Source organism: Amia ocellicauda, chromosome 11, assembly GCF_036373705.1.
Source record: "Amia ocellicauda isolate fAmiCal2 chromosome 11, fAmiCal2.hap1, whole genome shotgun sequence".
Taxonomy (NCBI): domain Eukaryota; kingdom Metazoa; phylum Chordata; class Actinopteri; order Amiiformes; family Amiidae; genus Amia; species Amia ocellicauda.
The window spans coordinates 29,803,556-29,947,734 of record NC_089860.1 but is presented as its reverse complement, the minus strand read 5'-3'; the positions used below and the strand labels follow the sequence as shown (position 1 = coordinate 29,947,734).

The following is a 144,179-nucleotide window of genomic DNA, read 5'->3' as shown; positions in this document are numbered from 1 at the left end:
CGCATAACAAGATGTCGCTATCCAGCAGTAAAGCTGCATTAGAGAGAAAGAGAGAGAGGGAAGGAGAGATGGAGAGAGAGGCAGATGAAGGGGGCTTGGAGAGAGAGGGATAGAGAAGGAGAGAGAAAGAGGCAAAAGAAGAGGGGGGAGTAGAGGGAGGGAGGGGGTGAGAGAATTAAAATTGGCAGTGTGTTATGAGGAATGGGAAAAAGATTACACTCATTTTAATACTACGCCAGGAATTCTTGTGAGGGTTAGATGTAGGGAAAAAAGCAAATTGTGTTTTTGGCACTCATGTGTCTTTAGATGTGATCAAGCATCTGCTTAGCTTGTCAGTGTCTTTAGTGTGTGCTGCACTGGGAGCCATCTTGTCCAGTTGTATTGGCTATCCACTGGTGTGTTCACTAGCCAAGCTCCTTTGCTTTAAGTGGAAATCCACTTCCCTTCCAGAAAGAAAAAAAGAAAGCTGTGGCTTCAGGTCATTGCCCCTCTCAGTGATGGCCCCTCTCTCCTCCTCCTCCACCACCGTCTCTGTTTCTCTCTATCATGTTTAACATACAGGCCTAGAGAGAAGATAATGTGTCTGAGATGCCATGACAGCCAGGGGATCAATCTCTCACAGCCATCATAGAGTAGCTTCAAATATTCAGAAGATTTTTCATACAACATCAAAGAGAGAGAGACAGAGATGATGGGGGGGTTAATATATTGAGGCAGCTTTCTGAGGTTCCCTTTTTCCATCATGAAATGTGGATCACTGTACTGATTTATTTTTATTTGATTCTGTCTTTCATTCTTTCTTATTTATTATGTGAGGGGCAACCCTGGATTAAGTAACTTTTGAGTAAGAAGATCTACAACTAGCTGTCATTTCGCTTTCTGCCATGTGAAGCTCTCTTTTCTTCTTTCTTTCTTTTTTTTTAAATCGTAGGATTTATTCAAGAAAAGCAGGGACCCCAGTCTAGCTGATATGAAAGGGAATCAGATAGGTACAACACAGAAGATCACATACAAGGATGAATGAATTTCAGTGACTCTTGTCTAATGTGAGGAAAAGAAAACCCTGTGTTGGTCACGTCTGTTAACAAATGTTTTAGCTTCATGCTTCTTTTAACTGTTTTCTGTATTTTTTCCCCATGCTTTCTTATATTTAGCTATTTCAGTAGCATGCCCAGTAGAGCGACACAATTATAAACATGTAATTCCAGAGGCTACAAGAGAATGGATCGAGGTTTTGATAGAAATATATTGATTGGGCCACATTCTGAATTGTTTCCACTTACAGTTTGTGTGTCAGGTATATACAATGACAAATGTATGTTTTTTCATCATTAGCCTTCCTCCATAAATAATTAGGCTGTGTGCTTTCATGCATGCTTTCATATGGTGTATATGATAGATAGGAAATATCAGGTAAATATTGTTAACAACTTTCATACTCATGTAGATCTGTAGTGTCCACTTTACACCAGTGAGAGGGTTGGAAAGCAAGGCAATAGGGGACACTAAGCAATGTGGTCAAGGTTACCTCTTCGGAGGCCGTTTTGAGTTGCAGGTAAAAACTCTTAAGGAGACAAAAAGAGAGACGTGAAATGTTCACACCACACTCTGGCACATTATCACTGGAGCTCTCTCTGACTGGAGGGATTTTTTCAGTCTTTAATTTTCTGACCTATTGGGCAGTGCTATAGTATAGTACCTCTGCACTGGGTTATCTGTTGAACCCAAGTTCCCTTGATCACCAACATTTTTGACAGCAAAAAATGACTAAAAATATGAAATGATGTATTCTTCTCCTTAGATCTGTGTATGTGTTTGCTTGTGTGTGCACCCCTGCGTGCATGTGTGTGTCTCCATGTGTGTGCTCCCTAAACATTCATAATTCTCCCTTTCGCTACAGACTTTCAAGCACCTTGTGATCTGCTCTCAGTTCAGCTTTTGACTCAGTAATAAGTTTTGCTTCACTTAAAAGCCTCTCTGGGAGTCCAGCACTAAAGACCAGCTTTCTGCTCCCTGTTACACGTGTCTCACTGCTCCTCCTCCCGGATCCGCGCTTCTCTCTGTGGAACGGAGAGTGCTGGTGAGAAGAGAGCGAATCTGTTATTTTCAGTGTGTTGTCTCACAGGACACCAGGGCAGTGTGTCTGTGTTTGTGTCTGTGTTCTCCTCTACCTAGCCAAGTGGAGGCCCAGGCATTGTTACATATTCACCAAAGACCTGATGAATTGGGGACCTAACCTGGAGTCTATACTGCTGATTGGGTTTTGTTTCAGTGTCTGTCCTCTGTCTGAATACTGCCCCCCCAGCAGTATGGACCTCGCTTAGATAACACAGAAAGACACGAGTCTCCACTAGAATAGTACAGAACCACACAGTGGAGTATCAGTGACTGTGGTTCATCACAGTTATGAGCACAAACTGATCATTGTCTGTGTTTGATATGCGCTCAAAGAATAGAGAGGGCGGAGAGTGAGTTAAGTCAACGGTGCTTTAGCAACCTTTTGAAAGTACATGCGGAACTTGTCATAAAATAAATTTAAAAAAAAAAAGCTGCACAATGTTTTTGTGAGCATGAACTGACACTGTACCTGCGGTCTTGGCACAGCAACTTCCTAAATTGTCCGTGATGAGTGCAGATAAGAGGCTGGAAGGTTTAAAGGCTTTGGTCTTACGTCAGAGATTGCTCTTCTTGCCCTGTTGAAGAACTGGTTGGAAGGTTAGGCCTAAGGTTAGCCTTATTAAAAGTATCGGCTTTCCCTCCTTAAAACTGAGGGGGGTCAGCTATTTCCTGCTAGCAGTGAGAGCTATCACTATAAAGGCAAGGGAAAACAGATGTCAGGGAGCTGCAGGACCAGTTAAATATGACTTCCGTTGACTTTTAATACCATCTAGGTTAACCCTCGGCTCATAACTTTCATTCCTTGTTTTAATTTGCTCGACTTCAGAATTGATTTCCCCAGACTTCTATTTTGCACGGCCCTTCTCTGGACCTTCTCACCCAGCTCTCGAGTTCAGGATGGATTTACAACCCTGTCAGGGCACCCGCTTCGGAGCACAGTGGCTCTTGTTCTGTGGAAGTGGAGTAGGAGGGCTTGACACTTTTCATCATGGGGAACATGCGTCCCTGGCTGACTCGACTAGAGTAGTGCAGCTCCTGGTGACCCGGTTTGTGGAACACACTGGAAAACCAATCAAGGCTGCTACTCCAATCAATTATGACTCTATTCTGTCCATTAGCAAATTATCTGCCAGGGATATAACAGACGCACAGTAACAAAGAATGCGTCGGTGCAGAGAGGGAGGTCTTAGCCACAGGAATGGAAATGGACGTCCCTGTCTTGTCCTACCAAACAGTATCTTGACTGATTTGCTGGATTCACTTCAGTGATACAAACCGATGGCTGATGTTTTATTACAATTAATTGGGTCTACCACTACCTGAGAAAGCTTTTCATACATGTCCTTAGCAATAACAATGCAATAGGGTAGTGCGAAACCAGACCTCAATTGAGTATGTTTTATGCAAGGAAATTCTTTCACAGGGAGCAGTTCACATTATCACATATACAAAATCCCCCACAAAAAAGAAAAAAAAGACCATCTGAGATGTGCAGTAGTGTGTTGATTCACTACAATTCATCATCGCTTCTGTAGCCTTGACACCTTCAGACACTGTTTTATGTATTTTATTTTTTATTTTTCTGTGTGTGATTAAATTCCACAAGGTTCCACTTTGCTTGGAATAAAAGCTTGTATCAGTTGCTGTTCTTGGAGTTGATTCTGAAATGTACACCAGTGTGCAAAGTTATTAGAACCGCATTGCTTCTGCAGCTTTGACATTTCGTACTGAGCTTTTTTTTTTTTTCAATCTTTCATTGCATATATTTAAAGGGCGTTTACAGAAATGAATGACTCCTCGTAGTAAATTTATATTTGTTTGTGTGTGTGTATGTTTGTGCGCGTGCATGCGTGTGCGTGCGTGCACACAAAAGGAACTGCAAATCCACGGGGTGTTCTTTTACATTGACACAATACAGTATGCTGTAGACAGGGCCTCTCCCTGACTCTGAAGTCCCTGATTGTCTGTCAGTGCGGCCGTGGCCTCCCTGTCCCGCATCAGGCCCCGGACTGTAAACACCGCGCACAGCTGCACGCACCCGACTCTCACACTGCACGGCCGCCCCAGTGTGAATCAGCGCAGGCCTGCTTTCCCACTGGGCTCTCATTAGGAGAAGGGGCCTGCCACTCTGTTGTTTGAGGTGCTGGCTTCCTCTGGGGAAGATAGCAGCCCAGACTTGGGGGGGAGGGGGCGGGGGGTCTCCTCTCCTCTGTTCTCTGTCTGCTTTTCTGTCTTGTTTCTTGTTTTGTAATTTGTTTTGTTTTGTTTGGTTTTTGTGTGATCTTCTGGACACAGGGAGAAGAAGCAAAGGAAAGGAAGGACAAGAGTAAAGACTAAAGGACATAGATGGAAAGAAAGGAAATGAAAGACAGGAAGAACGAAAGACAGAGGGGGTGGGGGGGCTTTTGAGATAAAATAAAAATGTACATGTGCATCCAGTAGGAGAGTGAATGAAAGAAGCTTGGTTGAAATGGAAATTGAATTAGGAGAGAGATTTTTCTTTAAGTTATAAAATATATATGTCTACATGTGCGGTGGTGGGTAGGGGTGTGTGTAACTTTATGATCTGTACACAACGTTGAAGACAAAAGAGAGAATCGTTTGCGGCAACAGAAGGTCTTACAGGGCAGGACCAAATGACCAGGAACGTAAAGGGCTTCTTTTAATCAATAGTTTGGCTTTGAAATTGAGTTTTAGGACACAATACCTGTAGCTTGTGGGCTGGAGTGAATGAAGCTTTTAGTGAAATGATGTCATAGTAGAGTCTCAAGGGTCAGAGTGGAATGCAGTGGGGGGTGGGGGTCCTTATCTAAGCATACTCCACTCCAGAGACAGTAAAGGGAACAGCAGGAGACTGGGGGGTGGAGGTGGGGGGGCAGGCAAAATATCACCTTTCTGCCCTCCAGCCCTCCCCCAGCTGCTTCCTACATCCCTATTAATTAATGTCAAATGTCCTGGTGCCACTCTGGGATGTAGAGAGGATTATATGACTGAAGTGTAGCAAAGGGTCAGCAAGGAAAGGGGAGTAGGGCGTTTTCCAGGCTGTACAGGGAGTCCATATTCTCCTTTGCAAAACTATCCTGAAACCTAAAATAACGTCTTTAGATTGGCCTTTGTTTCGTCCTGAGAGATAGCCGCACTGTGTGGTCTGCAGAATGTTTGCCAAAACGTTTGTGAGATTCCGTTGTTGTACTTTTTCTTTGCCATGTTGTCCCCCTGTCCCAATGAAAACAAATAAAATAAGCAACATGAATTCCTAAACATGTTTCCTTTTTATTTTTTTGTTAATATCAAGTAACATGCAGTGCACTTCAAAAGCAATTGCAAGGCAGGATTTGCATAATTACCCACTATTCCAATGGGCTGAAAACATTTTGTATTGTAGGGTAAAGACATACAGTAAGTTTAATCAATGCTGAACATCCTGCTGTTTGTGTAGAACTGGCATGCATTGTATCCTTTGTGACCGAACACAGAGACGCAGAATGGGTAAGGCGAAGCTTCAGAGTAGAGAGAGAGAGAGGGAACCCTTTCCTGTGCTGATGTAATTGTTGGCTTGTGAACAAGTAACGAATCCAAAAACTCTTTTTGTTTATTTATTTAAATATATATTTATATGAGATATGCGTAAAAATGTGGCTTTGTTTTCAAGAAGCTTGACAATTCTAAGAGAATCGATGGCCACCGGCTCTCGGGTTTCGAAGCCAACACATGACACTGCAAAGTTTAGGCCGAGCCGCACCCACACAGGTACATAAAGGCTGCAGTGTGTCTGAGTCCCAGTGTGTGAGGAAGCTTGGGGCTCGGGTATTGTCTGGGTCAATGAAAACAGAGAGCAACGCCTTTTCACTTCCTCAAAGGGCCCATCTCCATAACGGGCCCCATTGTGGAGCCTTTTCAAGCGCCTGTATATGTGGCTGTTGTCTATGTCACAGCATGCATGGGAAGTTAACCAACCCACACAAGAAACAGCTTATTAAAACAGAAACGGTGAGAGCTGGGGGGGGGGGGGGGAAGCACACCAGCCAAAAAACAAGCCTGCATTTTGTTTAACTTTATATTATGCAGAGTCTGTGTATGAGAGACTCAGTCACGTGAGGCCCTGAGAATTACTCACAGCCTCATGTCTGAAATGAATGAGAGCCTGGCTTCCTGATGCATTCATATCAAGCAAAGAGTGACACATGACACATCCCTCAGTTCTTTGTATAACTCAGTCATGTAAAAAAGAGACACAGCACTGAAAATCTGTCCTAAACCTGGCAAATGTCTGCTTGATCTCGCGTTCGCACAAAACTTTTTTTATACATATATACTTTTCTCTCTCTCTAATGCCGCCATTCAAGAAAAAAATTAACAGAGTAGTTCTCATGGAAAGGAAAATGAGCAGAACTGGCAGGGGCACATCAAAAGAAATTCATTTTAAGGGCGGGTTAATGGGATAGATCTAGTGTCAGGCCAAGTGTTGCAGAGTAAATATTAATTTGAGTCTCCTTCCTGACTCAATAGCAATCAGCTTAGTGTAGGAAATCCAGTGCGGCCCTGGTGTCTCATGATGATGTAATCCCAGGAGCACCACTTCACCCCGGGCAGGTCTGCCGGCACTCATTTCCAGGTGTTGCCCGGGAGTTGTTATTCAAAGCGCCTCATTGGCACGTCTGACCAGCAACTGGATTAGCCTGAGCTGCTAGGACTCGGTGTTTGCATTTCCAGTCTTTGCAACCCAAAAAAAGAATCGCTTATATAAGAAAATAACACAGAGAGAGATATTTACCCTGTCCTGCATGCGTGTGTGTTGGTGTCTGTGTATGTATGTGTGGACCAGCATGTGTTGATGTTTTCCAGTTTTGTGTCTAATCGAGTGTGTGTGTTTGTCTCCCAGGCAGTGTGTGTCTGGGTGCATGTCTCTGTCTGCCCCAGTGTTGCGTGTGTGTCTGGTGATAGGGGTCTCTTGCGTGTCTGCCCGTGTTTGGCAGGGCCTCTGCCGGTATAATCGAGGGGCGCGCTGTGTCAGTGTCTGCACCACTATGTGTGCCGGCATCTCTGTGTTTGTGTATGTTTTTCCAGTCCATTTCCTTCGTAGTATGCTCATAGTCCTATGTAGGAATGCATCAGCAACAACAGCATGGTAAATCCTTAAGAGTGTTTCTGGAGATTGGATGAGATGGTAGTAGTATTTGGCAGAAGGGAAGGGATGTTTGTTGCCTGGCACTTATGCTTGTATGGAGCAAAGTCAAGTGTAAAACTCCATACGAGATCTTGGGCAGTGGGTGTCTACTACCCTAGTAGAGTTGAAAACTAGGGCCGGATTAATTGAGCTCCCCCAGGTTAACCAGCTCAGGGGTTGTACTGACAGAAGTTCGCCTCTGTCTCCCTGGGAGAGACACCCTGAGGACTGCAGATGCCCAGCCAGGTCTCCGGTCCGTCAGTGCGGGAGGGCGGGGTGGTAGACATCTGGACAGACTTTGTCAGCACCGCCCCGGCGCTCCCCTGCTCCCTCTGCTTATCTTATCTGCGGGGGTGACAGGTATTGATTCAGCATGTTTCTGTCACTGCCGCTGCTGCTAAAACGGCCGCCGAGTGATGAATAGCCCCATCTGTGTGATTTGGGGGTGGAGACCGCGTGCTACCATAAAGAAGGGCTCACTGTATATTATCCTTAACAGCAATGGTAATGCCCTCAGTCATCTGCTGAACGACTGTATTCTTAGAAAACTATATATATATATATATATATATATATATATTACTACTACTAATAATTATATACATTGTGTCCCGTTTTGGCAAAGTAAGGCGCATAGCATTCATGGTTTCTGACATCATTACTCTTTTACAATCTACATCCCATGTACAAGAGTATTTTCATTCCACCTTTATATTCTTTTTTTTTTTAATGGCTTAATGAGCAAATTAGTAGTCTTCCACTTCATATTCAATTATGTGTTAAAGGTGTAAATGAGAAATGGGTACCAGATCAAAATCCCTTGTGTGTGAGATGGTTGGAGAATCTAGGTTTTTCATTGAACACAGAACAGCTTCCCTACAACAGCAAGAAAGCATGATCATTTAGGCTGATATTTTGCAACAAACAACATAAGATCAGATCTCCCCAGGAGTTCCATACACATTGAGGGATTGAGACTTAAGGCAAATCATGGGTCAGTGCCCTTAATTAAGACTGTGGATTGGCTGGGCGCATTCTCTTTGCCTTTTAGGTTTAAAACTGGCTTGTCTGCATGGCTGTGCTGTGAATTTAAAGACTGATTTTGTCAGGCTCTAGCTTTAAAAACACCCGTCACCCCACACGGCCTGCACACATTGAAGCAGGCCTTAGAACAGCTTGCCACAGGCTGCTTTTCTCTGTGTCCCCATACATCATTAAAAATGGCAGAGTTCACCGGTTCACAGACACCCTGGCACTGAGGACCAGGGGAACACAGTCTGTCAGACGCTGCATCGTGCCCTGTGTCTCACCTCGAGTTGGCAGAGCCGCTACCTTGAGAAAAATAAGTTTTCTTCTCTTTCTGAAGCGTCTTAATTCTTTTATTCTTTGCTGAAATTGTGCCTTGCGTGATTATGAAACCCCGTCCAGACATAACCCCCGAACCTTGCTTCAAACCAGCAGAATAACACCCTGCGATTATTTCGCTTTCTTCCCGTTTACTGCTTGCGGTGCACTGCTAAAGAGAACAGCCAAACTGCATCATCACTTTTAATGCCAAACTGAGGTGAAGTAAAGTTCAGTCGCTCTCTCTCGGCCTACTGCGCCCCTCAGCACTGTGCCACACGAGGTAACCCGATTTAACCTCTTCAACGTATGCAAACTGATGATAAAAGTGATATTCCCCATAAACAAAATTGAACACCAATCAGAAATCTTAGTATAATTCACTAAGGCTGCAGCAAAATACTGTGCATTGCATCTGTTGCTGTTTTGAGAAATATTTACATTCAGTCCAATATTATGCCTATAAGTATCGGTATACATAATTAGATGTGGTCAAGATGTAGACCTACACGTGGATGCCGTCTGTAATGAAGGTGTACGTTTCAGAGTATTATGCTAATGGTTGCTTGCTGTCAGTGCAGATTCGGTGAGTGAGTCAGAGATATGAGCCAGGCTTAAGTCAATTCTCCGACAGTAGATAAAATTAAATCGGAGCACAGAGGTTGAAAGACTGTTGATATGAGCCTGCCATTCACAATAGAGTATGCTTAGCTTTAGTGCAGTTTCTTCTCGTGCTGCCACAATAATGTAATAATCTCACATTGATAGGCCCTGGAGTGTCTCGAAACTCCGGCTCGAGTGTGGTGTGTGGATCAGCGGGGTAAAGGGGGCACCGGCTGTAGATGGAAGCTACTCCACATTAACCCACGTAAAACCGAATCTGCAATTCTAGCTGAGTGTCTGTCATTTTGTTAACACTGAAGCTGGCTACGGCAAATAACTAGGAGTTCAGGAGTTTCAGTGTGTGTTTGTGTGTGTGGATTTCCCCCTAAAGTCTAATCCAACTGGTTAGGTCAAGAAAGGTGTAGATCACTGATGCACTAGGTGAGGTGTCATGACATCAAGGAAGGAGAAAAAGTTAAGTTCTTAATTTATTTGTTGTTGATTCAGACAACAGTCTCTGTACATAATTTAGGAGGTAGAAGAAAAGGGAAGTTTTCTGATCTTAACCTTTGGCCACATAGTTTCATCCTTGCTCTCAAACCAAACTCTGGATCTTCTGAGTCAGGATCTTTTCATAAGAATTTCAAAGCAAGCATGACATGAGCGATGTGAGCTGCACTTGTTCCCTGTGCCATGAAATGCAATTGAACCTTGTTAGCAATATGCATTTTGGCATACAGTTAAATAAAAGGACAGTAAGACAAAACACAATCAAAATAATCTGTTATAAAGGCTGCAACACAGTCATGTTATTAGATTATCCTGTAGATGTATTATGTAAATTGGAATTTGTAATGTTTTATGCCTTGAACTGCTCTGTATTTTTGCACTTTGTATTTTGTAAGTCGCCCTGGATAAGGTCTGCCAAGAAATATATAATAATAATAATAATAATAATAATAATAATAATAATAATAATAATAATAATAATAATAATAAATGGCTCAGCACAACTCTTTCTGGCCATTACTAATATCTAACAGCTGTCTGAAATTGGATGGAATACAAAAATGCATGCAGTAATTGATTTTTTTGTAATGAAGATGGCGTTTAGTTCAGGTATTGCTGCATTCCTTAAAAAGTGATCATTTAATTTGGTGTAAAAATAAAAAAGCTGCCGGCAGTGTGAACCTGGGATCCTTACTCTGTTAAACGCAAGCAGCAATTTTTTTTTATCTCAGACAATTATAAATTACCCCCCCAGCATCTAAAATATCTGTGGTTTGCCAGGCAGGTTTACGAAGCTGACAATGTGTGGTAGTTTTATATGCTTCCCATCAGAATGCAGTTAATCGTACTGTCGTTATTGACAGCATTTGGAAGAAGAGAAGGGGGGGGAAATACAACTGCTTCGTCTTCCCACAAATTGTGCCAAACTTTTCTTTGGGAACGCAGTAGTTTGGAGGCCATGGAGAGGATAAAAACTCTCAGCCTGAAGAGAACTGGATTCTTCTCTAGGGAGTGTTTATCCAGAGATTTGCTCCCTGTCACACTTCCTGTCCCGTTCAAGTACAGTGATTTTCCTGACTTCCCTTCTCCACAGGCATCCTCTGAGTTAACATTAGATATTGACTTTCACAAAACATGTTCCTAGTGTAAACCTGTGCATGCTTTAGTTTCTCAAACCATATCAGGAAAGTGTATCGAACCAGTCAAGATTTTCCTATTTATAATGGCATGTAAAGAGTATGACCAAAGGCATGAAAAACTGGTTCCCTTTGCCGCCATATTGTGAATGAGTTGTGTCTCTACGTTTCAATTCAGATCCATTGAAACCTAGCCTCTGACGGAATCCATCAGCAGTATTGTTAATGAAACACAGTCATGTGTGCCGCGTGGCAGCACAGAGTAAAGCATAATCCCAGAGTGCTAAGGGCTTTCACTTTAGGAATCTATTGAGGTGGGTGAGCATGTCGAAAATGACACGCATGTACCAGCTATAGATTGAACTGCTCGTGTGACGTGTGCGTGTCATAGATGATAACTGCTTTCTTACTCATTGCTTTCGGCGATACTTTGTTTACACCAGATACATTACCAACCCACAAAATGCCATGTAGTGAACTGGTGGAAATCATTATAATTAAATGAACAAAAGATGACTGTACCAGAAGGTCTCGGTTACCTTTTCATTTGCCGATCCTCCAATGGCAATGTAGGTTTTGATGGTGAAGCAGTACTGAAGTATTTTAAGATCCAAAAAAGTCGACATTTATGAACTGACTTGACCTACCTCCGAACAGCATCTCTTGCTGAAACACACAGTGCAGAAGTGTACAGCATTTGCTTTTTTCCTCCAACCACGCACAGTATATATTATCCCACTCCCACCCCCCAGCTCCCAAGTTTAAGCCACTAGATTCATTAGATCTGTGAACTATAGATAGGTTTGGCTGCCGTTGTCATGGCATCCACATAGCAAGCGGTTAAATCACTGATGCCTCCAGTACACTATTGTTAGCCAGAGAGAGAGCGAGAGCAGGAGAGAGGGAGAGCTGTCAGTCTCTAGGGCTGAAAAGACAGGATCAGGGAATGGGGAGGGGAGACTCAAAGAGAGAACGAAAGAAGGGAAAATTGACTGACAACTGGTCAAAAGCTTGTCTGCCAGCCATGCAAATTTCCTGAAACAATTCTACAACCTGTCTGATACCCTATTTGTCCATATCCTGTTGGCACAGGAAGCTCAGAATATTAGGATTGTCAGCATTGCCCGCCTCACCCCCCGACTGTTAAGTGTTTGGAATGATTGGGGTTGGGCCTCCTAAAGATTTTCATTGTGCTATTATAAAAGAAAAATCAAGTAGCTTACTATAAATAACCCCCTGCAGCTCTCGGCTTAAGTTATAGGAAATGGTAGATTTATGTTTTATTAATGGGATATATATATATGAAAGCCCGTGTTCCTCTCCCTCTCCTGCATGGGAACTAGTACAATCACACACTCCGGTGCACGTGCAACACACACACACACACACACGTACACGCAGACACATACACAAGCATGTATTTACAGTCTGTACTCCAAACTGCATGTGATGCGCACACAAGCCACTGCCCCTCCCCCCGCTGCCATACTACAGGAATAATCAATTTGAGAACGAGCCATGGATGGAGCACGTCACAAGTTACATGCAAAAATACAGTGGCACAGAGGCGTCTACCCACAGTGCTTTGTGTGCTATGTTTGCTAGGACACATTTCCATCAATGCTCCTTTCTAGAAGTCGACAGAAGCGTTATTATTGTCTGATGAACACATACGGGTTTGAATTAAAATAATATTTTGTCTGGAAATGCGCTTTATTGTGGAGTAAAATGTGTTTGTTTATTTTGCTGAAGCCTTTAGTCTTAAATGAGCAGTGGTTTCTCAGCAGCAAACCTGTTCGAGTGCCTTGGAATCCATATTACAACATTGCACCCTGTCACTGTGGCACTATGATATCATAGATACAAGTTCCAACAGGTCTGCTCTGCCCTTAACCTTACATCACAATAGGAGGCTCTTTCTCACAGAGGGTCTATTGATTGCTATTAGAACTATCCAATGTTCTTGTTCCTTTACTAAGGCTTGTTCAGCTTTGTCTAAAAAAAATCGTGGCTGAAACAAACTTAAAATGTTTTGTTACTTTCATGAAATTAGTATTTATTTATTTGCTTGTGGTTTCTGAACACCTGATTATAGTTACAATGGGCCGGTACGTTTAAGTAGATCTCTTTTGATAAAGGAAAAGAAAATCTCACTTGGCTTCCTGGTACAATAAAGGATGCCTAAATAAATCTAAAACTCAAATACATTTCTGATCGTGTTCACTGGATCATATGATCATGTACACATGACTGAGGTCCATAAAGGCCCAATTATTTACCCACATAAAGGAAACTAATTGAAAAGTAAACATCGTTGTATTATTCTCAAGCGACTGTTTTGCCCTAGTCCATATTAACCAGTTATTCTTCTTTTCAAATGTAATTGCCTACATATTGCTGAAAATCACTTGATGAATAATGCTCCCCGAGTGACAGGAATTGACTTTAGGGGTTTCCCCTCCACTGTACAGTAATCTATTTTCCTCTTTATGAATCTGATCTTCTACAATAGTATACCTAGTTCTACTATCCAGTGGATATTTCTTGCTCTCTTTTTCTTAATTAGGAGCAAACTGTCCCTCAAGTGACAAGCCAGACAGTCCTGATATTACTTTTTCAGCCTCAATAAAAAATAAAATAAAAAAAACTCTAAAGGTATCAGGAGGAATCTAATACTCACTGGGAGAGCTGGCCTGACAATATTAGTCACCACCTTTCTGAATTATGAATAAGATGTGGGGGAGAACAGTGTAGTGTGCTGTCCTGTATGGATTTTCAAAACAGAAGTAAGAATGAGAATATATATCCTGCTCAGAGACACTCAATTAATTTATTTACAAAATGTAGAGAGCACAAATATCATTCTGTTGGCAAGTATTACCAGGGCCAAACGGCTTCAACGGCACAAATATACAGTCAGCCACTGTATCATTGAATACATGCGCCTTCCCTCAGGGCTGTGGTATTGTTTCTTTTCAAGCCACTGAAGACCTTAATGTTCTCGGTACAGATGGCTGGCTTTATAACCTTATATAAGAAAACAGTTGAACTTTTTGAATGCAATATATTAGCCTCTGGATTGCAGATTCTTTTAACCTCTTCTGCTGATCTCATTGTATTATAAAATCCCATTTAAAACAGAAAAAAAAATGCAGGAGGGTTGTCTTGGTTTAGTCAGTTAGATTCCTGGTGTGAGATGATTTGCTTTAATGTTGGCTGAGTCATTAATGGGTTTAAAGTGAGCAGTAATTGGCAGATTATCGAGTAGTAAATTGCTGAGGGTGGGGTGTCAATATTGATCATAAATGAGAACAGCAGGAGAGCCATAGCTTATGCACCCCAGGGGAAAAAACCCAACCAGCCTTTGTCACAAGATAGAGAGACACCAGACACAGCCAAAATCCGGTGAAAAACTCTAACTTCTACCCCACATTGACCTCGTTCAGCCACCTCAGACCGTCGACAATTCTGATGAGAATGCTCAGTATCGGAAATGTTACAAATAGAATTAATCTGCGATTACAAAGTCCCACTTAAGGGCATTTAAACCTCACCACACCAATTTAATATCTCACCTTTTGTGGCCAAAAAGTTAATTCGCAGTTGAGGAATTGAGGTAATGGGATACAGTTGAGTTTAATTGTGTCGCTACGTCTCTTGAAAGCAGCTCTGCACATTGTTTCTTTTCCCCTGAAGACACAATATGCATATTTCAGTGGCATTCATTGGAATAATGCAAAATGTATGAGTAACATATTTGAAGTGTGCCTAAAACCACTTAGTTACCCTAGATTTTTGTGATTAGCTTGTGAAACTTTTGAACCTTCAGTAGAGACGGGAAGTATAGTTATAAAGAGGATCGATATTGAACCAAAAGTACTGGGACAGTACAGCTGCTCACCCTTTTTTAACAGTCTGTAGGACAGCACTGAGCCGGTGGGAGGAACCGTGACTTGGTTTCTAGCACAGCACAGAATTCAGTCTGTCCATTCACTGTTGAAGTTCGTCCCAGAGGTGACCTATGGCAGCAAAGTCTGCATTCTTTGTAGGCCTTAAAATGCCGTCAGTGCGACCTTGAACTACTATGTTAAACTCTGGCATACATCGTTTTAGTAGATGTTTCAGTCCCTGGTTTTTCATTATCCCATCCCTGCACACTTTTTGTGTCCCCCTGTATAAACAGTTTGATAAGGGCTGAAGTTGAAAAGGATGATATACATTCATGATTTATTTCTGATTTCTTCCCCGTCAAACAATGCATACAAGCACAGCTAACCCTCCAAAAGCTTCAGCCTTTTTACAAACTAAACCTTCATTAAGATTGACCTGCAGGCCATTTGAGCTGGGTGTTTATAGTGTGCCAGTGTCGGTCAGTTTACAGTGGCAGGGTCATCCAGCGGGTTTTCAGACTCGGGCCCTGATTGCAACACCACTCAGGAGATCATGCGAATACGGCTTTCAGCCACGGTGGATTTCAGATATTAATCTAAATAAACATTCATTACACAAGTGAGACACAGATAGAAGATGTGGGTGTGTTTGTTTTTTCCAGCTCACAAACATCAGGCTAATTAGTTATCAGTGTATTATACCTTACTGAAATGCCTGTAATGTATGGCAGACTAATGAGTAAGACTACGGTGTGGCACTGCACTTTATAGCCCTAGATCTGGAAAACTTCAAGTATCCATTCAAATCAGTGGCAGCATTCAAGAAGTTATCATTTTTTGTTTGTTTGTTTTTTTCCTCTCAGATTGCTCTATAAATTACACAGCATATTAAGCTTCAACAAACCAATAAGTGGATCGTGCTACCAGTGTCATAGGTTTTGGAATACAGTTCTGCCTAAATTAATTGCATGTGTGTAACAAACAGAACCAAAAGATGCACAACTCCACGCTTGTTCTGTCAGAGCAAGAATAAGCTTTGTGTTGTTCCATACCTGCACCTAACAGCGTTTTGTTGTTCTTGTTTGGTGGGGAATTGGAGAAGGCCTTTTGTGTAGAAGGCAGTCGGTTGGCTGTTTCTTTGGCTGGGGCGAAAATCAGATCTCTTGGACTATTTGAGAACTGGGAGCTTTTGGGTGCTGTCATCGTTAGGTGTGGATTTGGTAACCCGAGGACTGGGAATACCAGCCCTAAATCAACACCATATCTGGCAGACGTGACCTTGCCACACCTGAAGGTACAATGGCAATAAACCTATTACAAAGGGCCTCCTCTTAGAAATGTTTTCACACAAACTAAAGCAAACAGCCCCTCTCTGCAGCCCTTCTTTCGCCCTGCTGCTTTCTCCGGGGGGATGCTGTCTGAAATCAAGAAGAAATCTAAGTCTTATCTCAGCATATTTGTAACCTAATCCTACTTTGCTAGGAACAAAGCCACACAGCCAGGGAAAAACAAGAGTCTGCGTCTGCTTGTGTGGAAGCTGCTCACGCATCCTTTTGTATGTTCCTTCATTTTTTTAACATCTGTCTTTCTTCTCCTTTCCTTTTTTCCTTGAACTTCCCTTTCATACGATGTCGCAGTCTGTACGTCTTCCTCTAGGCTCATTGCTCTGCTTGGAAAACAAAAACATAAAACAACTGCAGTTTGAATGAAACAAGGGCCACTGCGAAGGTGCGTGTCCTTCAGTTCCTCTGCCTTAAAACCAATCAAACATAGGAACATAGGGAAAAAAGACATTGTCAGCTTATTCGTGAGGTCTTTTCATTAGGTGTGACGAGGGTAAGTGGGGTGTAAAGTGGAGAGGTGATGGGCCTGCTGATTCTGGCACTGGTCGAGGCATTTAAACATGTCTATGACAGTAATGTGTTACTTTTGCACAAGCCCACACAATTCTGTGCAGATGTTATGATAGCAGAGAATGCTGTTAAAATGGCCATGAAAATTCCCTCAGTGGAATGTCAGCCTTTACAGGAACTCCCCTGTGAGGGTGGGAAAAGGACCATCTGACTCTCATTAGGACCAGAACAAAAACACGTTCGCTTCTGTGCTAATAGAGAGCAAACACGAGCATGACGTCAGGTGGTGCTTACCTTGAAAAAGGAGCTCTATGAAAATTGATCGATTGATTGAATGACTTGTCACGGGTGGGGGTGGGTTGGTATTGACGTGACGTTAAGTCTTCAGTCCCAATATATTCGAACCTTTGTGGTAATACACCAACATCTGTGTGAAAGTGGTTAAAACATGGTTTTATAGCAGGCAATTAATTGGATTGTTCAGCAAGAAGTGTCTGTTTAACCGATTGCTTATAAACAGGAGTGTTTGGTATGTCTTTTGGCATGATACAAACATCTTGTATCAAAAACATTGAGTTTAATAAAGAATTGTGCTTTTGTACCATAATCCATACATTTGCAGATATATATAATGTATATATATATATGTGTGTGTGTTTGTGTGTTGCAGATAGTTTCCCCTTATCTCGTACTTGATTTAAAACCTTTCAGGAATGTGATATATTAATAATAGCCATGCCTCTGAAGCAGATAAACAAGTCTGCTTACAGTGTGAGACATTGTGTTCCAAATAATTCATTATTTTAATCCGGTCTTTAAAACAGTGTGTAGAACTGATTGTCGCTGTCTGCGTTGTCTTGTTGTTTTATGGTCTTTAATCTAACTGATGACCATCGTTTGTATACAGAAGGCTTCAGTGTTTCCATCTTCGCCCAGGCTGTCCCCTTCCTGCTGTGTGTACACGCGCTTACAGTACGAATATTGATCGTCTGTCTGGGCGAACCGGTGGAGAGCTGCGCAGGCTGGCTCTTTGTTTGCGGGTGTCTCCCATAAGCCCCCCAGGTCTGCCATTGTCCGCCCGCATTCCTGGAAAATCAGGAATTCTAAAGCTGCCATTTGCAAGTAAACAGTTTGACCTCTGTGCTCCATCTAATCCAGATAAACACGGTCTAGACGATTCATTACATTATAATCACCAGCGTTAAAGAGCAAGCCGGGGTGGGGGGGGAGTGGATTCGGGAAATAAATAAGTCGGCACAAAATAAGCAAAGGAATTTTGATGGGAGTTGCACGCGTGCGGACAACTAGGAATAAAAGGAATCATCTTGACCGAAGATGTATTGAAGCCCTGTCACTATTGGGAGACCATGTGTCCCTTGGTAGATATGAACTGAGTCTGTCAGTGCAGATGAGAACTGGTTATATACCTGAGGTGTGTCACTGTACCTTACCTGTATTTAGGAATGTAGAAATTAAAGATTGGATTTGTTTATAAATTATCTTTCAGGAATTTGTTCTGAGTCTGTGTGTGTGTGTGTGTGTGTGTGTGTTGTTTTTTTCACTAGAGCAGCCAACACTAATGCAAACTCACACCAGTATAGAGGGTCCCTGTTATCTTAAAGACAACTGGGCACTTTGCCTTGCAGCTGAAGAAGTCTTTCTTCGGAGAGCTGCCGAATGAGACAGGTGGAAGGGCTGAACAGTGAGGGGCAAGATCCTGGAGCTGCCGCTGTTGCCCCCGTTCATTTATGGCTGTGTGGAAAATTGTTGTCAATGTGATCCATTTACTCAAGTGGCGCCATGCAGGGGATCTGTTATGCATTTAAACGCACAGGGCTGAATGTCTCTGAAACGGCACCGAAATAACACATCTATATATGGATGCTGTCCTTCAAAATCTGTTTGAAACACTGTATTTTTCAACATGGCAGCAGCACAAAATGGAAATCTTGCTCCCGTTGACCTTTATAAATTGATTGATGTACTGGCCGCCTGTTTGCTACTGCAAATCATTTTCACCGGCACTGTTTTTTCTTCTTCGAGAATCTTAAGAGCACACACACATACCCTCGCACACGCACATACACACACATACCCTCACACGTACACGCACATGTACACGCACACACACACACTGGGAATTGGACAAAAAGCCCCAATGTTTAAGCTGGGTCTCAGGAAAACTTTAGTTTTTCTCTGGATGAGCATAAACCTGTCTGAGCACCCGTCACCCCACGAGCTCCAGCGAATGTCATGAATTTATTCATTGTGTCGTCGTCGTCCCCAACACCACCCCCCACCATAAATGCAGATGTCCACTGAAGATTAAGATAAGGGTTTAACAGCTTTTCGGCATGTAGGACCCCATCATTCAACATGCAGTGTTATGAATGTGACAATGGCAGAGTCCATCGAAAGCCCTTATGTGTCATTTTGTAAGATTTATTAGGCTTAGGCATGCAGTGCATTGAAGGCACGTTTCAGCCCAGTAACTGCAGGCCTGTGTTGCTCTCTGCTGTTTTTTTTTCTTTCATGTCTCCATATGGAACAGACATGTGATCTGCTGTCAGTGTCTGTATTTGCAATAAATCAGTCTTTGTTGAGCGATTCCACTGTGTATGAACCTGAGTTAAATACAGAGCAATTTAGGAAGGATTCGTAAGTAGTTTTAATACCCAAAAGACCTTGTTGTAATACGCAGTTAACTTAAGGCTTGTAGAATTCAATAATTTGGTGGGCAAGAGTTTTCACTCATAGTGAGAACTAATTAACTAATGTTGGTGTTTGTGTAGGAGTGTGTTTTTTTGCATGGAAATCTGTACGGGATTTATCCATGTGTCTAAGAAACATGTCAGTTGCTTCTGGAAATCAGGGTATCGCACATCCAATCTGAGCTAAGCAGCAGCTACAGCGGACGGGGCATTGTGTCTCAATGGTCATAGGGTTTAAACTTATCTACCCGACCAAATAAAGACTTCTCAACGGCCTGCCTAATGACCACTGCACAGTCAACCAACAGTCTGGTTTGCATGTGTAATTGGAAGGATAAATGTGGTGCACATTGTATTGATTTACTGGTACTAAGAATACAGGATGTACAACAATCTGATTAATGGGCTTTCAATGGGAAACCTTAACACACAAAGAATCAATTATTATGTGGATATAAATATAGATATAATGTTAACTTTGCCAGCTTTATAATAATTCTGTTTTATTATGGATGAGTCAATGGTCTAGCACAGTTTTAGGTTGTGGAGAACAAATGAGTGTGTGGTTTACTGCATAACAACCTCCACCTATGAACAATGACTTTGACTCCACTGACACAAATACCAGTCTCCGTTATCGCATGAGGCACGGCCGTAAATAGCACAAAGCAGTAAGCCAGTAATAATCATATCACTTATTCATCTGTTAATGTTTGGATTATTCAGTGTAATTTGGACCCGCTGGAACAAATAAATAAATAAATAAAGCCAGTGTTGTCTTTCCCCTGGACTGTGTGCAGGCCTCGGCCGCTGCGTCTGTAAGCAACATTAAACACCAGAGTCATTTCTATAATGAAGAAAGTGACAGTTTTGCCTCCAGCCCCGCCACTGCATACTTAACCTCATTTGCATGACTGACATCTTAATTCTCAGCCTGCTGACAGACACCGTGTCCCCCCTGCTTACTCATGATAAATTCTGGGGATGGCAGATACCAGGGAATAATGTGCAATCATCATGTAATGCCCCTTTTACAATGATAAGGGATTTAAATTGAGCACAGAAGAAAACACAGTACCCCCCCCCCCCTTTGCACTTTTTGATTTACACAATTACTTCATACAAGAGATTGCATATAAGCGACCAAATGTGACGTCAAAGCCATGTCCAATTTTTATTTAATTAGGAGACGGTCTCTGCACTTCACTCAAGGTTACAAATCTTTTGTGAGTTTGAATAAATATGTAAAAAATAAGTTTAAAGCAGCAGTTAATTAGCAGTAATCCATTCTATATATGCACTTGGAGACATGGCTGTTGCCACCTAATTGTTTTTTGTTATTTGGTTGTTCACATAGCCTATGCCAAAGCAACAAAGAATTTATATAAGATGAACTAGCACTGCACCCATGCTCTGTTTCCTCCATGTGGGTCTATCCAGTGTGGATAGTATGTCATTCCAGAATTCCAGAATAGGAATGTCTGGTCTATGCAGGACTGTAATGTTCTTTATCTGCATTTCTGTTACTGTTGTTTCTTGCCATGATCCACAACATGGACAGGCCATTTGGAGTAGTGGAGAACATCAGGCTATGCAACTCCCTCTGCAACAGCCCTGCAGCCATCATGAGCCCGTGTCATAGACGTGTCTTGTGCTGATGTCCTGTCACGCCTTTTGTTCACTCTAATGTGTCCAGCACCATAAAATCTGCATCAGTTCTTTGGAATTCACTGCTCCAGCAGACAGACATGTTACCCTGTGTCACAGCTGATCACAAGATGTCCTGTCCGATGTGTCCTGTACAGTGAGAAGAACAGTTAACACAGTTGTTGATTGTTATGTTTCTAGAGCTAGGCCTAGTTGTGTTAAGGGCACAGATCTACACAACTTGACTTCCCGGTAGTTCAGGTCAATACATCATCCTGGGCCTGAATCCACTACATAATCTGTAGGCCTCAAACACAGTGAATAGGTATATGATTATTTATATGCAGTATTGTTTCCAGATTGCTAACATACTACAGTATTGCTTTATTAATATTACACATGTATGAATTCGTATAGAGCCCTTAGTGTTTGCTTTTAATCAATTTATAGCATGCCATGAATGAAGGCTTATTCTTACTGATTTCATGTTATATATCTATATTATTTAAGGTGTTTCCTGTAGACCCCTACTTGCTGCATCTGTGGATTTTCTATTCTCCCTGTTTGTATTTATCACACTTGTAATCGACTCATATGGCCAATGGGTGTTGATTTGCATCTTCCTAGATGTCTTTTTGTTCCCTGTACATTAAACAGTGAGAGTTCACTCTGGCAGAAGATGATTTCATTATAAGTAAATTATGTTTCAACTTTAAATTTTGTGGACATGAGCACACTGCTTGTTTTTATTGCGAGGATTATTCTGGATAAAACACATTTTGTGAAAGGTTTATTGTGCCAAAATAGTTACACAAATAGAATTAGGCGGGACAAAAAGGGCGAAAAACATTCAAGATTAACATGTCACAGAATTGCGTCGGTATGCCTCTTCCTACTGTCCACGGTTTCATCCTCATTAAGTCCATTTCATTTTATTCACTTTAATGCGTTCTTGCTTCATAATTTCATTGAATAAACATCTCAGAAATTTTAAGCTGAAGCCCAGAACAGGGGAGCTATGTAAAAGCTGAATGGTTGAGTGGAATGGTTCAGACGGGTATAAAATCAAATTCCAAACTAATACTTCAGTATGAGAGACTGAAACCCAAGGCCTACTTTATAAAAACAGACATTGGTTAATATAGCCTATATATAAACATACACATATATATATATATATATATATATATATATATATATATATATGAAGCCTAGCTGAAGTAACCTGGAAAAGGCTGTTGCATTGAAACATGTTTGGAAGGTCAGTGGATTAACAATGGCTGATGATATATAGATAAATAGATATATATATACTGTACATATATATATTAAGATGTTGTAACATTTTGATGTGTACTTATGATTGTAGTTTTGTTTTTTGAGGCACGGGAAGTGTACAGATAGACGTCCAATTGGAAACAATAGAAGACAAATAAGAGGTGTCTTATGATTTAATAAATCTCACGAACATTTGTGGCTTTTACAATGACTATTAAGAGAACAAAGTAATAATTTACTGAGCCTGTGTGCTGTGTACATACTGCCATCAGACTGGGTGTGCTGTCCAGGCATGTGGCACTGTAATCCACCTGCTGTGTTCATTCACTGTTACCCCAAGAGCCATAGTTTTAGTTTGGCGTAATAAAATGTTATTCAGTCCCGGCATTTCAGCTCTCTCCAGCTGCCACGGTGCTCGGTGCGTTCCCTCTCCTCGCCCTGTGTCGACTGGGCCACAACAAGGGCGTGCTGTTGTCACACACACCACTTGATGTCAAGAACCTTCTGACAGAATCCCATTGCCAGCTTGAAGACCCTGTCATCATACTGGAGGCGCTGGTGAGTGTGCAGCTGCCTCCCCCTGTAATGCATGTCACCCGGCCTCAAACAGCCCTCATCTGGAAATTACCACCCGGGAAGAGTGCGCTTGTGGATGGAAGACAGTTGCAAATAAAAGAGCTGATTCCTGGCTGCCTGGTTAATTACCTGTTAGAGAAGCCAACAGACTGAATATTACTGAGCCGCTTTTTTTCTTTCTTCTTAAGAATGCAGAGAATACCAGCTTTTATTTTTTCAGCACTTGATTGTAAATAAAACACTGCCTTGGGTTTTTAGTTCTGATGTTGAGTTTAATACCCATGTGTGTCCTTCAGCCTCCACCCCGCTCATCTGTCCTTTATTTACCTCCTTTAGTTTTCTTTTGTTTGTTTGTTTGTTTATTTGTTTTGATCAGAATGCCAGCCCTCTTTGCCATGGTGTTTAATGACAGAGCTGAACAGGCACATTCAGCCATGCTTTCTGTGAGGAATGCAGTAAGATAATCTGAGTATGAACCATTATCCCATTTCACTAATGGAAATTGAAATTGAAGGCTTTGGAAGTGCTGGCTACTAAGGCAGCTTTTTTTAGCTCCCCCCTGATTTAATGATTATGTAGTATGACATGAAATGGAAGGACCTATTTTTGATCAGACAGCAACTGAGATGAGTTTAATATGATTTTGAATCATCCTGACCTCAGAGTGCACCCATTTCAGTTGTGGTTTGTTTAAGGTTGGGTTTGGGATGGGGGTGAGCATTTTGGCATAGGGATAAGAGATACGGGAAGGGGTAGAACAACCCTCCAGTGTTTGGGTAGTGGTTGGTAGATTTAAGATCAGGCTTGGAGTAAGTATGACTGCAGAGGCGGGACAGAGCTGAGTTTGGCTGGGGTTCATGGCCAGGTTTATGCTTATGGATGGATGTGGTTACTCCTGGTTAAGGTGATGCATTTGAGAGGGCTCTGTGGTTGTGTTTTCAACTGCCCTCCTCGGCGCTCTGGAGACTGTCACGGTTGAGTCGATGGTACACTCAGCTTTCTGTCGTCACGACCCGTTTGATCAGCCAACCAGCTGGGCCTGTGACCACCCTGTGAGATTCGGACAGTCAGTCGAGGACACAGACTACTGTAAGAAGAGATTATATAAAAAGAGAGAGAGGGAGGGAGGGATAGAGAGAAAGAAAATGCTTTTGACAGCTTGCAGGGCTGAATTTGTTTTGTACAAACTTATTGTTTGCCATTAGGGCTTGGGAATGCTTTGCATAATCTTTTCAGATTTGTTTTGTTTGTTTTACCCTCAACATCTTTGTTTGTTTGCTTAAAGAATTTGAGATGTAGTGAGGTTGAATTTGTAAAGAAGAAAACAAAGGACAATTGCATTGTTTTTCTTGCCTAAATCAGAAAGTCAGGTTTGCAGTTTAAAGCGGTCTTTTTTTAATAGATTTTTAAAATATAATTTCTACTATGCTTTTATTATCAATGACTTTTAATCTCTTCTCTTGAAATCAGAGTACATTGCAGTCTTGAATAATGTAAATAAATCACCAAAGCCATGATGTGGAAGTTGATTCACTGTGGTCCTTCAAGTGACAGCTTGATGATGTTCTTGGCACAGTAAGCTACTAACACCTGGACAGACAAGGGACCAAATGGCCCCTCTGTGTCTTTAACCTTCCTTATGTTCTCATAATCCTATGTTCTAATTCGCTCAATTCAGCCATAAAAATCCAGGATTATAGCGGGCTTGTTTTTGCTGTTGATATTATATTTTTCCTTCTCAAAATCCAATGTGTAAACCAAACTGTATTGTTCTGAAAAGACTGTATGACAGTGTGAGGAAGCCCGGGAGGAACACACACACACAGTCTTTAAAAGTATACTTTGGGCATTAAAAATACAAAAGTAAGACTGTTATTTCTGCTACAGCTGAGAAGCCATTTGCAAAATTAGGTCAACACTTTCTCCTCTGATCCCCACCCCTCCTTTTTTCTTTTCTTTATTATTTATTCTCTTTCTCTTTTATTTCTTCATTTTGTTTTGTTTTTGCTTTGTTTTATGACTGCGATGGCACAAAAGGGATGCAACGCAATCCACACAGAACTGAGTGCCTTTAATACCCGGCTGTTATTAACGAGCTCTTTCCAGCTACACTGAGAATGCCAGGGCACCATTTACATGCCGTGCCCAGCTGCCTTGGCTGCTATTCCCTGGCCGTGACTGACATGTGGAGTGGGAGTATAAAGCACAGTTTGAGGTGGTGGAGTGAGGGGGATTGAGGGAGGTTGTGTGTCACGTCTTGGCAAATTGAACCCTGACAACAGACTAGCATTCTAGCGACAGGGGCCACAGGAATGCACTGACAGATGAACATCCCAGTTTGCTGGCTTATTATTGTCTTTGTCATCTTCTTCTGCCTCCATGTCTGCACCTTTGACGTCTCCTTCTCCTGCAGCTGGGCGATCTGCAGTGAAATGCGTTAGGGCCTGGACAGTTCATTCAGTAGTCAAACAGTGCAGCAAGAAATAAATAAGAAGAGGAACCAACTGTTTAAGCTGAAAAAATAGATGTTTTCCTTCATGGTATGCAGACTTAAGGTTTATTTCTCCTGCTTCCTGAATTTTAATAGGCTTTAATGTATAGTGCCCTATCAGCCTACAGTAATCCTCCCCTGACTGGGGAATTTGACAATACCTCACTGAAATGGCATGTCTGGTTAAAACTGAGAGGAAAAAAAAATTACAGCATCCATTAAAACTTATGAATAACTCAGTTTATTGTACTGCATCTAGAAAGTCAGATTAATAATTCATGCCGCACCATGAATTTGGAAACCGAGTTCTTGTAGGCACAGGGGGAAGAGGGGAAAGGGAGATCGCAGCGGTTTACAACCAGAGATGAGGTCCCAAGACGGCACAGAGAGTCACGTGTGTCATGTCAGAAGTGTTCAGTGTTTAAGACCAGCTTTGTCAGATCTGAAAGGGAACGGTGAGTCAATGGGAAAAAGGATTCCCTGAATTTGGGGAACAACAGGCAGCAGCACATATCAGTCCAATGGGATCTGCAGATCTTGCACCAAGGGCAACCATCACTGCACGCCCAAATGGGAGAGTTTTGAGCTCTTTTAACCCTGGCAGATTGTCTGTAGCATCAGCTATCTTTAAGGATTTTTTTTTCGTTGTTTTCTTTAAATATCACTGAACTTAAATATGTGCTCACTGAAGGATACACACAGTAGACAGTTCAGCTTTTTCCTGTCAGCCTGGATTAATGTCACCAGGGAATCTATTATATCCTCCCAGTATGGCTTTTTGGGAGGAGAGATGGGGCAGAGGGCAGGTGGGGGGGTAGGTAATTGATGGTGTAAAAAGTGCACCTTATTAAACACCACAACGAAAGGTAACAGGATATACCCTATAGTCCTCCTATGTCCTAAATGTATTGTCATGGTACCAGCCCTAGTCTTGGGTTTCATTTTCTAGTCTTTCTGCAATGGAGTCCATCTATAATGTATATATCTTCAATATATTTTTCCAGCATGTGATAATTTTGTGCATATTGATGCGGTGGAGCCGAGTGAGCTGACTCCAACACAGTCGTGAAGCAGTGACCCCCTCCCCCATCGCCGCTTCAGCGTGCATGCAGATTTAACCCCCTGAAGGCTGGCCTCTCCAGCTCAGAAATGCTCTTTAGTTGGGGACGAGGGAACGGGGGTGGGTGAGGGAGCTGTAGCTGCTACAATCGATTAATATAGATCCATAAAGCCCTTGACCTCTGACCCCAGATCCTTGTGTTAAGACCGGAGTTAGACCAGTTACTGAAATGTATTCAATGGAAGCAGTGAAGTGAAATAATCAGATGGGGCTCAGAGAGGGCAAGGAAAGCTTAGCGTGGAGAGAGAGAATAAAGGAGGAGAGAAAGACAGAAAAGAAAAAAACAACCACCTGAAAGCTGAATGGCTAGAAGCTGATGGTGTTAGACGAAAGATGAAATGCAAATCCATCTGAATACATTCAAATCTAAAAACGGTGTGTTCAGGGCTTTTCAGAGAGCTCTCTCCCTGCCATCAGTGAGGTAACAGGTTGCAGTTTGCTGTGGCTCGGGCCTGCTGTTGTACAGCTGAATGGAGTGTTTTCACTTGCAGAACGTTGTGGAATATTTAATTCTGATTCATAATTAGCAGCTGTGATTAAGCTGAGGCGCAAGTGACAGACTCAACTGGAGAAAATGCAAGAGCCTCTTTTGTTTTTAGTTGTTGGTGATTATTCTGCTGTTTTCAACGCATTCGGGCAGAGTTTATTTAAGACTTTAACAAAGTGATGACACAACATGCATGCTTCTTGTTTTTTTTTTTTTAATTGTCACTGTTACTTTTCCCATGATTATTTCACCGCACAAAACAAGAAAGTCTGACATCAGTTTTTGCCCTAATTCTGTTAGCATTATTGGCTGAGTCTGCAAGTTTCAGCCTCTCAAATGAGATTAATTCTAATCTTCACTCTTTCACCAAACAAGCAAGACAAGTTAAAAAACAAGAATCAGTTGCTTTCTAATTATCTTGGCCTTGCTAAGGCTGGACTCCTTCTGCAAAAAAAACAATATGTCTCCATTTTAAAGAGCCAGGGATTTCATGAAATATTTTAGCTGCGTGGTTATTTTACTGCTGCTTTCTTTGAGAGAGTCTAGCATACGTCTGCTACACTTAATAATGCCATGTTGTGTTAGCCTGCTAGAGAGAGCGAGGGAGAGAGAGAGAGCGAGAAAGAGAGGAGGAAAGAGGGGGTGGGGGGGAGAGATGGGGGGAAAAATAGGTCATCCTCCTTCCAGCTACAAACACTGCCATCTTCCCTCCATGGCAACATGCTTCAATGGCAGATGGGTTTAGAAGTGAAAATTAGAGCAAAATGACAGCAAATAATTAACGTGCTTGAAATACAAACCAGTGCAGAGACACAGTGAGGCTGTGATGGAGAAAATAAGAGCTCTCTCACAGACATCGTGCTTCTCTCTCATTGATTTGCATCCCTGCTGAAACTTCTTCAAGATGTGCTTGGACATAGCAGTGAGAGCAATAAGTAATCAACAGCTACTTAGTGTGTGATTCTCATGTAGTCTTTGTTGTCACTGAGAAAGGGCCACACTTCATATGTCACTGATATTCAAACTGGAGTCCATTAGATTCTCTATACTTGTAATAGTTTAGCCTTCTCTCCAGTTAACACGTTTTATAAAAGCAAACGATAAATATAAATAGCCAGGTTGTGTATACCAAATTACCAATCAATGGTTCAGCTAATGTAGGGCAAGAGAAAAGAGAAAATTGATAATAGTCTGTCTGTTTTGTTGCCGTTAATAATAATATGTACTTGTAATATATTTGTGAAAGCATAGTAATGACGGACAAACACAAAACTTGCATGGCCCTTCTCTGTAGGAAACTCAAGTCACGGTGTCCTCTGTGTAAGGCAGATCGTACGTGGGCGTGCTATAACATCAGCAGTGTACTGTTATCATTTTGCTTTATGACAACTATAAAACGAAGTTTGTAACTAATTCAGTTGTGTTGCCTTGCCAGGCTCCGGGATCATAACAACGCCCCGGTCCAGGACAGTGCTGCATGCCAATACCTCCTTAAAGGACCCCAACAAAATGACAAAGCAGGAAATGGCAACAAAGCAGTCCACAGTGCCTCAGGCAGTCTTTCAGCAGTCACACTGCAGTCTCCACAAGCCTCCAGCCCACCATTACCCTCTTCCTGTCTGAACTCTGACCTGCTGTGTCCGGCCTATCGCATCTCGCCACACGGCTTGTCCACCAATCGGGGAACTGGGATAGGCATAAAGCAAAATGAAAGCAGTCACATTTCACATACACACACACACGCACACACACACACACACATACGTCATGATCCCATGCCCTGGTTAAACAATGGCAAGAACTCTGGTTCCCTTTTTACACCTGTCATATGAACCCCCCACTGATACAAAGACACTTCAGCCACTGTTGCATCTCCAGTATGAGTATTTCAGCTGTATTGTAACTACAAGCTAACATTATTGTGAAAATGATAGATAGATAGATAGATAGATAGATAGATAGATAGATAGATAGATAGATAGATAGATAGATAGATATAAGAGGACAAAAAATGCTTCATTTAGCTATTAAACAGATAGATCTGCATATGAAAAATGGAGAACACCTTTATACACACTGAGCAAATACATTACAGGGTTGGCTGTGGCCTGTGCTGATGACTGTGGAGATAAAGACAGATCTATTCAACAACAAATACCAGGGGAATGTAAACAGGTTAAGAGACCATATTGCACATGATTTGCCCGTTATTTCTGTTCTTGTTAAGAGTTAAGTGAAAACAGAAAGGTCTGTCTGGCGATTGGGGTGAGTCCTTCAGAGTCAGATCGAGACAAAGCCAAATGTGCTTTTTACGAAACTGGGTAAAAAAATATATAATAATGCCGCTTTTGATGAAAAGCCTCTATTTATTTTCGGTAAACCGTCATCAAGTTGATATCGTTAATCTAATCCCACAAATATCCTCCTTCTCTGCTTTCTGCCTGAGGGAATATAAAGGCAAGGTCATTGTTACTGAGGGTTGGTGAGTGACTTTAATAGAGGTGTCACAGGTGTACTCCTATAGATATCAGTTGTATTCTAAGCTCAATATTGTATTTTCTCGTTCTTATTCTATTCTGTCTCTTGAAATCTGTATGATTTGTGACAGCTGAACATCACTTCAGGGCGTTTTACAGGGTGTTGGCTAAGAAATAACTAATAGTAATAATTGGTTGTTTATTTTTAAAAGCAGCCTATGGAGCCATTTTCAGAAATGCTGTAAATCTCTTTCCTTATGTAAGCACGTTCATATTTTACTAAAGCCTCAATTCCCTGTGTTTCTAATTAAAATGAAATAAGATTAAAAGGCTTACCATTGCAGATTAGGCCTATGAGTGGCAAAGCTAATAGCTGCACGCAAGGTCTTACTTTCATGACATTTTCAAAACACAATAAAAGATTGGCCATTCAGCCTGCATCCGAGCATCTGGGCACTGGCCGAGAGAAAATCAAAATGCATTGTTCAAGAACGGAGCGCTGGCTGCCTAAATGTTGGGGATTTGTGTGTTTGTCCTACGCTGTCTGTGTCTGTGCCTGTGTGTTAGCTCAAGGCCACCCCTGTGACTGACCGCCCTGTTCCGGAATGCCCCTGTTGTTTGTCTCAGCGCTTGCTCTGTCCTGATTGGCTGAGCTATTCTCACCTTCCTTGCCTGGCTGGGTCTATTGTCATGCAGATAAATGGGGATTGTAATCTGTTTGCTGTTTGTGCTGCATCAGGGTCAACGGACAACAGAACAGAGCAGACCTGTGCTTCTCGTTTGATTGCCCGCAGAATTCATTTCAAAGTGTATTTATTTTATGTCGTTGATGTGGATTTTAAAGTGGGTAATTTGTGGTTAACATTTGTATTTGGTCCCTCTTCTTTAAACCTTAAAAAACAATATCAGGGCCAGGATCTGCCTTCATGTGTTCAAGCTAGTCTGTTTTGTGTTAGTGTCTCGTCTCTGCTGCTCTCTTTCTCACAATCTTTCTCGGATTTTGAAATAGATTTGCTGTCATTTTAACACAATTATATATATCTATAATGTTCCCATCTCATTTGTATGTTTGCTTTCCATTAGATGTGCATGTATTAAAAGAAAACAACAACAGCGTGTTTACGTGTTGTAAAACAAAACAAACTTCTACATATTAGTGTCTGTGTCTCTAGTTAGTTAAAGCCGCTGTAACATCTTTTAAAATAGCTGCCGACGTGCTTTTTCAAGAAAGCTTTAAATTGTGTGTGGATGTAGAGAATGTTAAAACAAGGTCTGAGCAGAGCATTGTGGTCAACCAGTGACTTGTGCAGCATGTTCACACACACGCAGATGCACTGTATAACTCGTACTTGAGCTGTACTGTACTGTGGTGTAAATCGACATCATTACCAAATTAATATTAACACACAAAAAACAGCTCAGTTTGCTTGTTTAAGGCTGTCTGTATCTTTAAATGCACCCCAGCTCAGCCCAGCTGCCACTGTGTAACCCAATCCCCTGGCATTGTTCTCTGTGAACACAGAGCCCAGTGTTATTGACTCAGCAGCACACGGCCGGCTCCGCACTCTGTCCCTCACACTCACCGCACTCGCACCAGCAACCAGGCACACAGCGGCCACAAGAGAGGGAAGGCGAGGAGAATACAGCACTAAAATAGCGTCAGGTTGAAAACGCATCAAACTAATTAAAAGAGAAGGAAGAGAGATAGAAAGAGAGAGAAACTCCTCTGGCTAAAGGCCCAGTTCAATTATTTAGTCAGTAGCTTCAAATCACATTTTAATAGATTGTGTGTGTAAGTGTGTGTGTGGGTGTGTGTGCTTTCGGAGGATGCAGAATCAAAGCATACTGCACTTTCCCTGGCGTGTGAGTAATGATGCGTGTGAGGTCTCATGTATGGTCCCCAAATTTGGTTTATTTTTTTAGGCACATTTCCTCTATTTTAATGTTTCTTTTTTCCTATTTTACTTTATTAGCATTGCTCCCGTATACACCTTTAATTGTCTGCTCTTCCTTCGGATGGCTCTTATTAAGAGGCAGCAGTAGGTGCACTAGGAGTTTGAATTGCATCATCCCGTCAAGTTCTCCTCTGGTCATGAAAAGCCCTTGCTTATGCTGTCCTTGTTTCACCACTCACCCTGCGATTCTGAAATCAAAATTCTTCATGGCTTTATAGTGTCGCCAGCCACATGATCTGCTGCGACTGCTGTTTTCATTGAGGGAATGCCTGATGTCCCAAAATGGATGGGAGGGAGGCAGACAGGCTGACAGACTGTAGCCATGGGAAACCTTGCTGGTGGTCCCTGGAGGCCTGATGTGGTTCTTTTGTTGACATCTCTTCCCTGTGTGGTGTTCAGCACCAATTTGCTGATTAGTGTTATTAACTGGGCCTCGTATTGTGGTTCTGTCTTTGGATGGGGCAAGCCAGCATCAACCCAACTGCTTAACCAATTATGTATCCTTGCACATGAAGTTTCTTCACTTTGTGTTTTTCTTCCTGGGCCCCTGCTGTACAGTAGTGCAGTAGTGCTGCAGTCAAACACTTTTATTTAATCAACAGTTTAGCTAAGCCAGTGTATTTATTTGCGTATGTGGGTGTGAGAGTGAGGCATAACAGAATGGCTGTTGGCACATCAGGCAGCACGTTTAGTAGTAGAAGAGCAACATTTAACGGTGACCCACCTTTTAAGTTATCTGTGCATCTTTAATTTGTAGACGCAGGCCCATTCTGCTGGTTGAGAGAAACCTGTCTGCCTGTAATACTCCGACTGTGTTTGAGCATCTTTAAAGTTTAGATTGACTGGCTGATACCCACCTCCTTATCAGCACCATCCCCACAGTGCAGGAATAGGCAGTGGGGCAAGCCATGTGTGCTGTTCAAAACTAATTGTCTCTTATTTACTGCTCCACAGATACTGTTAATCTAAATTGGAGATCTGGGGGATCTTTGCCTGGGTCATTGGAGCAAAACATGAAATACTTGCATGAATTTACTGTGATAGCATTCCTCCAGCAGCACTGAAGCTCCAGTTCCTGATAGGATTAAATGAAAATGGGGGGTTTTCAAGTCAATTACCCTTGTGGTTTGGAATCAGAAATCCAGCATAATATGAGTTTGATGTTACAGTTGCCCATTAATGTTTTGATCATGTAATGTGTACAATAGGTAAACCCAATGAATCTATTTGACAAATGGCCAAAGCACTGCATCAAGACTGCATAATCAAATCCTGGAAAAGCCGAGCTGAAAATCTGGACTGTCAACAGCAACAAATAATAATATGTCAATAAACAGAACAGATTGGCCAAGACCCAACATTATGTGTGGTCTTGTTTTCCTAGGGATGTTTTCTTCTTCTTAGTATTATTATTATTATTATTATTATTATTATTATTATTATTATTATTATTATTATTATTTGAAGGGACTGTGGCATCAACAGCTGCCTTTTCTGCTTGCAGGAGTCCCTTACAGCAGCACCTTTACAACAAGATCCTAAAGACATCACGCATTGCTTGCTTCTGCTTGATAAGGGTCCTGGTACACTGAATGCATGGTGTTTGATGTGCGGGGCTGAGCAACCGGTTTGAACGTTGACCCTTTGCAATGCAGGCTCCAGTCAGGGCCGGGGAAGTAGTGGTTGAGTACTGGTCTGCTGACAGGGTGGCACTCTGGGTCCGGAATCTTCCGCGAGGGAGTCCAGAGCTGTCTGGCTGCCCGTTGACTTGTATTTTATTCTAGTGCTGTTTTGTTGTCAGAAAACAAAAACAAATATGAGAGACTTAAAAAAAATTGGGGGACTTTTGTTTAAAGTTTTCGTTTGTCATTGCCTTTCGAATGTTCACAATCATGACTGTCACTGATACATGTGATACAAGCCTTACAGTCGTTCTGTGATCTTTCTAAGTCTCCATCAGCCTCCCGTTAGTTCTAGGACCATTTCAATTGAACTCTTTATTACCAACACAGTGCAACACAGCGCACACTGAATGAAAGGACATGCGGGGTTTCTTGAAGGTATCAATCGCAGCTGCGCATGAAAGGAAAAGATAACAGTTTAACTTCAGCCAACACTTCAAATTCAGATCAGAGGTGAAAGGGAGAGCACTGTCATGACGTAATCGCATCAGACACAACGACACGGAGACAGAATTGCATTCTGGGTCGACTTGCTAGCGGAAATGTGTGAATTGCTTAGCTTGGCTGCACTTTCATTTGAAACGACTGTGGGCAACGCGTCTTCCGTCAGAAGCTGCTGTGGCTGGCACATGTGAAGGATGGCATGGGGGAGGGTCGGAACGCTCCTTGCCCAAGTTGCCCCGAGGTATCAGACTGTGTGCTCAGCAGTGACGTGTGTCTGCAGGGGTCAGGAGTGTCTGCAACAGCTGGCGGGATTGAGGCAGGCGTTCCTCTCACCTGTTTCCGCTCTGTGTTTGAGAGGCTTAAAACACAGGAAGCCAGCAAACGGGTGAACCTCCGCTGATATTTCACAACATGAGACACCATCTCTTTAGCACATTCAGGGCTAAACCACCATCATCTGCTGCTTTTTCTCCTTCACTTAAAAATAATAGCAAAAAGATCAAGAAAAAACTGGCAAGTGTGAAACCACTTCAGGATTCATCTTAAAGACTTCTAATGAAAGAGTTCCTTAACCTTGACCTTGCTACCTTTTGTAAGAACTTTACTTTGCCTCAATCCCTGCTTGCTGAGGGTGTTGCAAATATAAAATCTATATCTTAGTCTGAGTGATTTTTCAACTGGAATCTCCTAATCATTCCTATGAAGTGAAGAACACCCGTCTTAACAAAGCACAAAATATATGTTGAATTTGCCAAAGGCATTGTGTGGATTTACTCAAAGAAAATCCATCTTCAGTTTGGTTGTGGCCTTTGCAAGGGGAGGTTGATTCTCTAGTTGTTTGAGGGGTTGTTGTTTTCTGCACACATCTACCTCCTCCACCATTGATTAACTGCGAACACGAACAAGCTGTGATGAGATCGAGTGACTGAGTGTGAGTTTCACAGGTGGTGTGTGGTTTATTTAGTTTTGTCCTAAATGCAGTGTACTAAATGCTTTTATAATAAGAACCCCACCTGAGAATTAAATGCAAATGGCTTTTACTACAGGGCAATTTCAGAGTAATTGTTCTTGTGTCAATGTATTAAGGTTCAAGAGGTCACAAGAGACAGGTGACGCTCACTACAAGTGTACCTACGATGTAAAAAATATATAATCCTAATATTTATAGTAATAAACTTGCATTCTGTTTTAGATCTTTGTCAAGCTAACAAAAGCATTTCGTGTTTGTTGTTAAGGTTAGCTTTTGAGAAGGTTTGATTATATATTATATAATCTTGCTACAAAACAAACAAAGTAAAAACTGTCTTTTAACCGGTTATGTTAGCACATGGTTAATGATTTACTACAGTTGTCCTAAGGGTTTCTCTTGTATTCCTTCAAGCTGAGTTTTCCCTGAACTTCTTGTTTTCTAAACTGCACTTTGAGCTGCTCATGATTCATAGAGACCTATAAAACCGCTTGAGATCAGAGTAAAGGACCCCCATTTCAACAGCATCAGTGTGAGTTTGCTTTCCTTGACAACAGTGCGTGAGTGATGTTTATATATGTCTGTCTGGCTGGCTGGATCACAGCATTTTTCTTAGCCAGGTTCATACCAGGGTAAATAGCCATCAGTGCCACTCACTGGTAGCTTTCAGATGAGAGCCCGGGTCACTGTTTGGTTTTGAAAAGGAGTAACTGACACCTGCAATTATGGCCATTTTTGAAAACGAGAGTACATTGCAGCCAGCAGGCTTATCTTTTAAGTACAGGGCTGTAAAAAAAAAAAAAAAAAAAAAGGCTAATTAGGCCCAGTATAACCATGGCAACCAAACAGATAATAACACCATCTGAGTTTATTGTTGGCAATGTTTTATTGTGTTTTTCTTTTCCATTTTCTTTTATTTATTTATTACAAGCATCTCGTCAGCTTCAGATCCAAATGAGGTTCAGTTACCTAAGAGATTGTGTAAAGAAAAAATGTTATCACACCATTAATAATAATAAATTAAGAATATTTTTGGAATTGAAAAAAAGCAAGCATAACAGATCGTACAGAAGCCCGGAGACGCACGGCTTCCACAGTGGAGTCGTGATGCTCCGTTCTAGGTTGGTTTGTGTTTTTCACAGTGATTTCTCTCAACTATACAAGCTGTGACCTCACGACCACTTGTTTACCAGTAGTCGAGTCCATGTGAGCTTCCACTGAATTAATGAGCCTTCTGGGTTAAAAACAACCCACATTGAACCTGGCAGGAAAAAGGACACGATGATATAATGTAGAAAGCGGACACTGAGGGCAGAGGCTAATAAGTGGATTTAACCACGAGTGTGGTGATGGACAGCGATGTCCAGATACACTGCGCTCAATGTATCCATGCTGTGACCACTTAGATGGCCCTGTAAGATAACCGTGGCAAATGAAGTTATGCAAAGAGCGGTGAAGTTAAATACAGTTGATAATGTAGTTGAGCATTTTGCCTGTGGTCTGTGCTGCATTTGGGCATTAACAAGTGTTTGCAGAGGTGTAATTGGATATTTAAACAGTCACTTCATGACATTCTTTCAGATCAGTCTCACCAAATAGCCTCTTGATGATGATCAAAAGGCTTTTTACACAATTTCCCTAATCAAACGGGGAGCCAGAAGGGACTGCCCAGCCATCCAAGGTGAAATTGAAGTTACTCAAAGTAGAGGAGAGTGTATGTATAGTTGGAGGGGGGGTATCCAGAGATTAAAGCCTTTGTTTGAACATACCTACTTAAAGACGAGTTAAACACACTGGGTACTACACTGCACACAGACGCCACGTTTCGGATGTGTGACTGTGAATAAAGTTGATCAGAAATTGCCCTGCGTGGACACGTATCTGTCTCTGCGCTCTCCGAGATGTGTCTTTGAGGAAGTTCACAATAGAAAATATGAGGAGCCTAAAAATAGCAGGCTAGTAGTCAAAAAAACAAACAGCGACAACAGCCACTGACACTGTTCTTTTATGCCAATCCATTTCCTGTTTATTTGTGCTACTAAGTGCATTACATGTCGCTATTTGATATAAATATATTATATAACTCCAATACCAATAGAGTCTTTTCTCCAGCATTGAAGGGAGGTCAGGGAAATATAAGTAGAATGTCTTTGAGTGATACATCCATAAAATGAAGAGATGAAGCAATGTGTTTTAAACTCCAGACTCAATTGTTCAGCTACCTTGTACTGTAAAGGCAGGGCCATCTTCTGAGACCCCCCCCCCTTTCTTTCTTTATGGTACAGTACAGCTGAGCAGTCAGTATCTTGTCGCTGAGGGCTTATAATGATTTTTAAAATCTCAGATTTCACAAGCACTCTACTGCAGAAGCGTGTGAAATGTATATGTGCCTCTGTGTCTGGGAGACTATTCCCATGTTGAGTTCAACCAAACTGTGACCCACTGTGTTTAGGAGAATTGTTCCTGTACAACACAGGCATTTATTTGGGAGCGCGGCACATATTAAATGGTTTTTAGTGCTCAGTGGTGCATTTTTCTTGCGAAGGATAATATTGCAAACACGTGTGTGCACTTAAATGTATCACATCACATATCATGTTGTAACGCTAGAGTTTTGTGTGTTAGGATAGGGATATGATATTGTTCATAATGTCTGTTTGTACAGTTGGCATTTATTGTGTTTAAAAAAATATATATGTATACATGAAGGTTTATGAAAGATCATAGATCTTAGGCATGCTGAGTTACTACTGTCACTGTATTACTGTAAGACAATGCACATGTATTTGCTCATTTTGTTAATAGCTTTTTAAACAGAAAAGGAGATATAAGCATGGATTGTGATTCTGACCAGTGTTCCCAACAGCTCTGATAGTGTTCAGGATCTTTCACATCTCTGCTGTATGGAAGTTGCCACGGCACCGATCGTTAATTCCAACTGAGAATCAGCACAGCTGTACGTTATTGCATTGTATGAACAGATTGCTCTATATGCACAAAAACAGATTATCTATGTTTTCATTAATGTATTTACTATTTGAATGTATTTGTCTACGGCTTGGGTGAGGTGATACATCAAGCCTAGAAGACTACAGTTGTTAGTGTGACTTCTAACACATGCTGTCACCATTAAAGAGAGAGAGACAGAAATCTGTTCTTATGCAGAACAGTTCTCTGTGACTTGATTTTCTCTTTAGACTGGTCATGATCAGATTTTCCTTTTGTTGTGTAGTGTAACACTGCTTTACTTTTCAAACCCAGTGTGAATGAAAGGAAGAGTTCCAGTTGTGTCCAGCTGCAGAGAATCACTAAGCATTAAGTGTACAACTCAATATATCCCCGATAGCCTCCGACACACTGAACTCTGAAAGGGTTAAGAAATATCACTGCTTACTGTTATGTTTTCCATCATAAATATGAAACTTCACATGTGTGATGAATCCTGGCTGTACAAGCTGTCCTTTGTGAAGGTTTTTCTTTTTTTGAAATAATAAAAATATAAGATAATAGGTCTTGTGAAGGGTGGATCTTATTGTATCAGAGATGTTATCTGGTGCAGTTTGGGAAAGAGGACCGCAAAACGAAGCTGGCTGCACAAACTGCGCAAAATGATGTCACTTACACAATAAGAGCCACTCTTAACATGACCTATTAACTTAACTTATGTTATTATAAATTAAACTCATAAGGATTAGACACAAATATCTTTACAGTGGAAAAAAACATTTATTTCAATTAAATTTAATAATCCGTCTCTCCGTCTAAATGTTTTGGTCTAGGATCCGCTCTAACTGACTTCGTGTTGTGTTTTCATGGTGGTTAATCATTAAACGAAACTATTAAAAATTAATATGCATCCTCGCACCACTTGCATTTAGTGTCATGAAACATCGCTGGTAACTGAATAATTTTTTTTATCCTGATAAATCTATGATCTATGATTTATACACAAGATAAGTTTGAAAATGCTGCTCTGTGATTGGTTGGAAGCTGAATGTCAGTTACACTACAGGCATTTCCTCAGCAATAGGTTTTCAGCATCTAACAATGCTACCTTGTTCAGCAAAGATGTTCCGCACATTGCAGACACTGTAGAGAGAGGAGTGTGCCCTGCTGCTGGTGCTGCTGGTGGTGTGAGTGTCTGTTGGGGGGAAGGGGCTGGGGTTCTTGCTAGTCATCACTAACCCTGTTTCTGCTGCTGTACCACAATCAAGAGATAATGCAAGTCAGCACACTCCCAACATTCCTTCCATTATTTTCCCCTTTTTTGTAGTCAGGCACTGTTCTAATGAAACAGTCACCAGCAAGAATCCAATCTCCAATGTCCGCTAGGGTCTGATCTGTGCGGGCACCACCACCATTGCAAGCTGATGAAAAATGTATATAATTATGAAGTGTGTTTCATTTCCAAAACGCCTGCCACGTCGTGTGTGCCGTGCTTTTTAAAATTTGATGTATATCAGTATTGTTTAGCCAATTAGTGGTGACTAATGGGATTCTTAACATTTCATCCCAGTTTGATGTATAGAAAAGACTCTGTATATGTGTGTGTGACTGGTGCTGTGGATCAGGATGTTATCAGAGGTGGAATTTATGTGTTGATGTTTATTTGTTGGTTAATCTCTTGTGGTTTGCACCTGCATTTTACAAATTCCACCTAATCCTTTTAAAAAAAATCTCAAGTTAGTGGCATGAATAGTCATTTTTCAAAGCAATCTAGAAAATGGTCTTAAGAGTTTTCTGTCATCTTGAGAGTTGAGTGCATCATAGAAGTCTTTAATTCCTCCCTGTATTCCTGTGCAGTGTCTTAGATTGTTTTCCCACAATAGAAAAGGCAGTTACGGTTGATTCATGTTAACGGATCAAATGTGTTTACCCAACACCGCCTCATATCAAAACCAGTTTGGCTTCTGTTTACATAGGCAAAAAAAACAACAACCAAAGAAACGGACTCCAATATGGTCCAATGTTCTGCTCATTCCTGCTCTATTGTTAAAACAATTTGATTTACAGGTAGTCGTGTCCTTTATTAGAAGAATTCATGGCTGACGGCTCTCTGGATTTCAGCGTTCTCCATTTTTTGTAATGGACATCTTTGATTGGATTAGGTTTTACAGGCTTTCTTAGCATCCTTTTTTTTTTTTTTTTTTCTCACATCCTTCTCCACAGTGAAATCACAGAAAGCAGATGGCAATTAAGTTGTATAAATAGATAAAGAAATAAACCAACCACAACTGATTAAAAAAGAGAAGGAAACAACAAAAAAGGGGCTTTTAGGGGCAACTTAATGACATTAAGCCTGAGAGTGTTTAATGCAATTCACAGGGATTGACCTGCAATTTGAAAAAATAATCCAGCCCTGCATACATAGTTTTGACACTTCGGACTCTTTGCATGCTAAACAACCCTCTACGACAGGGAAGAGCTTTCAACTGAACTAACCAGGCCTGCTCCTTATACAGTTGGGATAAGTAAATATGCATCATCATCATCATCATCATCATCATCATCATCATCATCATCATCATTATTATTATTATTATTATTAGTAGTAGTAGTAGTAGTAGTAGTAGTGGTGGTGGTGGTGTTCTTATCTTCACCATGAAGTACTTATCATTCTAGTATGGTCTGATGCCCTGGACAGTTTATTGTGTTGTTGCTGTCATTACATTTTTAATAGATTTTTCCTTTTGCTAACTGATTTTTCCATGTGCAATATCCTCAAGCTGTAAAAATAAATACAAAAGAATGGATGCACACAGGCACGTACAGCTGTGAATGTGAGGAATGCACACCACACAGTGACATTGCTAGATGGCATAACTGAAGAAGGTGGTTGGGCAAGAATTCACCCGGACAGACCTGCAGCAACATCAGACTGAAGATCATAAGAATGATAGCCTTCCTGTACTGTAATGCAGATTGTCCTCGGAGGTTTAGTCAGAAAGTTGTAAACTGACTGGCTTAAGGCTTTCCATTCCTGCATTTGAACTCCATTTCTCCTGCTTCAGCCAGGACCCCTCCACTTCCCCTGCAAAGCGCATGACCTCAGGTTCACTCAGTTACCAAGTGCAAGGAGGCCTTTTGTGCCAATGTCTTCAGTACAAAAGACGGCATTGGAGGGACAGCAGAGTCTCCGCGGCACACAGTGGGGGAAAGCAAGCAGTTTCATTGGAAACACAAACGCGCAGCAGAGGGCTACCACTGGCCCTTATTAACACTGACTGAATAGCAGTGGGGAAGCCTTAGGATCACTCGAGCTGCTGTAGAGCAACAAGGGAGAGGGGCGTGGGGCCCAGTGTAATGGCCTTCGCTGCCATGGGAACACTAGCCTGCCTCGCCATCCACAGGCTTCAGACCCCCTTATTTACACCCCCTGCTCCAGGTAGATGGACTTAATTAATTAATGTCCCCTGCGTCTAGCCTGCAGCCAAAGGAGCCACGCTCATCTCGCAGAGCCTAACACAGGCCTGACTGGCCCACCATCACTCTCTCTCTGTGCAACAGGCTCTGCTCTGAGAGTTTACTGTGCCCCACGCTGAGATACACACTGAATCATAATAGAAGCTCGTAAAGCGGTGAGAGGGAGGTGTATCTCACACATTTACACTGAAGTGTTTTTTGGTTTGTTTGTTATTTAAGTGAAAATAATGAACAATTATGCTTTATGGACTTGCTGGAATTGCTTAAGTTATTGCTTTACATATTATATTTACAGTAGTAACAAGGAGGATGTATCTCACAGTCTCACCTAAGAAGCCACAGTTGTCCAGTGGTTAGGGTCCAGTCTTGGTATAGTTTGAGCAATGAGCCAATGAGCTACAAACTCAGTGTATGTCACCCAGAGCAAATTGCTAGCTCTCTCCTTGTGATGAGTTCAAGTGAACGTCCTGTGACACATTAGTGGTTGTTGTTGTATAGTTTGCCTCAGAGTTTCTGTAAATCACATCCTATAAAACTGTCTGCTGAATGACTAATTATTATTATTAGAAGCAGTAGCCACGGTGGTGGTAGTATTTACTGTTGTAAAAGACCTAGCCCTGAATGGGCCTATTTCTTTTGAGCCTTCCTAAACAGGTGTCTAGTTAAGAGAGCAAAATAGAGAAAGAAAGCCGTTCATTAATGGTCTGTACCCTGACTGAGTGTCGACTGTGAGTAATATTTGTCTTTCTGTGTTTTAAATCTATGGGTAAATCTCGATTACAAAGAAACTGGAACAGTCATTTTCACTGAACATTTTGGATGGAAACCAATATAGATTTTTGTGTGTACCCATTTAAAATCCTAAAGTGGTTGCAGTGATGAGAAAGTGTTCACTGTGTTGCTGTTTCTCTGACACAATCCCCTCCCGCCTGTTCAGAAAAGCCTAAAGGGATGATTGCAGCTTAGCCGGTTCACTATGTCTGAAAAGTAAAAAAACAAATGTACCTTATAAGATGAAAAAGCAACAGATTTCCCACCAAAGAAGTATTTTGCATTAGCCCACAGAATCCTTAAGCCTTTGACTGTCTGGTCTATCTAGTGGAAGGGACTGAGAGGGTTAGTGTGTGTGGCCCCCTGGAGAGCTATTCCTTGGGGGAGTAGTGAAGGTAGGGATAGAATTGATGCAGTAAAAGTCAGTAGAGGGGCTCTGTGGTAGACGAGGGAAGGAGAGAGGTTGGGCAAGAGGTGGGTAGAGACTCAGGAGCTCAGACTCAAGTCCAGGGTTTGCACGACAGGGGCTGGCTGTGCTTGGGTGTGAGTGAGAGAGAGTTATCTGCGTGTGCGTCTGGGTGGAGGGAGGGAGGGGTGGTTGGCCGACTGGAGGACAGAGTTCAGTGGGGCAGTGTGGGCCCACAGGCAGCAGTGACTGCGTTAATGGGTCAGTGTGCCACCCCATTCATCACTATCACAGCGCAGTCCTCACAGGAATGCACAGCGGAGGATACTGGCCACCATTCCTGCAAGGGCCGCGCTGCCTCGCAAATTAGAGAGGCTACAGGAACAGACAGAAATGAAACACAGGCACGGCTGAGTGGCGTCATAACCCGAAAACATGGCTTTGATGCACTGAGGTTTCATCCAGCTAGGCTGCATCTTTGTAGATTAACAGAGATCCAAAGGATTTTGTTTTAATAAGCTCAAGGCAGTGTTATTGCTTTCATTTTTCATCTGTGCCATCCAAACCATTATAAAATCTGCTCGGTAATACAAAAATAACTAAATACTGGATTTTGTGCAACAAATGTTTAGTCTTCCTATTCTAATATATAGGCCTATAGTATGTATGTGCATATATATATATATATATATATATATATATATATATATATATATATAGTAAGAATACATGCATACACACACACACACACACACATATATATATATATATATATATATATATATATATATATATATATATATATATATACACTCACCTAAAGGATTATTAGGAACACCATACTAATACTGTGTTTGACCCCCTTTCGCCTTCAGAACTGCCTTAATTCTACGTGGCATTGATTCAACAAGGTGCTGAAAGCATTCTTTAGAAATGTTGGCCCATATTGATAGGATAGCATCTTGCAGTTGATGGAGATTTGTGGGATGCACATCCAGGGCACGAAGCTCCCGTTCCACCACATCCCAAAGATGCTCTATTGGGTTGAGATCTGGTGACTGTGGGGGCCAGTTTAGTACAGTGAACTCATGTCATGTTCAAGAAACCAATTTGAAATGATTCGACCTTTGTGACATGGTGCATTATCCTGCTGGAAGTAGCCATCAGAGGATGGGTACATGGTGGTCATAAAGGGATGGACATGGTCAGAAACAATGCTCAGGTAGGCCTTGGCATTTAAACAATGCCAAATTGGCACTAAGGGGCCTAAAGTGTGCCAAGAAAACATCCCCCACACCATTACACCACCACCACCAGCCTGCACAGTGGTAACAAGGCATGATGGATCCATGTTCTCATTCTGTTTACGCCAAATTCTGACTCTACCATCTGAATGTCTCAACAGAAATCGAGACTCATCAGACCAGGCAACATTTTTCCAGTCTTCAACTGTCCAATTTTGGTGAGCTTGTGCAAATTGTAGCCTCTTTTTCCTATTTGTAGTGGAGATGAGTGGTACCCGGTGGGGTCTCCTGCTGTTGTAGCCCATCCGCCTCAAGGTTGTACGTGTTGTGGCTTCACAAATGCTTTGCTGCATAACTCGGTTGTAACGAGTGGTTATTTCAGTCAAAGTTGCTCTTCTATCAGCTTGAATCAGTCGGCCCATTCTCCTCTGACCTCTAGCATCAACAAGGCATTTTCGCCCACAGGACTGCCGCATACTGGATGTTTTTCCCTTTTCACACCATTCTTTGTAAACCCTAGAAATGGTTGTGCGTGAAAATCCCAGTAACTGAGCAGATTGTGAAATACTCAGACCGGCCCGTCTGGCACCAACAACCATGCTCAAAATTGCTTAAATCACCTTTCTTTCCCATTCAGACATTCAGTTTGGAGTTCAGGAGATTGTCTTGACCAGGACCACACCCCTAAATGCATTGAAGCAACTGCCATGTGATTGGTTGGTTAGATAATTGCATTAATGAGAAATTGAACAGGTGTTCCTAATAATCCTTTAGGTGAGTGTGTATATATATATATATATATATATATATATATGTGTGTGTGTGTGTGTGTGTGTGTGTATGTGTATGCATGTATTCTTACTATATTTTGATGTTTTCAGTGTTTCACAAGCTGCATATTTTCTGCCTCCTGAAATGCATAGCTGAGTAGCTCTGGGCATTCCTGCAGTTTGGGAGCCAGTGAGTACAAATTTAAGGCCAAGCTAAGAAGCTTAAAATCTGCAAATAAAAATAATGAAGGCAGAAGCTGCAATATCTGTCCTTGGATCACGTTCTGACTTTAGCTTCTGAAAACTGTAATATGAACCGGACGCTAGTTTCCGAGTCCTCTCTGAGCAGATGGACCGGGCTGGACCGGGCTTTGTGTTCTGCTGTTTGCAAGGCGTCCAGAGCAGTGCAGGCAGCATAAATCCCTTCTGACATGTAAGCGCTCCAGTGACCTTATTATTATGACAACAGATGTAAATGAGATGGAGAATTACTCTGATTTGCATACAGTCTGACACGCTTAAATGGACAATAATGCAGTGTTTTCAAAACTGGAGGGAGACAATAAGAAATAGCTTGTCTGCCTCTGAAGGGCAACAAAACACAGTCGGCTATAGAAGGATGCATTGTTAATTACACAGGCCGTCGCATCACATTGCACGGCGTTGTGGGAATGTGTAGCATATGCAGTGTGTTTTACTTATATACACCGTAGCACGTCAGATTTGCAGTCCACTGAACTCTACATTACACTGTGCTGTGTTACCATAAATGGGTGGGTTCCTAAAATAGTCTTGTGCTACATTAATAACTTGTTAATTTGTGGTTTTGCACGATATCTAGCACTTGAGAAAGTTGTGTTTTGGTAATGCACCTCGAAAACATAGCCATCATTACAAAGAATGTATTATACGTCAATAAATAGATAAAAGCCTGAATGTGCTTTGGGAGATGCATGGTAAACAGAACCTGGTATTTACAGACCTGCTTACAGCTGCGTACCAGGCTGCTACAGCTTTAATTTGGGGAAGGGACGAGAGCGAGAGAGGGGGCAAGTGCTGTTACCACCAGAGAAGCACTGTGCCCTGAGACGACTGGGTTTCATCAGTCCTGCTGTCTCTCGCCTGCCTCAGAGCGCACACTCGTCCTGCTCTGTGCGTGCCAGGTCGGGCTCTCCTCAGTTAGACTGTAACGCGGCCTGTCAGGATGGCCTCAGCGTGCCCTCGCAGGAGGCTGATTGGCCTGGAGTGGGACTGCACAGCTCATTTAACAAGTTGAAGTTGCAGGAGTACCTTTCGCCTTGGACTAAATGTGAACTCCATCGCAGGGGTTTTATCCCCTGGGCCAGGGTTAACCCAGACACACTCACCAAGACCTCTGTTCCACAAGACCATATATAACAACACTGTCATCATCATTTTATTATTATACTATATTATTTTATATGCTTATTTGCTGAAATCCATGCACCTCCCATACTCCAATGAAGATAACTCATCAGAGAAGTCTGAATCTAAGCATGTTGCAACTATAATGATGGCAGCAGTGTGGGGTAGTGGTTAGGGCTCTGGACAGGAGTGGAGGATTGTGGGTTCAATCCCCAGGTGGGGGCACTGCTGTGGTACCCTTGAGTATGGTACTTTACCTAGATTGCTCCAGTAAATGCCCAGTTGTATAAATGGGTACAAATGTAAAAATAATGTGATATGTTGTAACAATTGTAAGTTACCCTGGATAAGAAATCAGATAATAATATTAATATTCATATTTTCCCTGGTTTACAAATGAGTTCAGATGACATCTAGCAACAGCGAGCCACCTCTTTAAAAGTTACTCCCTTAACATCTTTGAAAAGGTATCCTGATGTTTTGTGATCAAGTGTCTGTCATTGTTGGCCCAATTGCTTTAATTAAATGGACCCCTGGAGTAGACTGATGAAAGGTGTTAACCACAAACAAAATGGAGCATCACTGTATGCAGATGAAGGCAATTCACAGCTGATGGGAGGGGGTTGTGCTCTTCTGTTTGGTCTGCTAGACTGTGTGTTAATCAGCAGTGGTGTTTTCAGACAGGCTTGCTCTTACTCCACCTTTGTCTAATCAGGTGTTTTGCGTTTGTTGTTGGTTTTTAATCACACAGTGGCCTGAAAAAGACGAGGGGCAGTCTTCTTTTTAGAAAATACAAATATCACAAAGAGCAAATATATATTTTTTGACAGGTCTTGCTCAAGAGATGACCCATGGACAAAGTTTGTTTTTAATGAATACTGAAATTAGAAGAACTCAGGAAAACTGGATTTCAATAACCTTTTGTGGATAATGTGACATTGTGTTGCTTTACCTTCATGTTCTCAACACAGTCTGTGTAAGCCCCCATCACCACTGGCTCTTCCTCAAGTCTGTAGACAGGAGGAAGAATTTTAGCCCAAAATATACATATTGCTGAAAAATATGTATATGCAACTGTTTAAAGTAAGAAAACTACCAGTGCATGCTTAAAGATGGATCTGATGTGACCCATGGGAGATTATGAATATAATTTCTTATATATATATATATATATATATATATATATATATATATATATATACACTCACCTAAAGGATTATTAGGAACACCATACTAATACTGTGTTTCGCCTTCAGAACTGCCTTAATTCTACGTGGCATTGATTCAACAAGGTGCTGAAAGCATTCTTTAGAAATTTTGGCCCATATTGATAGGATAGCATCTTGCAGTTGATGGAGATTTGTGGGATGCACATCCAGGGCACGAAGCTCCCGTTCCACCACATCCCAAAGTTGCTCTATTGGGTTGAGATCTGGTGACTGTGGGGGCCAGTTTAGTACAGTGAACTCATTGTCATGTTCAAGAAACCAATTTGAAATGATTCGACCTTTGTGACATGGTGCATTATCCTGCTGGAAGTAGCCATCAGAGGATGGGTACATGGTGGTCATAAAGGGATGGACATGGTCAGAAACAATGCTCAGGTAGGCCATGGCATTTAAACGATGCCCAATTGGCACTAAGGGGCCTAAAGTGTGCCAAGAAAACATCCCCCACACCATTACACCACCACCACCAGCCTGCATAGTGGTAACAAGGCATGATGGATCGGTTGTAACAAGTGGTTATTTCAGTCAAAGTTGCTCTTCTATCAGCTTGAATCAGTCGGCCCATTCTCCTCTGACCTCTAGCATCAACAAGGCATTTTCGCCCACAGGACCGCCGCATACTGGATGTTTTTCCCTTTTCACACCATTCTTTGTAAACCCTAGAAATGGTTGTGCGTGAAAATCCCAGTAACTGAGCAGATTGTGAAATACTCAGACCGGCCCGTCTGGCACCAACAACCATGCCACGCTCAAAATTGCTTAAATCACCTTTCTTTCCCATTCAGACATTCAGTTTGGAGTTCAGGAGATTGTCTTGACCAGGACCACACCCCTAAATGCATTGAAGCAACTGCCATGTGATTGGTTGGTTAGATAATTGCATTAATGAGAAATTGAACAGGTGTTCCTAATAATCCTTTAGGTGAGTGTATATATATATATATATATATATATATATATATATATATATATATATATTCAGTACCACTGAATGTTCAGTACAATCTTGTTCCTAATGAAGGAAATCCTTTTAAATTAATTGTTTTGAGAGGGAAAAGAAAGAAGAAAAAAGATGTTCAAGACAAGCGCACAGTGACAGAGACAGAGCTATGTGGATTGCCGCTGCTGCCCTGTCACACTGTGTGTGGGTGGAACAGCCTCTCTTGCTGGAAAGGAAATGAACCCACACAAGGATAAAAATATCGATATTCTTTCCTCCTTAATGATGGCGCACTGTAAAGTGCCTTCCACATCCTTTGATCGGTGTGTTCAAGAACCAACAGGGTGGTGACATTACAACACAGAGCATGAATAGGTATTGGTGCTATTCATATGCAGAGTACTTAAATAAATAAATGGCAGTACTCATTTTTCTATCTAGCTTTTGCTAATTGAGTCAGATTCTTTGCTGCCTGGTGAATTGTATATCAGAGGCTGCTCTTTCAAGCAAGCCCAGTCTCTTTTTTTCTCTTGCTGTCTCTCTCCCTTGTAAAGGAAGCTCATTGCACAGGCTTTTGCCTTTTCACTTCCATCTCTCCATTTCCACTGTCTGCAATCACTCGCTTCTGTCCTGAGAGAGAGAGACGCACACAGACAGCCCCATACTACAGAACTCCACAGACTGCGGCCGACACTGGAATGCACAATCCTACTCCTAGCAAATTTGCATCCATCTCTTTTCCAAAATAAACCTGCTTACATTGTTTTAGCAGTGACTGGATGCAAACTTCAGTAACAACCCTTTAAATAGAAATCAGAAGTGTTTTGTTAGTTTGATTTCTTTGTTTAACACGTGCATTCAGTTTTAAGTCCATATGCACACCTGTAAATACCAACACATTAATGAAGTGGATTGCTTTCATTTAAATTATGAACAGGCACTTCCCTGTACAGGCATCACTGAGCCCTTGAAGCATTTCTATCGATGAACAGCCATTGCATATGATGACACTTTTCAACAGGCTTCTTGGGTTTTATGCTTGTATGGGGCATCTTTGTTTTGCATTAACTGGTTCTGGATTTGGCCCTTCTTGGCATAAATGAGCATAATACAAATTGTGGAACGTAGAACATTTTGTGGACTATTTTTTAAATGTTCAGAGTTCGGGGGGGGGGTTGCAAACTGAGCAGTTCTGCCCTATTGTCCTTAATGAGGAACAGCATGGAAACAATGTCTAAGTTCAGATTCAAGCTGAACGTGCAATTCACCCCGAACACGTTAACAAAGCTTCTGTGCTCCAAAACACACCATGAATTAATTTCACACACAGAAAAAAAGGGCAGGCAGCTTCTTATCCTAATCAAGATGAGATCAAGATGGTGAAAGCGGCCATGTTTACAACAACGTCAGCCCTCTCAACACTTTACTTGGTGCAGTAGAGAGATCCTCTTAGCGCTCTCTTTACCCAGAGCGTGCAGTGAACACGGCTGTCACTCGGTCACGGCGTCTGTCACCAAGCTGTAAACTGACCCATTGTCTGGGACTAGAAGTGCAGTTTATCAGTCCTGGAGCGCTGAGGATGTGTGTATGTGCTGTTTGCTGATTTAAATCAGGATACCAATGCATCTGTCTCTGTACCAGCCTGATGTAGCTCCCGACATAAATCACCAGCATGAATATTCGATGCATTTCCACAGAACCCACAAGTAAAAAAGAGAAATCTACAAAAACATAATTACACCCCGGTCCCTCGCTGAGTTTACACCTGCATACTAATTACCCATTGTGATTCTGCACACACTGCACTCCAGATGAATATTCCCTCTGTGTAAACCTTACCCTTTTGAAAATGTGTCAGTGTCAATTACCATGGTAAACTGTCTTCGTCCTCATCTTCAGATCATCATCATTGTAAGAAATGATATCCAAAATATATGTAGATTATAAAAATCTACCTTCTGAATAAAACTGTACTTCCAGTTCATCATTAAAAAGGCTATTTTAAACAAAGCCTAGTTAAATCTCTGCTTCCTCTAAAAAAAATCTACATTTTACGTGATTCCTATATGTATAACTGTAATATGCATGAGGTTTTTTTTTATGTTTTGATTGCAAGATTTACCATTTTGTTGTTGGTCATGCATGGTAACCTCCTGACAAGGCTTATATTGTATTTTAATTCCATTCGCTGGATTTCAACTTTGTGAGACACCAACAGCAAAGGAAATTTGGCTTTGTGATTGTTGTTGGTTTGTTTTTATTGATTAAAAACAATAATAATATTGCATGCCAGTATCATTTTACTGATAATTGTGCAACAGACTGTTATTTTTTAAGCCTGATTTTGCTTCCTGTAAGAAATAGAAAATTAATTGGAAATAATCTTAGGGAAAGAACCATTTTTTCCCCCATTCTAAACTATAAGCCCTATAGGGGCAGCCAGGGGCAACACTGCTCACAAAAGGAAGATCCAGTAAATTTATGTTCCTTTCAAAAGAGACTGTTGGCAGCTTATTAACAGAGTAAAGTACCTGTAGCTGGAGCTAGAATTACGCAGCAAACCAGTCATTCGGATGGAAATCTGAAAATTCCACAGCAGGTCGGGTGTGGCTTTTGCAATGGAAGGACACTTTGTTCTTCTTATTTAAATTTCTCTGGGCAGGTTTAAAAAAAGGTACATGCAAAACAGGATAATAGTGTGTTGGTTAGCTTTTTTTTCATGCAGAACTTTACAATTTAGAAAGTAAACCATTTGCAAATGTTTTCAGGTTACTGCAGTTAGACTTGAATGCATTCCTCTAAATTTAATGAATAAGTGAGTTGACGGCTGAGGAGAGGAGAGTGAGTGGTGGGTGGGTGATGGTGAGTGCCTGGCTTCCTCGTTTACTGTTTTTCATGCTGCTCCCGCCTAATCTAATCCCGTTTTGTTTTACCGGTATCGCAGTCAGTGCACATCTTGAGAAAACATGGGCTGACTTTTTTGAATGGCAGGAGTAATAACAGATTTGACGCATCTCTCTGGATTTCAGCGGGTTACTAGGGAACGAGACTGCTGTTGTCCTGGCAACCCGAATGCTACGGAGTGCTGAAGAGCCCCATTCAATAGCATTCTCCGCTCTTTATTCTCGTCTCTGGCCATCTTTACACACAACCTTTTAATACCAGCTTTTCTTTTTTCTCTCTTCTCCCCCAACTGTTCCTCCTGTTCTAACCGTGCCCACTGCCTCACAGTCAAAACTGATGATTTTGTCTTCTCTTTTATTCCCCCATGGTAGCAGAATAATGTAATTTTGTACATTATTAGGAAGATACCAAAAACAATATAAAGCAACCCAAGTTCAGTGTGCTTCAACCCTTCAGACGTGTTAACCTGATTGCCGATGTTATCATGACCACAGTAAAAGTGCGATGTGCTTTATTTACTTATTCATTTTGAGTTTATCCAAGTACATTTTACATCCTGAATTGTCCTTTCACTGAAATTAATTGCACTTCCTTCCTTCGTTGTGCCTAGTAAATGTGACACGCACATGGCACCAACAATCTGCTTTCCAGCACCATCATATTGGAATTGAAGCTACAGTGCCTTGAAAGTGTTATTCTCTGTTGCTCATTCTATTTAGAGGCAAGGATTGCATGAAATGGCTTCCCTTCAGCTTCCAGATCATAGCAACCCCCCCGTCTCTCTCTCTCTCTCTCTCTCTCTCTGTGTGTGGACCATCCCCCAGCACCCCCATCCCCCACGCCACACATGATGCAGCTCCATCGAGTTCCAAAGAAAAAAATCTCCTTCCCCACGTTTCAGTGTAAGCATTTAAAACTGCTTCTCAGGGAAAAAGAAAAAAAAAATACAGGCTACAATATTTCATGATCAAGCTGATGTCTGTTTTCATGAAAGACTTCGTTTTTCTGTACACCACTTGGAAAGCTGATAAATAATGCATTAATCCAGACACCGAAGAGCTATGTAATGTTGTTGTGCCTTTGCCACACTTTAGTGCGCGCTACCTAGACGTTTATCCCTTTCGGTGGATGGCTCTGTGAAAATTAACATGGAGGACACGTGTTTGAAACATATAAGAGGAGATGCTCAGTTCAAGACATGCTTAGAGGCAGTTGGCATCTGCTTGAACCTAAAGAAGTATTTGAGTCTCTGTTGGAGAGCTGGCTTTAAAAACATAATCTACTTATTAATGCTTATGTCGTGATGCCAACAAGCAATGAAGGTTTAACGTCTTTATTTAATTTGACACCACAGCCCTGAAAACTAATACTTTTTGTGTCTTGCTGCCCCATATTGATCAAGGAAGCTGCGAGTGAGGGCTGCCAAAATAAATTGTGAGGGTTATTTTTGTACAAATGTAATAGGAGGTTTAAGGCGTCCTGCTGATTAGTGTTTTTCCTTAACCACGGTGGTCTGAGAATCCAAGGAAAAACCAACAGACGATCTTTTACATAACATCAGAGTGTTTGTTTTCAGATTCATATCGTGCTCTCAAAGCAAATCCTGATTATTGTCTTTAAGTCAACACAAATATATTAAGTAAATTCAATTATTTTGATATGTCCCCAATTTTATATATTTTTTTCTCCTATTAAGAGTTTGGTATTCTCAACTTGAAGATCACCTGCCCTTGTCTGAGACACGGCTCACATGGATGCAGTCATTGCCATAGCAACAAACGGTGCCGTGTTCGTTTTGTTTTACTGGAGGCCGGCTGACTGATGGAGAGATTCCAATTTCGAACTTAAAGTACAAGGCTTAGCTGACAGAAGCACGTAGATCGGGTTTGTAGCTGGAGGGGGACACACAACCTGAAATCGTGCTGATAAACAGCACAGCCAACGAGAATGCAGCGGATTGTAAAAATCAATAAATAAAAAGTATGATTCCACCTCAAAATTTGACCACATTGCGTTCAACATGACAGCTTGCATTCTTTAGAAACACACCAGGTAGGAAGCACCCTTAACTATACTCCCACTATCCAAACACAGGCTGCCATCTTGAAATTGACTGGGCTGGATTTACAACTGCCAAAGTTGTAAAAAAAAAAATGACCCCCGTGAAGTCTAGTAGCAGACAGAAAGAACTTTTAATGATCCTTGGAAACAACACAGCGCCCACTGAACTAGACCCCACTTCACCCACACTGAGTTGATAATTATACACAGGTCAAACACTTTCCCGGGTGATGCAGAACTCCAAAACCTATAACATGTAATCAGAATTGTATTACAGATCACATTTGACGCCACCTTTCCTGACAGGATCTCTTTATATAGATTATCATTTAAGCGAACGTTCAGTAGCACAGCTCAGAAGACTGCCTTTTAGCGTTTCATTAAATCTGTCATAAATATTTTAAGGATTTAGATCTGAAGGCAGACACAATTCAGCAGAACCTGACGTCTGGCTAAATTTGTTTCCAGAAGAATGTTGAAATGAATTGCTGTTGTTACAGGACAGCATCATGTGCAATGACATATGAAGGAACTTTATATGAAAAGAGTTCTAGAAGACGACCACGTAAATGTTGGGAAGATGAAATCATAAAATTGGCAGGTGTGACATGGGAAAGAGAAGCTGTAGATTGAAGCAAGTGGAAACATCTTAGGGAGGCCTTCATCCAGCAGTGGATCGATATGTGCTGATGGTGATGGTAATGATTTATATATATATATATATATATATGTTTATCTATCTACTGAAATATTGGGCATTTTGCATAGTTTTGCTTTTTTATATTAAATGTTTGTGTTCCAAAAATTCATCCACACACTACTCCTGATATCCCATGGCCATTAAATTAATCTGTTTGCATGAGGTGAGAGACAATACACCAGCAGTAAACATGTACTGACATGTACTGACAGCTCCAAAATAAAGCAAAAGTAGAACCAAATACAAATCTTTTACACGCCTGAATGAAGGCTAGTGCCTCAATTTAACAACAACAACAGAGTATGTTAAATCTTGCTCTTGTAGACTGTGTTCTATAAATAAATGAGGAATTATAACAATTTTAAGGAAATATGGCTGCTCCTCTGCTCAGTTATGGTCTGTATTGAAATTGCTAATTTTATTTTTTGTTACTTTGTTTTGCCTTAAATGTGTAAAGATTGTACCAACTGTTGGAAGTCCAATGCTACAGTCAGATCGCCCTCCATCAGTTGATTGTTTGCAGTACAGAACTGAGTTGTGGGGGTGGCACGCTTAATTTGTGTTTTGTGGTTATATACCCCCAGATGACTGGCACAGAGGATGAATTTGGGAGAGGAGAACATTGAAAAGGTATGCATAAGCGCATTTTGTATTGCGCTCATATTTTGTAAGTAGCCCTGGATAAGGACATCTGCTAAGAAATACATAATAATAATAATAATAATAATAATAATAATAATAATAATAATAATAATAATAATCCTTCAAGTGGAATGACTTTCTACGTCTGTGCATGAATGTATGGTTGAATTGTGTAGCGTAAATTCACGTATTAAAACCCCAGAGCCTGAATTTTGGTGCATTTGGTAATTTAGCATGGAAAATACATGGGCCTCAGTGTCCAGTATGGATTCTGCAGCCTTTCGGACACGGTGTTGTGATGGTAATGCTTTATCTTCTGTTTTCAGCTCCCGCCCGAATAGGAGATGTGGATAAAGGGAGTGTGGATTCTGAGTCCTTGTTCTCATGGATTTCGAATGAATAAAGAGGGTGCTGATGGTGGCTTCAGTTTTGTACTTTAGTCTGACTTTAAGCACAAATCCACTTCTAGGCTGCTGACCAAGCCCCCTTATTTACAGAAGCAGCCGGGTCAGTCAGTTTTGCACATTTGTAGAAACATCACCCGACCGGTAACTCACAACGAAAACTTTTCTTTTCACACGTTTCAGCTTTGTCCAAAGGGTAATCAGATTCATCATAAAATCCCATCGGGAATCCCTCAGTTGACTGTGACCGTGAGTGTACACAGGCACAACTCTTTCACTTTCGTTTTGCTCTGTCCCTGCCAGCTGCTCGGTGGACAAGGGGATTTTTGCAGGAAATTCATAGAAACTCTGAAACTCCAGTTAATAATTTAGAGGAAACGGACTATATGAAAAACAGCACCTAATTTTCAGCCGTGTTTCTTGCCCTGTATACAGCATAGTAGAACAATAGTAGAGAGACAGGTTTCATCATGAAGGAATAGTAGTAGTAATAATAATCATCATCATCATCTTAAGTTAAATAAATGCCTGCAACCTTATTAGTGATACTCACTTGCTAGCTAGCTACCTATATTTATTTTGTACTACATCTATATACTGTATTTATAATTGCCCAGGGAGCTGCATATCATAAATAATTCAAACCATTATATGAAAACTGTTAGCCCCTGTTTACATATCCACAAGAGAAAAGAAAGGGAAAGTGATATTTGTCAGTAGAAGAGACAAGCTGAAAGTCATTTTGTTAACTCAGTGTTTCTGTGCCTGGCAAACATGAAGGAATATGAATTATCAAAACATAGTGTGAGATTAGTCCTCCTTCAGGCCAGCTTACAGTGACAATAAAGCTGGCTTTTAAGTGAATCCTCAAAGTATCAATCATAAAGTCTCTAGGATACCACAATAATCTGCCACTCCTCTCGCTCCCACTGTAATAATATAGTTGTTTGTTTGTTTCCTATAAAATTAAGACTATTAAAGAACAGGTAAAGGATCTAAATGAAAGATGCGTGTAAACCCAAAACTATATGTTAGCCACAATCCCTGCATCTTCACATAAGTCCTGCTGTAGATGAGTTTTGTTTTGATTGAACGATCAATGCTGAAAAACTGGAGTCAAATGACTTCAGCATTGCTTTTCCAAGACACTCCCCCCGCCAACAGCCTGCTGTTTAAAGAAAGCCAATCTCTGATCACACATACTCCACTGTCAACTTTATTATGAGTCTGAAGTTAAAAAAGAAACAAAAGCAACCACACACAACAAAATGACTCTTTTAAGCAACACATATAAAGAGAGAAAACAGCCCAGTTCGTGCAGCATTTTTAAGGAGAGTTCTTGTTTTAAGTGATCCCCCCCCAGGTCCTTTGGAAGCAGGGTGACAGCCGCTGTTTGATGCTACTGTACAGGTCTGTGCTGAGAGCACAATGTGGGAAACAGTTGCTAATGAACCCTGCCATCGCTATGCAGCTGCGTCTACAAACCTTGGTTGTTGTTTTTTTTTTTTTGGTTTTGTTTTGTTTTTCACCAGCTGCTTTTGTTTCTTTCACGATCCAGGCAAGAGAAGCAACATAACTGTTTTAGCTGTTTGTCCTTTTAGAAAAGAAAGAGAGAGAGAAAGAAAGAAAACGGTGCTGACGCTGTCTGAAAGCCTTCACATTTACTAAAGATGTGAAGAACTGAAAGCACCAAAGCGCACCATCTGGAGCATTCATCCTGCTCGTGTTTGATCACATTATTGCTGCTGATCAATAAGTGATTCGGACAAACTGTGATGGAATGAAGATACGAGTTTCAACTTTTAGTTTTTGTTCATCGTTCGCTTTTCAGAAAACAATTTGCAGTGTTTGATCACAGTTTTAGGCAGGGAGAAGCCTATCAAAGACAGAATAAATACTTGGTGTATGTAATGGCAAGCGCAACCGAGATTACTCACTGTGATGGATGTAGTGGTACAACAATTTAGTTTGAGGCAAGGGGGGAGAAATGTATTATACACAAAGTTTGCCATTTTTTAAATTGTTTCTTTCCTAGTGATCAGTCCTATAACTTGTGATCAAAATGTTGATGGATGAATAACCAGTTATTTGTGGGGGGTAAATCAAAATGTAGTAGGGTCTTGTGCAGGCTGGAGTCATTTATTGTCATGCCTGTGATCTTAAAAGACGATCGATACTTTCTTATTTTTTGGTCGGGGGAAATGTGCAAGGACGGTCTCTGAAAACTGTTTTCTTTCTTTGTCTTCATTGCAAGTCACTTTGCCCATTGCTGCAGCGCCTCTCTCTCTCTCTCTCTCTCTCACACACACACACACACAAACACACTTTTCTCTCTCTTTCTCTCTCTTCTTTGACCCTGCTTGTGGTGCCCATCAGTTGGCTTGGTGAAAAGGGAACAATGAACTCTTTTGAGGCTAGAAATCTCATCCTGTGTTCAGGCATGAAAACTGGGCAGCCAAACAAAAAGAAGCATTGACTCTGGAAAGAAAAAAGAAAAAGAAAGGAAGAGTAAAAAAGAAGCCCCATGTTGAACGCCACTGCCTCTCGGTAACGTCCAGTGGCCACGGCTAAAGAGAGTTTGAAAATAGTTCCCTCAGCCCAGTGGTTTGTGTGTTACAGTAACCGAACTGCAGTCTCACAATGTTGCATCTTCTACAAATGGAGAGAGGCTTTGAAATTCCCTTTAAAACAGAGCACTGAGGTCTCTGGTTTCTAGTTATTATCTTTGTAGCTCAAAAAAGAAAAACACGGCCTTGGAAACAGTCTAAAGGAAGCAGACAAATTAAGGCAAAATGTTTGGTATCATGAACGGATCTTGTGGAAATGTAAGCTCACTCCTCATTTATTATTATTATTTCTTTCTTTCTTGGCACATGCCCTTATCCGGGGTGACTTACAGGTTACACAACTCTTACAAAAGTGCAGCAATGCAATTCAATGCAAAATTCTAATTATGCATTAATACAGAGTACAATTTAAACATGACAGATGTGCAGAAGTACTGTTAATATAGAATACAAAGCATCCTAGTTCAATAATAAGTGTAGTAATAAGTGTAGACATGATGTGGTGAAGTCCTAGGTAAGAGCTAAAGGGAGTGGTAGAGGAGAAATCACAGTAAACAACAGGAGTTCAAGCAATGTATAGGTAAGCAGCAGTATAATTAAGCATAGTGCAATATTACATGAGTGCTGAACAGCTCAGGAGAATAAGCTGCTATATTACAAGTACAGTCTGAACAGATGTATCTTGAACTTGTACACTAACATCTGTGCATTTGACACCATTTTTGCAAAAGGGAAAAAAGATCATTTAAAAACAAACACTGACATAGAAGATTCAAAGTTGTAATTGTAATATCTCTGCCACAAACATATATAACCTGCTTTTTTGGTTGGTGTGGCACTGACTTTACTGTGTCCAAGTCAGTTTCTCTCTGAATTGTACCCAAGATTTTGGTTTTGGGGACATTTTCTGGTTTTTGGTTTCCAAGTAATTTCTTTGAAGACCTGATGCTTGAAAGGTAAACTGATTTACACACACACACACACACACACACACCATACAAATGTGAATTTCAAGATTATACTAATTCCCTTTCCTATCCATAGATCTTTGTCACCTTTTTTATTTTTCTCTACTTTGACACTTAAAAATGCTACATCATATAATAGACTATGTTTGGCAGGGAGTGATTCTCTGACAAAGCAAGCCTGTCTCGCTCTTAATTTCTGTGGTCTGTTACAGTGAATTAGTATGCTTACAGATCAGATGATGTATGCAGAATTGCGATTAAAAATACAACTGCATGACAAAAGTGCTTCAGAACTGTATACTGGGGGAGACCCATGTCATTTAAATAATTATTTGAGCATTCTTCTTTTTAAACAAGGACTGGGATTTCTAACCCCTGAGGTTATTCCTTTTCTTGGAAAGCTACCCACATAAGTGAAGTAAATGGTTACTTTGGAAAATGTATGCATACCATACATTCTTTAGGGGACAGTACTGACTTTATATAATCTGCTAAACCATGAAAGTTCAATTTATGTCTTGCGTAAAAGCTCTGTCCAGCACAAACAACAGCACTAGGGTTTAGAGCAGTGGAGGTTTAACCTTGGGAAGTCTGGATTATACATTTATTGTTTTCAATCCCAAAACTGAGGAAAGCGTGGTGGACAACGTGGTGAGAGTTAGCCTTCACCATTTAAATAAAAGTTAGACCAACTCTTAAGATCATCAGCTAGTATTTAAAACACATAATTAATCTTTGTGCAAACAGAGAGATGACACTTCCCTCCTAAAAACAGTGAGTGGATCCTGAAGATCCTCACTTGTTCTATCTCACCTTTTCTTGGTGGGCACCACCTAGAAGCATTGTGTTAAACACAAAGCCAAAAGTGCCACTCCTACTGCTACCCTGCCTTGTGGGTAAACGCATTAAAGTGTACCTTCCAGTAGTGCCACAAAAAAAATAAAAAATAAACTGCCACAAGAAATAAAATAATTATACTTTTTGTCACAAACATACACTTCCATATTTCTGAAATGTTATCTGCCTACTACAATCAAAGTGACAGATGCTCACAAAAGAACACAAACATCTGTCCAAGTGTACTGCAGTGCAATGTTCCTAATCAGGGTTAATAACAGGAAGCCTGCAGGTAGACTTTCTGAGTGCAGGAGAAAGCCCATTCAGAAGCTGTAGGGGTGTCAGACTTCCCTGTTCTGAAAATGGAGACAGATGCTAATCATGTTAGCCAGTAATCCACATCCCTTCCCCAGCAACTGAAATTTCCTTTTGTTTTCTCCTGAAAGGTTTTACTGTGCACAGCTCTGACATTATCAGAAAATGCAATTAAAGAACAGCTGATATCTGATCAAATGACTGGCAGGCTAAATAAGGACTGTAATGCAAGAAAAGCAAAACCAAAAACAAGCAGTTATTTTCTCATCTATTGGCCTCAATTATAGCCATTTCATGTATAAAAATGTGCACATAAAATGACTGTTACTATTCAGCAGTCTGTGCTATTATAAACCACTGAGGAATCCCTGTGGAGTCTAAATGCTTTTTCTTTTTGGAAATGTTCAGACCTGTGCTGCCTCACAGAACGTGTTACAATTCAGTTAATTTGATTGGTTGAATCACAAGAACTATTGAGATACACCAGGCTCACCCTCATCATTTAATCTGATTTCTTTGTAGTCATTAAAAGTCTGTATCATTGGAAGGCAAGTCAATAGGATGGGGACAAGAGTGCAGATGAATCTTGGGAGTCTAATCTGAATACGCGTTTGTTCAGATACAGTCGTATACAGTTCACTATACATGGCATTGATATTGCTCAGCACAAAGAAAGAATAGCAAGAGGGAAAGGCTATACTGTATTCCACAGTCTATCCCAAATGGCATTGCCAAAGGACACATAATGGCAAGTCTTGGTTAGACAGTAGAGGTCAGTTTTCTGACTGCTACCCTGACACTGGCACTGCAGTAGCTGCAGGCTCCGGGTTCGCACTGACAGCCCCTGGCTTCACTCTGAGCACCACAAAATGCCCCCTTTTACAAAACTAGACTGACTGGAGCTCAGGTCAGTTGAGGGGTGTCCTTTTTTGTGTCCTTGGTACTCCTGGGCACACTGGTGAACCAAAATAACAAAGTAACCTTCAGTCTAAATACTGCAAATTGTCACTATGACACTCATTGTGAGAAGTCTAACACATCCACTGGAATAGTCAACAATTCCTAGCAAAAAACATATCTAGACTGGCTAATAGTTTGTTTACTGTACGTGAGTAATGAGTAATCCTTGTGTAGTTTTTCAAACTTTTATTAGTAGTTCTTGGTGGTTTGCCATGCTTTTTCTTTGGTTGTCTTCTACTGACACTGCTAGGATTTGACAACAGAGGTATCAATACTTATTGAAGCTACTGTACATTCTGAAGGTGTAGAAGCCAGATGTGTTTTCAAGATGGAAAACAGGAGACACTTCTTCACAGAAAATAGACTGGATAGGATCCTTGGATCACTTCGTTATTAATGGACACCAAACGAGCACGATGGGGCGAATGGCCTCCTCTCGTTTGTAAACTTTCTTATGTTCTTAATGTTTATTTCTGCATAAACTTCCAAATGAACTGAATATTACCTGATATACATAGTGCACTGTCCTTCATGTACTAACTTGCTCTTACACTAGTTAAGTTTCATTTTGTCAGCCTATTTATAAAAGAAGTCTAGCCAGGAGTTCCCCATTTGTTTTCAATTCCTAATTCATAGAAATCCCCAGGTTACATAACCTTATGTAGCTGATGGCAGCCAGCTAACCTTGCTCTAATAAATTAAATAGAACTTACCATCCAGGTAATGTCCTGCTGGGAAATGTACACTCATGAGCTTCCAGTTCAGAATATGAGTTCAAGCTTTTCCCCCCACAAAAGACGTACTTATAGGAAAAGGTTAGAGACGGGATTTTAGAAGGCTACACTGCAAACATCCATAGATTCTCTATCATGAGAAAGAAAGACATTTGTAAGATCCCATAGGCTTTTACTTGTCTCAAAAAACAAAACGAATCTGGTGATTTTTATAACTTGCGTTTAAAATATCAACACACTGTGATAGAGTTAAGGAAGATGTCATGTTGACGATTATACAACAGCAAAACATGAATTTGCAAACTTGCTGGCTTAAAAATAAGTGATTAAGGTGTAGTTTCAGGGTCTGTTTCACTGTACAAAGACCACTTAGTTTCCTTTGCATTTTATTCACTCAACAGGCTTCATCAAACTTCTAACATGGCAGGAAGTTGAAAAAATAAAATGGAAATCAGTAATTGTACAAGAAATTACAGTCTATTCTTGTTCAGTTTACATTACTTACATGTTTTTGATCTAACCACCATTACAGTGTCATATCAGTTGAAGCAGCAAAACGTGTAAGCATTAAAAAGTTTATCTATCAACTTTTTTAAACCATTACAGACCCTAAACCTGCATATGTTTTCCCTTTCTTCTGGAAGATATCTTTAAATATAGAAGATAAGAGGTACCTAAAAAAAGTTATTTACAGTATGGCACTCTGATAACAGAAGTCTGTCAGACACTTAATCCAATCATTTATAATTATATTGTGAACCCAGTGTAACCGATTTTACAAGAGAACGGACAGGAAAAGGCAGACCCCTTTCTCAAAGATACTCCACAGTCCTATCCTCACTGTAGATGGTCCTATATCTCTAAAGGAAACACGATTCAACCAAAAACTGTGAGCACACCCAACAGAGCATAGAGACTGACTGGCTGTGAATGGGACAGTTGTGGCAAGGACAGTTAGCAGGGAAGTGCTACAACCCCCTCTGCAAACCAAGACACACACACACAAGCAACCACTAAAATCACAGTTGTCAGTGTTTTCTAGTAACTCAAAACATTCATTAACAAGAGGTTTTAAAAAAATGGGCTATACACATGTTCACATTGGAAGGGAGCAGTGGACAAAATAAGTTGTATTAAACTTTTAACGACTTTCCATTGTTGAATATTCTGTAAAGTTCCTGACACAGAATTGCATCTTGATACAGCAGTTTTAATAACTAAATGACTAAGGCAAGATCCCCAGATGAGCCACACTCTGTGAACTGAAGTGTTTGGTGATCGCAACACGTGTGGGACGTGCCGGGGTGGGGAGGGAAACACCAGAGCTGTGATTTCTTGGGGCCGGAAAATTGCGCACGCTGGAGGAAGTGCCACGATAACTGTGCATGCTTCATTTTGGATAAAGCTAACCCCTTTCCATTTTGAGATCAAATCCACACACTCAAGCCTTTATTCGTGTGCCCTGTAACCCAGTGAGAGCAGGAGCGCTTTATTTCGGCGTGCTCGCGTCCTGTGTCAAGTCTGGCATCAGCAGGGGGTGCGTGTGCGGGGACAGTTTGCGGACACTTCCCCCCGGGACGGGCTCCTCTCGGCGGAGTGGGGGTCGTGTGGGAGACGCCATCACATCTCCAAAAGAGACGCTCCCTGATTTCGTGAGCCCCGAAAAAGGGCGGAAGGAAAGGAAACCCCCCACCGCTCTCTCCACGCAACTCGACGACCCCTCGGCTGGCTGCTCAATCCCCCCACCGGCCCGGAAGCCCCGCCCCCGAGCGCGGATTGGCCGGTGGCGGCGGGCCACGCCCAGGGGCGGGGCGGGGCTGGTTTTTGAGGCCGCGTTTGAATTGCGCGTCTGTAGACGGGTCTGCGCGCTCGGAGGGTCGGCGTCTCAACCGCGTTCGTCCGGATCTTCTGTTGCTCTGTGTGTGTTTGTCTCCGAGAAAATACCACATCACTGAGGATTTTTTTCTCTTTTCCTTCTTGGCTGCACCACTTCTTTCCCGGGCTGGATTTTTTTTGAAGCCTCACGTTTGAAGTTTTTTTTTTACCATTTTGTTTTTTTTAGTTCTTTATTCATACAAAAGCAGCAGCGATGGGATCCCAGTTGTCCAAGGGAGTGGTGGTGGATGGGAAGGCGGTGGTGACTGACCCTGCCGCGGCAAAGACCAATGGCCAGGTAAGGACCACTTTGATACCCTCATCATCCTCCGCTGCTATTCGTGAGAAAAGGGCTGTTAAACACAAATCTGCGGATCTGGGAAGAACCACGTTGTTTTTTTTAGATGGTGGGAAGACGAAAAACCCAAAGAGACGCGTTTGTGAGAGCCGGGGCTGCTGTCCCTCCATCAATCAGTGTCGTTTGGAGGCCGTTGTTGTTATTATTTGATGTACTGCTGCTACAGTACTCGGTCTGCCCGCTGTTTCTGGGTGCACGGCGTTAGGGGGTCTATGCCCTGCCCTGCCCTGCCCTCCCCCAAAGTCCCTTTCGGTGCTAGACGTGAGCTCTCCATCCCTCCCTCCATCCCTCCCTCCCTGATCCAGCTGTGTTCCCCGCACCTGATGATGAGGCTGCTGGGTCGTTGCTCTGCTGTCGGCGGCTGGTCAGATCGATGCGCCAGAACAAAAGACTCGCAGACGCAACTCGGGTCAGGATCAATAGAGGGAGGGAGGGATTATTTTCGGTGCCCGGCGACTGCAAATGAATGCAAACGGTGGGATTTTGCACATGCGAGTTTTTATTTCTGTGCTCGAAGTTAACGCGGTAGCCTCGGATAATTAATCCACACTGATAATATACCAGTGCGGTTATTAACCCACCCCCTGTGCAAAACGCGCGGGTGTATCGCTGAAATACCAGTTTGGACCGTCTGACGCTCTCTATATATATATATATGTATGAAATAAATGTAATTATGCAATTATATCTATTAAAGTACTTTGTTGGCTCATATTTCAAGAGAAAATATGTACCAGACACTTCACACCTCTAAAATTGGTCAAATCAAATGAAACTGTTTCAACTGCAGTTTCTGCGGGTCATTTTTCCTTCTCATTTATTGGAATGGAAAGTAGATGTATTGTGTGCCAGCCGGCTTCCTGCCCAGCCATTCTGACTGCTTTGTGTAAGAGCAGTGCTGCCGCTCGGTTATTACATGGAGTAACGCTGCCCTCTAGTGGTGAAAGGCGTCGTTTTTCGGAGAATCAAGGCGTGCCCTGTATGAATCGACAACAGCGCCTTCATTTCATACCATCTGGGACTCCGATTGATTTGGCAATGTGGAATTGTGTGTATTTTAATATTTTGAAACAAAGCGAATGTATTTGTTCAACTTAACCGAATAACATCCGTATGGGTGCACAACTGAGACCTAGTTTTTTATGTTCAACGTTTCTCTTTGTGTTTCCAGGAGAATGGGCATGTCAAGACCAACGGAGACGTGTCTGCCAAACCAGACGGTGAAACTGCTGCGACTAACGGAAATGGATCTGCCGAACCCTCAAAGGAGGCCGAGACCGTGGCTGGAGATGCTATTGAACCCGCACCACCGGCCGAAGGTGAAGCTGCCAAGCCTGAGGGGGAGGCGGCTAAGGAGACACCGAAGAAGAAGAAGAAGAAGTTCTCTCTGAAGAACTCCTTCAAGTTTAAGGGTCTTTCTATGAAGAAGAGCAAGAAGAGCACTGGGGAAGCTGCCAAGGAGGATGCCGCCTCTCCATCCGAGGAGCAGACTGAGAAAGCCGAGGAGAACGGCCCCGCCGAAGCCACGGCTGCCGCCAGCGAGGCTAAAGAAGAGTCAACGCCAGATGAGCCAAAGGAGGATGCCGTTGCCACATCTGAGGCCGCCGAGGGACAAGAAACCAAAGCCACCGAAGAGCCTGCAGACAAAACCGAAGAGGCTCCAGCTAAAGTGGAGGAGCAGACACCCGTAGCTGCCGAGGCCAAGCCGGAGACAGAGGAGGCCCGCGCAGAGTCCTCTAAACCAGCGGAGAAGGAGGAGGACAGCTCCACACCCGCACCTTCCGAACAGAAGGAGGAGTGATTGTATTCCAGAACTTTGTGAACTGTTTTTTTTTTTCAAAAATTATATATATATATATATATAAAAAGACTTATTGTGCCACGTTCTTAAAAACAAAACAAAAAAAACACATCAGTTTAACCACAGACTCACTGCCTTGGTAAATTTCTTAATAAGAACAGTTCTACAAAAGATGAAACACCGTAAGAGTGCCAGTTCATTCCATGTGGGGAGTTGGATGTATTGAAACGGATGTGGATTGTAAGTTCATGGGAAGCGGTCAAGATATCAACTGAATATTTTTCTTTCCATAATTTGCAAAAAAACAAATCGCTGCATCCCCCTTTTCCCCCCTTTTTTTAATGGCGTGGCAATCCTATATATTTTATTTTTCTCATCTCCCATGTTCTTGATAATGATGAAAGCAGTGGAAGTGAGACTTCTCCATTTTCAATGACTGTTATATGGAAACAATCCTTTCAAATCTTACCAACTTTTAGAATTCTACATTCCTATGTTTTACCCAAATTTCAAGTATTTTGTGCTGTATAGAGAAACCAAGAAACCTTTTAATGAGAAAAAAAGCTTTTAGTCTTTTTGTTTGTTTACAATGTATTTTTTTTTTCTCTTTTTTTTTTTTTTTTTTTTTTTGTCTGGCTAAAAAACACATTTGAGCTTTCAGAGTCTGCTGTGTTTATATTTCAAATTTAAGGGAGGGAGGGAGGGAGGGGGGTGTAATATGTATAATGTGAGCCTTTATATCTGCTTTTTATTGTCTCTGTAAATAAGTTTTTGGCCAATTTTATTTTTGGTTCTCTTTATTTTGCTAACGTTTAAAGATGTTCATGGTTTTATTGTAACGTTAATAAGGGTAAATAAATGTTGAATCCCTAAGGCATGCTGTGTAACGTCTAATTTAGTCATGTTCTCAAAACCTTTTTGGTTCAATGTTGCGAGCTAGCACAAAAAGAATAAGGTTCATATCCCCATTTCTAGGTTGGACTAATCTCCGGCTGCGGTTTCAGCACAACTAACCTACGACGGCACAATGCAGAGATTATTTCTACTAATTAACAGCCACACATGCGCTTGTATTGTGGCAGTCAGCTCATCCATTCATCCCAGGGGCTGCAGTGTTGACTTTTTTTTTTTTTTTTTTTTTAGATGTATAAATCAGAGGATCTCGTAAATCCTGAATTATACCCAGTCAGGCTAACTGGCTTCGGGGACGTGGAGGGTTCTGCTTCATGGAAGCATGGGTTGTTCATTTTAGTCTGTCCTGAGCTGAGGCCCAAAGTGGTTTAATGGATCCCGTGTAGAATTCCTCCTCCAGATATATGGTGTCTGCTAGAAACCTGATGCTCTGCTATAACCTGAGTGACGCAGGTCTGAATAAGTTGCTAATCCACCAGAGCGCCCAGATTCACTTGGCAATATAAGATGTACTGAATTGCGACTAGTGACTAGGACAGTGCCAAGAAGTGAAAATGGAGTATGCATTTTACTCAGACAGTTGAATTTCTTGACAAATCTTTTCCCTCCAGTAATGTTTTGAAAAACGAACTTCAAAAAGTGAAGATTTTTTTTTCTTCCCCCCCCCGGCTTATATTGTGCAGTCCCTTTTATGAAGTTGGTGGTGGCCGGCCACAGTGACTATCTCTTGGCACCGCTGCAAGACTGCCAGGCCATGGATTTTTAGCCATTTATTGTGCACAATCAAAAGGTTCATTCAGTGTGCACGGTCTCAATCATGTGACCAGTATTTGATCAGAGCATATGATCGCAGTTCCTCTGTTTCTATTCCACTTCCAGAAACCATTATTAGTGATGAGTGAGCACTGCCTTGAATGTGTGTACATGACTTCACACCACGGGTGCAGAGCATTTTAGTGGGTTAACTAGACTGTTCCAGAAAGGACCTCAAGCGTGGACAGGTAAACCAAAACAACTAAACAATAAGTTTGGTGTCCCTTAATCTGTAATGTCTGCTGTTCTTTTTCAGCCTGGGATGAGTTCCCACTGGAGGATAGAGGGGTGACCGGGGCATGTAGGCAAGAGCAATTGCATTGGAGATGCACGAGCACTGTTTTGCATCACCATTGTTATTGTTGCTATTAATATTCATGTACTTGGCTGATGCCTTTTGTGCAGTATGCATGAAATAAAGGAACTAAAAAGTTTCATAGTGTAGACTGGTTTAACTTGAAATGCAGAAGGCAATATCAACATGGGAGGAGTTACACAGTGGAGCAAAAGACAGCAACTATAACATTGTATGGAAGATTACAGTATGCATGGATACTGAGCATGTGGGACTGAAACCGAGAAGCTGGCTTGTGTGAAGAAGTGCTGCCCTGGTGCTTTGCTGCAAAGCACAGAACAAGTTCCCTCAGTCTCCAGGTGCAGTCAGTGCAGGTGAGTACAGGCCTGATCACTGTCCTCAGGCTGGGCTCTGGAGAAGAAGCAGCCCAGATAACTCCAACAGAAACAGTGGCCCAGTGCAGTACGCTTAAGGCTGGAGGCCACCCCTAATGAGCAAACCCCTGTAGAGCAGTTTCTTGAGGCCTGTGCTACTCCCTGCACCAAGATTACAGTCAACACTTCCACCCCTCACACATCACCGAGATGCCTGTTAGGTGCCCTCCACCCTCCATTTGCTGTCGTCCAGCCAAGGGTGGAGATCTAGGTGGAGAACCCCAAAATTAAACTGAAAGCAAAGGCAAGTCCTGATAATAAGAAGTCCATCTGACCTGTTACACAGTGTTTTTTGTGTAAACCTCCCAAATGAATGTGAAAGCACCCCTGTAGGGGGGTTATTGTGAGACAACATTCCAGTGCATTGTTACCTCCTGAGCTGCTTCACTGTAGTACCGTTACACAATCTGAGTCATGGCCTAACCATTAACATGCTAATGAATCCTCAGGGTAAGGAGGGGCCCTTGCCATTCACAGATTTGTCCCAAAAGCATTTCATATGAATGCGTCTTAGAACACTTGACAATTGTCCCCGCTGGAGCTGGCCCCTCTGACTGAGTCACTTCCCACACAACACTCAGTGATTACTCTGCAAGTCAATACACCTCTTTTCCCCATTGTGCAGTTGAGAAGCAGTGTATGAAGTGTGTGATACCTATGCAAAACGTTCAGTGGGCAGGAAACACCCTCTTGTCTTCTGGCTACTTGGCTTGGAGGTCCCTTACCTTGCCCTGAACCTCACTGAAGTATTTCTGGGCTTTTGAAACTTTGTAATAAAGTTAGAGATATGCCACTAGGCAAGTCTCTTGACAAGCATTAATCCACAACATGGTTTATCAGAGAATGTCATTTCATTATTCATCTTCTCCCTGTTAAGTTACAGTAGAAGAAAGTATTTCATCACTTTGCTGATAACAATTTGATCAAATGCAAGAAGCACTTTTTTATTGTTTATAGAATGTCTGTCATCCTGTGGATCTTTTTTTGAGCGAATTTGGCACGGTGGTATTTTACCACGCACATATAAAACCACAGCAGCCCAAAACCCACCCGCAGAGGACGGTGAGAACTCGCTCTAGAACGTAATGTGCTTGGTAGATAAGAAGGAGCCCTAAATGTTGCATTTCAGACCACTTGAGCAATTCCAGCTGTGAACACGCTAATGTGCAAACACAGTGTCTGGGGAAGTGTGTCACTGTGCACTGTGCACTCTGCAGAAGTGCAAAGGTAAATCTATACATCCTGCTTTGCAATGTTTGCTTAATAGCGTATATATCTTCCTATGCCTCATGAAGCCATTGTTATTGTGAGACCTTAGAGCAGTCCTGAACACACTATGTGGGAATGTGTCAGACTCTGTGTGGAAAAAGTGTTGGGACTAGACAGGCTGACATATAGATGGATAGTTAGATTGATAGATTCGGTTAGAATGACTGTGTATAAATGTGAGAAATATGTCTTTAGCCGTGACAATGTTGAGTGATGTATAAAATTACACTTGTCAAAATGCAAATGGGAGTGGGGTATGGAGTTAATGATTCAACCATAAGCACTGCAAATATTGATACACCAGACAAGGGTTGGTCCAGACAACTGAGAACAGGGACTGAGATTTGGAATTGCAATGTATACAACTGCTACAGGGTAGGACTGGATTGTTGCGTTATTTTAGTTCTAGATACATCTAAAATAAAAAGATAAAAACATGTTCTCTAAATCTCCCTTTTCAAGATTGTTTTTTAATTGAGATATCCATTTTGAACGGACATACTTGTAAATTAAAATAGGATTGTTCTAAAGCTAATAAAGTATAACAAACTAAAAAATAACATAAAATACAAGACAACAGTTTCGTGAATATGTGCACTAATGGGAGTCAGACTGAGGGATTACCACTGTTCGGGTGAAATGTTACAGGGATTCCCGGAAGCAAATACAGAATCAATTAAAGGGGAACATTTCCAAGACTGGTGGGCCACAGACAGTTATGTTTATATAAATACACCTTAATCACCATAGTATAGGTAAAATCTCCTTGAAATGTTTCTAGTGTTTCAGAAAAAAATGGAAAATGGAGGGAAAAATCTGGTGCATGATCAACATGTGACCTACTTTACAGTCATTATCAAGCACATCTATTGCTCCTTTCTGAAGAAATTACAAATAAGCAATTGCACAATATTCACATGCAAGAAGAAGGCTTTTATTTACTGAAGGGGAGGGAGTTCATTTTTAATTACTTACAATCTAATCAGTTTTCAGAATGTTTTCATTTCAGAATGGGAGTGTCTCCAAAAGCAAGAGCATGTGTTTAGAGATTAAAAAACACCTAGAAGAAGACCAAATACAGATGGGAGGATGAATTCCTAAACTTTGCAGGTGAGACATGGAAAAGAGAAGCTATAGATCAAAACAAGTGGAGACGCCTTTGGGGAAGCCTTCATCCAGCAGTGGATCGATATAGGCTGATGATAATTATATCCTGTAACATAAATGTAATTTATTTGATGGAGCTGCCATAAACAGGTTGTCTATACTACACTATAGAGAGCCGTTTCGGGTGTTGTACAGGGAAAGTGTGGTTGAATTGTTTGAGCAATGATAACAGGCTGTGTGTTTGGTGTTGTGGTAACAGGTGCTGTATTGCTATGCACTCAACTCATTGTTTTATAATCGCACAAAACTAATATCTGACAAAGGTGTTTTCCAAAAGTGTGATCTGATAACATCAAGTTCTTCTTTTGACAAATACGGTATAGCTTAATTAATATTTTGCAAGGCTAAGTAAAATCAGTGTGTTATCATATTGAAATGTTAATTTATATAGATAGATAGAGAAAGAGAGATATATTTAGATACATAATTGAAGTGTGTGTGTGTGTATACATATATACACACACACAACTGAATCTAATTTCAAGTTTCAAGTTTCAAAGTCATGTATAGTTTCCACCAGTGAAGTCTGCAATACACAGATTGCCCAGAATAGAAAACGAGCCCCACAACAATCCTCTTGGCATTCATTTTTCTGAATCACTTTCTTGCAATACAATACATACAAAATCCTCAAATGACCCTGACAAATATTGACAAATATTTCTACATGAAAACACTCATTTCCAAGGTCTTTATGTAAAATTAAATTTAAAAGTATTTCAATTGTAAATTCACAATCTCTCTGGGAATAACATTTGTGTGGAACAGAATCAACACCCCCACCCCAGTCCTGAAAAACAGAACTACTGACTTTTGCTCTCACTTAAAGCTAAAATCTCATCCAGAAAAACAATAAGCTAATAATACTAAACTTTCTAAGATGCAGTCTAGCACATTCTAATAAGCCATTTGTGTTCCCTGATTAAGTACAGAGATAAAATTGAAAATTACCCCACAGAAGGGCAATTTATGTAACATAAACATAACATACATTGAAGTTCAGTGAACTGAGGCAGTTTAAGGTTGTGGTGCAATCAAATCCCAATTACCCAGGACAAGAAGTCCCCAGCACTTTGTTTTGTGGTCTAGATATTCATAAACATCTCAAAGCCCTGTCCCCCTCTGCCAATAAAACACTGAGTCCTAGCTTGACTTGGATTTAGCAAATTGGTCTCCTGCCCCACGATGCCCTTTAAAAGTGAACTGAGTAGAAATACAAGGAGAAGAAGGCAGTGCTGATTGTTTTAAACACATTTTAAGTTCCTTAATTACAGGAATTACCTGATCCCAAATGGCTTCAACTTCTCTATGTTCTGCCTCCACAAAAACTGCTTTGGTTGCGTCATTTTTACCAAAGACAATTCTTCAGACTGTTTAACCCACCACACACCCCACACCTTCATAGGTTTAAAATACAGTATCAATGTACTTTAGCTGTAAAAAGGCATTCTTTTCTACACATGGGTAGTATTGAATCAGCTGCAATTTTAAATGTACTAAGTGTAAAGTTTTAAATGGTTATCATCCAGGTTGTGAATCAGTCACACAGACCTTAAACTGCAATGTACAGTGAGCACCTCCTATACAGCAGGGAGTTACAGCACGGGGAAGAAGTCTTTTTCATTGTCACCCATTCGATTAAACTGTTCCTACCCCAGCCTGTGCCGCTAAGATGATACAGACCAGACGTGTATATTAGACATTTGAAGCAAAGCATGCAGTTCAGGGCACAGAACCTGCTCTAGTGCAGCTCACACTTCCTGTGGTGAAATTCTGCATTTCACAGCCTCGGGCCCCTTACAGTAGATCTCGCATCTCCAGGATTACAGACTTGCACAGAAACAGTGTAATCTGGTGGCTTTAATTGGTCAGAGAGGAAGCTGATTAAATGTGCATGATTTGGCACTTCTCTGTTTAAGCTACTTTTCAGAGCTGGGGTCTCTAGGTCCACATTTAAAGAGAAAGCAACACAGTGTTTGCTTTATATCTGATATCCAGAACGATAATAATCATAAGCTTCCATCTACCTTTCACATCACTGACTGGTAATGTGGCACATCTCTCTAATCTTGCCTTTAAATGTTGCCTAGGAGTTTGAAGTCCCCAAGCTGTGGCAGCATAAAGTTTTAATATCTGCATCAAGGTCAAGGAGTCAAGATATTACCCAGCCAAATCAACATAGGCCTTCATTCATTAACATTACATGACTGAAAGCTTGTCAAATCAATCTCTCAGTTCATCTACTACTAAATTATTGCATAAATATGAGTGGTCTGAAAATTATAATAGTGCACTCAAAAGTGGTCTCTGGATTGGAAACTGACCCACAGTCTCAAGTTTAGATGCATTTGTGTCTACAGAAGAGATGCAATAGTGTGGACCAGCTCCACACAGTACCACAGAAAAAATATTTTCTTGAAGTAGACCTCTTATCCGATTTTATAACCTTTGCCAGTTTCTAAATGCTGACAACAGAGTTTTGCTTTCTAACCAACAGAAACAAAGAAACAAATAATGTTACTTAAAATATATATAAATAAATGTATTATTCGCTGAAACAAATATGCTTCTGGCTGCAGTGCAGTTTCAAAAGACAATTTCCACTATAAAACTTTTTGAACAGGAGAAGCCCAGCGCCCACTTGTCAGTCTTAAAAGTGTCGGCTGAGAGTTGCGAGTGTTGGCTGTATTTACAGCCCTGCAGTTCAATGTTGTGACAGGATGCTGGAGACTGAGGTGCTAACATGTGTCTTGCAGGAACACGGAGGAGCAGTGTCTTTTTTTACTTCCCTTTACTGAAACGACCAGCATGTTTCATATTTTAAAATAGCCTCCAGACACTAGCCACTAAAAAAAAAAAAACATCAGCTCCATTATCTTTGCTGGACTTGAGGTAAAGGTATTTAAGGAGCCTTGCAGAACAAAAGTGTCTTCGGTCACTAGAGCTGAGGGAGCTGTCACTAGAACAACACAGTCTAAGTCGATGTCTGCGCTCATATGTATGAATTATGTTACTGATATATAGTTACAGATTGTATATAATAATAGGGATTTCACCTACCTGTGACAGTTTAATTCTGATTATGATATTATGATAAGAGTTGAAGAGTCATTCCTGTAATGCTTCATAGTTGTGAGATATTCTATCTTCTTACATCTTTACTTGCATCTGAACAACGTTGCAGGTTCTGCAATTGTAATCACAATAAACATTGATGTCAGTGAAAAGTATTGGAAGGGTCGTTGGAAATTGTGGGCATTATGGATTTTATATATATATATATATATATATATATATATATATATATATACACACACACATTACACTATAATATATATATATATATATATATATATATATATATGTGCACGTGTGTGTGTGTGTGTGAGAGAGTGCATATATGGTCTTCTGCCTTTTTACTAAGTATAGCAAGGATGGATGGCAAAATGGAAAACGAAAATGTGATGTAGAAATGTTCATATATGGTTTATATATAGTACACTATTGCCCTCTTGTGGTAAATGGTGTTATAGTCATTACATAGTGCTAGTATAGTATGATGGAGCATGAAGCAATAATCCTGATTGGACGACTGAGGCACTCTTTATGGAAACAAAACTACAATGTAAAATCCAACAGAAATCACATTAAAAACAGCCTATTTGAATTAAGTTGGAAAACTTACGTTTAAAGTTTATATTTATAAAGCCTGCGCCTGCGCCCGTGACGTCATCGCCGTCGGCCTTCTTCAAAGACACGCCCACGGTAAGACATCAGAGACGCCCGGAGCCGCCTGCGCTGCTGTCCGAAACGGTGCGGAAATGAGCCAATTAGAGACTAATTAGACAATTAGAGGCTAATGAAGTCGAGCTTGACATGGGGAAAGAAGCGCAGCTCTCTCTGCTGGCGTGGTGGCTCGGCGGGCTAAGCTTAGCTTCCAACCCGAGGGACTCGCAGTTAAAAGTGCCCAGTTACTGTGGCCCCTGGCCCCTCCATGAGAGGCCAGCCCGAGTCCCAGGCGGGGATGTGGCTTCACATGGGGTGAGTTTCGGTGTCGGTCGTTCTCTACCATGTCGGCTTATTTTGGGGGATCACCGTTTTCGGGCTGTTCCCCAAAATCTGGCCTTCAAATGGGTTTTCAAAAGTGGGTTCCCTGAAATTTTGAACGATTAATTGTGAAAACTGGTGCCTTTATCACTGGGGAAGTGGATGGCTGGTGTGAGAGATGCACTGCTGTCAGGAAAGAAACAATCTGTCAGTAGACTATAGAGGTGTAATTGTACAGTATATATAGCAGGACTCTTGTATATTCTATATACTATAAAATATATAATATGTAATAGTCATGTATATAGTATAGTAGTATATATACTATATATAGTGTAGTACTATATATGTATACACTCACCTAAAGGATTATTAGGAACACCATACTAATACTGTGTTTGACCCCCTTTCGCCTTCAGAACTGCCTTAATTCTACGTGGCATTGATTCAACAAGGTGCTGAAAGCATTCTTTAGAAATGTTGGCCCATATTGATAGGATAGCATCTTGCAGTTGATGGAGATTTGTGGGATGCACATCCAGGGCACGAAGCTCCCGTTCCACCACATCCCAAAGATGCTCTATTGGGTTGAGATCTGGTGACTGTGGGGGCCAGTTTAGTACAGTGAACTCATTGTCATGTTCAAGAAACCAATTTGAAATGATTCGACCTTTGTGACATGGTGCATTATCCTGCTGGAAGTAGCCATCATAGGATGGGTACATGGTGGTCATAAAGGGATGGACATGGTCAGAAACAATGCTCAGGTAGGCCGTGGCATTTAAACGATGCCCAATTGGCACTAAGGGGCCTAAAGTGTGCCAAGAAAACATCCCCCACACCATTACACCACCACCACCAGCCTGCACAGTGGTAACAAGGCATGATGGATCCATGTTCTCATTCTGTTTACGCCAAATTCTGACTCTACCATCTGAATGTCTCAACAGAAATCGAGACTCATTAGACCAGGCAACATTTTTCCAGTCTTCAACTGTCCAATTTTGGTGAGCTTGTGCAAATTGTAGCCTCTTTTTCCTATTTGTAGTGGAGATGAGTGGTACCCGGTGGGGTCTTCTGCTGTTGTAGCCCATCCGCCTCAAGGTTGTACGTGTTGTGGCTTCACAAATGCTTTGCTGCATACCTCGGTTGTAACGAGTGGTTATTTCAGTCAAAGTTGCTCTTCTATCAGCTAGAATCAGTCGGCCCATTCTCCTCTGACCTCTAGCATCAACAAGGCATTTTCGCCCCCACAGGACTGCCGCATACTGGATGTTTTTCCCTTTTCACACCATTCTTTGTAAACCCTAGAAATGGTTGTGTGTGAAAATCCCAGTAACTGAGCAGATTGTGAAATACTCAGACCGGCCCGTCTGGCACCAACAACCATGCCACGCTCAAAATTGCTTAAATCACCTTTCTTTCCCATTCAGACATTCAGTTTGGAGTTCAGGAGATTGTCTTGACCAGGACCACACCCCTAAATGCATTGAAGCAACTGCCATGTGATTGGTTGGTTAGATAATTGCATTAATTAGAAATTGAACAGGTGTTCCTAATAATCCTTTAGGTGAGTGTATTATAGTACTACTGTAGTAGTATATGCAGTAGTACTACTACTATGTACATGTAATACAATATACAGCTCTGGAAAAAATTAAGAGACCACTCCAAGTTCAGAAATCAAAGTGGTCTCAATGTTTTCCAGAGTATTAGTATTAGTACTGCATATACAGAATAATACCACTATAATACCACTATCTATACAGTAGTACTACTACTTAATATTATATGCAACAGGACTCATTGTGTAAATGAGCTCATTATGTTGATGTAACACCTCTTTGAAATCAGTTTATTATATAAATGTCCTGTGTCAGGAGACCGGCCTTTTCGCTTAGCGGATTTTTTCCAGAGCAGATACAGGCATAGATATAAAGAATTAAAGAAATGATTTACAATAAAACAAAAACAACAAAAAAACACCTATCTGGCCTCCTCTAGAGGGTCCCTGCTTACTTTACCAGTGTACAAGAAGCCTGGGGAAGAAATGATCACCTACCTGTCGTCAAGCGAATGTCTAAACACAGGCATGCATTGGAGGCTGTGGCAGGAGCAGCACAAGTTTTAGGAACAATACACATCCGGCTGCTAAACAAAGAGAAAATTACATTTAAACAAAATCTTGGATACCATCTGGACATCTGCAGGTAAAGGTCATCTTTGTTAGGCTTCGGGATGTGTTTGAACAAGAAAATATGTAGACACTTGAAAGAACAAGTCTATTACAATGAACAAATCCCATTGAACTCTTAGTGGGTCCTCAATAGTCTTGGCATAACCCTAACCTCCACAAATTATGGGTCTCATTCCTAGAAACTACTTTTTCAGTAACTTTCATTAATTGTAATTTTAGATCAGTCAATTTAAAAAAAATAAAAGTGAAAAGTTGTAGACCATTGTTTTTGGCACTCAGCTGTTGAATCTACATCAGGTGAGGATTTATCCAGAAGTCTGCATAGGCCTCTGGTTAAGCCTACATCCAAATAATGTATTCAAAAGCTTTTGATTTTCCTCAACCCATTGCCTTAATTTGCAGACTTGATCCTTCCCATAATAAATCAGATAATCTCCTGCCTGTATACAGGGAACCGGAAAGAGATTGCAGTGACAAGAAATGCCTTGCGTGTTCTACCGCTTCCCTGGAATGCTCTATAGGAAATGGTTTTACGGTTTACTCGCAAAAAGTTGTCTGCAAGCAATTTTGCCACCAACCCAAGAAAACCTGAACACAGATTCCAGAAATAAACACATAGCATTGAGCCTCAACTGGACTGTATGGGTCTGGTGTAATTATGGATAAGAAATTCTCAATCTTATTATGGGTGTAGTCTTCACTCTGGAACACTCATTTGGGTTAATAACCAAAAGCAATTCATTATGAAATTACATAAAAAATAAATAAAGAAAAACCAGCTACAAACACATGATAAAATGGACGTCTGAGAAAAAGAGCTTATTAATTCTATACCATGATCTGCAGTAGGTAAACCATCCAAAACAGATTACAGAGGTTCCTGCAATAGTGCTCTTGGCTTGGTTTTTAAAATTAAAAATTAGAATAAAGTAAAAACCTAGACTAGCTAAGGACCCAACTCTCCCCCCCAGAACCTCATACAACATGACTTCCACTTCAAGAAACTACATCCTTTAATAGTTAAACCACATACTTTATTTAAAATACAGAACAAAACATTGTTGGGTAGAAATGCAATATTCTTTATCTTTTCTTAATACAAACTTTTCAAAAAAGTGAAATAAGCATTTCAAGAAGAACAAGGAGAAAATAAAAAAATAACCAAAAAGAAACAAACATGTCTGTCAGACACCCGTGGGATGAGACAGTCTGGAAGAAAGTAGCACAGAGGAGCACATAATACAGCAGAACCTCAATGAAGAATGTGGATATTTGCCATTGACAATACAGTCACTGGTGGACAAGGTTATTGTTCCAAAATAAAACCCCACGACCCCCCAAAAGACATATATAAAGCAGGTACAGAAATCTAGAATTAACTAATGACGAAGATTAAAACACTTTTTCCACATTTCAGATATTCCATTTCAATAAATGTGGGTGGGGGGTGGGTAAAAATCAAAACTGCTTCTTTAATCAAAAGTCCCCTGAAGAATAGACATAAGGTGTCTCACTACTTCTGAAGCACAACTTCCAAGGACCTGTGTATCATATCAGCACCATTTCAATATGTGCAGTACTGTACTGATTTTTATTTATATTCAACCTCAAGCATTGGAAAGAGCTGGATGACACTCCAGCCGATGTTAATACATCATTTAGTATGGTTTGTTCAAAATCAAACGGGCAGATTTAAAGCACGGACAATAGGAAGGTTTATTAAGGCCCCCTCTCCCAATTTAAAAACCTGGTTTGGAAAAACACTGGATATTATTTCTTCCAGACAAAAGTAAAGCAACTGAAGAAAATCAATTGGCAGTTTTTTTTTTTTTTTTTTTTTTTTTTTTTGGGGGGGTAAATCTAAAGCGTATTTTCTTAATACAAGCCTCTGAAAGGTCTTAAAAACACCACACAGCAGATGTAGAGAATTTCCATAACACATTAAACTAAAAAGTGGCACAAAGAAAAAGAGACTACAACTCCCTTCACGTTCTTCAGAAACACTCATGATTTAAATAACTTACTGAAGCTAAACAAAGTTCTAAACATGGAGGAAAAAAAAAAAAAAGTTATCTACTGCTTTTATAAAAAGTTCCTTTCACCCTGGTCCTCACCATTTCAGCTGGTTTAGTTTAAAGGGAGACTTCAGGACAGAACTGCTGCCTTGTTATATTGGCATTTGGTTGAATCAGAAACGCATTACTCCAAAAAAACATCCTTGTAATTCAAAAGGAAAAAAACAAAAATGGTCAAATGTAACCCAACCTTTTTAGTCCTGTTAGAACACAAATATTAAAATGTGTTTAGAAAATAATTTACAGAGTCCATTCAGGATTTTGCTTTTCAGTGTGGATTTCTAAAGGGGTCTGGTTCTACTGTAGTCATGCAACGCTGAAAAGACCGGGGGCTGGCAGCTCTCCTCACGCGGTTTTCAGTTCTTCCTTCGCCCTGTGAATTTAAAAAGTTCAAACCGGTCAGTGATCAGATAGACTACTTTAGCCGGTTAAATGAAATGCATGAAGTTGGCCGTGGCTGTCCCATTAAATTAAAGGCTGCTGCAAACTGAAGTCTAGCTGAGGGAAAAGCTGCTGCAGTTAATGCTTAAGTTTTTCAATATCTATGATGATTGATGCAATAGGCACCTAGACTGCAGATCAATAACAGCATTTGTTTTGCTAAAATGTAACAAACATGGCAGTCTTCTGAACACCACAAACCACAATTAGTGCAAGACAGCTACATGCAAGAAATTCGATGTAGAAACTCACAGGTATGTCACTTGAGTACATCTTGTCATGCAGTAGACCATCAGCACGAAGCCAAAGTTAAGAATATGGTTTAAGTCCTAAGCATACTAATCCATAGATAGGATTTCAAGTCAGGAGTCCATGATTGTGACTGTTGCTACACCTTTATTTACTCTTAAAATGCTCTCCATTGAAAATGTTACTATTTACTCATTGACTTCTGTTAAGTGTATACTTTTTAAAATATATATATAATTAAAGGTCTTCAAAATACTTACCCCTTTGTTTCCATTTTCTCCTCTGCAGATTTTTCCTCCTCTTTTACATCTACAAAAACCAAAATAAAGCAGGAGGGTTTAGAATTTTTTGTAATTAGAAATTCTGTAACTGAAGGCAGACATGTGAAAATAATGCATCACACATTAGTATTACTATTCACATATCACAAAAAGATAGGGGAAATAAAACCTGTAAACTCATAGGAGAGAACAACCTGACAACCGTGTTCTGCCCCTGTATCAATTCACAGCAGATTGTCTTCAGATCGAAGGGACACTTTCAAAACCTGCACATGCACCCCCGCACTCACCCTTTTTCTCCTCTCCGTCTTTCTCCTCCTCAGTTTTCACTCGCTTTGCCTTCTTGTAATTGGCTGCGTTCCTCCTGCCGCCCCCCTGTCCCTCGTCCTCAGAGTCGGAGAACTCCTCATCACAGGCTATCCTCTTGTCATGCGCCCGGACTGCAAGAGGAGACACCCAGCCACAGGTACAGAGGTAAGGATCACCATTCATTTCCCTGAAGCCCTTATAAAAGGGTGACTCACATTCAGAAACAATTGCAGTATTGACTCACAGGAAAGCATATCATGTGTACACTTCTCTCTAGAGAATGACAGTTAAGCAGTGAAGTAAAACAACTGATCTTGGATTTAGAGCACTTGTGTCCATTAAAGCAGCCCCTAAACCCAGGATCTCAAAGCAGACATTTATTAACTTACACACAAGCATAAAGTGTTAGAAGAGTATAGTGTTCTTTAAGGAACAGATAGGTCAATTGCACTGTATTCTTTGACAGTAAAACATTCAGTGGTGTAGTAAATCAGTGCAGATACAACAGCAGTGCCCCGCACCCCCAGTCTCCCCAAACTCACTGGAGACGCGTTTGTCAGGGTCTTCCTCCTCCTCATCGCCACTGTCCTCCTGCACCGCGTCCTCGGGGATCGCCTGCATCTGCACCCCTGGGGCGTGGGGAAGCATGCGCAGGTTTTCGAACAGACGCTGCCTGGAGGTCAAACACTCGCCATTAACCCCCAGCCTTTAAAACCCGGCTCTGGCTGTAAGTGTGGCCCTGAAGCTGTACCATCATAGGTTTTTCTTTTGATTAGAGTGTAGTCCAGGGTGACTGACACATTCAAGAAGGAACTACATTAAAATACACAGTACAGGAGCACAATACAGTGGCAAACTACAGCAAACATAGCTTTGAGCTCTTCATGAGATAAAGAAACAAACACACGATCATGCCTTTCTAAAGTCTGAAATTGAAGTCTGTATTAAGCTCAGATTGCTTCAGGAATTTTACATATCTGGTAAAATGATAGTAAAATCTAGCGGTTGTGTAGAATTAATGCGACTTACTTGATTTTCTCCAGGTAATCATTTGTGTTCTGATTAGTCATGTTTGAGGGGCTGATATGAAGTTTAAAATCAGGACCAAAGTATTCAAAGTAATCATTGTAGGGCAGCTCTGTAAACAAAACGAGGAAAATGCAAGGCATTTATTCAGTCCTGTCAATGTCAAACACATTATATAAACACCATTACAATCTATTCCGATATTCAATTTGCACCAAGAGTGTGTAAATCATGTATGAATACCAATGCTTTGTGTATTGCTCCCGAGAGGCCAGGTGCAGTAGTTCTGTGTAGCAGATTTATAGAAAAACATTTGTATCCAAGGCTAGATAGAGTACAGGAGACAAAGTCGTCATCTGTGATCAAATTTAAGGGTATCTCACTGAAATCAATGTCACTGCTGAGCAACCAAAAGAATAATCCTCTTTATGATTTTTAGATAAAATTTAAACGAGACTTCCGGACTAGCCGTCTCCGCAGTGCTTAAAATACTTTGGTGGAAAAGGAATACCCAGGACCCAATTGAAAGAATAATACCAATCTATTGCCTATCAACTCTCCACTGGTTCAGTCAAACTCAAACTGCTGGGTGGGTTAGAGTTGAGAAAACACACTCTAGTGAACCCCATGAGCACAGACATCTCCCTCTGATAATTCTGCAGACCTTCATCCTGTCAATGAAGTACAACCTACCATTGGGAATAGTGCTATCCAGCGCCACTGCAGTCTCGTACGTCCAGCAGCGCGCCACATTGCGGATGGTGTAGCCACCGCCACCCAACATCAGCAAGGGAAGGTTAAAGCTCTTCATGTATTCTACACACTTAGCGTGGCCTGAAACACGGGGACAATTCATGGTTTGAAATTAATGATCCCAACATTCATGCACAACAAATATAAACTAGTATTTTTTGTATACATTAAAATATTGCCCCAAAAAAGATAAAACAGAACAAAATTATTAAAGTGTATAAATATCTACATAGTTCAGCAATTATACATCAATCATGGGATTAAGTATATGTATTGTGCACACAAAGTCTTCCAAGAACAAAATTAAAGCTCCCATATTCAATACTTTGGGTGTGAAGATGTATTAAAGTATCTGAAGTTATGCATTGTTCTACCTCACCTCTTTACACACTAAAGAGGAAAAACCTGTATGCAGTTTTAAATATCTTCATGGAAATGGAGATGGTACCTTTAATGGTCAAATTGAAACAGCCAAGCCTGTCTCCTGACAACGAATCTGCCCCACACTGTAGCACTACTGCACTGGGCTGGTACATCTCCATCACTTTGGACATGATCTGAAACAGACCACAAAAGAGTAATTCAAAGCAAAATCAGATTCAATTATTGAAATGGCTTCATGAAATTAAATGTATAAATGTATATTTTGTAATATTTGTAGGTCACCCTAGGTGTCTAAGAATTCACCCTGATTGAGCTCAATATTTATTTGATTTGGTTATAATCAACTATTATAGAAACAGAATAACTGCATCAACAGAAAACAGTTGTTTTTGGGATGGTATTTTAAATATTACACATGATCTAAAATGGTCTGCATGAAGTACAGGAAGAGTGGTAATTCACAGCAATTAGTAAAAGCTACTCAACTCCATTTACATTTCTACCGGTCTATTAGAACTCAGGAGCTGAACCAACTTTGCTCTCATGTTTAGCAATGCCAAATCAGAAGGCTTATCGCAATTTCAAAGTCACTTTCCAAACTCTCCCAAAACAATCCCCATTACAGGCCTCCGACAGAAAAGCCACATTGTAGACAGAACACACATCGGAGGTAAAGCAGACAACTTACTGGTTTAAATATGGCTTCGTAGGACTCATCATCTATTCCATCCCTGAGAGGGTAGTTCACAGCATAGTACTTGCCCTTGCCTGCCCCAATATCCTGCAAGAGAGGAGTGAACAGATAGTTTCCACCACTGTCCACATGTTCACAAATCTCTCAAACATCTCAGAGAGACTTCAGACTGGCATGCAGCATGCAAAGGAGGGAGAGAGAGAGACTACTTGGCTGATACATTGGGATCTTAAGGATTTGTTTTGACCACATAGTGCCGGTTCACCTGAAGGGAAAACAGAACAAGTTCTCATTTTGCAGTGCTACTACACTGGCATCAACTTTGGCCATCAGCAGAGAGAAGTAGTTAATGATCGTTAACTGACTTGTGACTTTGTAACAAGTCAGGTATAGGTTTCCACCAACTGTCCAAGAAAACAATCCAAGAAAAGCCCTCAACAAACTCACTCGGAGGTCTCCAGTCCCTGGGAAGTACTCTCCGTATTTGTGAAATGACACAGTCATGACCCGGTCTGTGGTGTAGAAAGCTTCCTCCACCCCATCTCCATGGTGAATATCGATGTCAATGTACAGCACTCTTTGGTGGTATCTGAGCAGGAGAGACCACACACATTCACAATTAAAATCAAGAAAAATCTGAAAAATATTTTCCTTCACTAAATGTAAATACAGAAATGCAAAGTGTGAAACAAAGCACTACAGTTACATGTAAAATTTGCCTAAAAATCTATTACATTTTTTTACTCTACTGCTCTTCAGCTCAGGAGTTCAATGTTAAGTTCCTGATGGAGAGGAATTTAAAAACGTAAAAGAGGAAAAAATAAAAGCTTCATCTTACTTCAACAGCTCCAGGATAGCCAAGACAATGTCATTGACGTAGCAAAAGCCAGAAGCTTCGGACTTCTTTGCATGGTGAAGTCCTCCAGCCCAGTTGATGGCTATGTCAGTCTGCTGCTTGTTCAGCTTCACAGCCCCAGCTAAACAAAGGAGACAGGATTACATTGTGATAATCTGAATAACTACAGGACCAAAACAAAAAAAAAAATCTGAAGGGCTCACATTGTAGTGCGATACCATATATGGTAGTTATGAGTATTTTAAACAGACCTCCAGTCAGGTCTATCACAGCTTCTCCATTTGCAGTATAGATCTACAAAACATATCAGAGATTAACAGGAATATTATGCTTACCCACAGAGCCACCAGTGGACAACTGACAAAACTCAAACAGCCCGTCGAACACAGGACAATCCTCTCCCACATTAACTGCAAAGCGATCAGAAAAAGCATGTTCAAGCACAGACATTATAGAGCTCTATGCAAATAATGTTTTTGAACAATCCCTAAGCCTTACAGGTACAAATCTAAAACATTAAGGAGATATTAGAGACCACATACACAAGGCTTTTAATAAATGTACTTTATAGGGAGCATAACTCATTTGCCAGGATCTTGGAGTGTTTTTTTTTTTATTTAGACACTTCTGTACTTCTCTGATCATGGATGAATGCACATTCAAGCTGTATACAATGACAAGTTACAATTATGAAACACCTTTAATGACAACCCAAAAAGTCCAAGCTTAACAGAGAATCAAAGCATTAGGGTTTGGGTAAATGCAGTGCGTATTAAACTGCACTCACTCTCTCACCCCTGGAAACCTGTGTTCCCATAAACACAGATTCTCGGACAAACGCCGGCTATCCCTTCCACCAGCCTTTCCTCAACATCCTGCACCTAACTCGCCAAGCCTCAGCAGACGGCACTCACATCTCTGCATCTGCTTGCTGTACTCGGACATGTTGTCCGGACGGATGGATCTCAAAAACTTAATGTAGTCGTCGCTGTGGTACTTCGTCATCTCCTCTGCATTTGCCTTGTGAGGACGCTGAGGGAACAGAGCAAAGGACATGAACCCAGGTGGCGTACAACCCAAACAGTGGTGAGATGAAGGGCATTCAGCTCCAATCCTTGTTGACCTCCAGCAGTACAGGGATTAGATTCACTACCTTAAACTGCAAGTCAAACATGAGCCAATCCTAAAGTACAGGTATCCAACCGTGGCCCTCAAGAGCCATAGCATCTTCAAGAGTTTAAATGCTCCAATTACTGTCAAGATAAAATATTTTCAAAGTTTCTTCATTTAGAGATTTATATTAAAAATGCAGGGGTATAGATCCTGGGAACCAGGTTTGCAGACACCCATTCTACAGGCTTAATATAAAAATGAGAACATGTAAGGTTTTAACATGTTCTACAGTGAATGGACACCAAACGAGCACGATGGGGCGAATGGGCTCCTCTCTTTTGTAAACTTTCTTATGTTTTTATTGCAGTGTAGCAACCTACTGAAAGTCCAATCGCACACAAGTTTGCCACAATAACCACTTGTTTTAGATGTCACCAATATACTTGAATTTGCTTCACGCACTTCCCCATGTGAGTTCGTTGATTAATAGGATGGAAAGATTGATCTGGGAAAAACATTATATACTACAAATTTAAAACTGAACAAGGAAAGGAAGGAGGGAAAAAATACATTTGGTTCATTGTTCTTGAAATCACTTCAATACTAAGCCATGATTGTGGTCCTGAATTGCAGTAGTAGAATTCACTGCTGATTCAAACTGGGTAAACTGTGTATACCTTTACTGGAATAATGTGCATGTTTGAACACACAAATAGTACTTACATAAATTTCCATCTTCCTGTAGAGCCCATAGTTGAGTAGTAGGTTGTGTGTCATGCGGATTCTATGGGGTTTCATGGGATGACCCTGGCCATAGTAATAATTTCCAACATCCCCTAGGAAAAAAATAAATAATTATAGATCCACCAGCACAATATAAATCCTCAAATCAAAGCACCCATCTCTACAAACAGATACTGACTGCGATTTCAAAACAAGCAAAAGACATTACCTATGATGTGCATCTGATCACTAGATAACCTCACGTCATTTTATGTAATCAATTTACCAAGAAAATCGAATTAAACTACTCAATTTAATTACTTCTATCAAACATTGAATACAAGCATCGGGAGACTTTTTCAGTGACGTATTCAAACATCTAAATCAAACAAATACAACTTATGTGCGTTTGGGTGGAGATGTCAATCCTGTATATGCACTCACATACAGGTCCATATATACGGCATAAAAGCTATATTGGACACAACAACAAACTAGAGCACCCACTACCTACATATATAGATTACATTATATATATATATATATATATATATATATATATAGCATTGAAAATTAGGTGATCCTGGGTTAAAGCATTGGAGGACCATCGTTATGGCTGACTGTCACAAAGAAAGTAGTTTTTATAGGTATGGATACCAAACCCACTGTCGGGAAAACGTGCCAGCAGGGGTAGGTTGCACAGCATTATGAACCACGCATTTTAACACCAGGGGCGTGTGACCAAGTGCCTCGGAGAAGCCCACCCACACACACACTCATTTAGTCCGATACTGTTGCTGTGCATCAACACAGCACCCAGGTAATGGGCCTAGCACACAAAACAGGACCGGTAAGGAATAAAGTGATCCTAACGAGCTGGATCCCCAGGGGTACCTTTTACAGTGCACAGTTAAGCGTAAGCGTCGTAAACAAACCGTGCAATAAAAAAAATGAGGAAGACTTCTCTAATCTTCCTCGTCGATAGCCAAACAGTAACACGACTCAATGCCCCCAGACGCCATTAATTTTCATTAATTTACATATATTATATTACACACAAACGCATACCTGCGGGGGGAAAAAACACTAGAGGCGACACGACTTGAACTTGAATTGAAACAGACATCCGTTTCACCCCTTAAAAAGGCGAAACGGCGTTAAGCATCGCAATCTGAAGTAGTGATGTTTCAGGGGCAAAATGCACTGACACCGGTGCAGCGAGTTACAGTGCAGACCGGCCTCGCAATCAAGGGGGTTGTGAAGCACACACAACTTCACGAAATGCTTACGATATTGCTACAACAAAACATGCACGACAGTCGACATTAATCGGTAGCCTCAACTTACAATATTCAATAATGCAACTACGTACCCCACCACCCGCTGTGGAAGGGGGGCACACAGAAGATGCTGCATGGCTCTAACGACACTTATCTTGACTAGCGGCTAAAAACACTTTAAAAGAACCAAGAAAAGCCGCTTTCTCGCAAACATCGTTGCCCATCCATATTGCACCGGTCGATTTCAGCCCAAATGTAACTTTAACTTTATTCTTACCATCATAATAATAACAAACTTTCTTCTTTGTTCCTTGAGTAGTCAGCGCCATTTTACCTCCAAACAACCACGGAGCTTCTACCGGGCTCTACGCAGTGTAACCACAACCGGAACTTGGATTGACACCCCGTCCGACCAATCATAGGGCAGATAGAACTCCACGGGGGTTGGGTAATCCGTTTTCTGGACCAATCGTCTACTTCGGATATGCATATATTATTTTTCCCTCGTAAGCGGCAAATAAGTATATGAAACTAGGCTTCGCTGTTCGTCATCTTGGCTCCAGCTACTAGTTTACTTCACTGGCGGCGTTCGTCTACGTTAGATCCAAAATGGCCCCAGTTTCCTAAAAGTTTAATTTTCTTGAAATCGTAGTTATTAGGATTATACCATTATGAGTTAGGTGTAGGGCGGGAGGGGTCATAAAACATAATCTTGTTGCCTGAACATATGATGAGTTTATATTTGTATGTACTTATTTAGGTTACAATTAATTTCCATTAATTACGTTTTCCACGTGTTAAGACCTTATTTCCACAATTTGTACAGTATGATAATTTTCATGGTACAGACTATGTACGTACCCACAGGTCTGACATATATTGACGAAAAACAAGGGTGTATAATAATTTAAATCATTATAATTACAGCAACAACGATAGAAACGGAGTATGATTTCCATCGTTACATATGACCAACTTTTGGGAGGTCTGAAATACAATGAGCTATGCACACAGATGTGTAGTTGCAGACATACAGGGATAACTCACTTCCAGCAACTAGACTACTACCCAGGATGATGGAAGTGTTCAGTGAACTTCAAAACCAAATCAGTGATAAACAAGTATAGTTGAATTCGTTTTGTCTGCAACATTTTATATCTATGTATACATGCATGTTTGTATGTATTTATATCTATCCATATCATCATAGTAGTAGTAACAGTATTTGTTGGTTTACATAAAAAAAATGACTTATTCCTTTGTTGTTATTCATTAAATGATCCTCTACTGTCTTGAGTTTTTAATTCCTCATGTTTTTCATTAAAAATACTTCTAATAATGAAAACTGAATATTCATACATTCAACTAACCTTAAATTAACATTAAATTCCATGCTGTTCAAGGACACAAAGTACTTTGAAAAAATCTTTTAAGTCTAAATTGATTACTCAGTAATGCAAGGGTCCACAAGATTGATATAATCTTTAGCAAATCTCTTCTCAAAGGTTTCAAGTGTATCATCCTCATCCTGACATACATATAATGGTGTAAGTACTAATTTAGTCTAATTATTTGTCCAACATATCAACCCAACACCTAAAAAGTCAGGCAAACATGAACATGGCAAAGAGGACACATCAGTGCATTGGTTTACTGTCCAGTGTAAATAAAATAGTTACACAGTTATGTTGTGTTCTCCAAACACCATTTTCTACTGCATGAAGGATAATTGTCACTATTTAACAGATATTTTCTTAATTGTAATGTAATTGATCAGATTTTTAATTAAACAATTTGGAAAACACAAGGGGAAAAAATAAAAGGGCTGTCACATATTGTAATTCAACAATTTATTGTTCTACACTCACCTAAAGGATTATTAGGAACACCATACTAATACTGTGTTTGACCCCCTTTCGCCTTCAGAACTGCCTTAATTCTACGTGGCATTGATTCAACAAGGTGCTGAAAGCATTCTTTAGAAATGTTGGCCCATATTGATAGGATAGCATCTTGCAGTTGATGGAGATTTGTGGGATGCACATCCAGGGCACGAAGCTCCCCTTCCACCACATCCCAAAGATGCTCTATTGGGTTGAGATCTGGTGACTGTGGGGGCCAGTTTAGTACAGTGAACTCATTGTCATGTTCAAGAAACCAATTTGAAATGATTCGACCTTTGTGACATGGTGCATTATCCTGCTGGAAGTAGCCATCAGAGGATGTGTACATGGTGGTCATAAAGGGATGGACATGGTCAGAAACAATGCTCAGGTAGGCCGTGGCATTTCAACGATGCCCAATTGGCACTAAAGGGCCTAAAGTGTGCCAAGAAAACATCCCCCACACCATTACACCACCACCACCAGCCTGCACAGTGGTAACAAGGCATGATGGATCCATGTTCTCATTCTGTTTACGCCAAATTCTGACTCTACCATCTGAATGTCTCAACAGAAATCGAGACTCATCAGACCAGGCAACATTTTTCCAGTCTTCAACTGTCCAATTTTGGTGAGCTTGTGCAAATTGTAGCCTCTTTTTCCTATTTGTAGTGGAGATGAGTGGTACCCGGTGGGGTCTTCTGCTGTTGTAGCCCATCCGCCTCAAGGTTGTACGTGTTGTGGCTTCACAAATGCTTTGCTGCATACCTCGGTTGTAACAAGTGGTTATTTCAGTCAAAGCTGCTCTTCTATCAGCTTGAATCAGTCGGCCCATTCTCCTCTGACCTCTAGCATCAACAAGGCATTTTCGCCCACAGGACTGCCACATACTGGATGTTTTTCCCTTTTCACACCATTCTTTGTAAACCCTAGAAATGGTTGTGCGTGAAAATCCCAGTAACTGAGCAGATACTCAGATACTCAGTGAAATACTCAGACCGGCCCGTCTGGCACCAACAACCATGCCACGCTCAAAATTGCTTAAATCACCTTTCTTTCCCATTCAGACATTCAGTTTGGAGTTCAGGAGATTGTCTTGACCAGGACCACACCCCTAAATGCATTGAAGCAACTGCCATGTGATTGGTTGGTTAGATAATTGCATTAATGAGAAATTGAACAGGTGTTCCTAATAATCCTTTAGGTGAGTGTAGATAGCCAGCAACCATATAGCTATTGTATAAACAAGGAACAATTGGTTATTTCCTAATGCTTTATTCAATAATAATCGGATTACAAAGATAATAGCCATTCTGCACACAATATAAAAAAGCTAGACCATAAAACATCTGTATAATTCCAACAAGTTAATATCATATATTTATTATTATAAATGAAAATTAAAATGAAAAGTAATACAATAAAAAAACTTTAGGGACTTCAATATATATATATTGAAGTCCCTAAAGTCTTTCAAAGGGCTGTTGAAATTGGGAAATTGAATACAAAGTATCTTCACTGACGCAGGAAGGTGTGAATGGCAGTTGAGGTGAATGAAAAAATCTATCTGTTCTGCTGAGTGTTAAAAAAGAAAAAGAAAAGGAACTCCTGATTTTAATAATAGTTGTAAAATAATAAAACCTGTGCATTATAAAACATATGGAAAACCTATAGAAAGCAGATAAGAATAAGAAACACCTTTTGGAGTGTTAGTTTCTCATTTATCCCCAAAAAACAACAAAAAAGAAGGAGAGGAAGAAGTAAAGAGAAACAACTGCTGCATGGTTTTCAGTTTCAGGTGAGATGTTTGTGTTATTGGAGTTATTGTGTGTGCCACAGCGTATTTCAGCTGGGCTGTTGCTGATACTGGGCCTCTGTGGCAGTGAAGAAATCCTCCAGCACGCTCTTCAGGTACTCAAAGGTGGGCCGCTCCTCGGGGGTCTCCTTCCAGCAGCGTTGCATCACACTGTACAGCTCCTCAGGACAGTTGTCGGGCCGTGGCATCCTGTAGCCACGCTCCAGGTTCTGGATGACTTCAGGGTTGGTCATTCCTGTGAAAGACACAACAGATCAGTGACCCGCAATCACATATATAGGAGCCGTTATGAAGAACAGGACTTTAAACTCCAAAACGTCAAGTAATGTATACGTGAAATAAAGACAAATACCTGGATAGGGTATGCGTCCGTATGTCACTATCTCAGTCAGAAGGATTCCAAAAGACCACACATCTGACTTGATAGAGAAGGTCCCATAGTTAATGGCTTCGGGGGCCGTCCATTTGATTGGGAACTTAGCACCTGAAAGGGGAAGGAGAAGGCAGGTGTGTCCAGAGTACTCATTTACAACTCTTTCCGTTTATCTGGCAAAGAACTACATGTCACATCTCGTAATTCATTCACAAATGTGTAACATACCAAACAGGCTTCCTTCCTGTTCTGCATTTTGTATCCTAATAAATGCTCCCATCAGTAGGTGAAATCGACAGTGTGACAGTAAATTAAAGTAGTCCTGCACGAAAGAAACTGCTGTGGAGTTGAGTCTCACTTGTGATACCATATTGTCAGTCCATTCCCAGGAACAGGAAAAGTGACATGTATTAACATATATAATTGTTAAAGGATATAATACTTTTTAAAATTTATTTTTTACATGCTATCTGTAAGTAAAAAGTGTGGTGGGTTTTGAAACATCAGTTAAGGCAGGAATGGCCAGTTGAATATGAGTTGAACACTAGAGGGAGCTCCAATAAAATGTGAAGGTGTGATTCAACCGTAAAGCATTTTCTGATATCTGCTTGTCTCCTGGTTCAATGAAAAGGCAGTAATTTCTTGCTATGAAGCCCCAATTCAATCCATAAGCATTCCTAATTTACCACATTAGCTGCACAGCAGTCTAGTAACTCACCAAGCATTTCCAGTCATACATGTATTACACTTTACCATGTTTGTCCTTCTAAATATCACTCAATTGAAGAAACAGCTTTCCTTGTATTCTGATATATCACCGAAAAATAAAAATAAAATGGGGAGGAATCCAATATGAACTTGAAGTTTACACAATAAACATTTTTAAAGCATTACAAAAGTAAAGTAATAAAATCAGTACAATATAAAATATATTATGGACAGGATATGATCCCTAGAAGCAGAATATGTACTTTATAACTGGATAAGTGCACTGAAACTGGATACAGGCATAGAGCTATGCAATCTCTATACCTTAGCCGAACTGGTGCCACCATTGGCAACAGTAAAATGTAATATGAGAAGTAGTAACTCAGTGCAGGATAGCGCCTGAGAATAGGACACCTATGTAGTCTGAAAGGTTGCTCCTGTTGTGCAGTGTGTGATGAGGTGAGAGAGAGAACAGGGCAGTGTTGCCGAGATGTAAGCGTGCTGCAGGTGCGCATGTGTGTGTGTTTGGTTGATCTCGGTACACATGCCTCCTGCACGAGCTGACATAGCCCTGCGGCCCAGAGACAGAAGCTGCGCAGGAGGCTGTGGTATCTCCTACGGGGGGGGATGAGAGCTGCGCAGACAAACCCAATACACACATCCGGCTTCGTCGGCCCACCTGGGACTGCACTGTGCATGCAGACCAAAACGCACTGCTTAAATGCCCCCACTACCTTCAACTACCCCTTTCCCCATGCCACTCTCTGCCCACACACTGAACACACATGGTTTTCCAAGCTTGAGCATGTTTGAGTGTGTGTTGTAGACAATGTGTTACTTTGTGTTAGTGTCTCTTCAGTAGGAATCAGGATTCAAGGTTAAAGTAATTTGCACCACAGAATAGGTTCCACTCATTTAAAGGTATAAAGACATCGATTACAAACCCACTAATGGGGTATTTCTTGGACTGCCTCAGGGCCAGAAGGTCTCTAGTTAGAGTGCTAGCCTAGAACATTCACTTTATTATATTTAATTTAATTATTTCTCACAAATGTGGCATAACAGTACTAAACTGTGCCAAGGAAGTCATGTGTAGAGTCATGCCAATCACCATGGCTTCTATCACCCCACTGCCTCATGCTGTGAACCCCCAGGAGCAACAGGCGTTTCATTGTCACCTGTACCGCATTTGTTCTTTTTCCTGTTGCCATTTCCTGTAAAAGCAACTAACCAGTTTAAAAATTGTGCCTTCATGAGTCTCTTTCCTAGGTTCTGTTTTAAAGTTGATCCTTGCATTTTGTTATTTTTGTTATTATAAGCGTAAACCTATAGTTATACTAGAAACACAAAACAAGGTTTTAATCAGCAGCTCTTGTCTCACGCCTGTGTCTTTCATCTTCTCTCGTGTAGCTGGCTGAAAACAAAAAATAGAAAATGCTGTACCTTCCCTGGCTGTGTACTCATTGTCTTCAATAAGTCTGGCCAGTCCGAAGTCCGCTATCTTGCAGGTCAGCTCCTCAGAGACCAGGATGTTGGCGGCTCTCAGGTCTCTGTGGATGTAGTTCTTCTGCTCGATGAATGCCATGCCCTCTGCCACCTGGGGGATGAGAACACACTGGCGTGAGCATCTTTTTCCCTCAGTTCATGACCTCGAGCTTTGACGCACTGTGCTGATTCCACCCCAGCCTGTGTGCCTTTCTATGAATCTCTTAAAATATACTCCTTCACAATCGAACAGGGCTGGGTGGCTCAGCTGGTTTGAACATTGTGCCAAAGACCAAAGTCTACAGCCACCCGCCACCCACCACCCACCCTCCAACCTGCATAGCCACTGTCCCCAGTAATGGTAAATCGTCATTCAGCAGTGGATTGACAATGGTTGGAGGAGCTGCTGGCGACACCTTCATCACGAAACACCATATCATGTGCAATACTGCCACAATTAAAGCATAAGGTTAAAGGATGTGTAATGTATATAAAATAATTAGGTCAAAAAAAAAAAAAGAAGAAAGATCTGTCAACATAGCCGCCCTTTTTACACCTGTAACTGAATGAGTGGAATTTAAGTAAATGGACAGCAGGGGTCCTTTTGGTTCTAGTTATAGTGCTGGAAAATGTGTTTCTAAGCACAAGATCAAACTAAACTAGATTAAGTCCAACTATAAGGCTAAATCCTTTATAATCAGGTGATGTACTTACAAAATACTTAGTACAAATTATCTTGAAGAAAAACAAAAACACGGGGTAGTTTGTAAGTCCAAAGCTTGTGGAACTGGCTGTGCAGGATTTACTGGGAGAAGTGTCGGCTTTGTTCTCTGGTTTAATCAAAAATAATTAAATCTCATTGCTTAATTTCAAGCAAAAGAATTAAAATGAAATAAAAATGTACTAAAAGCTCAACATTTAGACCAAAACCATTTTTATTGATACTTCAGTGACAGCTCGTGAGGAATTTGTGATGAATTGGGGAATTAATAATGTGTAATATTGGGCGGGGGTGGGGGGGGGGGTTAATTCATATGAACTTCATAATGAATGACACTGGAGTTACAATAGTTATTATTTTAAGACTATATATGGTGAACAGGATATTTTAGAAACAATAGTATCTTAATATTGTTGTGCAAAACAGTTTCTTTGTGAACAGCAGCTTTGTGTTCTTTATTTTTTTTCACAGAAAACGAAGACTGAAAGATACATAGAAGTGCTGGAGATAAAGGTGAGGAAAATAAAATTCTTTCACCACATATCTGCCAGATGTTATCTAAGGGTTGGGTTGTGGTGATTTAAGAAAGACAGGAAATGATCAAAAGAGAGCTTCACTGCGCCATGTTCACTGTATAAGTCTGTGCCACTCTGAAGCGCTGAAAAGACTGAACTGTAGCTCATGACCCACTTCTGCACCTTCCTGTGTTTCCTAGACCAAATTGCAGGTGACAGCATACTCAAATCTACGACTAGCGTACAGTGCAACAGGGGTTAGCTCAACTATTGCTCTGAATTTTCTGAATGTCATTGCAAGATGCAGAGTTAGCAAGACACGACATAAGTAAGATTTGTTTTATTATTATGATATTTTGAGGGGTTATTTTCTTTAGAAATTTTGCATGGGATTAAAAACAAAGAATCCTCAAAGATTGTCCTGTAAACAATTGTTCTTTCCATCCATTTATCTGCCTAATTGGTCACAGTTCTTTGACATCACAAACTCCCTCCAAAACACTATCCGCCTGATTTTCTGGAATGTATTGAACTATGAAATGGTACAATGTTAATCATTCTTTATTTGCCTGGCAACAGGTATAAAACAATGGAAGTCTGATTAATAGGAAAACAAAGCAGAAGAAAATCTATGTTCCTAACTGTGGTGCAGGAACATCTTGTTTCCGTGGTTCGAAATTGTTTTGTCTGGGAGTCCAAAAGGATGAGAAAACATAAGCACATGCCTCCGTTACTTTTATCTCCATCTTAACACGTATTACAAATCACACAGAACCAGGTTCCTGCAGGTAACCCTTCCTGTTGAATTTGACCTGGTAAGGAATGTATAACCACAAGTGGCAACAAGCCAGATCTTCATTGTTATTGAACACAGATGCATGTCTTTAAAGATTCACAGTGTATGAATACAGGATGATGGCCTTTATTATGTTTCCATATTGCTGATGCCAGGAAGAGCAGGGTGCAGCAAAAGACAGGGTCAATTCACTGTTCTAAAGAGAGGGCGGAAACCTGGCCACTTGACAGCACTCAACACCACCAGCCCTACTTAAAATATTAAATAAAGTGGTCTTGCGCACATATCCAAGTTATTTAGAAGCACACTAAAGCGCGATAAGGGTGGGCTAAATGTTGATCCTTCCAAAAAAGCTTAGTAAATCAGTGACTGTTACCAGAAGTAAAGGGATAAGACTCCCTCTGGCAGTAATGGGTGGTGTAAAAGGTCATGAGCGTACTGACTCACACGGCCTCACATGAAAATCATCCCAATGTATGAAAGATAATAGCGTTGTTTAATGAGGTAGAAGTCAGGAAGTGCAGGGCTGCAGTGAGCTCCAGCAGCACGCATGGTCTGAAAAGCAACAAGGTCATGGCTGTGTAAACCCCCTATGAAGACGTCATGTCTGTGCACTGCCTGATAAGCTGCATGTAAAATCAGATGAACACCATGCAAAACAGAGATTTCAATACGCCTCCTAGTCGTTCCTAGCACTGATGATTACATTTTGCCACCTACAGTCCTGCCCAGGCTGACACCAAGCATGCGCTGTCCTGACGTAAGAGCACGTGGAATGTTATGGGGGAGGGTGTTGTCTGGTCCCTCAGGCTGATTTATAAAACAGTTCAAAAAACGAGTTCTGTGCATGTGTGGAACATTAAGAACTGGATCTACAAAAGCTTAAAATCATGATGATGGAGAAGAGGAGAATTTAGGATTTAGAGCTTCCATAGGGCTTCTACAGAACTTCTCCTAAGGTTCTACGATGTGGTGATTCCACTATACAGAATGGGTTTCTCAATAACCCCTGGATAGGTTCAAGACCCATAGTGATTTTCAGCATATTCCTCAAGAGGGTGTTTTCTCACAAAAAAAAAGGTCCAGTACAGACCTTGAAAGGGCTGAGAGATGTTCTACACCTTTTGCAGCTTTAAAACAATATCTGATGGCAGTGTATTTTCTTACATGCATTTGCCTGAATAACTGGAAGCATTTAAAACTTCTTTCCAACCTGCAACATGTTTTTCCAAATCGTACCTTGCATCAATAGCCATCCAGCACAAAAGATCGTGAAACAAGGAGAACTATGCCGAAGTGACAAAATAAGGGCTGCAGCCAGAAAAAATGCTCCAGGAACTGAATGCTAGACAAATGACAAAAAGTTTGCCTTGAGTACTTTTCAGGAAAGGTTTTCTAATCTGTTCAGAGTCAGCCATGAATCGCCAATAGGCACCAGGTCCTTTGTAATACATTTGGTTTATTCTATCTCTCAGATGTCTTTGGAAGGGTTCTACATGAAGGCTTGCCCAGCTACCCAATCTGTGAACACACATAGATATGCAAATAAGCATCACATTTAGGTATAAATATACTATTTCACCATTCTCAGAATTGCTCATTTGCATGCAAATGATGCCGGCTGGGAACCCTTGAGCATCAATACCCATTTCATTAAACCGTAATAACATCTTATGGTGCTTCTCCTCCAGCTTCCTCCACGGATGTGTACACAATGCACACACCAATTCCCAGGGAGGGAGGACCAGCCATGCTCTCAGACACTTTCTGGCCTAAATACAGAAGCTGATGATGGACCATGGTGTGTTTTGTCTGTGCCTCTCATGAGCTCTTGCACAGGTCTGATGGATGGCAAGATACACAGCGTTTCTCCAAGAACAGGCTGTTCTCTGCTCCTGTATCTCTGAACCACATTGTTTCACTGTACGTCAAGTAGACCTGACAATCTTGTTCCACGCTGACCAAGAAAAACAGAGAGCATCAGCTCGCTATCATTTCCCATGAGACTTTTCATGCATGGTTGATGTTTATTCACTTAATTCACTTTTTGGAATGTTTGTGTGTATTGAATTTTAACTGATTTTACCCATGGTTAAATAAATAAGCAGGAATTAAGTTAAACTTTCTTATACTGTAAAACTCCTCCTTCTCAAATTGTTTGTAGAGTGGAAGGGAAAAACATATTTGCACAGGCAAGCAAAATCTGTAAAAAAAAACAATTCCATGTCATGTGGGTGTGCTTGGTTTCAAGTAATCATGAATACACAAGACATAAAAGGAATATCTGAACCCAATTAAAAGTCAGTAATCACTATAAAAAGCAGCAGTACCACTGATGCATGTCTAACCACATCAAGATCCTGTGCATGCCAGCAGTACTGTCACCATCCTCTGTCCTGTGGTAAATTACTCAGTCATAACCATCCCCTGTTTTTTTTTCCAAGAATATAATTTATTTATTGCTGAAGAAAAGGCTTGATAGCAATCAGGAAGAAATACTTGTGTGTCACTTGCAATTCTAGCTCTGGAAAAAAATGGACACATCAAACCACAGATCAATTTTTAAATGTACACTACCAGTCAAAAGTTTTAGAACACCCCCAGTTTCCAGTTTTTATTTAAATTTAAGCAGTTCAGTTCAAGTCCAGTGAATAACCTGAAATGGTACAAAGGTAAGCAGTAAACTGCCAGAAGTTAAAACAAATGTTTAGGTTACTAAAAAATGAAAAATAATGTACATTTCAGAGTTACATAATCTGTTACGACACCTTCTTAAGCATTATTTGGCAGTGTTACCCACAGCTCCTGTGTATAGAAGTTACACTGTATTCCTACATTGCGCACATTATTGAAAGCTTAATCTACCAGCGCGTTTCATTCTCAAACACAGCCGATTTACAGTTTCATTCAGACGGTCACAGATCACTCAGTTTCAATCGGATTTCTTTGCAAATGGGCTTGTTTTGTTCAGAACAACCTAACGATTAATCCAGTATATATTATTTGATGTTCTATCAAACAAAGAGAAGTTCAGATCCAATTATATAAAATCACTGTGTGTTAGTACACTGTAAACAGAGTTTTCCATCTTTACATTTTGAGCTCTCTACGGGTGTGTGTTGCTTCTACCAAAATGTGGATGGTCTTGTTTTGATCAGTAGGGATTTGTCAGCTTTCAGTGTTCAATTTTTCTTAAAATGATTCCATGATTTATTTTTTATCTCCAATTGTTTATTTGCTCTATGCTTTAATTTCAGAGTACATTGAGACATTAAACTGCGTACATTTCAGTAAAAACTGGGAAAATGGAGGTGTTCTAAAACGTTTGACCGGTAGCCCGACACCACACAAATAAGTGTCTGGGTGAGCGTAGAGTACAATATTCTTACTTTTTCAGTACCTCACTGCATTAGTCACTGTGTATTGTTGGTGTCTTGGAAGGATCATTGCGTTTGTATGCACTCACTATAGGATTGTCACAAAGCCATCGGTCCTTTTTGTTTGTGAAAGGGGATATGCAATAAAAATATAAAAATGCAATGTTTGCCTATGGTCTTTAAAAGAGATAAGGTGAGAATTCTCTATTCATCTTCCTGCAGATCCATAGCTGTTCCCAGACTTCTAATACAGCTTTTCTCTTTTACTGCTCTGACTGCCAGTATCTGGGATTATGGAGTAAACTGTATTACATTAAGAATTCATTGTTGTTGTTGTGTGAGCTGATCAAGGTGATGCAATGAAAGTTCCCCACACCCTCCTTTTTATTGTCCTGTGCCCTAGGTAACACAGAGCAGAACTGGCAAAAAAAAAAAAAAAAATGTTGCTTCTTTTCTGACCTGTGCTGCCATGTCTATGAGTATGTTGATTGTCAGGTTGGCTCCCTCGGGCGTTTTCAGGAAATCAACAAGGCACCCTGGAATTTAAAAACACAATCTGTCAGTATTACCAGCAACATGTTCTTTGGCATCAGACACTTTTAATTAATGTATTTTTATCCTGGGTAATTTTCCATGAAAGCTTAACCACAAATGTAAGTGTGAGGGGGATCTGCTCTGGTTCAAGGCAGATTACTTCACTTATGGATGAGAATTAAATTGTGAAATGGAACAAAGAAAGAAAGAAAGAAACGAAGAAAGAAAGAAAGAAAGAAAGAAAGAAAGAAAGAAAAAGAAAAGAACAAAAGTCAGGCCAGGTTAAATTGATTTTGCCATCTCCACGTTTGTGACTTTTGACATGATTTATGGCCATTCAAAGCAGACAGACGTGCGCCTTGCTTGAGCCGTTTTTATATTTAGATCAAAGGATGATTTCACTCACACCACACTTCAATAAATCATATTGGCTTGATATTTTTTTTAAATAGGAACTGCCTTCAGAACCACCAAGCTTTTCCAGGAAAGGGCAAGAGACACAACAGCGTTAATTCAGATTCAAGAGTGTCCTGTCAGAGAGACACTGGATAACACACGGTCCACAAGCCAAGGTCAAGACATGTCTGCGTGCTTCTATTGTGATTTTCAACTTAATTATCCTGCCACTTCAAGGGACTGAGCAGTAATGGAAGGCAAACCACTTTGTTCTCATTGGTGACAGTAATGTCATTATCTGCCTTGGCATAATGTGAAGGATCAAATAACCAGGAACAGAAGCTTCCTGTATTACTAAAACATCCACTTCCACACTTTACAGCTTCTTACCATTCTCCAAATAGTAGTTTATTGTTGTATGGTTGTTTCAAGCAAAAAAAAGAACAGAAAAATTAAACAGATGGAATAACCAGCTATAAAAAAAGGTGCAACATCATGCTTAGCAGTACAACATTTGCATGCTTTGGCTTCCTGATAACTGTCTGCAGTAATTGTGTGACAGTATCCAACCACAACAATCCTCTCTCAGTCTACACCAGGTTTATTATTTTTACTCATTTCTGCTGATGTATTGGAGGTCCAGTCCAGCTGTGGATGCACCCTCCTCCCTTTGTGCCTGCGGTCTAGCCTGCTCTGGTTCTGGATCTCCGCCCGGCTTCCACTCCGACCCTCCGAGAGGCGGAAAGGTCACACAGCAAACAATGAGATAATGAACAACAAGTTCTTATTTTACACCCAGGGCAGGGTGGGACCATCCTTTGTTGTAGTCCTTAGAGGCTAACTGGGGAAATAAATACAAGCCAGAGATGACAGGATTCTGTAAATACTTTGGTAGAGACATCTTAGGAGTAGCTTGCCAAGTCAACAAAGAAACACATAAATGTTCCTATGATTCAATATATGTTTAGAGATGTATTTCCGAGATATGATGGAGAGACGTTTTGACATATTGTACTGACGCACATGTCCTTGTCTTGCAAAGACTACATTTCTTATACAGATAACCCCTCTCTGAACTCTTAGAAATGAAAAATACTGACAGACTCTCTAGCTTTCCAAACAGCTTTTCAATCCCTTTGTCTTTGATACTCTAAAAAGAAATGTAGGACAGTATGTGTTTCTTTATAGCATACAAACAAATCAAAACAAAACTAAATAAGTACCACAAAATATGCCATACAAAAGACACAAATCAATTAAAACTAGATCAACTGAAAAAGACAACACAGGTGAAGCCAAGGAGATCTTACAAGCACTATATACCCAGTACATCACATCTATATACAAACCATAGCTTTTGATGAAATATGAGCTATCCATGACTCAAAATATAAAGCACAGGTCTGTTTTGATGATGCAACCATATTTGTCAATAGTTGAAGAAAGCTATTGTTTTTACGATGTTCTCTCTTCAGATGCTTTGGTTAGTAATATAATTCAACTATGTAATTTAGTCTCAGCACTCCATAGTTAATAATGCAATGTAACATCTACAGCTCTTTGTGATGTCATCCTGTAATTGTGTAGTCGAATACGAGTCAACTTGGACAAAGGAGTTGGCAAATTAAGTCAAATAGATACAGATACATACATACACACATACAAAAACTGGCCACACTCAACTCTCTAGTAACAAAACAGTCACAGAGGGACAGAGGGGCTTTATATTAAGTCCTAGGGAAGAAGAGAGAAGTGTTGCATGCTGGAATACCTGTCATTGCTCAAATACCTAAAAAGACTACGGTCACATCTGATTGACTCTAATATCTGACATGGCAGTGGTGAGTTTTTCTGGGTTTTTTCCCCTGTCATTTTCATCTATAAACCAATTAAAGAAAGAAACGGCCATTCTGAAAAATAAGCTCCTGTGTGACCAGAAAAAAATATAAAGAACTGTATCCTGAAAGAATGTTCTAGAAACATAGGCAATATGCAAAAATGGACACAAAAATATATTGGAATAAATATAGAACATATACTGTAAAAAAATATTTTAAAATATACCTACATATATATGTAAGCATACTTCGGGCACAAACTGACATACACTACTGGTCAAACACCCCCATTTTTACAGTTTTTATTTAAATATAAGCAGTTCAAGTCCAGTGAACAACCTGAAATGGTATATAATGTTATAAAAAACTAATTTTTCACATCTGAGAATGTTTCACATTGTTACAAAGCTGAGTGTCTCAGCTTTCATGTGATACCAAACACTTGGCAAACAACACAACAGTGAAGAGTACACATGGGATTAAAAATAAGCACACAGATTTGGTGCCCTTTAAGGATACCAGAGGGGTTTGTTAGCTTAAGGTGTTAAATTTTGGTAATCAAAACGATTCCATCTTTTTTTTATTTCCAATTGTTTATTTGTTCTTTGCTTTAATTTCAGAGTGCATTGAGACATTAAACTGCGTACATTTCAATACAAACTGGGGAAATTGAGGTATTCTAAAACTTTTGAGCAGTAGTGTATATTTATAAATGTCAAACATAGGTCAATGTTTGTTGAAATATTCTTCTATACATATGTGCATATAGATAGATAGATAGATAGATAGATAGATAGATAGATAGATAGATAGATAGATAGACAGATACAGATACAGATATATAGATATACAGATATAGGTACACACATCAAAACATCGAGGGGGACACAAGCTGGGGGTCCTTCATCCAGCAGTGGATCAATAAAGACTGATGATAATGATGATGTTCATTTATATTTCCTTTCTGTTTGGGATGACTGTTATCATTGGCTGTGTTCACATGGTGGTAAATAAATCTTGATAGTAGAGGAATAGTCATGGCTTATTTAAGATGGATATGGCTGGTTACAGTTTCAAACAGTTTGGGTTTAAGCTTGAATAAACATGAACCGAAGCAGGAGTTGTGAAATGAATACAGAATTGCCCAAAATATATTGTGATACTGCCCTGAACCACCAGAAAAGAAGTCACAATTCTGTCTCTGCTGTCATGCCCTTTTACTGCCATGAGAACACAGCCGTTGTCTACACAAGGGTAGATGGGGATGGGGGGGGGTTATCCCAGACAGTCACTGACCATTCTCCATGAACTCGGTGATGATGTAGATAGGATCCTGTGTGACCACGGCATGCAGGCGCACCAGGCGGGGGTGCTGCAGGTTCTTCATCAGGTTGGCCTCAGCTAGGAAGGCAGCGGTGGACATGGTGCCGGCCTTCAGGTTTTTAATGGCCACCTTACGATTGTTGTTGTACAGACCTGCAGGGGAGAGCAGGGACAGTTACAGCAGCCATATAGGAAAACAACAGAGTGAGATAACAAAATGAGGAGGCGCAGCATTCATGCAATGCTGCCTTGGTAAATTTACCCAAGGACCTTTGCATTTATAACAGGGTTATAACCGTCTGTATTTATAACATGGTTATAACTGTCAGAGATTATCAAAACACATCAAAATGAGTAACACACAAGCTATGTCATGAAATACACAAAAGGGTAGAAACTGGATTTAAAAATGGGATTTAATTAACGTGTGTTTGTGAAAATGTTTTATTGTGCGTCAAGGTTTACAGCTGCAGGTTACAGGTAAAGGTCCTTGAGGTGCTTTATGAGAAGAGAGAGTGTTGTCAATCTAAAGATGTTAATTTGTTCATTTTCTGATGTGTCTCTGTCAAACGTGGTTTCGAAGAGAGTGGGAGGGAAAGGAGGCATGTGTAAAAGTTGTGGACTTTTACACCTGCATCTCCCCAGTCTGTGGACTTGCAGGTGTGAAAGGGGCCCAGAGCCATGCACTGCTGTGACTACTACTGAAAGCTAGCCAACAGAAAAACCAGAGAGGGCCGCAGTTAGAAAAGATACCAGCAAACCACAGCCCATGCTCTTTGAGGTGGGGCTGCTATATATATATATACAATCTCTGTGTTGTCTCTGACTTCTACATGCAATTGTTGTGTGCAGATCAAAACGGCTGAAGGCCCCTCAGAGCTGGGGCCACTTGAAGATGTGAGACCACGACCACTGGCTCAGATTTGACAAGTGCTGCTGAAACACTGCAATACAGATGCATTCTTTCCATATTGGTAGCTGAACAAATAAATGGGTGTGATCACCATAGATACATGATTTAACATGGTTATTTGATTACGAGCGCATGGGAAATGTAGGAGAACAAATATTCAAGACACAGGGACAGGCTACAATATGAGTCTGTTTCCGCTCAGGGAATTGATGCTGCTGTTTTGTTTCAGAGACAAACAAAACTGGGTGCCAAGTCTGCAAGCGAAGGCCGTATTAAACAGAAAAACGGGTATTGAAATAAAAAGACTGGAGTCTTTCTTATCACACTGCCTGGGGGTGGGGGGGGGATATTTGTAGTCCAGATACGGCTGGACTATTATTTATGGACTTGTATTTTTTTGGTGTTCCATTGTTCACTGAACTGAGCTCAATAATGAGGAAACTCGTGTCTGCCATAACACATTAACAAAGTCTCCTTCTCTACTGGGTCATCTATTTTAGGACATGGATAAAATGAATAGATTTATTAATATTTTAAAGAAGGGGGAGCAGAAAAATGAGGAGATAAGGACGCCCATGCTGTGTTAATCTGCAATAAAAAAAAAGCACCCTGTATCTAAGCCACTGGAAAAAGTTCCTTATTTTAATAATGAGACTGATTTATCGGACTAGAAGCTCAGTGGAAATATCTGAGCCTTGAGTCATCTGGGCATCTGTGGAAGCAAGCGCAACTTCTCTTCACTCAGAAAGCACTTCTGATATAGTTGTGTCTCTGTAAATGTCAGCAGCACTGCAGCACGACCACGGGACACAACTTCAAAAGCTGCTATACATCTCTCTTTGCCACAGCCCGGTGTCTGTGTGTTCTGCTGCAACTCCCCGCCTGAGGGCTGGGCTGTTGTTCTGCATTCACTGCACCCATACAGATCACAGCCAGGAACACAATAAGCAACAATCTAATTAGAGAAAGTGCAGAGAAACACGGAGACATAGAGCCATTTAGGACAATTTTCAATGCTGCTTTGAAAAACTGCTCGAAACACATCTTTACCTGCTCCTGAGATTCTAATCATCATTCAGCTCAGCTCAGTGTTACAACCGCTTGTACTAGCACAGGAGAAATGCAGACAACATCTCTGTGTCGTCTGCGCTGGGCTCGTCAGGTTATTCACACACAGAAAGCCCATCATGCAAACAGCAGAGCTATAGTCAGTGAATGGAGGACTTACACAGCTCTCATCGATAACACTGTGAGCTCACAGGCGCCTGATAAGTCGCGGGGGTCGCAGCTGTGCAGCAACTGAAGAAAGTCTGGTTGATGTCTGCTCCACACAACCCTAACCAACCCTGGGGGATTTCTCAACACAGTCAGCAGCAGCGTAACAGATATTCATCAGCACACTGACAACTGTCTGCTTAACGGTGTAGGGAAACTGTTACATTGACACCTTTTACTGCAGCTGGAAGCAATAGTAAATCTGTGTCTGTGAAGTCTGCCTCCATGCACGATAGTTAATTAGTTAAACAACAGTATGGAGGAGGAAGTGGCACAGACCAAACCAGGCTGAGCATAAGCACTGGCTGTAAATTTAGCATCTTTAAAAAGTGCATTGCAGAATGTTTATGCTGAATGCCAGATAATATATGAAATGAACAACTAAGAAGAAAGCAAGCCAAACAAGAAAAGAAAGAAAGAAAAGAGAAAGGAATAAAATCTTCTTCAGCAAGAGAGTTTGAACGAGGGCAAAGATTTCAAATGTGTGAATAACGTGTCTTTGAAAGACCATGGTCTCTGCCGGGAGACTGACACTCAACACAGGGAAAACAACGCAGGACCATGGTGCCAGGGTCTTCACACTCACCCATCCAGACCTCTCCAAACTGGCCGGCCCCAAGTCTGCGCTCCAGCTTCAGAGACTCCCTTGGGATCTCCCACTCGTCCTGCCACCATGGCTTCTGGGGCATGCGGGTCTGACATGGCTTGGAGAGACGTGTGCACAAGCCGTCCGACTCTCCTGCAGGGACAGGACACAGGGCACAGCGCCATCACACAGTCTCCTTTGCAACACTGTGTTGTATCAAGTTGTGGGTTTTCTGGCAGCTGATTTCATTCAGTCTAAGCTTGTGTGCAATATGCAATCACCAGCAACTCACTGTTTGTCAGTTTAAAGAGTGTTGTTAACATCATACATCACACACGCATTTTGCTGCATATTGTATGATTCAGCTGTACCCTCCTTCAGCAGGAGTTGAAGGAACAAAACATAAAGAACAATGCAGCAGTTTCAGGCAGTGCTGTTATAAAGGTGATGATTGTATGGTATTCAGGCATGCACACACAGAGAGAGGATGTGGGAGATGGTTAAAATATTACCGAAAGCATCGTAGTTCATCTTTTAAACATGCAGCAGCTCGAACAACTATTTATATATGGCAGTGTACACATTATTTCTACAGTTTACGTCATCTTGAACATTAGATTTGGCAATGTAATGACAACCTCTGCTTTTGCTATTATAGTTATAGCAATATGTTGGAACACATTTTTTTTTCCCTATACAGCTGAAAGCAAAACCTATTCCAGTTGAACACTGCAGAGTTATTTGAGGTACCATCATTTCAGACATTATAGACAAACTGATGAAAAGCAATGAATTGTTAGACTGTAACAGAGTAACTTACTGGAGTAATGCTTAACAAGGTCTGACATGGTGCTGAATGAGATTCTGGGTGTGATGTAGAAGCCTCCATTATCCAGATTGCGAATCTTGTAGTGCTTTACAGTATCTCCACTGTCTGGGTCCAAGTCTCTCACAGACAAGGAGAAAGACCCTGGAAAACCAAAACACCAAATATATATGTCAATTTCACCATGAGAGCAATCAGGCAAAATATCGGTAACTGAAAACTTAAGAAACTGAATGAAACGATTCAGTAGGAACCTTCGCTGTCAATGTCTTCAAACCAATTTTCAACAGATTCAATCGTGCATGGCAATTAAGACTTAAAATGGAAAGACTATAATATATTGTAATACTTTGGGGGTTTTCGGGTCACGGCGAGATGGGGAATCAAACCCCGATCTCTTGCGCCACAATGCAGCGATCTTACTACATCTCCAAAAGGCTCAGGCCTCCTAGCGAGGCTTGAGATCACTACACTACCCCCCCCCTCAGTCCTGACACGTCCCCATGCTGCTTCCATATCTCCCCCCAGACTGGAGTTGGGTTGTTTCACGCTTTGGGGTTCGCATCTCAGTGGTCCCTGTCGCAGGTTCGGCACACACTTCTGACACCAGTGTAACACTTTGGGGTTTTCCGGGTCATGGTAAGATGGGGAATCGAGCCCCAATCTCCTGCGCCACAGTGCAGCGATCTTACCGCATCACCAAAAGGCCCAGGCCTCCTAGCAATATATTGTCAAAGATACTTGAAATGTCCCAGGGTGTAAGCTGAATCAGTGAGTGGAATTACTTTCCATGGCTAGATGAAGAGTCAGACACAGGAAGCCTGGCAGCACCCAGAGGAATGAAAAAGAAAAAGTAGTCCATACCTTTGGCAGTTTCACTCTCTCTGATGAGGAAGGAGCCCTGCGTGTTTCCTGGTGCGAGGAGTTGCCTCATGGCATCGTTACGAGAGATGTCTTTAAAATACCACCTGCAACGAAGACACGGCAGTAACCACACAGGACCTCTCTACTCACAAAAACACTCAAACAGGTATCTGCTTTCCCCTGTCCTCTATGTGTTCCTCAATAAACACAGAATAGCTTACATGAACTAGTGTATAAAGGCAAACATATATATAAACTGTACGCATACACGCCCAGACACACATGTACAAAAAGAGAGGATGAGATATCTAAAGGTCTCTTCAATGGCATAAGTCATCAGGGGTGTATAAAGTTGTTGTCAGTGGCAGCTGTCTGAGGGACTTACGGTTCAGTCTCTATGGTGTCCAGCTTGGCAATGAAGTTGTAGGGAATGTAGCCGGTCTTCGCTGTCGCCAGGGACTGAGCCATGTACCACTCATTGTCATCCCTGAGGACACGGGGAACAGCATGTAGAATACAGGAAACAGAATTGAGAAGAGAGAGCACAGAGTACTGACTGTGAAATACAGAACACAGTGAAATGTACAGTCTACACAAGGATAATACTAATTAAGTTAACACAGTAACTATCACTGAATAATCCTGTTAAAGGCACAAATGAAATGCTGCTTTATATATATATATATATATATATATATATATATATATATATATATATATATATATGCAGATTAAGTGCTTTGCCCACAATGTTATTAAATAGTTTCATTTATTGGCATCCTTTTAAATAGGCCAACAGAGAGCAGAAGTTTAATCAAACCAATATGATACAGACTACAGCTGTAATCACCCAAATACAATCTAGTCTCACAATCAGGCACACAAACACACAAGGGCTATTGCTTTAACTTTGTAGACTGTTCGGTTAGCGCTCACAGCACATCTCGTTGGCCAATGCTGGGGTGAACTCACGCGTTCAGGATTTTCAGTTTTTCTCCTTTTTCAAATCCCAGGTCTTCGCTGTGATTGGGTTCATAGCTGTACAATGCGATGACTAAGTTATCTGAAAGAGAAGCAGGAAATGCATGGAGTATATTTTTATGAGAACACTTGACTCTAACCAAAGGGAGCAGATGCTCTTAACAGTACAGAAGAGTATTTTAAGCACATCAGCCTGAGCACAGACACACATATATATGTATGGATATTATATTGCTCCATGTGAGGGTGTAATGAAAAGGAACACGTGCTCACTGCTGTTTAGACACGGTTCAGTGAATTATCACGGTAACTTACCAGGCAAGGGTGACGAGGGCGGGGTGTGTGACGAATAGGGAATCAGGGGGCCTGGTGCATCTGTGTACTGAAATGGCAACAATACAAGAATGTTATCATGCATTGAAATTAAGGCTATTTAAACTTTCTTAAAGATTTAATTAGTACTTGTGGAACCCCTTTCCACAAGTGCTAATTAAATCTTTAAGAAAGTTAAAGGCATGGCCTGTGAAACATATGGACAAAAACGCCTGGGACGTGTCAGTATCACGGTTGGAGTCATACCTATAAATGTGATTAAAGGCAAAGGAAAGATGAATGTATAAGGCATAAGAAGACATGCAAGCTTAAGTTTCCTACAAAGAGATATATGCTTTTCGATCAATGGAGATTTAAAAACAGAGGTGGAGGAGGAGGGATCTGTCAATGAAAGCAAATCTGGGCATTTGAGGTTAGATCAGCATGATAGTTCACCCAAAGACTTAAATAACACATTAAGTTGACATTAAATTACATTAAAAATGTTAAAGCATTATCGGAATAGTTGTAAGATTACTGTAGGAACTTTAAAATGTACATTTTGTAGGACATATTCAAACTCATGGTATTATTTTGCATAATATTTTTTCATATTTAAAATATTTTTGTACATTTAAAGTATTTATCATTTTTTATTTGTTCTTGTGCATTTTTTGGGGTGTTGATTTATTCAATTTTTTTTGTATTTTTGAGTGTCCAAAAATGCACTGCATTGTTTTGCCTGTTAGTACAAGTTTTAAAAACGCAAGTTAAATATCAGTTAAGAGTGCTTTAAGCTCAGCCAGCTCAGCACTTCCATTTCCAATAAATTAGTCCAAGAGAACATTTATATCTTCAACAGAAGGAAACCCCACTCCCAAGAACATGTCATTTGGCTCCACTTGTCATTGTGTAATGGGTTGTAAAAGAATACAAACACATTTATGGCACCAAATCATCGTGATCTCATGTGTTTGCTGGAGTTTCATAACATTAAAAAAGGGCTTTCACTATTTTCCAATATTCACAGTGCAGCAGTCTAATCAAAAACAGATATTATTGCTGAAGGTCCAAGGAGCAGCCCGATGGAGGCTTGTCGTCTCTCTTCGTCTGCTAGCACTCACTGTGAAATCCAGCCCATCATTTACATTTTGGGGCGACAATATCGCAAAGGCTCTTGCCTTGGTTATATGCAGCTGTTGAGCTAGATAGCAATCAGGAGTGTAGAAACCTTTTTGCTTTCTCTTTTTACTCTGTAATATTTTGTAGCAGTTTTGCAAGGTTTACATTGAAATATCAGACTATGCCCTAATAAAACTCTGCTGGTTATGATGGGAATTTGTATAGACCAGTTTTACTGACTGGTTGAATATTTATTTAAAGAAACCATTCTGGTGAAATACAATGGCCGTTATATTGTCTGAGTTCACTAAAAGGGAAGGGGCGATGGCTCTTATTGTGTCACTTTTAACAATTTAACTGAAATTAGATGCTTTATTGGACCAATGGTGCAGTTATATTCAGGTGTAAAACTGAGAATTCATTATATGAGAAAACACTATACACACACACACACACATACAGCTCTGAAAAAAATTAAGAGACCACTGCAAGTCTCTTAAATTTCTCCAAAGCTGTATATGAAAAAAACTTAATATACAGCAGTGCAATTCAAGCGTCTTAATCTTAGAACAGTGAGATTAGCGAGGGGATTTACACCCCAGTACTGCCGTTCCTTACAATCTGAAATGAAGAGAAATACTTAAAAAATTAAAACCTTTCTTGTATGAAGCAGAAGACAGAATATTCATACACAGTTGTGTAACCGTGCAACATGTGTCTACTCTCCACATACAGCTCTGGAAAAAATTAAGAGACCACTCCAAGTTCAGAAATCAATGCTAAGTGGTCTCTTAATTTTTTCCAGAGCTGTATGTCTTTATGAACATTAGGAAATGAACTTCATGCAATGAGCAAACAGGCAAGGGCAGGTCACTGCCCAGTGTCAGTGTGCAGAAGCTCTGTCTGTGACTGTGCTACAGTATTGCAGCAGTCCAGCCTCTGGGCTCCTCACCTGGTTCTTGCTCTGTGGTGGCAGAGGGCAGTTACAGTGTTCACAGACTTCATCCAAGTTCTCGATCCAGTCATCGTCATATTCTGAACTGCAGTTGCAGCCCATCTTTTCTACGAGGAAAAAACAACACCCTCAGACATACGTGAACACATTCCTGTACAGGACAGTTTTCACAAACCATAGCCTGGGCACTCAGCACTGAACTCTGTGCCATAAAAACCTTCAAAGGTTCCCATTCATTCTTGGCCATATGAATTGTCTTTCAATTAAAGATTAATATGCTTTTTTATTTTTTCGAGCAGTCCAAGAACTAACAAATAGCCAACTCCTTCCCAAGAAATATCCTCTGTTTCACAGTAACAAGAGAAAGTAATATTATGTTAAAAGATACCAACGTAGGGTTGATAGTGTATTGTTGATGTCATTTTATTTTATTATTCTTAATGTCATGTCTGAATTCAGCTGAAGGTTTAATGTATATTCCTAAGAATATATGAAACTACGTTGAGATGTTTTATTTTTAGTATCAGTCTGATTTAAAAAACTAAAATGTTCACTTTTCTTTTTGTTGCTTTTAAAACAATTTCTATTCAGGTATTTACAAAATTCATGATTGACCATCACATAAAGCCAAAGAACTAGTCAATATGTTCATAACATTTTCATAAAATGCTTTTCAAATGAATTATGATTTTGCATTTGGACCCCTTTCAATTGCAACTTACAGACACCCCTTTAACAAGTGCATATCTCAACAAGTTAGATTCAATTTGGATTACATTTGGCTACATTCTTTAAAAGCAAAAAATGCAGGATGCTAAAATGAAAACAACTTTTTGATGAAGGTGTAACGTACAAATAGTTTAAGATTTCGATCAGGGTCAAACCCTGCTTGCAGAGAAAAGCACGCCTAAAGGTAACACACAGGTTTGTTTATCTTACCTGGGTGTTGTGAAACAGTGAAAAGCTAAAACTAAGTCTCTGACTGCATGGACACTCATGTCATATACTTTATTATACTTTTTAAAGAGGATTGTGTAATAAAACCCTACCATTTCATATGACTATGCAATAGAGCAGCAAATGTATTTTCCATTTTGTTCTAACCTCATTTCTTTCCACATGCTATTAAGCCGTATCTAATTTCGGTCCCCTGTGTGAGTGGCTTTAAACAATCAAACATTCTGGTTAGTCAGATTATTTTTCAATGCATTACATTTTCTTGTGTCATTTACAGAACCAGCCCATACATGTATCATCCAGTCCATACCTGGCAATATGTCAAAGTTCGAGTCCTCTGAACAGCTATACCAACATCTTTCACCTTTCCTGAAAATGTTTTTTAGATAACTAAATAGACCTTTTTTACTGCTACCCTCTGCTGTCAAGTCTCAGGGCTCAGCACTTTTTGTTTGACTGGCCAACAGTGACGGTGACTCAGTGTTTGGAAATGAGTTTCTTGTCCAGGTGGGTAGTGTGGGCTATCCCCAGTTGCTCTCGGTGTCCTATCCTCTGAGCTCTTCATCATATTATCAAAGTTATAGCCACCGCACAGTAGCAACAAAGGGACCTCCATCCTACACTCGTGTTCAACAGTGAAAAGTTGCTTTTGTTTCTTAAAGGAAACTGTTATACATAACATGACTGAGGTGAAGCAAGGAAATCCCTGAATTATTTTTAAAATTAAAACTTTTGCTGCTACATTTCACACTACCCATTTAGCAAGGCATTCAACAAAGACATACAATACATATATAATTAAATAAATACATATTATATAAGTATGTATGTATTACCAGTACTATTGTATTAGAAATGTATTATTATCAACAAGAAGTTTAAAGCATGTAGCATTAATAAAAAAAATTTAATTATTATTATTTATTATCATCATCATTGTATTTTGTCACACTATGAATACCCATGCTCGTGTATTTTTTGGGTGTTCGATATTCTGCCAAAAGCTTGGCATCAAACATTATTGTTTCTGTGTTTCAACGGAATTTGTTTTAGGGCCTGTTGCAAGTTTTATGTCAAAAAACGTTCTGCAAATGTCAAAGTTGAAAGGTGGACCTTGGGCTGGGGTTTCCTGGGCAACATGTGTGTAGTATGCACTCAATACTACTTTTTTCCTTTGTATCAAAACATATTTGTGATGAATTGCAGCTGAAACATTTGAAGCTGGAAATCTGTAGCCAACGCTAGCTGTGCTGACAACCGGAAAAACTGACACGGCCTTCAAATTATTCATAAACAATGGAAACACAACTTTAGTTTAGTTTATTTATTTACTTATTTTAAAAAATATATAGCAATGAAACAAACTGTACATCAAATGAAATATCAGAAAAGTTGAATATTCTCAATTTGTAATATTGCTTCTGTGTTCCATTTCCTCAGAATTATACTCACGATCATTATTAATGTTTATAAGAGCACCATTATTGTTTTGTTGTCCTGCTTTTATTTGGACATAAACTGCTTTCACAAGTTTTTGTGAAGAGATGCAACTGTAATATATATTATTGATAATATTGACAGTTCAGTAAGTCAATCTTTTTTGCTTTCCCGTGGCCTAGGAAGTAAATAATAGATGAGAGGTTACGGTTATACGGTGCTCAAAATATGGACTATCTTAAAAATAAGCTAAACAATATTGTATACAAATATAATATAAAATAAGGTATAAAATAAGAACATCATCTTAAGAATATGACAATGCTCTTGTGCATATTGGCTATTTTGGTTTGTTGAATTTAATGTTCATGATAACGGAACAAAATATAAATACAGTATTTAAAATAAATCGTCAATTTATATACACTGAATGTATTATATATATAATTGATGTATTTATTTAACATGAAACTGCACTGTAATTATAATGTATTCATAAGGAGGAAAAATTTGTTAAAATGGAAGGAAAAAAACACTAACAACAAAGCAAAACAAAAATTAATCTGGAGTCTTGATGCTGTGGCCTCAATAAGTTATTGCTATTTTGTAAGTTGAGTTAACTAAACTACACAAATCAGACTAAAATGAACCTCGATGTGTTACTGCATGCTCTGGTTAGGCAATGGGGTCAGCAGTTTAGCAAATTCCCGGAGCCTCGGCCAGTTAGAGCAGGTTTACAGCTTGCATGGTTTATATGGCAGACGAAAGCAAGAAAGATTAATAATAGAATCCGAGGGGAAGGAAAGCTCAGTTTAGGCTCAGTTGTTCTGTCTGAGCTGCTGTACAGATCTCCCAAAAATTATCCGTATGATTGTTGTAGGATGCCAAATCACGATGTCTCATAATAATTGTGCTGTAGATTAATTTAAATACGTATCATTACAAGTCGGAAGGCAAAATACTGTCTGTCACAAAAATGTATGAGAATCACAAGCATTTTAACATAATCATTTCAGAGTGACTGTCATCGCTGAACTGCTGGTAATGGGGGGGATTCTGTCCAAAGTGTCAGACGACCAATACCACAATACGGTCAGGGTGGTGGTCCAAAGTTGGAAAACGTAGGCGTGTGTCAAGACCAAGGTCTTGTCATATTCTTGTTCTTTAAAAAAAAGCCTGGACCAGTCCATTTCTGCATAAACTAAAATAATGTTTCAGTCTGTTTTATAGAAAGTTTTATGGAAAGAATAATATTTTTTACAACCCTGTTTCACATCACCAATGCACTTCTACTTAGCTACGGGGTTATTTGATTTAAAATACACTGCAATTACCATTAAAATGGTCGCCATTTAAAAAATAATTATTGACCTGCTTAATAAAGCCGAAAGTGTTGAGCAAATGGTCAGTTCTGATCAGGAGCACAAAGAGGAAATGCTAAACAAAGAGAGGCCTTAATTGCCTGCAGTAACTATGCAGTCCATCTTGCTCCTTTTTTTCTTTAAGCTAATCAGCCAAAGAATTTCTTAATTACTTATTAAGGATTTGAATGCCCATTTCTGGTCTGAAATAGTTAATCCACATGCGAGACTGTGACTGTGAGGTTGAGCGCTTGTGTTCATAACGCAGTTCATTAGGAAGGTTAAAGGAGTTAAAGGGTGGCTCTTTAATGGTTTCATTTAGCAGTTGGCACACACAGAAACGGCACTACTTTCTCTTTCCCTGTTACGAATTCATGGCAACAAACCACTGACATCAACTGAGATGGTGATCTCTTTGGACTGAAAGAATCCTTGATGAGAAATGTACAGAAATGGGATTCTCTCTCTCACCCGGATGTTTGTTTCTGGTTAGAAATGTCTGATGCAAAAATAAATTATCGGTGAAACGCATTACGGTATGACTTCTCACAGTACTGACATGCATTGGTGAATGAAGTGCAAACATATGTTGATGAATCTTGAAAAGAGACAATTGGGTAAATTGTGTGTCTGTGATGCACCCAAGTATCTGTATAACTGTATGTGACACTTCAAGCATTTACACATAATTACATTTTAATAACCTATCCTTATACCTAATCTTATTTATTGGTAACACTTTACATTGTGTCTCTAATTACTGTGTATTTACAATCTAATTACACTGTAATTGTGAATGGTTACAATGTTTTTACTGTGCTATGGTAACTTTACATTTAGTGTCCCTAACTACCACTGTACTTATGCCAATTTACACTGTAACTAGTAATTACAGTGTAAATACACAGTAGTGTTACCAATGTATCTATCATTCTATATATCTATCTCCCTATATATATTGGATATATTTAGTTAAATTGTAACTAAATTACAACTAAATTTGTGTGTATTTTCAAATTCATTTGGCGAGTGCCTCTGAGATGTCCCGTGAGCTACTGGTCACTTACGAGTGACGTGTTGGAGACCCCTGCATTAATATATTTTAAATTTCAGTCTCAGACAGGACTCTGTTTTACTTTTTTTCCCCATAAAAATGTATTTTCACAAGGATATAGTGTGGGGGAGTATGAGGCCGAATGTGTTAATACATTTAAAAAAAAAAAGTTGTATTGTCCCCATTTTTGACATAAGCACATGCTCCCTAATTCCCTTGTGACATCCAGGGAAAATACTCAATCAGTGTGGCGTACCTTAGCCATATAAATGAGGCCCACTGGTGTTTGATTCTTGCAAGATGTTTGACGCCGCCATTTTGAAACCAAATTGCTTCTAGATAAAAAAAGACGCCATATTTCTTGTTATGATTTAACAAACAACTTTAATTTTGTAATGGCACACTTTGCACAGTGTTCTGTGGTATGACAAACTACGTACAGAATTTGTTTTTGGTATGGTTATCCAAATCAGATACAGTATAAATAGCCCATAGTACTCTGCAGAACGTGGGCAGGTCAGACAAAAACATCAACAACGACACAAATAATGGCTGAGTGGTCGAGTCTTTTAAGACAAGATCCTCTGGAGGTTAAGTTTTAAATCTGTAAAAACCCACAAGCCACATGACAAATGATATCTACTAGATAGCGACATGTCAGCCTTACAAATAACGAACACAATTATCAGAGACCAATTTAGTCAATTATGTTTTAAATTAGTGTCGATGTGCTAAGATCTAAGAAAGCCCACTATAGCCCACTGAATTACATTTGGCAGGGCCCTGAATCCCAGTTAAAAAACAAACCTGATATACCAGAGGCAAAGCAACTCAATGAGCAGTAAACAAGAGCAGGAGCACAGAATGCATCCTAAAGACAGCCGCACCCAAATAATCCAATCCCTTCTGAGGTGGGGCAGCTCTCCGTGCTCCAGACTGCTGAGCATTGGATTCTGGGAATTCTAACAGAATCAGAGACAGGAAGCACTATTATACAGCCCCATGACAGTCATCGGAAAACTGGTTTTAATGACCCAAAGGCTGCGGCGAGGCACATTTTGGAAGATTCCAGTGAATCGGCAGTAGGGATGTGGCTTGTTCATGAACACCCACTATTCCCTGTAAAGGATTGTTCTCTTTAGAGAGGCAGCTGTAACTGGCATTTTCCTAAGAGACACTGCTAAATTAAGGCCCATGTTGGATTCATGCACTTTTGCTACCTTGGTTCATGCTTTTATGTTCTCAAATATGGACTACTGTAATTCTTTGCTTCATTGTGGTTTTTGTTTCTTGTTTTTGTATTAATTATTTTAACAAAGACTGCCATTGACTTAACCCTTTAAACACCAGGATGTTTTGTTCATTCACCGGACTAGGCACTCCCAAAGTTAATCTGACAACAGCAGGAACATGTCCTTCAACTACCAGGCTCCTTTTGAATGGTCTTCTCTTCTTAAACTCATCACTAAACACAAATCTGTGTCTAGGTTCGCATTCCAGCAGCTTTTCTTGTTTAGGCTGTCATTTTATGTTTAAGTATTTTAAGATAAATTCCAGCCCAAGACACTTTATACTGTATTGTATTGCATTGTGTTGTATTACCTTGTGCTTTAAATTCCCCATTCAAGAAAACAAAAACAAAAACAGGTAAATATTTACATTATTATTTTTTAGAACTTAAAAAGTATATACATTTAAGAAAAACAAAATCAGTGAGGAAGCAGGTCCTTTAGAAGACACTTAATAGAATTGTTATATTATGGCACCAAGGCTGAACAGAGTACTTAAACAGAGCCTAATTCTGTACCACACTGGCTGCTTTTTCAAGATGATATATAGATCGTGAGTACGCTGGTCTGCGTGTTTGATACAATGGACCAAGCTTTAATTCATGCAAGCACATACAAAAAAAAATACTTCTTTGTATAAGTGTGTGTGTGGTTATATTAAGTTTCAGTAAATTGCTCAATAGTCAGCCTAGTTTGCTTGAGTCTCTGAGAGGGATTGAAGCATTTGTGTTCAGATCTGTCTAAAATGATGAATTCCAGTGCCAGATAAAATATATCTACATGACATATAACAGATGACAGAACATAAACTATAAATGCTGTAAAGAAGAAGAAGAAACACATTTTAACTAGATTTTAAATTGGCTTTTTAAATAACCCAGTATGAAAAAAAGTAAAAGGGTAAGACAAATAAATATCTTATTAGTTTTAGGGTTTGTTATAAAGTATGTAATTCCTTTTCCTTGGATAAAACAAAAATGTAATAAAATAAAAAAATGAAAAAAGATTTGGTTTTGTCAACCACCTCCTGTCACTCCTGACAATGCAGAGAACTCTACAGTAGCAATCAGAGGGTGAACACTGCCACAGAAACCATTGTCTATTGCTCCGAAGCATCATTCTTTCTTAACCCCAGACAAAGAATATTTGCAGTGCACGACACAGCTTCCAAAATGAAGAGAGGGGAAACCTACCTGATAATTCTGAAGCCTTTCTGGAGAAGACCTCTACATTCTATTGACCCCTGCACAGGACACTCTGTCCCACAGCGGCAATGAGCATTGTGTGCCTGTCGAGATCCTTGATGAGAAATCAATCAATCAATCAATAAATGTAAAAAAGCAAATAATAACTTAAGCGAATCCCAACTTGATCCTTGGAGTGAAAAAACAAAACAATAAAAGAAAAGGTCTTTAGTTTCCCGACATACCAGCAGAAGAACTGAACAAACGTCTGCCTTTCCAGTCTTCACATGTGCACTTCATATACCACAACGACAACGCAAGTCAAGGTTTCCTGTCATGGGTGAAGCCCCAGCGTCAGACTGCACTCCAGGCCCAGACCTGGGAGAGCTCTTTTGCAGGTGTCACAGCTGCCATATAACGTACGTTAGCCTCATTCATATTTGGGTTAAATATCTTCTTTTCGTTTATTTTTTTCCTTTGAATGTTTGCTTGCTCTTTATGCAACCTAATTTTCATCTCCCCAGGCAGACAGGGATATTCCTCACCTCATATAATCCTCACCTGGCTGATTCCAGCAGTCACCAGTTGAAAACACCATGCCAGCTCTGGACACTCCAACTATGGAAAATCTGCCACATAAACCTTTTTTTATTATTAATTGCTAAATGATTGCCTAGAGAGTTTTAAAAATGATGCTGATGAATTCTGATTGATTAAGGTTTAATCTCTACATATTGCAACCAGGGAGTCTAATTCACCAAACTAAACCCTCACAATCTTTTTTTTTTTTTAAGACAGTATATTCAGTTAGAGAAAAATAACTATTTGCAACTTCCCTTTTGTTTCTGACAGTGACTATGAAATCTATTCAACTTTAAGGAGACATAAATGGTGTGGAAAGTTCAAACCATAAATTCTGGAATGAACGGTTTTGTGTTATGGTACGTTTCCCCCATTTAGCGTTGGATGATCTTCGCAGATACGATCTGTATAGGAACGAGTCTGTCCTCTGGGTCTAAAGAAAGAAAGAAACCTATTTTACGTGCCTTTTGCAGCCTGCTTAAAATAAACAACATTGCGTATTACGCATGTAGAGGATAGCTTTGTTTGGTCTGCGAACATGGGTTAGATGGCAATCTTTCTTTGTCTGAGGTTTTCCTCTAAGAATTAAGGGACGAATCTTTATGTTTTTATTCAATGTTTTAAAGATATTATACAGAATATTCCTTGTTATATTTTAAAGCAGAGGGCTGCAAATGTGAGACATGCACAGACACTTTTGTAACTGCAGCTGTGATAGCTTAAATTATCCTTTTATCCTTTACATGTCATAGTACACGCTTCCTAAAACACTTCTTATAAAGGTAAACCTATGGAAATAATCAAAACAACACATTGAATTGACAATGTAATGCATCTGTGGGGATGGGGCTTTCCAAAACATAAAAGATATATAAATTATAAACTCCAACTAATACAAAACAGAACCAGTGTTTCATATGATGCCATTTCAGGAGCTCTTTTCGTTAAACTAAATGAAGCAACTCACAAACATTTGCCGTTATAAAACCTGCACACCATGCACATACACAGTATACATCTATGCTTTAGGCTGAGCCAGTCATGTGCACAGATGCGTGGTATACCTGTACAAATTATATCGGGTAATAATTAGAAGACTGGCTGCACTCCACCCTTGACCCTGAGTGGTGGAGGAACACCCAGTAATTGACCACCAGTAATACCACAGCCTTCAGCCTACCGTCTTTTTCTTAGCAATGAAGAACTTAGTCTTTAATGTACTTCTGAATTCATGTATTCCCCCACCTTCATGCTCCTTATTATATCTATGCTCGTTCTTGTGCTTTAAATTGCATTAGTTGTGGCTGTATTCGGAGTGCTTGCAACTACACATGTTCTGACTGCAGTCCACGTGGCATTACCTTCAGATGAACTTCCCCTTCAATACCCATAAATAGAATCATGCACTGTAGTTTGTAGTTGCTGGTCAGCCCGTTGGCAGCAGGCCTCTTATAAACACCTACAAAAGTGTGACCTAACAAGACAGTGTTTATGCCACAAAGCCAAGTGCACGCTGGGAGCAATAGGTGAAAGAGCAGAAAACACAGTAACAATAACTACCCATTGTTCCCTTAATCAGTCCCCTTGAATATTGTTCACATGAAGACTATTAATTCTAAATATAATGCAGTTTCTTCTTCTATCATTCTTCCAGACAAAGCACAGCTCTCGGGCTTGGCAGCTACAGTGCAGCTTGCCTGTGAGGCATCTACCTGTTCAGCAGGTGTGGACAAGTCTTTGGGTTTCTGGCTCAATTTGGCCTATTGAATTTCCTGTTCCAACAGGATATTTATAGCACTCAATTAGAAATGCAGCTTCATTACCTGTCCAAGAGACTGACTTAAAATAGGGTGATGTTCGTTGTGGAGAAGAAAGGTGGGGGTGTTTTCAATGTTTTTGTTTGATGTAGGTGGGGGGATTAATCTGAAGTGATTAATCAGTCCTCTCGAGAACCTCCACATACAACAAAATGTAAAAATGACACGAACACCTCATTGTTCTGCAGTTAGTGATCTCATTGTCTCAGATGCTCATGGCGTCTGCAACCACAGCTTTTGTTGCGGTCTGAGCACAGCGCTGTAGCGCACGCTGACAGGAAGCTAACAACAGGCGGGGCTTCAGCACATATGTTGTTGTAAAACAAGATGGGAATTTGAAAATGTTCCGAAACAACTGTACAACTAAATCAAAAGCTGTGTCTTGGAACAAATTCAGTCCATGGTTCGAGCACTATTATTTTTCTGTATTTTATTTTAATTGAATTGAATTTTACTTTATTCTGAAAAAGAGGGAACAACAGAGCAACCCCCTACCTTTAAATTATCATTCGAAAATCTAAAAGTACAAGTTATGGGAATAAAATAAATCCTTTGCAGTCTTGCTATCTCAGATCATATTGGACCTTCAGATGCATAGGTGCCTCAACCCTGAAAAAAAGATCCAATGCTAAAGCTCCCATTATTGGAATGCAATGATGTCACATGAACTGCTTACATCACAGTTTCATGCATTTGTCTCTTTAACAATTAGAAAGCTGTGACATCAAAGGTTTAATAGTGGGTAAGCCTGATCTTTGATGCTCGAAGAGAACTTCTTTTAGTGTACACATAAAGCAAGGATTAAACTTAGGGCTGTTTGGTTCTCTGGCAACCAGTCAATGCAAACACTCCCTATGCTTCAGAAATACACAAAATGTCTGGTGATGATCTCTGTTAAACTCCAGGCGAGGGGCTATTGTGTGCTTGTGAGACAATTCTTGGAGAGAAAATAAACACCCAGTATATACTTTTTCACATGGCTTAATTCAGGTACAGACTTTTAAAGCCATGGCAAGTCTAGGTATCAGGCACAGTAGATCAGAGAGATACAGAATCTGCATTGCTAGTGTGGTTTGTTTGGGTTTTTTGCATTTTTTCCAATAACCTTCAATGATACCATGTTAAAGGAAGTATTGTTATGTTTGCAAAGCCAGCATCTCCCACATACAAATGTGCCACGGTCTATTGACATGGTAATTTGAATTTGGTCCCAATTATTGCCATTGTACCTGTGTACTTTCAACCTTGCTCATTGTTCCCAAAGAGTTTATCAAATCTGTTACATAAGAACATAAAGTTTACAAACAAGAGGAGGCCATTCGACCCATCGTGCTCGTTTGGTGTCCATTAATAACGAAGTGATCCAAGGATACTATCCAGTCTATTTTTAAATGTTCCCAAATTTACAGCTTCAACCACATTGATGGGGAGTTTGTTCCAGATTGTGACAACAAATGTCTCCTGTTTTCTGTCTTGAATGCCTTGAAGCCCAATTTCCATTTGTGTCCCCGGGTGCGTGTGTCCCTGCTGATCTGGAAAAGCTCCTCTGGTTTGATGTGATCGATGCCTTTCATGATATTGAAGACTTGGATCAAGTCCCCACGTAGTCTCCTCTGTTCCAGGGTGAAAAGGTTCAGGTCCTCAGTCTCTCAGTAGGACAATCCCTTCAGACCTGGAATAAGTCTGGTTGCTCTCCTGAACTGCCTCTAGAGCAGCGATATCTTTCTTGAAGTGTGGAGCCCAGAACTGTCCACAGTATCCAGATGAGCTCTAACTAGTGCATTGTACAGTCTGAACATCACTGCCCTTGTTCTCAATTCTACACTTTTGACAATATACCCTAACATTTTGTTTGCCTTTTTTATTGCTTCCCCAAATTGTTTGGATGGAGAAAGTGAGGAGTCCACATAGACTCCTAGGTCTTTCTCATGCGTTACTTCATCTAGTTCTATTCCTCCCATAGTGTAATTATAGTGGACATTTTTGTTACCTGCATGTAATACCTTAACCTGTGCTGATGAGATTGTATCTGCTGAGCCACCTGTTTTAGTATCATCTGCAAATGTGACACATTTGCTAACTATCCCAGAGTCCAGATCATTAATATAGATTAGAAACAGCAAAGGCCCTAGTACTGATCCCTGTGGAACTCCACTAACAACCTCACTCCAGTTAGAAGCGACTCCTCTAATCGACACCCTCTGTTTCCTATACATCAACCAGGTCATAATGCATCTACTTACATTACCCTGAATGCCTACAGCTTCCAATTTGAGGATCAGTCTTTGGTGTAGAACCTTATCAAAAGTTTTTTGAAAATCTAAGTATATCATATCATATGCTTTCACATGATCTACAGTTGCAGTTGCATGTTCAAAAAATTCTAATAAATTAGTAAGACATGATCTGCCTCATCTAAACCCTTGTTGACTATCTCCAATAATATGTTTTTTATTAAGATTCTCCTCTATTTTCTGTCTAATCATTTCTTCCAACATTTTACAGGTGATGCAGGTGAGACTGATTGGTCTGTAATTTCCTGGCTCAGTTTTGTCCCCTTTCTTGTGGATTGGTATGACATTTGCCGTCTTCCAGTCAGTTGGCACATCCTCTGTTCTAAGTGTCTTTTGGAATATTTGAGTTAGCGGCCTATAAATAATTTCCCTCATTTCTTTAGGTACTGTTGGAAATATCCCATCTGGCCCAGGTGATTTGTTTGTTTTTAATTCTGCTAGTCCTTTTAGTACCTCCTCCTCATTTATCCTTATCTCTCTTAGGGTTTGACTGGACTGATTGTTAACCTGTGGCATATCTGTTTTTATTTTGTAAAAACCTCTTGTGAAATACTCATTTAGAACATTTGCCACATCTTGTTCATTTTCCAAGATAGTACAATTTTTGCCCATTAGCTGTTTCACTTCCTCCTTTATTGATCTCTTGCTGTTGTAGTATTGAAAAGGCTCTTTGCATTAGTTTTAGCTCCAAGAGCTATGTTTCTTTCTATGTCCATCTTTGCTTTCCTGATGCCTTTCTTAAGATCTCTTTGCAGTGCAACATATTCTTGGTATTGTGTTTGATAATGTGTTTTTGGTCCTCAATTTGCTACATTTTAGTACAAATTTCTCCTGAGCCTCGAGTAGTTTATTCTTAAAATATAACCACTTTTCCCAGGCTTTTACCATGAGGTCACATATTATTGTTTTTATACTATATTGTCCTTTACCATGGTATACCACCATAAAGTGCCATGAATAACACACAGAGCTCATTATCAAAAAAAAAGTACTTTAAGAACGACTTCTTGTTAATACCTCTGAGACAGGAACACAATGCTTTCCATTAGAGAGAGAAATCTGGAAAGAATAGTAAAAGAGTAAAAAGATATACATCTCTTCAGATCTTTAGGATATATATAACAGCTTGTGTGCAAACCTTTATTTTGAGACCAGTATTCAGGACCTTTGGGATGCAAATCATTGATAATAAGGCCTATGAATATACTTAGATTTTCACCATTGGTCACCTGTTTGGGTTGCTTCAAGCTTTTGGTTTTTCTCATCTTCCTGTAGAGATGGAAGAACACCAATATCTAATTCTTGAAATACTGGGCAAAACAAGAGTGGAAACCTGCATTGAGAGGTTCTGCATGGCTTTTGCTAATTAGTTACAGAATAAATGGGATTTGCAACAGAAATTGAATAAGTTCTACCTTTTAACTTTTAAATTGTTTACCCCTCAGAGGAGTCACTTATATGGAGTCATTAATAGGACACAAACCTTCCTGGATATCAGATTAATTTAAAGCACCTCATACAGATATTGAAGAATATGCAATGGCACTGTACATTTTACAGTCCTGTCAGTCTCAATACCATTATTGCTATCTATAGGAAAGTGTCACTGTGTTTTATGCCTCTGCAGCTTAGCTGGCCTTGATAGGCTTTATGATGTTCAGTGGCTCAATAGCAGTAATAAAACACACTATTAACATTATTGCATCTCTTGAATCTCGCAGACTACTGTGCAGAGCACTGGGACAGGCTTTAAGGTCACCCATTCTTGGCTTGTCAAGCTATGATTCAATCGTTCAGTGAAGTCTGTTTTTCATTCAGTTTAATGGAGTTGAGTTTCTAGGAAAAGGCATTGATTGTTACATTTTTACTTACATTGCCTATTTCATATTATGCACTATTTTTCCAGTGCAATCACTATAATTGTCACACAGTCATTAAATATCGATGACTAAGTCCTTTCTGTTTGGGGTTCACAATGTCATATTGACAATGGTACATCTCACGCAAGGTAGATAATTAGTAGTTTGGAAAAAGTCACATAAGCAAAACAATGCAAACATAATTTTCCTGGCATCACCTAAATATAATTAGGTCTCGATTTGACGTGCAAGTTTCCACTTTTCTCCTGATGTAGTGACAACAGTTTTAAGCAGACAATGCCTGGACTGTGCTGTCTGAGTAACAGCTTAGGTGAGTGTGTGTGACTTGCAGGGGGACAATCTCTCTTCATCACCTGTTTTTTTCACTTCCTCTCAACTACAAGTTTCCCCTTGACTTTGGATGTCATCTTGGGTGTCATGCACATCTCTTTGAACTGGGTAGTGGTGCCCTGTAGTCCCCTGTTGTAAAGCAAACTCCGATGCTGATGTAACATCCTGGGTGAGACTCGAAACCCCGGTCTTCCATGCCACAGTGCAGCAACCTTACCATATCACTAAAAGGCCCAGGCCCCTTAGTGAGGTCTCAGGATTACTACACTGACACCATCCTGACACAACGTTTCTAGAGTGCCATACAAGAAAACCTGCTTTGTTATTTCAGTATAAGCCATATCATCAGCAGACCTCTGCAGGGAGGCAATCTGCACCTCAGGCAGATAAGTGTAACATGCAGTGTAGAAGCAAAGGAGCTCTCAGCGCTTATTTACCTTTCAGCTGTTTGTTTTTCTCCAGCATGCTTTGGCAACACAAACAGATCTGTTGGCTCTCAGCTGATTAACACTTGTTTGAGTGTCAACCCATTGGCTTTCAAAGTGCTGAGAGCAGAAAAAGCAAAACAAAAAACAGGATGATTGATTTTGTTTACATACTATGAGTCTTTTTCCAGCAACACATTCAAATTAAATACAAAATGGGGAAATAATAATTAAATAAATTATAGTAGTATGGAATTATTTCACAGCAATACATAAACAAACACTTAAAAAAAGCAAAATGAATGGGGCAGATGTATGCCAAAAACGGTAATTGCAGAGCAGTTTTCCTGCAGTCAACACTATAATAAACATTTGGGGAGGGGTGAGTGAAGCACCAGCATACATTGGGTAGCCACTGCTCCTCTGTTGGTATTAATGGGAAGCAGGGAAGGTGTAGAGGGCAACACGAAAGCTAATCCCCAGAGGAGACTTTCATCCATCAGACTAAAATGAACCCTGATTGGCTAGAAGCACAAAGAACATGATGAAATGCAGAGCTAATAAACAAGGCAATCTTTAATGAAAATAGTTAATTGCATCCTGTAATTCTCAAGCCTCCAGACAAAACAACAATATAATGTGACAGACAATGCTGTTTCAGCTTTACAAACACAGTCACAGCAGGTAGACCCATCAGTGTGTATAGTTTGCATGTGGCCCAGGTAAACCAAAAAAGAGAGAATATAGTTTCCCTTAAAATGAATGACCTATGAACTAAAGCTGGATTTCAAATTTATAATGAGTCACGATTATTGTGAGTTATGACATCACATCCACTTGCACAACATTGATCATTTATCAGGGGCTCTTGTCCTGGGTTTAAAACAGAGCCAAAGTCCAAAGAGAAGGGATATATAAAGCCTGGGGAAAGGCAGCAGAGCTCGGTCTCCTATATATACAGTGGAGAGAAACAATATTACATCTCTTTACATTCCATTCTCCAAATGTGATAAAACATTACGATTTTTACAACCAGGTGTAAGCTTTCCTTTTTTTTATACCTGAGTAAATGTTAAATATACCAAAATAATTCATTAAATATCACTACACCCACTAGACCCTCTGCCCTTTCAAATCAATAAGATCCTCTTTTTTTAAGATCCGTTAAATACAGAGGAGACGCAAGGCCTCAGTAAAGTCTGTTACATTTCTTCCTTTTTTATTTTTTTTAAATACCCCCCTAGAGGTTTTACAGGATGGAAACACAGTTGTGTTATCCGCCAGTTTATTCAGGCCCATTTATGTGACACAGGTCCTTTAAATAAAAGCAACCGAATCCAGTTCACCAACGGGAAAGAGGTGGTCGGAGGCTCGTGACACAGACACTCTCCGAGACTTAAGGGTGGAAAAAGCTGGGGGCGTGTGCACTAGCAGCCCTGGAGGAAACGTAGAAAGGCTACAATTCCTGCTGATAAGAGGCAGTGTGGTGTGCATGCTGGGGGTTATCGGCGGTGGCAGGGAACATGCTTCACACAGAGGTCTTAAGCCTGTTGTTCTAAACCCTTAGAGATGCACTTGTACAGGAACTCTGACAAGTTCTCCAAGTCTTCCACAGATTCCATCATTCAGCAGCACAAAGCTAACCAGGCTCTGGGATATTAAGCCACATGTGCTTGGTAAGCTCCTTGCAAGGCCTCAGGCAGCAGCTCGGCTTAAAGAGCTCAAGCTGGTAGAGAGAGAGCGCAGACAGGCTGTGGTGCAGTACATCACCACCATGATGTGGGTGACACGTTTGGTTTGTTTTCTATAAGGAACTGTACAAAAAATAATTTTAAAAAAATCTCTTGACGTGCAGTGAAATAAAAGCACGTAATTTCAGGCAGGCACAGGAAGGAGAACAAGCCGTAACCTGCAGACACATAAAGCAGCAAACATTTTCACAGGAGAAAAGAATAAAAGTAGAGCCCCTCAGTCTTGTCAGTGCACGGTGCAAAAGGTGCCAAAATAACACCGGAAGGTTCCAATGAAAATAACGGCACCCTTAAGGAAGGGAGCCAAAGAGCTGGAGCCACTTGAGGGAGCGGACGGAGGGGCGCGGCGCGGCGCTAGCACAGGGAGAAGCGGCGGGAGTTGATGTTCATCTTGGTGAGACCGATGTGCTTGAGCGGCATGGAGAGGGCGAAGGTGGCCTTCAGCGGGATGTCGCACAGCAGGTCCGACTCCTCGCCGCACTCCTCCAGCTCGTAGGTGGCGTCGTCCAGCATTTCCTTGTGCCGGTGACACACCTGCTCCACCTTCAGGCGGTGGATCTCCCCCCGCAGCTTCATCAGCTGCCGGGCCAGCTGGTTGTCCTGCACCTGCATCTCCCGCTGGCCGGGCACAACAGAGGGACAGGAAGGAAGATTGCGTCAAAATCCTGCAAGTGGTTTTCTCTGTGTTTTTTTACACACTAATAGCTACATTTAGCAGAGCATCAACACACACTACAGGTGATATATATATAACTATCAGATAGAGGGACAGACAGACAGCAGTTTTAAACAGACATATTCATACCAGCTTGCCATACTGCCCAAAGTAAGGCACAGGCTCCAAGTGGGAATTTAAGACTGACGTGCTTTGTGCACCAACTCCCACAATAATTATATGAAAACATGGAATAAAAACATAATGATGCTAACAAATGATGAGAGTTTTTGTGGGTGTGCCCAAGCCAGAAGACACCGATCTCCTAATGAAGCACTTTGAGCTCCCTGTGTTTTAGTACTACACCCAGCTATTGACTGAAGGAGTGCCTCAGAGAGTCCCTGTAACTACTTATCACCACATCTTCCAGGTGTGACAGATTGCAGATGGATTTGCATGCACAGTGGGGATCTATCACATGAGACGGCTCTACACCCCCATGGGAAACTTTTGTTGTTTTCCCTGAAAGGTCTAAGTTTTCATTCAAACCTGAGTGATTACATAGGGCTGGGTTGGGTAGTTATCCAAGAGGTACCCAAGCAAAGTTCAACAGCACAACAATAAAGTTTTAAGATCTCCTTCAAATAATTTTCCCATACAAGCACATGGGAGAGATTCACACAGCTTTTTATAACTGCACAGTGCAATCTGTCACAGTTTCAGTTAAATAAACAAACAGGGATAGAGATAGAGATAATGTATCAATGTCAAAATGATACGGGCAGCAGGGTGAGTAGAGGGTTGTGGGTTTAATCCCAGGTGGGGGACACTACGATTGTACCCTTGAGCAAGGTGCTGTACCTAGATTGCTCCAGTAAAAACCCAGCTGGATAAATGGATAATTGTATGTAAAACATAATGTGATATATTGTACCGATTGTAAGTCACTCTGGATTAGTGTGTCTGCTAAGAAATATAATAAAATAATTAATATTAATCAAATCATCTGCTAACTACATTACCTGATAGCTGAAGCGTTTTTTTAGCTTGGTTGAAAAATATTGTTACGAGTGCTGATAGCTTTTTTACTTAATTTATATACTTAGTAAATCATAGTATTCAATTACAAAGTAAAAACATAATTGGAAAACGATGTTACACTTCCACAGAACAAGACTTTATGGAATGTATAACAAACTTGTTTATTTTCCAGTTCATTAAACGGCAGCCCTCACAACACTCTTCTATAATAAAAAGCAGACTATTATAAACAGCAGGAAACTTAAAGCCCCATCCTGCTGTGGGTGAATGGAGACAAGCCATTAACAGGCGCTGAAACCTCAATGGTGCATGCACAAAATCTGTTAATAAAATATTACTTTTAGAAATGAGGTATTAAAAAGATATCACTCTTCCAATGAGAGCGTGCAAAAATACAAGACAAAACCCAAAGAAGCATCCCATTGCACGTAGATGTGAACTTTGCAGGTAACCAAACAGTCGACAACACAGGTGTTTGCCTACAAATAGAATGTATGACATTTAAACCCCCCTTTCTTCCCACCACAGCAGAAAAGATACAAGAAGGGTTAGCACTGCCACTGTAAAGGTGAATCTTAGATTATATATAGAGTAAAAGCCCAGACTGCTCTTTCAATTTGTAAGAAATATGATGTCACAGGTGCAGCAGGCAACCACATTAAACAAGCATTTCTGCATTGTGTTGGAAACAGTGAATGTCCTAAACCTCTGTGTTTAATCTGCTCAATAAACTAAAACAATTAAAAAAACAAAAAACATTTATATGAAAGCATTACATCTATAAATTGCTAATTATTATTATTATTATTATTAAATTTATATTTATATTGGAAGACTTAAAATAATTTGAAAATGTACAGTATATTAGACAAAGAGAGAAAGAGAAGGTACATTGGATGGGGAAGTGATATAGATCTATGGAAAGATACAAACTAAACATGCAGACAAAACCAGCACGCTTCAATACAGCAACACCGACACGCATGTGTGCCAGAGTCCTTACCAGCTCTTTCCTCAGCCAGTCCAGGGCATCGTCCAGGGTGTCGAAACCGCAGATGTTCCTCACTGTGTCGTCGGGGGGTCTGCCCTTCACCCCCCAAGGCAGCTCCAGCCTGCTGTCCGTGGTGTCGGTGCCACTCGCCTCTGCGTCCCCTTGCCAAGGCCGGCTCTGCAACCTCTCCTTCCACTCCAGATAGGAGGGTCTCCGGGTCTGCAGCTTCAGCTTCTCTGTCAGCGCCTTCACGCTGTCCAGATCCTCCAGCTCGCCCCCGGAGTCCTCCTCGCCCCCCAGCTCTTTGAAGTCCATGGCCGGCGCACTGCTGGACATGTCGGATGGCCCGGACTTATTGAAGTGGACTGTGTGCGCAACCCCAGCGGCTGCCCGGCTGCACTGGACGGGGAGAAGAGTGAACTGCAGGCAGGAGTGGAGTGGGTTCATGCTGCAGGACGCACATTCCCATTATTTTTATAGCTTTGTTGAGATACTGGAAAGGAGAGACGCCCTTTTTTTTTTTTTTTTTTTTTTTGAGGAAGCGTGCCACAGAAAAAAACTAAAGAGAGCCGATGAGAAAGGGAACAGGGACACTGTAATTAGGGAAGTTTAATCCACTGACAACCTTCATTTAGCGGTTAATCCAACAAAGAACGCAAGAATGGTTAGAGTTACTTTCACTGCAGTTTACAGTTCCATACGCACACAAGTTATCCATTTCTTTATAATGCATATGTATGTGTGTGTTTTACTGTTACCATTGCTGTGCTGATATTATTAACCAATTATGCATTATATATTGTATTCTTTGTATTCGGGAATACAAGATGATATGCATTTGCAATAATAAAATGATACAGTAGGATCTCAGATCAGAGTAATAAGCATAAAACAATCATTTTTTAGGGGAGTTAAGTCACATATTAACAGTCTTCGTGATATTTAAAGTCTGTCTACGCCTAATTTATATAGGAAAATACAATACAATGCAAATACACTCATACATTACGTGCGCGTCTTGATTTTTCTTCACTGTTAACTTCAGTGTGCAGTTTGTGTGTTGCGCATATATAGTCTTTCCCGTCACTCTCTCAACTTGGAAAAGTAAATGTTTGTTAATCGTATTCAATATAGCCTAGATATATTTATATAAAAACTGGTTTTATTTTATGCATTACAATATGGAAAATTCCCACACAACGCTGCTGAAGATATATATATATATATATATATATATATATATATATATATATATATATATATATATATATTGTTTGTTTGTTTGTTTGTTTTGTTTTCAGGTAACTGCTAGGAAATGCTATTTTTAATGCAGTCGTGTGAAGAGAAATGTGTGTTTGAGTTAAGGTAACACGCTGGTGCGACTTTTAGTTTTAACACCTAAAAGCTATTAGGTCAATGCCCAGACCCAAATAGACAAAATGACCACATTGCACCTCAGTGTGATTTCTTATAGAAGCCACACTTACAGTGACACAGTGGGAGCCTACACCTGACGTCACTCTTTCTGTGAAGCGGATTGCTAAGTGTCACTCAAAACCTGTCAATCAAGATTGCTAGGAAAGGGATGAGCATTTTTGTATTTAATTTTTACAATCACACTGCTCTGTTGTACTGTTGTCTTTTCCCGCAAGTATAGGTTGACTAAACATATGTATATACCTACACTACTGCTATGAAGGAGGATGCATGTCAATATTGATCTCGCTTATAATGTTGGTACAGTCTCACCCTGTTCACATTCTGCAAGGGGTGTAATCACCAGGATATTCAGGAATCTTATTATAAAACACCTCAATTCCCTTTTAACTCAAGTTGAATTGGCAGTAAATGGTAACTGGGACACATTTTAACAATCAGTCCATGCTTCTATTTTTCATTTGCTGCATTTGTATTTTGTAAAAATAACAACTTTGAAATGTCCTGCTCACTTATACCATGTAAACATATTTTAAATTAATTAACTGAAAACTCAGTGCAATTATAATCCGTGACATTGAATAAATACTGAAACTAACTGTACCTTTCTAGACGTATAGTGAAATCTTGACATAGATCAATTGTATTAACTGAGCAGTCCATACTCCATACATTCCACTAATCTGTAAAATAACAATATGCACAATCTGATCGTCTGTGTAGTCTGTATAGAATAGCTGTGTTCTTTTTATTCAGATCTCTTGTTGGCTTGCTGGCTCGCTCCTTACATTAGGGTGAAAAGACTGTGCCAAAATTAAAAACGACATCATTAAAAGTATTCATTCTGGCACAGTTTACCCTCCATGATTAAGAAGCTGTGAGAAGCTATAGTCACAGTCAATTCAAAAGACAAACAGTGCCCCCGTGTGGCAAAGCTTGTAAAAGCAATTACACACTGCCTAGCCTTAGGTCTAGTACCAAACAGAGCAGTGGCGTAGTGATGAAATTATAAGCGGGTATATGGACCACATAGGGGCCAAAGATGATGCAGAGAGCAGATACCTTAATAGTATAGTAGGGGAAATCGATATATTTGTTAAAAATAATCATTATTATTGCTAGTAATAATGGTGTTTTGGGGTAAGCAAGCAGTCAACTATCTTTTGATAATTCACATGTTAATTCATAATTAGGTATTCAGCAGGTTGTCACATGTATGTTGGGGTATCTTTACATGTGACAAACAACCCCAATATAAGCCTGTCACAGCATCAGTTGGTGGGGCAGCCAGTAGAATACATATTTAAGGCATCTGATATTTACTTTGGTCTGGCTCCAAAAGAAACATGAAATCTTGCCTGTGACACACATCCTGAAGTTGCCAGAGCCCTGGATAGATAAGGAGCAAGCCAACTCAGATTGGTTTACAGGCTTCTTAAAGCGCCACCCAGTACTGCCTTTACAGAAACCAGAGGCAAGCGCCAGTAGTTTAATAGAGAGATTGTGGACACTTTTTGGGTAACTTGGCAGAGACACGTTTGGGCAATAATAATAATGTTTGGACAATCACTCACCACTGCACAGCTATTGCTTTTAACATAGCTACTGTTCTTAACTATATTTAAATTTAAATGTGTTTCATATACAATACAATATGTTCTTGTGGTGTGGGCTGGGAGGTGAGAAACCGCGTTCTAGAACCAACATGCGTCTAGAACTGACTGGCAAACATTCCATGCCACTTCGACGTTTACAAACCCTAAACCTTAAACATAAAAATGAAAATCGGCACTTAATTCCAAGCACACTAGGCACCCTGTTTAAAGTTTTACGACATGTTGTTAGTAAGTTACAGGCTAATCTAATCGTCTTGCTAAAACATAGACAAACAGCCCAAATTCTTGGGTAAGTAGATCACCCCAGCTGGGACTTTGTCCATTCACGAACACGTTTGAAAGACCTCTGTATTGTATTTGTTATACCATCTTTACAGCAGACGCTGTTTCTCGATCTTAAACATTGATACCGAGTTACACGGCTGGCGGAGATCAGATCTGGCAATGTGTTATCATGAAGGCATGTGCGCAGAGCCTGCTTTCTGACTGCGCTGTTTCCTGCCTGTCATGCAATTTGCTTGCTCTGAGTTTGGGGGGGTTGGGGGTGGAAACGGTCAATGGAGTGGTTGACGAATATTTAAATGAGTTTGCAATGCGGGGCACTTACTTCCTTTTTAAAAGAAAGAAGAAAAACACACACACACACACACATAAGAAAACGAAAGATATAGCTACCCCTTTTTTCAGTCTTAGTGGTTGCTTGTCCAGTGAGAGAGAGAAGCAAAAGTGGAAAGTGGCAATCTTTGGAAAGCACCTAGCAAGGCTATCCGGAGTTCAGCTGCTCTGCAACAACATGAGTGCCTTCATATCGGAAATTCAAAATACACGTTGTTTCATTTTTACAAAAGGAAGCGGATAGCTTGACACCCGACCACCCTGCTCTGCTCTCATCAGCGGTTAGGAAGCGTGATTTGCGCCGCCGAGCTGTCCGTCCACATGGAGTGACTGGATGCGTCCTTCTCTCTTCGCACTGAACCCGAGCTGATCTACAGATGGAGTTTGCGGAATTGATCAAAACTGCCAATGTGGAAGATGTTGTCCTGACACAGCCCTTCCACCCACCCGTGAAGGGGACCCTGTGTGTGACAGGACATCACCTCTTACTGTCCGCCAGGGACGGCGACAGCAGCGTGGAGCTCCTGCTGCTGCTCAGAAACGTGGATGCCATCGAGAAAAGGCAAGTAGAAGAGCCGGAGGTGTCAGGACCATGGCTTTGCCTTTGGTTAGACCCTACAGTCAACAATAGAGACAGCACAGTATTATAGGCTTATTTATAGCATATAATAATACTTATAATGGGCAGTGTGTTATACAGGATGACTCATTTTCTTCATGTATATAATTGCGGATACTACTAATGGTGCTAATAATAGCAAGACGCATCAAAGATATATGATGATCTTATACAAATAATGTTAAAATATATCTTGGTTGTACTGCAGTCCAGAAAGAAGTTTAAAGAAATTAAGGACATTTTCACTTCTGCATGGATTATTTGTTTAAGAAAGCATGTGCAGATAAAGAGACTGTAAATAGCCCACTAGCAGTAACACACGTGTTCTTATATTATCTCAAGGGCATAGAAAGTTTTTATAAAAACATCTGAGACAATCCTGTGCTATAGGAATAAGTAAGACACACACACACATCTTCCCATCTTGTGTGTGCTCATCTTCTAGGTGTTTTTTCATCTCTCGGGATCCATTTGATAGCTTCCTTTGTCCATCTTTGATCTGTTCTTGAAATATGTCCAGCCCATTGCCATTGTAACACATTCAATAATGGCACATGTTTTTGTTTGTTCCCGGATCTATCAATTTCTTTTTCTGTAATTTCTTGTTATTCCAAGCATACATTTTTCCATGCTTCTTTGTGTCTGCAGTTTCCCTAACATTAGTGCATTTAGTGATCAGGTGTCAGAGCCCTGAATGAGCACTGGTAGTATGCATTGTTCAAATACTTTTCTCTTTAACAAGTGGGTAGATTTCGTTTCAGCAGCGTACTGTTTCTTCCAAATGAACTCCATTCCATTTTTACTCTACCTTTGATTTCTTCTGTAATATCTCCATTTGAACTGATTTGTTGTCCAAGGTAGACATAACTTTTGACTTCTTCAAGTATATATTGATCTACTTCAATCAAATCAGTTGGTTGTGGCTTGGCTAAAATTGACGGCCATGATTTGTATCAGTGTGGCTTTTTGTGTTTGTTAGTTTGTCTTGAAACCTAGCAGTGCCGGGCAAATGTAGATTCATACAATAATTACAGTGAACTGAACTATACTACTGTACAACAGGGGGGAACCAAATATTATGCCAATGGATAGCAGGGCACATGAGAAGCCATTGTAAAACATTTAAAGGAAATTAAATGAATAACTTGCAAGAACAATACAGGCCTTGAAATGTTATGCCTGGAACAGAGCCAAAACAATCTTGTAGAGTTGTGCACAAATTATAATAGAGCAATGGATGTGGAGCCCCACAAACAGCAAAGAAACAGGATTTGTCTGCAGGGGAATTTCCTGTTGGATCTAATCTTGAACAGGATGAAGGGTTACCAGCACTGTTTGCACAATGTAGGTTTCCTTCACCCTGCGTTTACTAGGCAAAGCAGTCAAAAGCATGTGCTGTTTAGATATAGACTTAAAAATGGACGGTTCATTAATTCATTCATGTGTGTTCTCATGCCTCCCGTGCTGCATGTACAGCCCTGTGGGTGCTTAGAGGTATCCCTGCTGTTGATTCCTGTCAGAGTATATTATCAGCCAATACCACTGAACTGTTCTGTTTTCTCCCCCCTCCAATATATATTTAAAAGGAGAATTGAAAGAGTAGAGAGAGAGAGCTCCTACATCATAGGACAGTGGAGCACGTATATGTGATACACAGGGAAGCTGTGATAATGTGATTGGAAGCAAACCTAGTGTTCTAGGCACTGATTGGTTCTAGGACACATATTTACACTTTGATCTGGTATCCCAGTAGTATCCCTCTTGTTTTTGTTGCTGATTTTTTTTTTTTTACTAATGTCTTTGATACTTATCGGTGTGAAGCCAAAAAATAATTTGCCATGATTTGTGCCAGGTGTCCACATATCTGTGCCAGTGAGTTCACCTGAAGCCTCCCTGTAACCCATTTGCTATAAAGAATTAAGTGCCTGATTTTGATTTGGTAAACGATTTACTGAGTAAGGGCAGTGCATATGGTTATTAGAGTTACTGTAACATACTTACAGGCTGTCTACCCCTTCAGAATGGTTGCCACAATACTCTCAACAAACCATCATGATTTTCAACACTTGCAGAATGTAATAAAATATAAATTCAAACTTTGGGTTAGACAAAATCAAAACATTGACTTACTAGCTGATGGGTAAGTGCAAACCTGTACCAAATCGCTAATTAAGTGTCAGAAGTGTCTTTCTACTCCTTACAAATAAAATACACGATATGGTACAAGTTTGTAATTTGCAACTCAAGAGTAGGTCTTAATTTCTCATAAGTAAATCACTAACCAAATTTTGAAAATCAGGCCCTAATAGTGCCAAGTTGTTGATTAACAGTCAGCTGCCTATTCAGAAACCTCTCTCCGTGTCACTAACCTCAGAGCGCTAACCCTGTCTCCCTCCCTGATTATCTCTCCTCTAATCAGTGTTGAGAACCTATTGGGATACCCGAGCCATCGGCGTAGGAGCTCTGGCCAGTGTGACAGGTTGGACAAGCAGCTGTGTGTCGTCTGCTTTACTTGTAAGGCTGCACTGTGCTTTGGCCGCCAACACACTGCATTTGAGCAATGTTTGTTTTGCTGAGCATTTAGCTTGAGAGCCTAATTAGGGTAAAGACAAAGTTGGTGTACAGCAAGTGTGTGAGGGGGGACAGACGAAGACAAAATGCTGAATACAGCTGTATAAGTCACAGGTAACACATGGCACCAAAACATCTCTTAAACTACGAAGACCCCAGCACCCTCAACACTGCTGTCTATTGTCACCGCCTCAATGTCTTTCTGTGCATTTTGTTCTGTTCCCACAGTCTATATCAGAGTTTTTATGGAGATTCCTATGTATTTAAATATTCTGGGGGGAACAGTTATTTTTCAGTGAGATGTAACCCAATTAACCCTCTACCCTTTGCTTTCTGTCTTCAGTCCACATTTAAATCCTCATTTCTCTCCCCCCCACCCTAATAACTGTGATCATTCTTCCTGAACCTAGCTATAGTAATTCAAAACTAGATTGAACTAATTAATTACAAACCGTAACATGTATAACCATGTTTCTATTTTTTATATTTATCCCTTATCTTAATGTTCGCGTGTGTGTTTGCATGTCTGCGTGTTTGCGTGTCTGCGTGTCCACCTCACTCCTTCATTGGAATCACAAGTCATGTCTATCTAAAGCTTTGGCATATCATACCTGTGTAACTACTACAAAGCGGCTGCCTGCTTACGTTACTGTGGTCTGAAAAGCACAGAGCCTGTTGACTAAACTGAATTTGTAGTTTTTTTCTACATTTCAGTGCAGGCTTAGAGATGTATAGCACTGTGGTGCACACCACGTAGAACTATCCAAAATCTGGATGACACTGAGTCTGAAAATTAAATGCACTATTTTTGATTAAGTTTTTAATTAATTAACTTGCCTTTCTACAAAGTGACACAGTAGATATTTAGCCACCTAGTGTGAGTAGCTTAAAAGATGGAAATCGGACACTGACTTTCTTCCTCAGATTCTCAGTAACAACTGCCCCCAGGAACTGTCTTATATTTGTGTTCTCTGCAATCTAATTTTTTTTGGTGAACAGATAAACATAAAGGAATCCGGGCTGTAGTTGCTGGCTAAACATTACTTTTTGTTGTTGTTGTTGTTGTTACTGTTGTTGTTGCATCCAAGCTTTTATTGCAAACATTGAGATACCTCCCTTCAGAGTACTGACATTCCTCGCAGGCACATCACACCCCACATAAGTGCCTTTGAAGTTTTTTTATTTGTGCACCGTATTGGCTTTGTGTAGGTCTACCACGTCTTCTGGGACCATTACTATCAAGTGCAAAGACCTGTGCATCCTGCAGCTGGACATCCCAGGCATGGAGGAGTGTCTGAACATCGCCAGCTCCATCGAGGTAAGACAGTAACTGCAGGATAGGGCAGCAGTGTGCAGACAGACTCAGTCTTTGGCTCTCAGGATGGCAGTATTCATTTACTTGAGACAGTTTATGTCATTTAATTTCTATTTGACACCTGTTATCTTCTGGTCTTATTTTCATCTTTCTGTTTTCACTGTGCTTTTCTGCACTGGGTTGTGACCATCTGTCAAAGGAAAAGTGTGTGCTAGAAAACAGACATTCAAATAATCTACAGATAGCACTATTTTGTCTGTCTGTAAGGCTTTGTTCTCCTGTCAGTGTTCTCAGTTCAGTGACAAACATCTCTTGTTTCTACATTTCTAGGCCCTGTCCTCCCTGGACACTGTCACAGAGATGTACCCCTTCTTCTACAGACCCACCTCCCTGAGGCTCAATGATAAGTGGGGTTTGTGCTCCCCTGAGCAGGAATTTGAACAAATATCTTCCCTTGTAAGTGAAAAACTGCATTTCTTTCCCTGTGTGTCTGTGAAACAAGGTCACTGTCTCACTGTGCTGTGGTACTGCGCCGTAGTTCAACCCTGATACCTAGAAGAACAGCATCTGATAAGAACCAGTTTTCACCAGCAATTTGGGCTTGATACATTGTACAACCCCCCCGCCCTTATATGAAACATTCTCCCCGGTTTGACTGTATATGTGTCTTCCTGAGCAGTTGTCAGGCAGAAACCAAACTTATGCTCATCACGGGACAGACATGTGGGCCTGTTATCTTTCTCTCCTGTCTGGTCTGCATTAAAGTGCCTGTAGTTTGCAAATTTCTCTAAGACTGTTCTTGAGATTGCCTCTCGAACCTCTTCCTTGCAGCTGCTTGTAATAAAAACCTTTTGATTGGAGGTACATCTCTCTCTGGATTTCTGCGACTCATTGAGTGATCTCATTGAGTAGGAGCCATGAAACAGACACTAGAATCTCCATGAACCAAAGACCCCACATGCAAGATAAGACATCACTTCACAAGCCACTAAATTCTAGAAAGATAATTCTAAAATACGATACAGATGTAGGGATCAATCTTTGTTAAAGCTCAGTTTGATTCTGGCTTGAGTAATGCTAAAGACTGAGCACTCACTGAACAAAGCCATTCTTGACAAACCTCGTAACAAAACCTTTTTATCGTAAATCAAACACACGAAAGAGCTAGGTTTCCGGCTCTACTTTCAACACACACTGGGTGTCACAACACTAGGAGAGGAAGCAATCAACAGGGGAGAAGGAAGTCAGAGGGGTGGGCACAGACAAGCTATTAAAGGTATCACTTCCTTTACACAGCACAGAGAGGGGCATAAGGGAGGAAATAGGGGAAAGCAATTTATAACACAGAAAAACAACACAAAATAAAAGCACACCTTACTAAATTCAATGGAACACACATGAGAGCTAAAACACCCAGATCTTTTTCAAACTGTTGAACGCTTTTAAACGTGCTTTCTATAAGGACTCATTGTACTCATGCGGAAAAAGGCAGATCAAATTTACATACACATGCTTCTACAATTTCCCCTACGTCACAGTTTTCTTATGTCTCTTGTGTAATCTTTCACATCAAATTGCACTGGCCACTAGGTTTTATGTTAGTTCACCACCAGTGCACTCTGCTCCTGTTTTGCAGAGTGAGAGGTGGAGGCTGAGCGATGTGAACAAGGACTATTCTGTGTGCCCCACCTACCCCCCTGCAGTGATCGTGCCCAGAACCATCGACGATGAGACACTGAGGAAGGCTGCTAAGTTCAGACAGGGGGGGCGCTTCCCTGTTCTCAGCTACTACCACAGGAAGAATGGCATGGTAACACATCCTAGCACTACAAAATAGAAGTTAAAAGTAAAGATTGCATGCAACACATTTGTGCAGAACATTCCAAATGCACCAGCAGCTGATCTCAGCGAGACTCAGAGTGGAATTACAAACCCATATTCTGTACATGTACACACACATAAAACCTTGAATTTAAAGAGAAAACAGCTAAAACTGTTGTCAGTTTTGAAAAGCTATGCAGGACTGCACTGTTTGCGATATTAGTACACTGGAAAAACATAGCACAGGATTTACCATCAGTCTTACGACTAGAAAGTCATGAAACTCTGCTTTAAATACAAAAAAATGCACTGGGGGAAACATAAATCTATTTTAGCTCGAAGTCTGAGTTTGGCTTTCATTTCACGTCCCTATTTTTAGCTGAGAATTTGCCCAAAAAATAGCTGTGTTTTCCTTTCCTTGGCTCATTAACCCCAACAAAGGGCAAAACACAAATCCCCAAGTGTATTACTGTAGTTGTGTGAAATGTAGCTTGTTATAAGTCAAGCCAAGATCTCATTAGCTACCAAAAAGAGTACAGAAAACCCCAAGATTAACTCTAATTACATTCAAATTCAACATTACAAAGTAAACATGTTCAGTGGATTCTTCATCAGATGACAGCAGTAATGCTCCAAGTGATTGTGCTACAAGAACACCAACTCTTAACATGAAACAACTTGAAACAAGTTCTCATTTGCTTTTTTTTTTTTTTGTCTGCAGAAATTATGTGTTTTCAGATCGCAGAACTAAAATTAAACTGTGTTGTTCTTTCGCTGGTTTTGTAAAAGTAACAGCAGTTTTTCACACATTAGGAAGAACTGTGGTGATAGTGGTTTTCAACAGATGCATAGATGAACACGCTGATGTCGAATGAAACTCTCTCTCTGTTAACGATGCAGAGTTTGTTGTTCAGTCGAAGAAACACTGGACATTATCTTTTGCAAAGGAGCAGTGTTTGCTTTGTTGAGCCTCAAGCCATGTGCATGTTGGCTCCTTTGCCCGATATCTGATACTGATCTACAGAGAATTTTTCACATACCAAGTAGATTTGTTATTCATTTTCCATCTGAAAAATAAACAGCGGACTTTATCCCTGAGTAATGAATTCCTCATGGCATGAAATTGCACACAACCGCACAATACAGGAACGAATTTCACCTCATGATGAGTCCATTAGTGTGACTTATTCATTCTATACCAGGATGTTTAACACAGCACACTGTATTTGTATAAAAATAAGTGAATTCTTTAAGGATCCTTTCTGGGGGAGAGAAGGGTTGCATACGTGTGAATATTTGGGATTGGGGAGCATGGAGGGGCTGTGAAAGACGTCCCACCTGGTGCTGAGTCCCTGTGTCACCCTCTCCCCACAGGTCATCATGCGCAGTAGCCAGCCTCTGCCGGGAGCCAATCGGAAGCGCTGCCGTGAGGACGAGCTCCTCCTCCAGGCGGTAAATGACAGCTCGAACCAAGGTTACATCATTGACACGCGCTCGCCACAGCTGGCCCAGCAGGCACGGATGACAGGCGGCGGCTTCGAGTCCAAATCCAACTACAGTGGCTGGAGGAGACTACACCGCAACCTGGAGAGGTAGGAGACTCTGTCAGAGGCTTGAGAGGGAGGGAGGACAGGTTACAGACATTACACAGAAAAAGTATATAAACTTTTCATCTGCCAGTACAAGTCAGTGTGTGTCTGCTGGGCTGTGTTGCAGAGGGAAGGTGCTCCAGGAGAGTCTGATCAAGCTGGTGGAGGCCTGCAATGACCAGTCCAACAACATGGACCGCTGGCTGAGCAAGCTGGAGAACTCCAAGTGGCTGTCCCATGTCAACACGGCACTGGTGACGGCGGGGCTGCTGGCAGAGTGTGTGGAAAGGTGACAGCCCTCTATTCAGTTGCTTAATCTTTAGTGCTCCCAGTCAAAGGTGGGGGAATGGGGACAATGGGATGGTAAACGGCTTTCAGGACAGTATGACTAACTCTCACCGTTCCAGTTTTGAGAAACAAAGCCAGGACAGGGAACATCAGAGGTCTGGAACTAATAAAAAGTGACATCATTTTTCTAAAGATTGTGTGTGAGAAGGCATACACACCCAGTGCTGTGCCAGGGTCAAGGAGGCCACCTTGAGCTGCACGGTGTCTCAGGGACAGTGCTGGGTGCTGACTAGTGTGTCTGTCCTGTGTGTGCAGGGAGGGACGGTCGGTGCTGGTCCATGGTGCAGAGGGCACAGACACCACGCTCCTGCTCACCTCGCTGGCACAACTCATCCTGGACCCCCACAGCCGCACTCTGAGTGGGTTCATGGCACTGGTGGAGAGGGAGTGGGTGCAGGTAAGGGCCCTCGGTTGCATTCAAAGTCAGGAACACGTCCAGATACGTGCTTTTGTGTGTGCGTGTATCTATGCATGTGTCAGTGTCACTGTAGTGATGACCCTTCGCCTCACTCCGCCCCAGGCTGGCCACCCCTTCCAGCAGCGCTGCGCCCACTCTGCCTTCTCCCACGCCCGCCTGCGCCATGAGGCACCCACCTTCCTGCTATTCCTGGACTGCCTTGGACAGCTGGGCCGGCAGTTCCCCCTGGCTCTGGAGTTCAGCGAGGCCCTGCTGCTTCGCCTCTTCCAGGAAGCCTACGCCTCCAACTTTGGCACATTCCTGTGCAACAGCGACAGGGAGAGGTGAGGGGCCACACCGCCCAGCACAATCTACTTATCTGTCTTTTCTTCCTCTTTTTATTGAAATGCATATTTCTGTGTATTGCTCATGCCTTTATCTGAGGCGAACCTCAAAATGAAAAGCAACAGTAATAAGGAGAAACCAGACCTGCCTCGCTGCAGTACTGCACCCCACACAGTGAGAATGTGATGTTTCAGGTACTGGGCCACACCATGTGTAGCTTTCAGGAAACAATATAGTGGAGAACAAAAGATAAACTCTTTTAAGCGGAAGGCTGAAGCATTCATCACAACACGACATATGCTAAGATAAAGATTAGAGAGTTTTTGTGCTCCTGCTGTAAGCTTTAGTTTTTTTCTTCTTTGATTTTTAGATTATCAGTTTGTAATAAAACTGATTTCGTTTTGAGTAATTTTGGAGCCAAGTCAAAAATGATTTCCATTTATGAACACTGGGTGGGAGTAGTGAGACAGCTTCCTCCTGCAGCCCCGAACCTGCCAGGCCTCTGACACGGAAGCTACTGCACATTTTGACACGGCCGTCTTAACTTCAAGTTTCTTTTCCCCACCACTCAATCGCTGACTCTTCTCTGGTGGTCTGCAGGTGTGCTCTGGGTGTGAAAGAGAAGACCCACTGTCTGTGGCAGTGGCTCAGCCAACCCAGTGTGAGACCGAAGTTCACCAACCCCCTGTACCAGTCCACGGAGCTGGCCATCTGGCCCTGTGTGCAGCCGCAGGCGATACAGCTGTGGCAAGGTGGGCTCTGGAATACTATACAATACTGTAGTCTACTTGTAAACTGAATGCAGTGTAGTTTGACATACTTAGCTTTGGCTCTGACTGTGCTGCAAATACAATCACATTTACTGAGATACTGAAATGTTTGGGTGGGGGGGAAGGATTTTTAAAGGATATCAAAAAATAAATTTTAGAAAGAGCAACAGCAGTTGTACCCGACAATGTTTCAAGTGCCTACAGTCAACAGACATTTTTTATTATTATTTCTCATTTAATGGTTCTGGTTTCAGGTCTGTTCTTCAGATGGACAAACAATGCAAAATATTTGGAAGAAGCTTGGGAAGAAATCAGCCTAAGAGTGAAGCAAAGCAAAGCAAAGAGGTGCAAAGAAAGCCCGGCTCAGGAGACTGTGAGCTCGGAGGTAGCCGTGTGAACCGTTTGTATAAAAAAACGTCATACCCGGCACTGGGCTCGCTGCCTGAGGCTGTCTGGTGAGAACAAAGCTCCTGCGCACTGGTTTCCTGTGTCTGGGACAAGCTATAGACACTGGGACAGATATATGACAATGCACTTTACAAAAGTACACAATGGTAGTAGTGGGACACAGTGCAATAGTCAAAGAAGAATGTTTTACATATTAGGGGGGAGAGCTATAATGACTACTATATAAAACAGACTTCAAAGTTTAACTGTTTTTTGTTTTTGTTTTAATTCACTGGATTAGACCTTTTTAGTTGTAGCTTTTAAATACACTGGTATCTGTTTACTGTACTTGTAGTGACCACTGCACTTGCCTGGCCTGTGTCACTCAATGCTAAAACACACTGTAAAAATAAAGTCCTGAGTTTCTTTTATTATTTATTTTGTGAGGTACTTGTACAGGTAACACACATTGGTGAAAAGATTTTGTCTCGGATTGCACTGGGTTGACTCCAAACCTCAGCTCATCATATTAATGTGTGCCTGTGTGTATTATATTGTGTTATAAGGTATGTGATATTAACACATTTATGGTATGCAATGCCATTGGACTTTTATCATTTGTAGTGGTGAAGAAAAGAATGGGAAAAATAAGTTAATTCTGCCCTATACACCTGGACCAAGGCCTCAGAGCACCATGTTTCTATTCGGAGAGTGTGGGAGTGAAAACAATATATAGAACTGTGCAGATTTGTTGAAATATGATGAATGGCTTTGCTGTTTGGTTTACAATATAAGGAGTAAACGTGGCCTTCTGGAGATGGTTTATACAATGCCAGTTAAGTCATTTCTTTATCTGTGTGGATAACAAACAGCCTTCAAGGAGAGGTTAGTGAGCCCATTAATCTCACTTCCTGATGCAAGGAGCCTTCATAAAAATACTACATTTCTCAATGTGAGAAAAACACGGGTGATGCCAGACTGACTGTCCATGGACTGAGATACTCTCCAGGATATAACAGATGGCAGACGGGGCTGGTGCAAGATAAAGGCAGAAACTAGACTTCTTAAAATCGGGTGGAGTCCAAATTAAAAGAATTGTTCTAGTTTGATAAAAAAAGAAATAATAATTTAAAAAAGTTGCTGACTAACTCACCGTTGGATGTTTGTAGATGTATTGACACAAAACAGAACTGACACAGGTGAAGGCTTATCCTCACATTAATCACTACCATCATTAAACTGAAACCATAGTTCACTGATTAGTACAAACATTGGCAAGTAACAGCTGTACATGATTTATATATCTATCCATCTATGATATTTTAGTTTAATTATCATTATGCTATAAGATGTGTAAACTCATTGAGGTCCTATTAACTGTACATATATATTTCTAATATGCATATATATTCCTGTAACCTAATTTAAGGAGACAAGTCACAACAAAAAAATTGACTTGTGGACATTTGATTTAAGAAGCCAAAAATGTGTCTCCCTAATAAGACAAGTAGCTTTTGCCACTGTACAATACAATTGAATGCTTGAAATTAGGTTTTAATTGGAAGATCCATGTCTATATTATTTGCTTCAATACGTATTTTTAAATCAAATAGCCCCTTCGATCTGCAGTGAT

At 40.6% G+C, this 144,179-nt stretch overlaps 5 protein-coding genes across 7 annotated transcripts; 2 read left to right on the top strand and 3 right to left on the bottom strand.

Annotated features, from left to right (window-relative positions):
- The first annotated feature begins 62,558 nt into the window (after positions 1 to 62,558).
- On the top strand, positions 62,559 to 65,628 carry LOC136763397 (MARCKS-related protein 1-B). Its single transcript, XM_066717375.1, has 2 exons — positions 62,559 to 62,890; positions 64,122 to 65,628. The coding sequence occupies exons 1-2, from the start codon at positions 62,807 to 62,809 to the stop codon at positions 64,749 to 64,751; spliced, it is 714 nt and encodes a 237-aa protein (XP_066573472.1). The 5' UTR covers positions 62,559 to 62,806; the 3' UTR covers positions 64,752 to 65,628.
- An 11,269-nt stretch (positions 65,629 to 76,897) lies between these two features.
- On the bottom strand, positions 76,898 to 86,453 carry hdac1 (histone deacetylase 1). The gene is made up of 14 exons (XM_066717373.1): positions 86,347 to 86,453; positions 84,790 to 84,902; positions 83,868 to 83,985; positions 83,289 to 83,363; positions 82,936 to 83,074; positions 82,545 to 82,686; positions 82,092 to 82,184; positions 81,468 to 81,576; positions 80,960 to 81,100; positions 80,270 to 80,378; positions 79,783 to 79,913; positions 79,222 to 79,371; positions 78,911 to 78,959; positions 76,898 to 78,333 (listed from the first exon to the last, which is right to left on the bottom strand). The coding sequence occupies exons 1-14, from the start codon at positions 86,396 to 86,398 to the stop codon at positions 78,306 to 78,308; spliced, it is 1,449 nt and encodes a 482-aa protein (XP_066573470.1). The 5' UTR covers positions 86,399 to 86,453; the 3' UTR covers positions 76,898 to 78,305.
- Positions 86,454 to 89,211: 2,758 nt separating this feature from the next.
- lck (LCK proto-oncogene, Src family tyrosine kinase) lies at positions 89,212 to 117,301 on the bottom strand. Its single transcript, XM_066717372.1, has 14 exons — positions 117,196 to 117,301; positions 116,960 to 117,065; positions 109,666 to 109,775; positions 107,595 to 107,661; positions 107,271 to 107,361; positions 106,684 to 106,785; positions 106,299 to 106,402; positions 105,429 to 105,578; positions 104,609 to 104,761; positions 101,808 to 101,987; positions 98,203 to 98,279; positions 92,293 to 92,446; positions 90,121 to 90,252; positions 89,212 to 90,003 (listed from the first exon to the last, which is right to left on the bottom strand). Exons 3-14 carry the CDS (start codon positions 109,768 to 109,770, stop codon positions 89,798 to 89,800), a joined length of 1,521 nt encoding a protein of 506 aa, XP_066573469.1. The 5' UTR covers positions 109,771 to 109,775; positions 116,960 to 117,065; positions 117,196 to 117,301; the 3' UTR covers positions 89,212 to 89,797.
- A 7,535-nt stretch (positions 117,302 to 124,836) lies between these two features.
- On the bottom strand, positions 124,837 to 129,860 carry fam167b (family with sequence similarity 167 member B). The gene is made up of 2 exons (XM_066717371.1): positions 128,729 to 129,860; positions 124,837 to 126,647 (listed from the first exon to the last, which is right to left on the bottom strand). Exons 1-2 carry the CDS (start codon positions 129,161 to 129,163, stop codon positions 126,384 to 126,386), a joined length of 699 nt encoding a protein of 232 aa, XP_066573468.1. The 5' UTR covers positions 129,164 to 129,860; the 3' UTR covers positions 124,837 to 126,383.
- Positions 129,861 to 132,346: 2,486 nt separating this feature from the next.
- On the top strand, positions 132,347 to 142,977 carry LOC136763387 (myotubularin-related protein 9). Of its 3 annotated transcripts, XM_066717361.1 has the most exons (11): positions 132,347 to 132,946; positions 135,423 to 135,482; positions 136,784 to 136,892; positions 137,220 to 137,345; positions 138,526 to 138,699; positions 140,085 to 140,302; positions 140,427 to 140,588; positions 140,903 to 141,044; positions 141,168 to 141,388; positions 141,990 to 142,141; positions 142,414 to 142,977. In XM_066717361.1, exons 1-11 carry the CDS (start codon positions 132,762 to 132,764, stop codon positions 142,554 to 142,556), a joined length of 1,692 nt encoding a protein of 563 aa, XP_066573458.1. In that variant the 5' UTR covers positions 132,347 to 132,761; the 3' UTR covers positions 142,557 to 142,977. The 3 variants fall into 3 exon arrangements, with proteins under 3 accessions (XP_066573458.1, XP_066573460.1, XP_066573461.1); XM_066717363.1 differs by lacking the exon at positions 135,423 to 135,482 and having other exon boundaries at positions 132,348 to 132,946; XM_066717364.1 differs by lacking the exon at positions 132,347 to 132,946 and having other exon boundaries at positions 135,429 to 135,517.
- The last annotated feature ends 1,202 nt before the right edge of the window (positions 142,978 to 144,179 follow it).

What these genes read in the sequence shown, in the direction of transcription:
- fam167b (XM_066717371.1), bottom strand. Translation starts at nt 129,163, where the DNA reads ATGAACCCACTCCACTCCTGCCTGCAGTTCACTCTTCTCCCCGTCCAG. An exon ending in ACTGGCTGAGGAAAGAGCTG is followed by an intron (nt 126,648 to 128,728) that starts GTAAGGACTCTG and finishes GTGCCCGGCCAG; the next exon opens with CGGGAGATGCAGGTGCAGGA.
- LOC136763387 (XM_066717361.1), top strand. Translation starts at nt 132,762, where the DNA reads ATGGAGTTTGCGGAATTGATCAAAACTGCCAATGTGGAAGATGTTGTC. An exon ending in ACATCGCCAGCTCCATCGAG is followed by an intron (nt 136,893 to 137,219) that starts GTAAGACAGTAA and finishes CTACATTTCTAG; the next exon opens with GCCCTGTCCTCCCTGGACAC. An exon ending in ACCACAGGAAGAATGGCATG is followed by an intron (nt 138,700 to 140,084) that starts GTAACACATCCT and finishes CTCTCCCCACAG; the next exon opens with GTCATCATGCGCAGTAGCCA.
- lck (XM_066717372.1), bottom strand. Translation starts at nt 109,770, where the DNA reads ATGGGCTGCAACTGCAGTTCAGAATATGACGATGACTGGATCGAGAAC. An exon ending in CCTTGTTAAGCATTACTCCA is followed by an intron (nt 104,762 to 105,428) that starts GTAAGTTACTCT and finishes CTGTCCCTGCAG; the next exon opens with GAGAGTCGGACGGCTTGTGC. An exon ending in CGGACGCATACCCTATCCAG is followed by an intron (nt 90,004 to 90,120) that starts GTATTTGTCTTT and finishes TGTCTTTCACAG; the next exon opens with GAATGACCAACCCTGAAGTC.
- LOC136763397 (XM_066717375.1), top strand. Translation starts at nt 62,807, where the DNA reads ATGGGATCCCAGTTGTCCAAGGGAGTGGTGGTGGATGGGAAGGCGGTG. An exon ending in CGGCAAAGACCAATGGCCAG is followed by an intron (nt 62,891 to 64,121) that starts GTAAGGACCACT and finishes TTGTGTTTCCAG; the next exon opens with GAGAATGGGCATGTCAAGAC.
- hdac1 (XM_066717373.1), bottom strand. Translation starts at nt 86,398, where the DNA reads ATGGCGCTGACTACTCAAGGAACAAAGAAGAAAGTTTGTTATTATTAT. An exon ending in TTTCAATTTGACCATTAAAG is followed by an intron (nt 81,101 to 81,467) that starts GTACCATCTCCA and finishes CCCGTGTTTCAG; the next exon opens with GCCACGCTAAGTGTGTAGAA. An exon ending in GGATAGCACTATTCCCAATG is followed by an intron (nt 80,379 to 80,959) that starts GTAGGTTGTACT and finishes TTTTGTTTACAG; the next exon opens with AGCTGCCCTACAATGATTAC.